This window comes from Triticum urartu, chromosome 1A (genome assembly GCF_056163025.1).
Source record: "Triticum urartu cultivar PI428250 chromosome 1A, HENAU_Tu73, whole genome shotgun sequence".
In the NCBI taxonomy this organism is placed as follows: domain Eukaryota; kingdom Viridiplantae; phylum Streptophyta; class Magnoliopsida; order Poales; family Poaceae; genus Triticum; species Triticum urartu.
In genome coordinates, this window is record NC_141873.1 from 469,952,104 (window position 1) to 470,096,282 (window position 144,179).

Below are 144,179 nucleotides of genomic sequence, written 5' to 3' on the forward strand. Positions count from 1 at the left end.
AGAAGAGGAGGCTCGCCTACCAAGCACTGGGGGACAGAAGCAAATTCCTCCCGAAGTAAAAACAGTAAACATGATATACATGACGCATACCTCTGAAAGGGAGTGCAATCATGAACTACGCGATGACCACATCATAAAGACGGACGCCCGAAAATGCAATCCAAGGGCGGCCTGCTCGATCACTTTTGATCACAAGGACCACCCAACCCATATCCGTCATGGAGGTTCGACAGCCCTGGTCCTCGATCCAATTAGCGGCGGATTCCATCTTACTTGATTCCTTATAGACAACGACTGTAGCCTCAATTTAATCTATCAAGACACTGTCTGCAAAATGGGCATTGACCCTTCGAGTATCAAGCCCAACAAAACCACCTTCAAAGGAGCAACACCCGACTCAGGGTCAATCTTACTGGAAGTTGTCTTCAGTTCACCGGAAAACTTCTGACGCGAAGAATTGATCTTCGATATTGCCCCATTCCGCATTTACTGCCACGCACTGCTCGGGTGGACCGCTTTTGCTCGTTTCAACGCGGTCCCAAACTACACCAATTTAAAGCTTGAGATGCCCGGTCCCCGCGGCACCACAACAATCAACGGAAACGCGGAACGCTCCCTCCGTGTTGAGGGGCACACTACGGCAGTCACAGCCAAAGAGCAAAGCAGCTTCCTTAAGCCGCATATCTCATCGGTCATTAAACCGTCGGCCTCTACTCTGTAGGACCGGTCAATTTCAGAGCTGGATTACCAGCTCTGCCTCCGTCGCTCGCCTCTTATACCCTCGGATTTTGCACCGCGCATACATAACTATGCACTCGAAATACCTTGGTCATCGACGGAGGCACAAAACGGACCAGCCTACAAATTGGTTAGTCTGGACTTTAGCCTTTCCTCTTTTCTAACTATTTCTCTATACTTTCGTTACATGTAAATTAATACTTGTCCGTCCCACGGACCTTAAGGGACTCTTTATGAGTCTAGCTTCCCTACAAATAACCAGGGATCGCTCCCTTTACGGAAGCCTTTTCATGGAAGCACAGACAGCGTAGATGTGCGACAGGAGGTCCAAAAGATTTTTCTATAGACCAAAAGTTCTATTTGAAACCTATACAAAGCCTTCTCCCTACCCTCGACCCCTGGCACATAAAATGGCATGCCTGGTGGTGTCATAATCTGTAAAATTACGTTCGACGTATCAATCAAATTTTAGTGAACATAATTCGTCTTCAGTATTTACTTTTCCAAATGAACCTTACTTCTTCGGTTGCTTCACCCAGACACCTCGGCGCGAATCACCAGGGGCTTGATACGGCAACTTATGGATTGCCAAAAAAGTCCAAACAGCTCTATAACGCACTTCGGCATCATGAGTTTGGCCTTATATGCATCAGCTCCGAATCATGCCTTTGGTCACTAGTTGGGTTGCCCGGCTCCTGTGCTTGCTACCCTACGTCCCGCCCTATCGGCTAGGGTAGTAAAGGGAGAACTACTGCGATTGTGATCCTGTTCACCTAGTCAAACACCTCAGTAGAGAAAGCCGAAAACTGACTGTCATGATGCGGCGAGAGGTGGTCGACCACTCGATGACTTATCAGAATCTTTTGCGATTTCGTCCCTATTACACAAAGCACCATTTTCTAGTCACCTATGTCACGCAACCATATTCGGATAACTGCGTACATACCAGGGGCTACATCATAGACCCACTGTAAAACTCATATGGCTAAGTGAAGGTGTTAAAGCCCTATAGTCTGATTGCCTCGTTCGCCGCACTGACACCTCTGTTCCGGACCAAGACGTTGGGTCAAGAGTAATCAGGTGGAATTCCAAACACCCCCATATTATATGCGAGGGGGACGAAGCCGACGACTGGAAAACTTTCAGGTTATAAGAAACAGCCACACAGGAGGAAATAATGGCAAGAATATGTAACACAGCTTTAATGTATCATCATACTGTTTTACAATTCCGGTACATTTATTCAAATATAATATCCTTCGAGCACTGACCCTCTATCAAGCGGGCACCCACTAGTTCGTCCTCCAAATAATGCTCCGGCATGCGATCGTCCTTGCTCCCAGGCAGACCCTCAGTTGCAACATTGGTGGCTGTCGGTGTCAAAACCGGCGGATCTCGGGTAGGGGGTCCCGAACTGTGCGTCAAGGCCGGATGGTAATAGGAGACAAGGGACACGATGTTTTTACCCAGGTTCGGGCCCTCTCGATGGAGGTAATACCCTACTCCTGCTTGATTAATATGTATGATATGGGTAGTACAAGAGTAGATCTACCATGAGATCAAGGAGGCTAAACCCTAGAAGCTAGCCTATGGTATGATTGTTGTATATGGAGTTGATGTCCTACGGACTAGAACCCTCCGGTTTATATAGACACCTGATAGGGTTAGGGTTAGGGTTACACAGAGTCGGTTACAATGGTAGGAGATCTTGAATATCCGCATCGCCAAGCTTGCCTTCTACGACAAGGAAAGTCCCATCCGGACACGGGACGAAGTCTTCAATCTTGTATCCTCATAGTCCTGGAGTCTGGCTGAAGGTATAGTCCGGCTACCCGAACACCCCCTAATCCAGGACTCCCTCAGTAGCCCCTAAACCAGGCTTCAATGACGACGAGTCCGACGCTCAGATTGTCTTCGGCATTGCAAGGCGGGTTCCTCCTCCAAGTCCTTCATAGAAGATTATAAACACCAAGAGTAGTGTCCGGCTCTGCAAAATAAGTTTCCACATATTGCCATAGAGAGAATAATATTAACACAAATCAAATCTGCTGACATATTCCGCAGTGCGTCATCGCACTACGGCCAAGTCCTTTACTCGAATCGTTTTTACTTTTCCACCTCAGCACGTTTTGCAAGGCGGTTTCCTTGGCACGTCTTGTCAAAGCAGAGATCATGTGCCCCTTTTACGGGATTCTCATCAATACGGACATGGGTAACCCAACAGCGCCATTTATCACGGTGCTTGGGAGGCAAGCGAGTTTTACTAGGCTGGTGGGGACGCACAACCGCATCCGCCCATATAAGGCGGTAAGGATCCACCTTTTTACCTACACCTTCTTCGTCCTTTGCCTATCCATCTCCTGCGTGCTCGAGCTCCAGCGCCCAAGCCCGCACTTCCCACCTCAACCTTCTCCAGCAATGTCCGGAGCGGGAGGCAAGTGAATGGTCTCCTCCGCTATGGTGGGCCAAGTCAAGAAGCTAAGGAAGGCCGGATAACTATCTAAAGACATCGCGCACCGGCTTCCCGAAAAGGGGCAGCTTCTCCCCACCCCAAGGCCCCATGAGAGGGTAGTATTTCTTCCCCACTTCCTCCGCGGACTGGGTTTTCCACTCCACCCATTTGTTCGGGGGCTCATGTTCTACTACGGCCTGGATTCCACGATCTGGCCCCGAACTTCATCCTCAACATCTCGGCGTTTATCGTCGTGTGCGAAGCTTTCCTCCGCGTCCGCCCTCATTTCGGCCTCTGGCTCAAGACCTTCAACGTCAAGCCCAAGGTGGTGCGCGGCAGCCAGGCGGAGTGCGGAGGCGCCATGGCGGGCAAGATGGCCAACGTCCTATGGTTCGAGGGCTCTTTTGTGGAGACCCTAAAGGGGTGGCAATCCGGGTGGTTTTACATCACCGAGCCACGCGATCCGAAATGGATCGCAGCCCCCGAGTTCCGATCCGGACCCCCCACGTGGCTTATGTCCTGGAAAGAGACGGACCTGTCATGGGGTGATGAAAAAGAGGTGACCGGATTGCAAACATGCATCCAGTCCCTAGTGAACAAGCCAATTCAGCTTGTTAATGTAATCCAGGTTATGCTCGTCCGCCGGATCCTCCTATGCCAACAACGGGATTTTAATCTGTGGGAGTTCGACCCGGCGCAGCACCAAACCCTTAGCAGGCTCTTCGACACGACGTATGAAGATGCCTAGAAGGTGCTATTCAAGGGCGCCGAGACTCCGGCATCCGCTTCCGAGGACCGTGGATACAGCTCGCAGCGTCACGCTAGCGAGGTAAGCTATCTTCACCTTTTACAGGATGTTAAGATTTTTTCATAGTTTGACTTTATTTGGGATCTAAACTCCCTTACCTTTGACAGGCTTGGCGGGCGATATCCGGACCGATTAACTATCCGGCTCCGCTGCCCGAAGACCCAGCCCCAGCTCTACTAGTGAAGCTACTGGTTCCGGCGCCTTATGTGGTGCCGGAGAAGAAGGCCAAGAAGAAGAAGACCACAGGGACTCGAAAGAGTGCCCGTAACGTGGTGGTGTCAGACTCGTCATCCGACGAGTCCGAGACGCCCTCTTCCCGTGAAAACGAGGAGGAGGAAGAGAACTCTCCCCCCCCCAGCGGAGGGAGGAGAGAAGAGGAAGGCCGCCCCAATGGGGGAGGCCGAGGGGTCTAGGAAAAGGAAGACCCCTCCGCCGGACTACTCCCCCGACGCCGAAGAGGGCGAAGAGGAGTGGCCAGACAGGGCCAAGCGTCCGGCGAAATCGTAAGTTCGGATATCAGAGTAACTCATGATGTTCCTTTATTGCACAGCTTTCCCTAATGTCGAACGTAATTATGCAGCCCGCCCCGGGCCGAATTCAACGAATCGTCGGGTGGCTCCCTGGACTCATCGGACGTGAACTCAGTTCCGCCCGCTGTCTCCCCCCGCACTGCAGACGACGCCGAAGTGGCGTCGCGACAAGCTCCGGGGCAGGAGGAGGTGGTCCCGGAGGAGCCGCAAGGCAACCTCCCGGACTCCAAGAGTGAAGGGGATAAGGCCCCCTAGGGCTCCAAGTCCGGCTTTGTGCCGGACACCGCACCGGAATCTTCCACAGTTCCGGACCGCGGTAGGCGAACTCCTTCCAAGAGGAGCAAGCCTTCTGAGCCGGCGGCCTCCGTCCAACCGGAGGTGCCGGACAATCTGCTGGAGGTGCTGGATGGTGCCTCCAAAGACGAGGGGCACCGTACTATTATGAGTACGGTGATCCAGAAGGTTCGGTCTGCCAAGAGAGGACTGACTGAAGATTGCGCTAGCCTTCTAACAGGCTTCGTGGTAAGTAAAAATATGTAAAAATATTACCGCATAGACAGTAGCCCCGGATGCTCTGTTTGGCGTTCGGAAAGAAAAGCCGAATAGAGGATCTATTAAATATCGCAGGAGTCTAACAAAAAAGAGACAATATGCGTATGCAGGCTTCGGTGCTATCCACCGCCGCACTGACTGCGGAGGTGGGTGTCCTGAAGCAGGACCTTGAGCGGACCGAGCAAGAGCTCGGCCTTGCCAAGCGGCGGCTCGAGGAGAAAGAAGGTAAGAAATACCTTACAGAGAAGGTGCCTATAAAAAGGCATGATTGCAAAAAAATAACAGGAATGTACTGCTTATTGTAGGGGCCACGACTGAGGTGGCGACCCTTAAGCAGGCGCTGTCTGAGGCCGAAAAGAAAACGACTGCGGAGCGCACCGAGCGAGACAGACTTGGGGCTCAGGTCGGCGAGGTGCAGCAAGAGCTTCAGGCTCTCATGAAAAAACATGAGAGTTTGGAGCTTGAGTCAAAGGCACAAGCATCCGAGCTCGCGATGGCCCTTGAGACTGCCAAGTCTGCCAAGGCCGAAGCCCAAAAGGCCCTCCAAGATTTGGAGGAGACGAGGAAGATAGCAGCGGGTAAGGCATTCTTTATGCAAAGCAGAAATATAAAAGTAAACTACTTGTTACTTACCCGAATCCGGAGCTCTCCAGGGGCATTCGCAGATCTTCCCCGCAGCGTATCCAATGCCGCCGCATTCTACCGAGCTGAAGTGGCAAGATCGACGGAGAAGGTGTTCTGGTCTCAATATTCTGAGGCCGGACACCTTGTGCCCTTGAGCGACCAGCTGAAACAGTTGGTCGAGCTCCACAAGGCGGCCGAACAGGCCATGAAGGGCTTCATAGTTCGCCTGTGGCCCAGAGAGGCCCTGCCTGGGAGCTATTTCGGGCTGGTGCGGCGGCTGGTCGAGGCCTGTCCGAGGCTCGAGGTCATCAAGCGCTCCGTCTGCATCGAAGGTGCCCGTCGGGCCCTTGCCCGTGCAAAGGTGCACTGGGGTAAGCTGGACGGTGAGAAGCTTGTGAAGGACGGGCCACCGCCGGGGAAGGAGCATCGCAAGCCCGAGAACTACTACAAGGATGTTCTTGCAGGTGCCCGCCTTGTGGCGAATGAATGTACCAAGGATGTGATTTTTGAATGAACTCGCTCATGTTTATCCTGTGCGCTGAAAACTTGTTCATATGCGCTAAGAAATGCTTATTGAATTTAAAATATTACTTTCTGTGCGGCCGTTTATCATAAAATTGAGAGATGGCCAGTCGTCGGCTTCTGCCCCCATGACACTAGTGCTGGGGTGTTCGGGATAAACCTGAGCGCTCTTTTTCCCATAGTTGGGTCCTTCGAGGGAGGCGCTCAGCACAACGAACCAGGCAATCGGACTATAATGCTTGAACACTCTCACTTAGCCATAGAACTCTATAATTTTAAATTTCGGTGAAGCCCCTAGTTCGGAAGACCAAGTTCGGGGCGCTATCCACGCCTTGGCCGGACAAAGCCAGCTCCTTGCTCAAAGCGGCATAAGTCTTTAGGGACTCGAAAAACCTCTCGAACAGCGACTGGTCTCTCGCCTCATCATGACAGTCAGTTTTAGCTTTCTCCACTGAGGTGCTTAACCCAGCTGAACCGGGGCACAATCGCAGTGGTTCTCCTAGTGCTACCTTAGCCGATATAGCGGAACGTAAGGCACCAAAACATAGGAGCCGGGCAAACCCAACTATTGACCCAAATCATGATTCAGAGCCGATGCATATAGTGCCATAAGTTCGGGGTGCCGCACATGTGAAAGTGTACGGACTTCTCACACCATAATGAGGGGTACTGAAGCCCCTGGCGTGTTTGCCGTACCATGGTGTACGGGTGCAATCATGTCATTTAATAAACATATATGTGAAAAGAGGATAATGCAAAAAATAGACAAAAAACTATGCATTGTTTATAGAGAGGCTATTTATCAAAGTCGAACGATATAAATAGTGCGATAAGCAAAAAGATATTGGACTATTTAACATGTCCTGACCAGGGGCAGGCCACGGAATTGTATTCAAAACAGGTATACTGCTCGTAACAGAGACCACCTGGGAGTTCCATAATGCGGCATGGCTTGTCTGCCTCCCTGGATCTTGCATCATTTGTGCGGCAGTCGAATTGCCGAACAGGTCATCCGAAGTATGGAGTCCTGAAAGTAAGAAAAAGTTAAAAAAAAGAATTCGGCAGCCCCTAGTACGTTGTAAGCCGTATTTTGGGCGTGCCGTTATTGTGCCCCTTCCCCTGTGCCCATAGTATTTCAAGGGCGTAGTAATGTACGTGAGGCATTGATTTCGCTATGTCGCGAGAGCTGGGGTTGGGGCCGCGTTGCTACGCTTGCTCAGAGCATGCTAGGCGGTCCTGCTGTGGGTTAATCCGGGCGCGCTTGGCAGTGCCTGGCTTTTTAACGGCCGGACTGGAGAATTGCCTAAGAAGGCTACGTTGTACTTCCGCTACGAGAGCCGCCGTGTGCTCCTCCGTACGGAGGGAGCGTTCGGTGTTTCCGTTGACCGTGATTACTCCTCGAGGGCCTGGCATCTTGAGCTTGAGATATGCATAGTGCGGCACCGCATTGAACTTTGCGAGCGCGGTTCGTCCAAGCAGGGCGTAATAGCCACTGTGAAACGGGACAATATTGAAGATTAACTCTTCGCTTCGGAAATTGTCCGGGGATCCGAAGACCACGTCAAGTGTTACTGAGCATGTACAGTTGGCTTCTACACTTGTTATAACGCCTTTAAAGGTCGTTTTTGTGGGCTTAATCCTTGAGGGATCTATGCCCATTTTCCGCACTGCATCCTGGTCAAGCAGGTTCAGGCTACTGCCGCCGTCCATGAGGACTCTTGTGAGATGAAATTCGTCGATGATTGGGTCGAGAACCAATGCGGCGAAGCCGCCATGATGGATGCTAGTGGGATGGTCCCTTTGATCAAAAGTGATCGGGTAGGAGGACCATGGGTTGAACTTTGGGGCGACTGGCTCCATCGCGTATACGTCCTGTAGCGCATGCTTCCGCTCCCTCTTGGGAATGTGGGTTGCGTATATCATGTTCACCGTTCGCACTTGTGGGGGAAAGCCCTTCTGTCCATTGTTGTTCGGCGGCCTGGGCTCCTCCTCGTTGTCGCTGTGCAGCCCCTTGTCTTTGTTTTCGGCTCTTAACTTGCCTGCCTGCTTGAACACCCAACAATCCCTGTTAGTGTGATTGGATGGCCTTTCGGGGGTGCCATGTATCTAGCACAAGCGGTCTAGTATTCGGTCCAAACTAGACGGGCCCTGAGTATTCTTTTTGAATGGCTTTTTCCGCTGACCGTATTTATAGCTTCTGAATCCAGCATTGACTGCCGTGTCTTCATTGCTGTCACTGCTAACGCGGCATTCTTGCTTATTCCGACGTGTCCTACCACTTTTGTCCTTGGTATCCGAATTACCAAGGTTCTTTGATAAGTTGTTACTGCGAGCTAGCCAGCTGCATTCTCGCGCGCAAAAGCGGGTCATGAGTGTCGTGAGGGCTGCCATAGATTTCGGCTTTTCCTGTCCCAGGTGCCGGGCAAGCCACTCTTCGAGGATGTTATGCTTCAAGGCTGCTAGGGCCTCTGCATCCGGATAGTCGACTATCTGGTTTTTCTTTGTTAGGAACCGTGTCCAGAATTGCCTGGCCGATTCCTCTGGCTGCTGAATTATGTGGCTTAAGTTGTCGGCATCCGGTGGTCGCACGTAAGTGCCTTGGAAGTTGTCGAGGAATGCCGTTTCCAGGTCCTCCCAAGAACCGATTGAGTCTGCTGGCAAGCTATTAAGCCAATGCCGGGCCGGTCCTTTAAGTTTGAGCGTGAGGTATTTGATGGCGTGTAGATCATCGCCGCGAGCCATGTGGATGTGAAGGAGATAATCCTCGATCCATACCTCCGGATCTGTTGTGCCATCGTATGGTTCGATGTTTACGGGTTTGAAACCCTCTGGGATTTACGATCCATTACTTCATCGGTGAAGCATAGCGGGCGTGCGGCGCCTTTGTACTGGGCTATATCACGACGCAGCTCGTGTTACATCCCTAGTTCTGGTATGACCTAGGCTAGCCCTTCATGTGTGCATCATGTTTAAATTCCATTTAAATTTGAAATGAGGATTTGTGAAACCCTCAGATTCATCTCTGGAAATGACCCAGATAAAAATTGCTCCAAAAAGGTCCAAGAAAATGTTCATGTTGTTCTCTAAAAATATTGGACAGAGATGAAAATCAAACCAATATTTTTAGGAGCTCATAAGTATTTATTTTGGGCATTTGGAATCAATGCAGTAATTATTTGCTTTGGATATATAAATTATATATATATATTATATGTCCAAAAATTGTGCCATTTGTTGAGGAGCTCTGGAATAATACCACTGGCACTTACAAAAATTGGCATAATAAAATAAAATGGTTTAGTATTTTTATTAAATCAAAACAAATGTCAGAAAAATAGAAAAGAAAACAGAAAAGGGAGAGAGACTTACCGGGGCTTCTTACCTGGCGCCTCCGGCCGGCCCATTTCTGCTCTGGCCCAGCCCACCAGGGGCATAGCCGTCTTCCTCCTCTTGCCAGTAGGCAGAGGGGAAGCCGTGCCCGACGCCTTGCGCGCCAGCATGCAGCTGCCTGCCTGGCATCCTCCTCGTCGCCCTGGAATGCACGGACGTCGCCACGACGCCCCGTACCCCTTCTCTCTCGCGTCCGAACGTGCCCGCCGCCACCGACGAGCACTACCGCGGCCACCGACCACCCCTCGCCCTGCCACTGCGCCCAGGAGCTCCGCCACATCGCCGGCTACCTCTCCGTCAAGTCACGCGCCTCGGGAAGCCCTGCAGCGTCGCCTTCGAGCTCTTCTTCAACCTGCGGCCGCCGACGACTTCGTCGTCGATTCGCGGGACCCCGTGCCTCCCCTGCATGGCCAGCGGCACCAGAAGAACTGCGGTGAGCCTCTGCACCGTTTCCCCCATGCCCCGTTGCCTAATTTGCGCCCTAGCTAGCTCCACCACCATGCCCGAAAGCTTGCTCGCCGCCGTCCATGTCGCCGCCATGGCTAGAGCCCAAAAACGTCGCGTCAGAGCATGTTTTCGTCCTCAGTGCGTTCCCAGGAACCCAGAACACTTACCCACTCGTCCTCCCGTGCACCGTAGCACGCTATCAATCTTCACCGAACTCCGGGCGCCACACTCGTCGTCGCCGGCGCCACTCCGGCCACTCCCCGGCCGCGCCACCACCACAGTTGGATGCGGACGAGCGCCCGCATCCCGTAGCTGCACTCCGCGCGCCAAATGGCCCCCTGTAGGCAAAACCCGCAGCGCCCCACCGTATTCGGACTCGCCGGCGGCTAAACGCCGGCGACCGCTGACCTTTGACCGGCGTGGGTTGACCACAGCCGGGTTGACCTCCCCCCCTCTCTCTCAATGACAGATGGGCCCCGGCGCCCCCTAATTAGTAGTTAGGATTACCAAGCCAACCTGGTCGAAGTTGAGTCTAGTAATTCTTTAGCCATATAGGGGAATTGATTGTGGAAGGGAACGTAAGGCTCTTTTTACTCCTTATGCCTCATGCCTTCTAATGTGAGTCATCCTATCTTTCCTACAGGGTTAAGGAACTAGGCTTTCTCTTCCGTCTCTCAGGATCACGTGTTACTACTCTGTAGTCTCTAAGGTTTGGTTGATCTGAGTCATATCCCAGTTCGAGTATCTCCGGTGTAGCCTGTTTAGTAATATATCAGAACCTTGAGTGATGATGTTGATTATGGTGCTACCCCTTCATTTGCAGGGTGTTTCATTTTGAGCATTTTACTGCCGTTATGCTGCCGAATTTGTCCTAGGAGTTCAACAGATAGTACTTTTCTCGTACTATAATCTACATCCCCATGATGATGCTGAATCCATCCTTGTTCCCTTGGTTGGTTCTTCAGGATGTCGTCGGTTAACCGAAGTTCTGTTGCTCGTATCCGGAACCACAGAGATGGTAGGGATGAGGATCCTCCCGACCAGTCTTCGTTGGCAGAGTTCATGTTAGAGATGGAGAGGAACAAGCATGAGTCTAACTGCTTGTTAGCACGTATTGAGGAGAACACCTCCCGTCAGCACAAAGAGTCAGCGTCCATCTATGATTTCATTGGTCTGAAACCACCTACTTTCCATCACTCCATTGAACCACTCGATGCAGATTACTGGCTTCGTAGTATCACACACAAGATGCATTCTGCGAACATAGCTGAAAGTGACAAGGTCACCTATGCTGCATATCACCTGGAAGGTCCTGCTAGTATTTGGTGGCAGAACTATGAGACTATGCTTCCAGCTAGCCAAATACCTACCTGGAAGGATTTCACTGAGGCTTTCCGCGAGCATCACATTCCTCAGGCTCTCATTGATCGCAAGAGAGAAGAGTTTTGTAGTTTCACACAGGGTAAGATGGTTGTTGATGCTTACAGTAGAGAATTTGAGAACCTTGCCCGCTATGCTACAGAAGAAGTGTCCACAGATGCTAAGAAGCAGGCTAGATTCCGGAAGGGTCTCAACTCCAAGTTGCCTCGTGATCTCCACTTGCATCATTGCAATACATTCCAGACTCTTGTGAATAAGGCCATTAATGCAGAGACAGCTCAACTCACCTACCAGGAATCTCGTAAACACACCCGTGATTTGGGTTCTTCCTCCGGTTCTAGTTCTCAGAAGCGCCGGATTTGGGTTCCGAACTCCGCTCTTCCACCCGGTTATATACCAAGGCCTTCTTGTGTGGCACCTCACGCAGTTCAACCGTATGCTACACCCAGGCCTATTGGTAGACTGCTTGTCAATGCGTGTCCACGTCCTACTTCAGGGACTTGTTTCACATGCGGAGAGCCAAGACACTATGCACGTGACTGCTCTCAAACCAGCTATGCTCCACCCCAACCCGAGAAGTCTGTTGGCCGTGGTAAGCCATCACGCAAGATGATTAGTGTCAAGTCAGCTCCCACTGAACGTGGATGTGTGCATCACGTCTCAGCTAAAGACACTCATGATGATTCGGATGTCGTTCTTGGTACCCTCCTTGTCAATTGCCATCCAGCTTCGGTTCTGTTCGATACCGGAGCATCTCACTCCTTCATCTCTGAAGGCTATGCTCGTTTGCACGACATGTCATTTTATGACATGCCAGCTCCACTTGAAATCCAAACTCCGGGGTCTAGATGGCAAACTACCAGAATAAGCTATGGTAATGAAATCTTTGTTGACAGACTTGTATTCCTTGCATCACTTATAGCCCTCAAGGCTACAGATATCAACATCATCTTGGGTATGGACTGGATGAAAGCTCATTATGCCAAGATTGATTGTTACACCAGGTCTGTTCAGCTCATACATCCATCTGGCAAGATAGTCACTGTCTCCACTAGAGTTGCAAGGCGTCAACTCTATTCTCTTAATGCCAACCCTCTTCCAGACCTTGAAGATATCCCGGTAGTCCGTGACTTTCCGGATGTCTTTCCAGAGGAACTGCCAGGTATTCCACCTGAAAGAGATGTAGAATTTGTCATAGATCTTATCCCAGGAACCGCTCCAATCTCTAGGAGACCTTACAAGATGGCACCCTTAGAGCTAGCCGAGCTTAAGAAACAACTTGATGAGTCCTTGCAAAAGGGTTTCATCCGTCCTAGCTCTTCTCCCTGGGCTTGCCCCGTTCTCTTCGTCAAGAAGAAGGATGGTACGGAGCGGATGGTTGTAGATTATCGTCCCGTTAATTTGGTCACGATAAAGAACAAGTATCCGCTCCCCAGGATCAACGATCTGTATGATCAGCTCGCTGGATCCTCAGTCTTTTCCAAGATGGATTTGAGGTTAGGCTACCACCAAATCAAGATCAGAAATGGGGACATTCCTAAGACGGCTTTTGTCACTCGTTATGGCCAGTATGAGTATACCGTCATGTCCTTTGGTCAAACCAACGCTCCAGCTACATTCTCCCGCTTGATGAACTCGATCTTCATGGAGTACTTAGATAAGTTTGTCGTGGTTTACCTCGATGTATCCTTATTTACTCGAAGAACGAGGAAGAGCATACCGAACATCTTAGACATGTGCTAGAAAAACTCAGAGAGCACTGCCTTTATGCCAAGTTCTCCAAGTGCGAATTTTGGTTGCCAGAAGTGACCTATCTCGGCCACGTAATCTCTGGTAAGGGCCACGTAATCTCAGAAGCCGTTCTTGATTGGACTCCACCTGAAACCATTAAACAAGTTAGGAGTTTCCTTGGTCTAGCCAGTCATTGCCGCCGCTTTGTTGAAAACTTCTCTAAAGTGGCCAAACCTCTCACGGAACTTCTCAAGAAAGATAAAAAGTTTGAGTGGTCCCCATAGTGTGAGTACAGTTTTCAGGAACTGAAAAGACGCCTGACTTCTGCTCCCGTGCTTGTGCCACCGGATTTCACTAAAGACTTTGTTATCTACTGCGACGCCTCATAACAGGGACTAGGTTGAATTCTTATGCAAGATTGCCATGTGATTGCCTATGCATCTCGACAGTTGCATCCACATGAGGAGAATTATCCTACACATGATCTAGAGCTTGCAGCCATAGTCTATGCACTTAAGAACTGGCGACATTACCTTCTCGGTAAACGTTGCGAGATATACACCGACCAACAGAGTCTCAAGTATATCTTCACCCAACCAGATTTGAACCTTAGGAAAAGACGTTGGCTGGAGTTGATCTCAGACTACGACTTAGGGATTACCTACACCCCAGGCAAGGGGAATATCATGGCTGATGCGCTAAGTCGTAAGTCCTATTGCAACAATCTCATGTTGCAGCAGGGCCAACCACTTCTCCATGAGGAATTATGTAAGCTTAACCTCCACCTTTCTCCTCACGGATTCCTTTCTACCTTGGTGGTGAAATCTACTATTGTGGATCAAACCGTCTCTGCTCAGAAGCAGGATACGGGAATTTCCCGGATCAAGAGAAACATTAACAAAGGAGTTGGTGGTAGTTTCTCTATAGATGATTGTGGTGTTGTTTTCTTTGAGAGTCTCTTGGTGGTTCCCAAGAATCAACATCTTCGACAATTAATCCTTAAGGAGGCGCATGAATCTCCTCTCACGATTCATCCCGGTAGTACTAAGATGTATCAGGACCTACGCCAAAGGTTCTGGTGGACTAGGATGAAGAGAGAAATCGCTCAGTTTATTGCTAACTGTCATGTTTGTTGTCGCGTGAAGGTAGAGCATCAAAGACCTGCTGGCACCCTTCAACCTTTAGCTATTCCTAAGTGGAAATGGGATAAAGTTGGTATGGACTTCATCACCGGCTTTCCCAGGACCAAGAAAGGGAGTAATGCTATCTTCGTAGTCATTGATCGTCTTTCCAAAGAGGCTCACTTCCTACCCGTTCGAGAGAATATCACTGCTAGTCAGCTCGCTGACTTATATATTTCTCGAATAGTGTCACTTCATGGTGTTCCACTAGAGATCAATTCAGACCGTGGTAGTCTTTTCACTTCTCATTTCTGGGAGAGTTTCCAAACTGCCATGGGCACCCATCTTTCTTTCAGTACCGCTTTCCACCCTCAATCAAGTGGTCAGGTGGAAAGGGTTAACCAAATTCTTGAAGACATGCTTAGAGCTTGTGTTATCTCTTTCGGTATGGATTGGGAGAAGTGTCTTCCCTTCGCCGAGTTTGCTTATAACAATAGCTAACAATCCAGCCTCAAGAAAGCTCCTTTTGAGGTTCTGTATGGACGAAGATGTCGAACACCTTTGAACTGGTCAGAAACCGGTGAAAGACAATTCTTTGGACCGGATATGATCCAGGAGGCAGAAGAGCAAGTTCGCATCATTCGTGAGAATTTGAAAACAGCCCAATCTCGTCAAAAGAGCCAGTATGACCGTAGTCATAAGGAAGTGGCTTATGAAATTGGCGACAAGGCTTACCTTCGGGTTACCCCTTTGAAGGGTACCCATCGTTTCGGTATCAAGGGCAAGTTGGCTCCTTGTTACATTGGTCCTTTTCGCATTCTCGCTAAACGAGGAGAGGTTGCCTACTAGTTGGAACTACCGCCACATCTTTCTCGAGTACATGATGTCTTCCACGTGTCTCAACTCAGGCGTTGCTTCTCGTATCCCATCCGCGGAGTGGACCACGAAAAGCTTGATCTCCAAGATAACCTCACTTATCGAGAGTACCCCGTCCGCATTCTGGATCAAGCAGAGCGTGTCACTCGACGTCATAACATCAAGTTTCTCAAGGTTCAGTGGTCTCATCATTCTGAGAGAGAAGCTACCTGGGAGCGTGAAGATCGTCTTCGACTTGAGTACCCCGCTTTCTTTCCGCCGACTCCTGAATCTCGGGACGAGATTCTTCCGAGTGGGGGCGAGTTGTCACATCCCTAGTTCTGGTATGACCTAGGCTAGCCCTTCATGTGTGCATCATGTTTAAATTCCATTTAAATTTGAAATGAGGATTTGTGAAACCCTCAGAATCATCTCTGGAAATGACTCAGATAAAAATTGCTCCAAAAAGGTCCAAGAAAATGTTCATCTTGTTCTCTAAAAATATTGGACACAGATGAAAATCAAACCAATATTTTTAGGAGCTCATAAGTATTTATTTTGGGCATTTGGAATCAATACAGTAATTATTTGCTTTGGATATATAAATTATATATATATTATATGTCCAAAAATTGTGCCATTTATTGAGGAGCTCTGGAATAATACCACTGGCACTTACAAAAATTGGCATAATAAAATAAAATGGTTAAGTATTTTTATTAAATCAAAACAAATGTCAGAAAAATAGAAAAGAAAACAGAAAAGGGAGAGAGACTTACCTGGGCTTCTTACCTGGCGCCTCTGGCCGGCCCATTTCTGCTCTGGCCCAGCCCACCAGGGGCATAGCCGTCTTCCTCCTCTTGCCAGTAGGCAGAGGGGAAGCCGTGCCCGACGCCGTGCGCGCCGGCACGCAGCTGCCTGCCTGGCGTCCTCCTCGTCGCCCTGGAATGCCCGGACGTCGCCACGACGCCCCGTACCCCTCTCACTCTCCCCCGGTCCTCTCCTCTCCCTCGCTTTCTCTCTCGCGTCCGAATGCGCCCGCCGCCACCGACGAGCGCCACCGCGGCCACCAGCCACCCCTCGCCCTGCCGCTGCACCCAGGAGCTCCGCCACATCGCCGGCTACCTCTCCGTCAAGTCACGTGCCTCGGGAAGCCCTGCAGCGTCGCCTTCGAGCTCTTCTTCAACCTGCGGCCGCCGGCAACTTCGTCGTCGATTCGCCGGACCCCGTGCCTCCCCTGCCTCACCAGCAGCACCAGAAGAACTGCAGTGAGCCTCTGCACTGTTTCCCCCATGCCCCGTTGCCTAATTTGCGCCCTAGCTAGCTCCACCACCCTGCCCGAAAGCTTGCTCGCCGCCGTCCATGTCGCCGCCGTGGCTAGAGCCCACAAACGTCGCGTCAGAGCATGTTTTCCTCCTCAGCGCGTTCCCAGGAACCCAGAACACTTACCCACTCGTCCTCCCGTGCACCGTAGCACGCTATCCATCTTCACTGAACTTCGGCCGCCGCACTCGTCGTCGCCGGTGCCACTCCGGCCACTCCCTGGCCGCGCCACCACCACAGTTGGATGTGGACGAGCGCCCGCATCCCGTAAGTGCACTCCGCGCGCCAAATGGCCCCCTGTAGGCAAAACCCGCAGCGCCCCGCCGTATTCGGGCTCGCCGGCGGCTAAACGCCGGCGACCGCTGACCTTTGACCGGCGTGGGTTGACCACAGCCGGTTTGACCTCCCCCCTCTCTCAATGACAGATGGGCCCCGGCGCGCCCTAATTAGTAGTTAGGATTAATTAACCCTCTGTTAATTAACCTGGTACTGACATGTGGGCCCGAGGCCACTAACTAAACTAGATTAGTAAGTTTAGACACTGACATATGGGTCCCACTGGTCAGGTTTGACCTGGACCGACCCATTGACTCGCTGACGTCACGCTGACGTCATGCTAACGCAATATATCCTTTTCTGGTATTAAAATAAATCAGGAAATTCCAGAAAATGATATAAACTTCAAAAATTCATAGAAATTCAACCGTAGCTCAGATTGAAATAATTTATATATGAAAAATTATCAGAAAAATTCAATCTATCAATCTGTACCATTTTCATGCATGACAAACCAACCTATACATCCTGTATATGTGAAAACACACTTATGGCATATTTAAGAGCTTATTTTGGAGTTGCGTTTGAACCCTTGGTTCAAATGGACTTCATTCAATTTGAATACTAGTTGCATTAGCTCAAACAACATCATATCTACATGCCATGTTCATGCATCATAATGTTGCATATGCCTGTGTTTGATTTCCGACACCGTTCCTTCTCGATAGGTCCTGCTCCGGAAAGTGTTCGAGAGTACCTATCAGTGGAGCAGTGCCCCTCTGTTGATCTACCAGGCAAGCAAAACCCCCCCTTGTCCATTCCGATACATTCCTACTCTCTCGCTCCTGCTCTCTTTATTGCATTAGGACAACAACGATTCAACTGCTATTTTCTGTTGCGGTAGTTGAACCCATTCCTCTGCCTGACCTGTCATTGCCACAGTAAATAATTGAAACCCACTAGCATGTGTAGGAGTTGATTGAGCCATGTTATGCTTCCACCATGCCATGCTTGCTATTGCTTAGAGTTGTGTCATGTCCGATTCATTGGGAATGGATTGGAGTGTTATGCTTTGTTCTGATGCTAAGAGTTAAGCGTGTGAACACGATTTGGTAAAGGTAGCGGTGAGAGGCCATGTAGGAGTACATGGTGGGTTGTCTCATTGGGACCGTCCTTAAGAACTGAGTTCTGTGTAAGTTGTCCAATGACTAGCTACTACCACACATTGGGCTCCGGGCGCTCCAAGCTCTCTCGACTTATTAATCAACTTGATCTCTGTCCAGGAGTTGCAACTAGTTTCTGGTGTTTGTAGGTAGTGCTATTCTTCTACCGAGTGGCACCCGGCAGGGTGGACTTGGGATAGACTAGGCACCGTGGCCCGGTGTACCGAGTGGCACCCGGATGGTGGGCTCGGGAACCCTGTACACATCGTTCGGGGCCGTGAGCGAAACCTCGGCCGGATCTCCTTGCGGATGGAACCCAAATAGGTGATAAACCTGGACTAGAATCTTGCGCGGTTAGTCAGGTCATGGCCGACACCCTCGCCAGGCTTCCGCTTGAAGGTTGCCGAGATACATGACGTGTATATGGTGATAAGTGGTGAGAGCGTGTGTGATGAAGTACACCCCTGCAGGGTTATCATGATCTATTCGAATAGCCCTGTCCTCGGTTATGGACTTCTTGGATGCTTACGTGGTACATAGACAACTTAAAGTGGTTACTCTAAAATGCTCAAGATAAGTGTGAGTGCTATGGATGGCCTTCTCGTAGGAGAGACGGGGATGAATCCATAGTAGTGTATTGATGTGGTGATTAGTGGACTTGTGTGCCCTGCCTCACCTCAAAGAAGTTTCTCATTGTCGTAGAACAGGATAGCCACGGAGTGAAAGCTGGCTTGCTGCAACTAAGCCCCACATTACCTTCTTGATACAAATGCATGTATGATAGGATCTGATGTATGTCTTGCTGAGTACCTTTGTACTCACGTTTGCTTTATTAATGTTTTGCAGGTGAGACATCTGTCTCACTTGTAGTACCGCTTGGACTTCGACGAGTAGCTTTCTACCTCAGCTACGATCTTGTACCCTTGGGAGGGTCTTGTAGATAGTCAGGCTTCTCAGCCTTTTTCTTTTGTAGTTGTCTGTACCCAGACCTGTAATGCCTCCGTTGCTTGTATGCTCTGAATGTTGGGTCATGTGACCCCTGTTTGTATATATTGCTATGTGGCTCTTTTGGGCCTTTATCTATATGAGTTTGGGTTATGTTGTGATGCCATGTCGTACAATACATACTTGCATGTTATGCGTACGTGTAACGTTTATTGCTATGTGTGGGATCCGACAATCTAGTTGTTTACCCTTGGCAGCCTATCATATGGGGAAATGTAGTCTAGTGCTTTCTGAGCGATAGTAGTCCGCTACAGCCCGGTCCACCGGGGTCCTGCTAGCCCAGCACTACTGCTCAGAACACTTGACTGGTGGGCATGTGATTCACTTTGTTCCTGTGTCTGTCCCTTCGGGGAAATGTCACGCGGTGACATCCGGAGTCCTGTTAGCCTAGTGCTACAGCCCGGATTCGCACGTTGATGACCGACATGCTCAATGTGGTTCATGTATGCCTGTCCTCATGGGTTAGTGCCACTTTGGATTCACGACTAGCCATGTCGGCCCGGGTTCTTTGTCATATGGATGCTAGCGACACTATCTTATACGTGAGCCAAAAGGCACAAATGGTCCCGGGCCAGGTAAGGTGGCACCCGTGGGAATACCGTGCGTGAGGCCGCAAAGTGATATGATGTGTTACATGCTAGATCGGTGTGACTTTGATCGGGGTCCCGACAGCTCGGAAGAGCTATGTCTGTTGTGTTCGGCCTGGTCGGATTTGTTGTATCTGGAGTGAAGATCATCGTCACGTGCCGTAGGGCGCCTGCGCGATCCGTAGATCGATCTTTTTTGTCTTGCCTTGTCCTCCAGTATGCCTCGCAGGTCTGGCGCATTTTCCCGTGCCTTAGTTGAGCAGCGTCGGGGCATGGCTTGGGTGGAGGGCCAAGAGGCCTCTCTGTCGTGGCCGCGAGGTGGCCGGTCTGCCATGTCGTGCACTAGTGATGTAGGTGCTTCCTCCTCTGATCGGGGTAGCGTCCTGCGCTTTGGGTAACTCTTGGAGGGGCGTTCGAGTTCATACTCTTCGGCCGCAAGGACTTCAGTCCATCTGTCAGCTAGCAAGTCTTGGTCAGCTCTAACCTGTTGCTGCTTTTTCTTGAGGCTGCTTGCCGTGGCTAAAATCCTGCGTTCGAAACGCTCTTGTTCGGCGGGGTCTGATGGTATGACGAATTCATCGTCATCGAGGCTTGCCTCGTCTTCGGAGGGAGGCATATAGTTATCATCCTCGACCTCTTGGTCTGCCGCTCTCTCATGAGGGCTGGCTTCTCCATCTTCCTGTGCCGAATCTTGCTGGGGTGGGTGTTCTTCGGCGCTATCCGGGGTAGTATTATCTCCTGTGCCAGAATCACCGTTTTTGCTTTGGCGGGATTTAGAGTGGCGCCGCTGATGCCGGCGCTTTGGCTGTTTCTTGGAGGTGTCATCCCCCGCTGTTCCATCGTCATCTCCATCTTTTGGAGTATCCACCATATATATGTCATATGACGAGGTGGCCTTCCAGCGCCCTACAGGTGTTGGTTCCTGTTCATCTCCTACATCGTCGTCCATACCATCGATGTCTTCGGAGCCAAAGTCGAGCATGTTGGTTAAATCGTCGACAGTGGCTACAAAGTGGGTGGTGGGTGGGCTTTGAACTTCTTCATCGTCCGTATCCCATCCTCGCTGACCGTAATCCAGCTAGGGCTCTCCTGATAAAGAGACTTGAGAGAATTCAGGATGTCGCCAAAAGGCGAGTGCTGAAAGATGTCCGCGGCGGTGAACTCCATTATCGGTGCCCAATCAGATTCGATTGGCAGGGGCATGGGGGGTTCAGATCCTCGGAGTCACGGGTCATGCAGAGTGCGGGGCTGGTGCTCGGCTCGATCGCCTTTGAGATCGTAGCCCCCGAGGTGACGTCCAACCGCTCATCCTCGATTGGCGCAATAGGCTCCGAGTTAGGGGTCAAAACCGGTGCGTGTGCGGCCTCCAGGACACTGTCTGGAGGCAGAGCTAGATCATGCCCCTCGAGATAGTGCAGCACGCTTGGCCGTGGCTCGAACCTGTCGAAGATCAAGTCTCCGCGGATGTCAGCCGTGTAGTTTAAGCTTCCAAACCTGACTTGATGGCCAGGGGCGTAGCTTTCGATCTGCTCCAGGTGGACAAGCGAATTGGCCCGCAGTGCGAAGCCGCCGAAGACGAAGATCTGTCCGGGGAGAAAAGTCTCACCCTGGACCGCATCGTTGTTGATGATTAAAGGAGCCATCGGGCCTAAAGGCGACGACACAGAGGAACTCTCAATGAAAGCACCAATGTTGGTGTCAAAACTAGCGGATCTCGGGTAGGGGGTCCCGAACTATGCGTCAAGGCCGGATGGTAACAGGAGACAAGGGACACGATGTTTTTACCCAGGTTCGGGCCCTCTCGATGGAGGTAATACCCTAATCCTGCTTGATTAATATTGATGATATGGGTAGTACAAGAGTAGATCTACCACGAGATCAAGGAGGCTAAACCCTAGAAGCTAGCCTATGGTATGATTGTTGTATATGGAGTTGATGTCCTACGGACTACAACCCTCCGGTTTATATAGACACCGGATAGGGTTAGGGTTAGGGTTACACAGAGTCGGTTACAATGGTAGGAGATCTTGAATATCCGCATCGCCAAGCTTGCCTTCTACGCCAAGGAAAGTCCCATCCGGACACGGGACGAAGTCTTCTCTCTTGTATCTTCATAGTCCTGGAGTCCGGCTACCCGAACACCCCCTAATCCAGGACTCCCTCAGTGGCCTTCATCTTTGCACAGTGCATCTTGACGCGGGCAAAGGTCATGTGCGCTCCTTCTATGCACGCTGATCACTTGACGGCGTCAATATGCGACACTACATCGACAAGCCGCTATACCAAACCAAAATAAGTACTCGGAACAGGTTTGGCTGGCCATAGCCGAACTACGACTTCCTTCATGGCAGCTCTGGACATCTTGTGTAGCTCGGCCCACTAGGCCATCTGTTCGTTCAGTAGCACCAAACGCTTTGCCTCATTGAATTGCGACCAAAAATGCCTCTCCACAGCATGTCCCTCCTGTGCCAGGAAGAACTGCGCCGCGTCGAAAACACTCCTCAGTAGATCCAAGAACACGTTTGGAGAACTCCAAATTTGGTTAAGCTAGGCATACTTTGGGTCGCCAGACTTAGTCTGTAAAAGAAAGGCCTTACCAGCCGCTATCTCCCCAGCCTGTTGGGTCTCCTCCCGAGACGCTCTAGAATCGGATCACGCTTATTTCGCCTCTATTAAGGCCTTGTTCAGTTCGGCTGCCTTGGTTTTGTTATTTTCCCCGAAAGATTTGCACCTACTATTAACATCATTCAGCTCTTTCTCTACAGTGGATATTCTGTCCTGGCACTGGCGCAGGGCAGCCTGTTCGGCCTTTAAATCTGCAGCCGCCTTCTTGGCAGTTACGTCGCTCACTCTGGCCTGCTCCTTTGCCCGGGCAAGTTCAGCTCGAAGGGTCTCAACCGCGGCAGCACCATCTATAGTTATGCATATGATTTTTAGCCTCGTGCTCATACTACTATACATGCATAAACAAGCTACCCCAACACATACCTTGTGCCTTGTTGAGCCGCCTGTTAATAAGAGTGATGTCCTCATCCGCTAACTCAAGTTTCTGCTTTAGATCTGCAACTTCCATAGCTTGGGCGGTCGCCATGGGTGTCGGTGTCAAAACCGGCGGATCTCGGGTAGGGGGTCCCGAACTGTGCGTCAAGGCCGGATGGTAACAGGAGACAAGGGACACGATGTTTTTACCCAGGTTCGGGCCCTCTCGATGGAGGTAATACCCTACTCCTGCTTGATTAATATTGATGATATGGGTAGTACAAGAGTAGATCTACCACGAGATCAAGGAGGCTAAACCCTAGAAGCTAGACTATGGTATGATTGTTGTATATGGAGTTGATGTCCTACGGACTACAACCCTCCGGTTTATATAGACACCAGATAGGGTTAGGGTTACACAGAGTCGGTACAATGGTAGGAGATCTTGAATATCCGCATCGCCAAGCTTGCCTTCCACGCCAAGGAAAGTCCCTCCCGGACACGGGACGAAATCTTCAATCTTGTATCTTCACAGTCCAGGAGTCCCTCAGTAGCCCCTAAACCAGGCTTCAATGACGACGAGTCCGGCGCGCAGATTGTCTTCGACATTGCAAGGCGGGTTCCTCCTCCAAGTCCTTCATAGAAGATTGTAAACACCAAGAGTAGTGTCCGGCTCTGCAAAATAAGTTTCCACATATTGCCATAGAGAGAATAATATTAACACAAATCAAATCTGCTGATGTATTCCGCAGTGCGTCATCACACTATGGCCAAGTCCTTTACTCGAATCATTTTTACTTTTCCACCTCAGCACGTTTTGTGAGGCGGTTTCCTTGGCACGTCTTGTCAAAGCAGAGATCGTGTACCCCTTTTACGGGATTCTCATCAATACGGACGTGGGTAACCCAACCGTGCCCGTTAGCACGTTTCCTCGATTAAAGACGAGTCCCGAACGGTTACGGGGAGGGCTCTTGGTATTCAACCTTTTATAAAGAGACCAAGGCCTAACTCCTTTTTTCAATCTCAAGCGAGTTTGCCCGTCGCCTCGAGTTCCAACACCCTAGGCTCCAGATTCCAGGTGCTTCAAACCTTCGACGATGTCCGGTTCTGACCTTCAAGGCCGATGGACGCTCTCCTCCGTCACGGAGGAGGACGTACTAAAGTTGAGGGAGGCTAAGTTCCTGACCGGCGAAATTTCGCATAGGTTGCCTGCTCAAGGGCAGCTCATTCCCAGTCCCCAGCCCGGTGAGAGCGTGGTGTTCATGTCTCACTTCCTTCGGGGGTTGGGCTTCCCAATGGATCCCTTCGTGAGGGGACTGCTGTTTTATTACGGGCTGGAATTCCATGACTTAGCTCCGGAGTCCATCCTCCATATCTCCTCGTTTATTGTCATGTGTGAAGCGTTCCTCCGTGTTACCCCTCACTTCGGATTATGGCTCAAGACCTTCAAAGTGGAGCCGAAGATGATCAAGGGACGGCACGCCGAGCGCGGAGGCGCTGTTATAAGCAAAAATGTTGATGCTCCATGGCCCGAGGGCTCTTTTCAAGAGGAGCTAGGCTTGTGGCAACGAGAGTGGTTTTATATCACCGCTCCCCGGAGCACCAAGCGGGTGGCGCCTCCTGCCTTTCGCTCGGGTCCCCCACCATGGCTAGCGTCATGGGTCAACAGAGGGTTAGATTGGGGTTTGCCCAAAGACGTGCCCTTGTTACTGGGCCGCATTAAGGATCTCTTGGAAGGAGACCTCAGCCTGGTCAAGGTGACGCAGGTCATGCTGATTCACCGAATATTGCCCAGCAAACGTCGCTCCCTTCGCCTGTGGGAGTTTAATCCAGAGGGACCGCGAGCTCTCCAGAATTTCATGGGCGCAACACCCGCGGAGATGTATAAACTGCTCTTCGGATCACAAGAGATGTGTCCGGATTTAACCGAGGACGCAGGCCTAAGCTGCAATCGCCCGGATACTCAAGTAAGCAACCTTGTGCCCGAACCTTCTATCCGTATAATTGTCATAAACTTGCCCCTAAAAGAGCCGGCCTTTTAAACAGGAGTGGATAGCGAAGGCAAAGCTGATCAGGTGTCCGTCTCCCCTTCCCGAAACCAGGACGGATCCCGTGCTGGTCAGGATGCTGGTGATAATGCCTTTGGAGGGAAGCAAGGGGGAGGACAAGGAAACTATGGCCTCCTCGAAGGAGGCTGCTCCAAAGGGAGGAACCGACAATTCCTCTCCTAAGGGGAAGAAGAGAGCTGCCTCTGATGACCTGGAAACCATGGCCTCGAAGCGGGGGGAAAAATCCTCGTCAGAGGGTCCGACGCCGGGGAGTTCCTCGGCCGAACTACGCCCTCAAGGGGATCAGCTCTCCAGCAAGACGTAAGTAGAGAAAGATTTTCCTTTTGAGGGATGAGGGAAATCCTTGGTTTATATCTGAGAAGATTAACCGAATTTTTACCTTGTAGCTCGGACCTCAGCCCTTCTCAGCAGAGCTCGTCTTCGGGGGATCTCCTTCCGGAGATGATGGAGAGCGGGACGCCTCCCCCTGAGGTGTCGTCGCGGAGGGTATCTCCGAACCCGGCAGGGGCGGAAGATAGCTATGTGGCCCCCCGAGGTTCTCCGGATCCGGCCTTCGAAAGAGGTCGTGGGACAAGTCCGGCACCGTTTGGTGCTTGGCCGGAGGAGCTAAAGATTATGCTGGGGCGAGCTTCTATCTCGGAGGAGCACCGTGCATTGATGGGCATGGTGATTGAAAGGATCTCATCCGCAGAGAGCGGATTGCATGAGGCCGTCAAAAGTTTACTGACGGGTTTTGATGTACATTAGATAATGTACACTTTTGTCAGTTGCGCATGAATAAGATGCGCCCTGTGTAGATAGTAGCCCCTGAGACTCTGCGCGTCGTCAAGAAATGATGGCACGCGGAGTATCATAATCCCAGGTCTAAGATGTCGCCTTTGAATGTAGGCGGCAGGGTGTCCGGAATCGAGTCGAACTGATGATTTTGCCGAACTAAAGCGGCAACTGGACATGGCAGATGCCGACATCGCGCTTGTTAACAAGCGGCTTGATGAGGCTCAAGGTATGTAATTCCTCGGGCGGCATCAGGTAAGAAGAGTTTTATGCCAGTGTCTTACGATGTGTGTGCTTGACACAGATGGTGCGGCCGCCGTGGAGAGTCTTAGGGCAGAACTTGCCCGAGCTAAAGAACAAGCCAGGGAAAGTGATGCGGCTGCCAAGAAAGCCCTTGAAGAGCTGAGAGCCGAACAGGCTGCTCATTGCCGAAGCAAGGAAGAGATGGCCGAGATGGCCGAAAAGTTAAAGAGTGCTGCAGACCGTTGCAGACTTCTTGAGAAAGAAGACCAGGTGAAACAGACGGACTTAGAGAAGGCCGTTGCCAATGCCAAGGACGCGCGCTCTGCGATGAGAGCTGCGAAGGAGGAGCTGCGTCAGGCCGAACAGATTGCGGCTGGAAAGCCCTTTATGCTGCGAAGGAAATTTTGCAATCCGAAGTTTGCTCCGTTGGACCGGATGTGGAGTGTGGAGGATACCTATCTGGATTTGGCAGCGAGTGCTGCTGATGCGACCGAACACTTTCGAGATCAGAAAGATCGTGAAGTGGAAAAGCTTTTTTGGTCGCAGTTTCACAATCCAGAGCGTCCACTAGCAGTGGACAATCGTTTGGCTCAATGGGACGAACTGAATAGGTTGTCCAGACTCGCCATGAAGTACGTCATGGGTCATCTATGGCCGGGGAGATCGGAGCCAAAGAGTTATTTTAGCATGGTGCAGCAATTCCTTGACACGGTGCCGCGTATTAATGCAATGAAGTGGTCAGCATGCATAGAGGGCGCAAGGATGGCTCTTGCTCGTGTCAAGACATACTGGGTAGAGATGGAGACCACCGTTGTTGCGTCCCGAGATTTGGGCAAAAGCCGAGTACCCTCCGAGCACTATTTTTAGGAAGTCCTTGAAGGCGCTCGTGTAATAGAAACGCAATGCTCGAAAGATGCTATGTTATGATAGCATATGTAATTATAAAGTAATATTTTGATAAACTGTAGTGGCTTTTTTATACTTGTGCCTTCAAGTATTGCGAACACCTCCTGTGCGGCCGTTTTGAGATATATATATACAAAATCTGAAAGATGGCAGTCGTTGGCTTCAGCCCGCACGCACATAGTGCGGGGGTGCTCGCAGAAGACGCATTTTCACACTTAACCCAACGTCTTGGTCCTACAAAGGAGGTGATAGCGCAGTGGGCCAGGCAACTGGACTATAATGCTTTAACACTTTCACTTAGCCATAGGAGCTTGACAGTGAGACTATTTAGGTAGCCCCTTGGTGGCGACTGCGCTCACCCGAGTTCGGGGCGTGTATGTGCCTCACCGGGAAGCGGCCCTTCGTTAAAGCGGAGGAATCCGATAGATTCCGATAGGTCCTCGAGTGGCTGACCAGTCTCACGCTACATCATGACAGTCAGTTTTCGGCTTTCTCTACTGAGGTGCTCGCCCGGCCGAACCGGGGCACAATCGCAGTAGTTCTCCTGGTGCTACCTTAGCCGATAGAGCGGAATGTAAGGTAGACAAACTCAGGAGCGGGGCAACCCAACATTTGACCAAAGACATGATTCGGAGCTGATGCATATAATGCCAAAACTCGCGACGCTGAACACTCCCTAAGGTGTTCGGTCTTTATGAGTGCGGGCGAAACAACACTCTTTATTAAAAAGCCCCTAGTGTGTACATGCAAAAATTCTGACGTGGCCACATGCCAAGACGCCAGCCTCCTCCTTTGGTTATATCAGAAAAAACGAGGGGATGTGTAGCAACAAGAGACAGTAAAAAAGGTTTACGTAGGGTCTTAATCTAAAAAGAATCCTTTAGGACGGGTCCCTACTGCACCTCTTTGCCTGTGTCTCCGTTGTGCCGTATCCTGGACGGGCGCCGCACGACGTTCATCTGTAAAAGAGAGGAACTGAGTTGAAAATGGGTCGTGCCGAACAAAAGTTTAAAATAAACAAAGTATAAAGTAATATATATAAAATTGAGCTTTATTGTCTCTTATTGTATATGCATGGAGCCCCTAGTGGGGCTATATGGCCACTAAGCCTGCATCAATGATGATTTTGTCCCGAACTCGTCTATCCGCGTTCGTGGTCTTTAATAACCTATTTTGAAGTTTTTTGGCCGGTGAGGCCATTTTACTGTGGGGCTATCAAAGCGGCCGCATAGTCCTCCGCTTGGGGAGGCACACTTTAGTGCTTCCCCTTCAAAGAGATGATGCCTCGTGGACTGGGCATCTTAAGCGTGAGAGATGCATAATGCGGTATTGCGTTAAAGCAGGCGAAAGCTTCGCGTCCCAGTAGTGCTTGATAGCGACTTGAGAACGGGACGATATGGAAGGTCAGCTTTTCGCGGCGGAAGTTATCGGCAGAGCCGAATATAACTTCGAGCCGGAGAAAACCCATACAATGGGTGTCCGGACCAAGCGTTACCCCTTGAAAGGAGGTTTTGCTGCGGCGGATTCTTGTTGGGTTTATCCCCATGTGATGGATTGTATCCTGATATATCAGGTTTAGTCCACTGCCGCCGTCCATAAGGACATTTGAAAACCGGAGTCCGCCAATTATTGGATCGAGTATCAAGGCAGTCCAGCCTGCATTCTTGATATTTCTAGAATAATCTAGCTGATCGAAGATGATTGGTTTTGACAACCAGTGGCGGGACCCTTTGGGGATAGGTCATGTGGTGCGTACCTTTATGGGTGCCGCACGTTTTGTTATGTGAAGTAAGTTCACTGTTTTTACTTCTTGTGGGAAGTTCTTTTGTTTCCTGTTGCTCTACTTTTGGGGTTCGTCCTCGTCTTCGCTTGGTGTGTCGAGCCCCTTGTGTTCGGCATTGAGTCTACTGGATTGTTTGAAAACCCAACAATCTCTGTGGGTATGGTTAGCAGGCTTCCCGGGAGTACTGTGTATCTGACATATCCTGTCCAGGATTTTATTTAAGTTGGATGGATCATCCCTGTTATCCTGGAGGGGTGGTTTTGTCTGATTTTGTCGTGAACCTTTAATCCGGCATTGACTGCCGTGCTCTTCGGACTTTTTTCCTTAGTCCGGCGATGGTCCTTGTTGCGTCGCGGTTTTCTGTTTCCATCCCTAGTTTCGGATGTACTTGTGTCGCTGGGGCTACACCTTGCCAACCAGCTGTCCTCTCCTGCACAAAAGTGGGTCATGAGGCTTGTTAGTGCGGCCATTGTTCTTGGCTTTTCTTGGCCGAGGTGTCTGGCGAGCCATTCGTCTCAGACGTTATGCCTGAAAGCTGCTAAGGCTTCAGCATCCGGACAGTCAACTATCTGATTCTTTTTAGTAAGGAATCTATTCCAGAACTGCCGAGCTGATTCTCCGGGTTGTTGAGTTATGTGACTAAGATCGTCTGCATCTGGAGGGCGGACATAGGTCCCTTGAAAATTTGCTCGGAAAGCATCCTCGAGCTCTTCCCAACTTCCAATTTTGTTTTCAGGAAGGCTTTTAAGCCAATGCCGGGCTGGCCCTTTAAGCTTAAGGGGTAAATATTTTATGGCGTGGAGATCATCTCCTCTAGCCATGTGTATGTGGAGGATATAATCCTCGATCCAGACTCCAGGGTCTGTTGTTCCATCATATGCCTCTATGTTTACGGGTTTGAATCCCTCTGGAAATTCATAGTCCAGGACCTCATCGGTGAAACATAGGGGGTGTGCGGCGCCCCTGTATTTGGGTGTGCCGGATTCTGATGATGGCTTTATTGCATTGCTTACGAGAGCTTGCTTTCTTGGCCCATAAATGGACCTAACTGGGCCATGATGCGAATCCTTAGGTGGGTCGCATGCCGATTTAAGTGCGGCGCCGCTTGCCGCTTTATGGGGTTGTCTATCCGACCGTGTGGCTTTCTTATTTTTTGAATGCGAGGGCTCTAGGGCCTCTTCGTCGAATTCAGGCAGTAGCTTTCTTTTCGGATAGCTTTTAGTGCGGCTACCGTCGCCGTATTTATCTGTCGTATTGATTACTTTGCTCCATCTAATCCAGAGTGCATCTTCCGCTGTTTTTAGCTTCCGCTTCTGCTTTTTCAGGCTGCGTGCAGTTGCAACGAGCCTCTCGTGGAGATTCTTCTGCTCCATGGGTTTATCCGGCGTGAGGTCGTCCGGAATGCCGTTTTCACCAGAGGAGGGATGTTCGGTTTCTCTATCCGTGTTGCCCTGTTCGGACGGTTGCTCTAAGGCCTGCTTGTCGTCTACCGGCTCATCCTACTCTATGGCTGGGTTTTTATCAAGGAGGGGCTTGGGTCAGCGTTTACGCCGACGCTTTGATTGCTTTTCGGGGGGTCGATCTCCCGTTCCATCCCCTTTTTCCTTGTTGTCGCTTCCTTTAGGGGTATCCACCATGTACACATCGTGAGATGAGGTGGCTGTCCAATGCCCTATGGGAGTTGGTTCATCGGTATCTCCTGCATCGTCATCCATGCTGTCGATGTCTCCGGAGTCGAAGTTGAGCATGTCGTTTAAATCGTCGACAGTGGCTATCAAGTGGGTGGTGGGTGGGCTTTGAATTTCTTCATTGTCCGTATCCCATCCTCGCTGACCACAGTTCGGCCAGGGCTCTCCTGATAAAGAGAGAGACTTGAGAGAATTCAGGATATCGCCAAAAGGCGAGTGCTGAAAGATGTCTGCGGCGGTGAACTCCATTATTGGCGCCCAATCGGATTCGATCGGCAGGGGCGCGGGGGGTTCGGAGTCTGGATCCTCGGAGTCGTGAGTCACGCGGAGTATGGGGCCGTAGTTCAGCTCGATTGCCTTTGAGATCACAGCCCCCGAGGTGACGTGTAACCGTTCATCCTCGATTGACACAACTGGCCCCGAATTAAGAGTCAGAGCTGGTGCGTTTGCGGCCTCCGAGATACTGTTCGGTGACAGAGCTAGATCATGCCCCGCGAGACAGTGCGGCGCGCTTGGTTGTGGCTCGAATCCGTCGAAGATCAAATCTCCGCGGATGTCTGCCATGTAATTTTGGCTTCCAAACCTGACTTGATGGCCAGGGGCGTAGCTTTCGATCTGCTCCTGGTGGCCAAGCGAATTGGCTCACAGTGCGAAGCCGCCGAAGACGAAGATCTGTCCGGGGAGAAAAGTTTCACCCTGGACCGCATCGTTGTTGATGATCAAAGGAGCCATCGGGCCTAAAGGCGACGACACAGAGGAACACTCAATGAAAGCACCAATGTCGGTGTCAAAACCGGCGGATCTCGGGTAGGGGGTCCCGAACTGTGCGTCAAGGCCGGATGGTAACAGGAGACAAGGGACACGATGTTTTTACCCAGGTTCGGGCCCTCTCGATGGAGGTAATACCCTACTACTGCTTGATTAATATTGATGATATGGGTAGTACAAGAGTAGATCTACCACGAGATCAAGGAGGCTAAACCCTAGAAGCTAGCATATGGTATGATTGTTGTATATGGAGTTGATGTCCTATGGACTACAACCCTTCGGTTTATATAGACACCGGATAGGGTTAGGGTTACACAGAGTCGGTACAATGGTAGGAGATCTTGAATATCCGCATCGCCAAGCTTGCCCAGGAAGGCCCAGGAAGACTCTCAACAGGCCCAGGAAGGATTCATTCAATCCAATTCTCACGGATAGTACTCTTTCGACTACCATACCCATTAAGGTACGATGTTCCTCTAAGATGGACACACTTTGTAACGTGCTCGTCAGAGTATCCGGCACCTCCCGATTCCTGGAGGCTGTCATGCGAGTATGCATTCCCTTCAAAGGGATACATTTGCTCAACCCTAGGGTCATCTTCGGCTATAAGCCAGATAGTTTTGGGCCTTCATTGATAGCCCCCATAGGGGCTGCACCCCTCGGACCCTTAAGGATCGAAGTACCGCCATCGGCTGTTGTCTTCATTGTCCCCCACGCCACTTGATGGTCAGGGGAGATTCTCCCAGATGACACCTCGAAGTCATCTGCCCTAGGAGGCGAGGAAGAATGAGAAGGTGTCTCGCTTTCCATCATCCCCGGAGATAAGTCCCCTGATGAGGAGGACTGTCGAGGCGGACTGTGGGCCAAACTGCAAGCATATAGTTTAAACATTACCCCTATAATTCTTAAAGAGCAGGATATGTCTAGAACATCCTTGTTTACTTACGATTGGGCAAGGGGCTCGTCCTTAGAGAGGTGCCTTGCAACGACGTCGGCTTCGGAGCCCGAACCATAGTGTAGGGATGCCTTCCCTCTCTTCAGTGCTTCCACCTTCAAGTCTTCGGATGCAGTTCTTTTCCTCCCATGAGGGGAAGGAATGTCACCTTCTCTTTCCCCTTTGTCTTTTGAAGAGGGAGCTTCAGCCCCTCCGGACATAGTGTCCGGCATACCTGCAGAACGGAGGCCGCTTTCGGCCTCTTCGCTCTTTTTCTTGTCCACTGGCGCTGGAATTTGATATGGTGGCGGGACCAGCATCCTCGCCAACACATGATCGGCCGAGTCTTCAGGAAGTGGAGCTGAACATCTAATTGGTTCTGCTTTCTTTGCCCATCCCTGGTTGAAAATAGAACTCTCAGTACATTGCAATGGGATAATCAACCAAGTCGCGATCACAAGTTGGGCGCTTACCGATGTATCTGGACGGTTGCAGTTGAGACCGATGTCCTCTGACGCAACCGGCAGCTGCTCTTGAGTTTTGAAGAACAGTTCCCACATCCCTTCGTGCGTTGTGCGAAAAAATTGCTGAAGGGTCCGCGGTCCCTCCGGATTGAACTCCCACATATGGAGAGGCTGTCGCTGGAACAGGAGAATCCGGCGAACTAGCATCACTTAGACCATATTGACGAGGCCAACGTCCCTCTCAAGGATACTCCTGATGTGACTTTGCAGCGTCTAGACTTCATTAATTGATCCCTAGTCTAGCCCCTTATTTATCCACGAGGCGAGCTGCAGTGGAGGGCCGGATCGGAATGCAGGTGCGGCTGCCCATTTGGTGTCGCCGGGTTCGGTGATATAGAACCACTCCTGTTGCCATAAGTTGGAGGTTTCCGCGAAGGTGCGTTTTCGCCAGACAGTGCTGGCGAGCTTTCTCACCATAGCACCACCACACTCTGCTTGTTCCCCGTTAACTAGCTTCGGCTTCACATTGAAAGTCTTGAGGCATAGGCCGAAGTGTGGGGTGACGCGGAGAAAGGCTTCGCACACGACGACAAACGCTGAGATGTGAAGGAAAGATTCTGGAGCCAGATCATGAAAATCTAGCCCATAATAGAACATTAGTCTGCGAACGAAGGGGTGAGGAGCAAACCCTAACCCGCAGAGGAAGTGGGAGATGAATACAACCCTTTCACCGGATTTTGGCATGGGGATAACCTGCCCTCTCGAATGAAGCCTGTGGGGGATCTGCGCAGTCAGGTACCTCGCCTTCCGAAGCTTCGCAATGTCCTCCTCGGTGACCGAGGAGGCCGCACACCTGCCTTGGGAGATGGATCCGGACCTAACTAGAGGGCCAGATAACAATGGGAGAAATCGAATCCTGGGCGCTGAAGCTTGAGGTTGAGAAGGTTGAGGAAGAGTAAGGACGGGTTTGTGTCCCTTTATAAAGGCGAAGAATATCAAACGCCTCCTCACAGGCCTTTATGCTCACCTATTCCCAGGGGATCTCGAACAACACGATTAGATTACACGCGCCCATATTAATGAGGATCCCGTGATAAAGGGATGCGTTCTCTGCTTCGACATGATGTACTAATAAAACTGTGTCTCGAAACGTGAAGCGGGAGGCTAAAAGACGGTTCGAAGTGATGACCACGCGGAGACGTGGCATCTGACTACAAAAAGATGTCAGCAGATGGGACTTGTTGAATTTTATACCTTATGCGGTTGTGTGTGGTACTCGCTTTTGTAAAGCCGGACTCGTCTTCTATGTTCGAAAGACCGCTTTCGAGTATTCGGAGGAGGAACCGACCTTGCAATGCCGAAGACAATCTACCCGCCGGACACCTCCTCATTGAATCCTGGTTGAGGGGCTACTGAGGGAGTCCTAGATTAAGGGGAACTCGGGCGTCCGACCTATGTGACATGGGCCGGATTGTTGGGCCATGATGATAGAAGATAGAAGACTTCCTCCGATGTCCGGATGGGACTCTCCTTTGCGTGGATGGCAAGCATGGCGTCCAGATGTATTATTTCCTTTATCTGTAACTGACTTTGTGTAACCCTAGTCCCCTCCGGTGTCTATATAAACCGTAGGGTTTAGTCCTTAGAAAACAACACAATCATACAGGCTAGACTTCTAGGGTTTAGCCACATCGATCTCGTGGTAGATCAACTATTTTAATCCTCATACTCACCAAGATCAATCAAGAAGGACGTAGGGTATTACCTCCATCAAGAGGGCCCGAACCTGGGTAAACATCGTGTCCCCCGTCTCCTGTTACCATCAACCTTAGACGCACAGTTCGGGACCCCCTACCCTAGATCCGCCGGTTTCGACACCGACACAGTGATCTCCATCCTTGGAGGTTGGCGGAGGTACGGCTGTGAGAATGGCCGCATACCAAGTTCATGGAAGAGGCCGGAATCCTCCAGGAGTTCACACAATATGATGCTAATGACGGCCTCACCGACTTCATCGCAGATGAGTGTGAACAACATCAAATCCTCACAAACATCTTTGTTCAAAGTTTTACTTTCTTTACTAGGAATAATCACCCTGAGTTGTAGTTTAGTGTATATGCTGAAACCCATCAGATACCACGTACTGAATTTTGTAACATATGCATGATCCCTTCTCACGAGAGCTTAGCTGAGCCTAGGCCAGCAGAGTTTGAGGCCTTTTATCATACTTTGACCGTGGGAGATGAGAGAGGAGTGTCAGCTATCACTGCCGCTGGCTTGCATTTTCCTGTTGTTCATTACTTTGCTCTTTTCATTGCAAAATGCTTGCTTGCTAGAGAGAAGGTGGGTGCACTCAGTTCACCAGACCTTGCTGTTTTACGTTGTGCACTAGAGGGCGACAACACTTATAGCTTGGGAGCTATTGTGGCTCGTAGCCTCCACATTAATAAGTCCAAGGGTAAGATACATGGTGGGATTTTGGCTACTCATTTTACGGCTCACTTCAATGTTGAGATACGCCTTCATGATCACCCTCTTACCAAAGTTTACCTAGATCGCGCAGCCATGGATCACCACCATTTCATTGATAATAACTCTCCTGGCATCCCTATTCCATATAGCCTGGTTTTTAGTGTGAGGACTCGTGATATTATTCCATTGCCTGCTCCTGCTTTGTTTGATCCTATTGCTAGGGGCAGATATAGGATTATGCCTGCAGATATCATCGCCTACCGGAACAACCAGGCTGCAGCAGAAGGAGATCCTCATCAGTGGGATGAGTGGATGCCCGCTCCTCAGTAGCCCAACTAATATCCAGGCTACTGACTGCTCACCAAGTTAGGCCAAAAGCCTAAGCTTGGGGGAGTACGTGTTTCTCACCGGCATTACATTCATGTTCACTTATTCCATTTGTCGGTGTTCACACTTTTTCATTGTTTCATCCATGCTTAGATTTATTTTCTCGCTTTCTTCTTGTGTCTTTGAAAACTTGAGAAGAACCAAAAAAATAGTTGTAGTTAGTTTGCTTTCTTTGCATGCTTAGTTGTAGTACTTAAAAGAAAACCCAAAAAGATTTCCTTGTTCTTATTTTGTTAGTTGGGAGCTTTCCCATGTAAATAGTTTTTCTTGTTTTGCTTTTCTCTTTTATTTGCTTGTTAAAGAAAACCAAAAACTACAAAAATATTTCAGTGTGTTTCTCTAAATTTCTTTTCTTTTTATTCGAGTCGTATTGAGGAGAAGACCACGATGAAAATGTTGAGTAAATTGTTTGATCTAATAAAGAACCCATTTTACCTTGTCTTCCCATGTTGAATAAATTGTTTGCAGATTCCAGCTTAGTCCACGACACTCTTGCACTATTATTGTTTTCACATCATTCGAACGTGCAAGTGAAAGGAAATAGTGACGATATTCGATGAACTGGTCGTGGCAGAGAGAAACGGGTATGAACTCGACTTGTTCTGTTTGTGTAAATATGTTTAACCTAGTATCCATGATTCAGCCCATTATGATTAAACATGTTTGCAATGAAAATTTGAGATTATAGTTTCTCATGCCATGCATAAGTAGCTGGGAGTGGATAATGATTTATCTTGGATATCAACATTGCATTAAAATGACTGTGATGTAGTATGATGATATGGTATCCTCTTTGAATGTTCGAGTGGCTTGACTTGGCACATGTTCATGCATGTAGTTGAATCAAAACCAACATAGACTCTTTGATATTTATGTTCATGGTGTTCGTATCCTACTCATGCTAGTGTCCAATGTTAGTTATGCATAATGCATGTTCATGACCGTTATTGCTCTCTAGCTGGCCGCTTCTCAACCTATTTGCTAGCCTTCACCTGTACTAAGTGGGAATTGAAAGTGCGTTATATCGACTAGAGGGGGGGTGAATAGGCGATTTTTATGAAAGTCTTCAAAATGTGGAAGTTATGAAGAGAAACGATAGAAATAAACCTATTACCCTGCAGCGGAAGGTAGACTACACTAGGCAAGCCATAGTCAAGTATTCAATAGAGTGAAAGCACAATGACTAATAGCAGCAATGTAGTAAGGATCAGGTAGGAAGATATTGTGAAGCCACACAGAACACGCAGTCACTCAGTGAAGACAAAAGATAGTGCGAACATACAATGACTTCACAAAGAGTAACAGTAAGTAAAGGGAAGGGAAGATGAAACCAGTGACTCGCTGAAGACAATGATTTGTTGGACCAGTTCCAGTTGCTGTGACAACTGTACGTCTGGTTAGGGCGGCTAGGTATTTAAACCTTAGGACACACAGTCCCGGACACCCAATCCTGAACACGCAGCTCAGGACACCCAGTCCTCACCGTATTCCCCTTGAGCTAAGGTCACACAGACCTCGCCCAATCACTCTGGTAAGTCTTCAAGGTAGACTCCCAAACCTTCACAGACTTCGTTCACCGGCAATCCACAATGTCTCTTGGATGCTCAGAACGCGACGCCTAACCGGCTGGAGGATGCACGGTCCTCAAGTGTAATAAGTCTTTAGATCACACAGACAAGAAGACTTAAGTGATGCCTAATTCTCTTTGGCTCTGGGTGGTTAGGGCTTTATCCTCGCAAGGAATTCTCTCTCAAAGGCTTCGAGGTAGCTTGCTCTCAAACGACAAAAGCCGTACTCTGAATCTGGGCAGCCAACCATTTATGGTTGTAGGGGGTGGGCTATTTATAGCCACTTGGCAACCCGACCTGATTTGTCCGAAATGACCCTGGGTCACTAAGGAACTGACACGTGTTCCAACGGTCAGATTTCAAACTCACATGGCAACTTTACTTGGGCTTCAATCAAAGCTGACTTGCCCGACTCTGGACAAGATTCGCTCTCAAAGTCTTCGCTCGAATACATAGGTTTTGTTTAAGCATCACTTCAATCATTCTGACTGGTTCTCTTGGAACCCACTTAACAGTACGGTGGTTCCTATGACTCAACACAGAAGAAAGAGAACTACGAAAGATCTAAGTCTTCGAGCTCCATAGGCTTCATGTGGTGTCTTCTCTTGTCATAGTCTTCAATGTGAATATCTTCATATACCACCTTTGACTTCAATGTCTTCATACATTTTTAGGGGTCATCTCTGGTAGGAAAACCGAATCAATGAGGGACTTCTACCTGTGTTATCCTGCAACTCTCACAAACACATTAGTCCCTCAACTAGGTTTGTCGTCAGTACTCCAAAACCATCTAGGGGTGGCACTAGATGCACTTACAATCTCCCCCTTTTTGGTGATTGATGACAAACTAGTTGAAGTTTTCAATGGGGAATATAATCTGTGAAATTGTAAAGGATAAGGAATTGTCTTCATAAGTTGCAAGGGCTCCCCCTGAAGATGTGCACATAAGTAATTTGCTTTTGGAATGCAAATGCACATGGCAGGTTGTACTTTTGGAGATCCACTTCAACTTATGATGACAATCCACTATGCATGTGAAAGTATATGAAGATAATGACATGCACAATGGAAAATGGACGTCTGCAGAATGATCTAAGTGCGGAATTTATCGTCGCACATGCGGAATTTATCATCGCAACACAAGGTGGCAAATAAGTAGCAGACGACCATCGAGTTTAAGTATTACAACTCAAAGAACCAAATGTAGCAAAACGAGAGTTGTAAGCATGAAGCAAAATATAAAGCACCCGCCCATATGGACCCGCTTGAAGACTATCAACCTCATATGCTTCTCCCCCTTTTGTCAGTAAGGACCAAAAAGGTTTGAATACATAGAGCATCTACTCGTTCCCATGAGGAGTAGGTGAAGCAGCAGGGTCGTTGGTTGTGTTTGGCGGTGCTGAAGAGCTTGGAGCAGAGTCGAAGCATGCTGAAGGAGGTGGCGGTGAAGTAGCATCGTCTTCATCCTCGATTACTCTGGCATTCACAGTTGCAGCAGAGGAAGCGAACTCAGAGTCTTCAAGGGATGGAGTTCGTCGCAGCACTGCCCTTCGAGGAGGTGTGGAGTCAAACTTGAATCGCTCAGTGAAGCCATCCTCTTGAAGATCATCTTCAGAACACATCAGTGTTAGCCCTTTCCATGTGCGGTGAGAGGTTTCATGGGCAACAAAAGCATTCTTGGTGGCAAGATTGCGAATGCGATTAACATCCACCAAGAGGCTTTGCATCTGACGCTTCAGCCAGTCATGATGCCTATCCTGTTTCTGATGAAGAGCCACAAGAATCTCTCGGTCGTTGAGAACACAAGTGCGCTTCTTGGGTCGTGGAGCAGTTGTACTGTCAGTGGCTTCAGTGAGAGCAGGATGCGGTGCACGTGTAGTGCCAGCCAAAGGATACACACGAGTTACGGCTTCAATGCCTTCAATGTTCTGAGTGAAACTTTGATGCTCTGCATTCTGAAGACTGAGAGGTTCCTTGGCAGGCTCAGGATAGATGGCTTCAATAGACATATCCACATCAGGCAAAAAGATCCGATGGTTGCGGGTCGAGGGCTGATATGAGATAGCGGAGTAAAGTTTGATCAGCCGCATCACCCAAGGGGCGTAGAACTTCAAACCAAACAGATCAGAGCCAGATGCAGCAAGTTGGCGAATGAAGAAATCCTGTGTATTGAAGCATTTTCCATGAAGAATGTAGAAGACCAAAGTCTTCATTGCACCTTCTAGCTTGGCATGGGGAGAATGTCCTTTGATTGGCCAGAGAGTTCGCCTTATGATGTGATAAATGGTTCTTGGCAGATACTCAAGGTATTCAACGAAGAACTCCGTGAGATAAGCAGCATCTTGGGGCAATGGCTTCATCATACTGAGCATCTGACTCATATTAGGTTCAGTCTTCTGAAAGATGCTCTCAATAGCTTCACTATGAAGCTGATAGCCATGCTCGTTGATGTCAAAGGCTTTGGCTTCGTGATGAACGTTTCCTGTCATCCACTCCAGGACCCAAGTCTTCGGATCTCTGCTATACCCGCGGATGTGAAGTGTGGCATAGAATTGGAGCAGAAACTCTTCATTCCAATGCTCTTGGTCAGTGACGAACGGCAGCAGTCCAACCTCTTTGAAGCAATCCAGAGCTTCTTCCAGACAGGGCAGACCAGCTATTGCTTCAATGTCAAGGCGCTTGTGTGGGAAGATGCGACCTTGGTTGTAAGGAACGCATGAGTAATAGCTTCGCTGTGGATAACTCCAGAATCGATCAGATGATATTCTTTCCCTGGAGTAGGGGTTCCTGGAGCTGTTGAAGAATGTGTTGTCTGCTCTGAAGCCATTGATATTGAAGGAGCCAGGTGCTGATGCAGGACCTGGGAACCTTGGCAATCTTGGGATTGGCTTCTGTACCTGAGGCCTGTGCTCAACATGATAGTCGAATTGGGGACCGGCAGCAGACGCAGGAACAGAAGCAGCGGGATCAGTGGCTTCGCTGACTTCTGCTGCTTTTGTTGGTGAGGGCTCCACATTTGCTTCAGCCATGACAGCGCCAGTGGCTTCAGTGGTGTTGGTGGTGGCAGCCGCAAGATTTTCAACCTCCACTTGACGAGTTGGCGGGTCGCTTACGATCACGTTCTCCTCGAGAACTGCTTCTTGGTGGGACAGGGGAGTAGCAGCTTGTGGTACTTCTTCTTCATCGGCTGATGCAGCCGGAATGTCTTCAGCAGTTTTAGCTTCAGACGCAGAGACGTGAGGCCTTGGACATTTGCGAAGCCTGCGCAACGCAGGCAACGCCTGTGGAGTTTGTGTTGGCTGGGCCTCAGAGTCTTCTTCCTCTTGTGGGCGATCCGCCCACAAAGCATCCTATGCTATTGGTGTCAGTGGACGACCAATGCTGATGAGTTCACTGTGCGTGAGCACAGGCGATGATACCTGTTGGTGCTCTAGCTGAGGAAGGGCTGCATCATCTTCAACATGGTCATGGTGACCAATGTCCTCAGCACCGAGGGGATCAGCTGCTGGAAAGTCTTCAGCTTCATGAGCCTCTGTGAAAGCAGGCTCATGGACAGTCAGTTGATGTTCTTGTGGATCAGCGTCGGGGTGAACCATGGAAATGGATTCAACAATCAAGGGCTCTGTGGGAGCAGCCCGTTCCTTCTTGGTCATCCTTTTCTTCTTGGCGGGGGCAGTAACAGAGGCTTCAGGATGTTTTCTCTTCCTTGCTTCAGCCTCAGCAGTCCTCGTCTTCTTCAGTTCTGAAGTGGTTGACCTGGCCTTTGGCTTCGGGCCAGTCATGCTAGTTGGGAAGACAAAGGGATCCGCCTCCTGCCTTGGTGCTTCAGGTTCAGCCATAGCAGGCTTCTTCTGCTTCTTCGCAGCCATCCTGGGGTCGATGCCAGGACGCCCAAGGGCCTTGCACTTCTCAGCCTCATTGTAGGCTTGCACACACCTATCAGCCAGGACCTTCATGCACTCACGAGAACCCTGAGCTTCTGCACGTTTTTTTAGAAAGGCTTCCTTGAGCTTGTGCAGCATAATCTTGAAATTCTTCACGTCTTGCATGCTGAGCTTGGCCATATGCTTCTTGAACTGAGATTTCTCAAAGTCAATCTTCTGCTTCAGTTCGACAATGCGCTGGGCGATAGCTAACTCTGAAGCAATGGCGCCATGGAAGGCGACACTGAGGCCAATGGGTAGTTGGAGATCATCGAAGCTGATGTTTGGCGTGTCAAACAATTCATCAATGAAGTTGTGAATGACTGTTACATCAAAGAGAGGCAGATCATTGAAGATTTCTGCTTCTTCTTTGCTCTTGATGAGTTGCTCAAGAGCGTCATCTGCAAGATCTTCATCACTTGACAGATTAATGGCATCATTGCGCAGAATGGCAGAAGCTGTTAGCTCTTGGCCGGTGTGTGGCAGAGGCATCTTGACCTTCTGGGGCTTGGAGACGCATGATAAATCTTCGGACTGCACACTGTCTTCAGGAGGTGCAGTTGCTAGTGGCTTCGCACGTGAGATTTTTGGTGAAGGGGCAGGCTTTGAAGCTTTAGGCTTCTTCAACTTCTTTGGCTTCGGGGCTGCAGGCGCTTCATCTGATTCAGCGTCAGCTGCAGGCTCATTCACTGCAGTCCCTTGAACCAAGATATGGGTGATGAGGCCTTCAAGGTTGTAGAAAGGACCGACGACATTGGGTTCTGCATCTCGTGTGCCATCAGCCCTTGGAGCTGAGGGACCAGGGTTGAAGTCTAGTCCCAATGCCTTCTTGTTTTGCTTCGCTGAGTTCTGGGCAAACTAGAAGTTGCGCTTGAACAGAATGTCATCACGACACCATAATAGTGACGATGGGTGTGCATCAACAGGCTATGGCCCACGGACCATGCAGGGATAGAAGCCTTGTTCAATGGCTTCATCTCTGGACCTGGGTTGAAGATTCTTGTATAGGATGTCTCCCCACGGTCTCTTGATGGCATTTTTCTTAGCATATTCCTAGGTTACAAATCGGTATTTGAACCATTGTTCTGCCCAATATCTTCGAATCCATTGGATTCGGGTCTTGCGCTGATTGTAATCCTCTTCAGGATCTGTCTTGTACAGTTCTGAGAGGTCATCTGGCAGATCTCTAGATGTTTCTCCATGACGCTTTCTGCCACCCTTCCTTGCTGATTTCTCTGAAGCCATGAACTTTAAACTGAAAGGCTTCAACACGTTCAAAGGCTTCAAAGATTTTCGCTTGCTGGACAAACAGGAACTTGCTTCGGGAGAATTTATATGATGCTGTAAGAATTCTGCAAATGAATGCAGACTATGAGAACCAAGGGATTCTCCCACGGACATGTACCTGTGATAGCATTAAGGTGCGAGGCAAGGGGAAGAGGTCATATGCATTCTTAGAAGATTTTGAATATAAATCAGTTTAGAAGACATTGACCTCATCGTGCAAAGACATTCACTCATAGATAAGGAGTTGGTTCCAGATTTGTACGAATCTAGAGATCAGTACAAGTGAGGAATCTAACTACTTTGTGAAGCATAAGTGAATATACTAGGCATGTTATGAGATGCAGTATGAGAGAGATCTAACTTGTGTGAATAGAAACTGCTTGTGGTGGAAAGTGACAAAGCCATAGGATCAACAGTGTCGTAAAAAGGAAGTTTTATTTACCACACCAAGAACTGCTAGACGGAGTGGAAGATGAGGCCAAGCAGTTCGATCTTCCGTGCCCTAACTTGGCGACGGAGGACACCTACGGCGACGGCGGAGAGGATGATGTCCGCGGTCAGCGTGAAGATGGCGTCGGAGAGGTTGCGGCAGCAAAGCGCTTCGTCGCCGGCGTCGTCGAGGGCTAGCGGTGGCGCTAGGGTTTATGCGAGAGTGGAAGAAGAGATAATGACCGCCGTGAAGTGTGTATTTATAGGTACAGGGGCGGCACTGCGTTATTACACAGGTGCCCCTGGCGATTCGCATCTGAGGAACACATGGCCATCATGCAGAATTTTGGGGTTTGTTCCATGTCCCACGCACGCCTGGATTGTCGGGTGGTCGTTCCTACTTCTCCGGGTTTCATGTGGAGGAATGAGCATTGAAAATGGACTTAAGGTTTATCTTTGTATCTTCTGCTGACAAGGACGCAGAGAAGACATTCGACCGTTTCAATAGAATGCATATGATTTGGAGAGATAGAGTTTGAGATAGATAGCATAGAGAGGTTAGGGTCCGATCACATTCACTTAGTTCAAAAGATTCAACAAGAAGACATAGCTATAAGTGAATGATGTAGAGGACAAAACACTAGTATATATATATATATATAATCAACATAGTGAAGATAATCATGAAGACATGTTGAGATTGAAGCCAAACCAAATGTGAAGACATAGCAAGGTAACGCCATGAGTGAAACACTTCAAAATAGAACATTTGGTGGTGGCGTTACCCACCGTATAGGAAGTATTAGACCCAGACACGGCGCACAATTATCGTGGCGCTCCGAAGTCAAATTCCACATTAATGTATTCACACTTAGAATGTATGTCTTCATTGATTGAAGATATACTTTACTTCGTGTGTTGCACATCTAAGTCATCAATATGCATAAGGGTGGGGATGTGTGCCTGATCACAGGACATTTGAGGATTCCAGGATATTTAGCTCACACCGTAACTTGCAAAATCTCTTCTCATCCAAGGGCTTGGTGAAGATATCTGCCAATTGCTCTTCAGTGTTGACGTGTATGATATCAATATCTTCCTTCCCAACATGATCTCTGAGAAAGTGATGACGAATTTCAATGTGCTTTGTCTTCGTGTACTGAACTGGGTTGTTGGCAATCTTGATGGCGCTTTCGTTGTCGCAGTAGAGTGGCACTTGCTTCAGATGAATGCCATAGTCCTTGAGCGTTTGCTTCATCCACAGAAGCTGAGCGCAGCAAGATCCAGCAGCAATGTATTCAGATTCAGCAGTGGAGAGAGATACACAGTTCTGCTTCTTTGAAGACCAACATACAAGTGATCGTCCCAGAAAGTGACATGTGCGTGATGTAGACTTGCGATCAACTTTGTCACCAGCATAATCAGCATCTGAGAATCCAACCAGATCAAACTCTGAGCCCTTTGGATACCATAATCCTAGATTTGGGGTGTGAGCCAAATATCGAAGAATTCGCTTCAGAGCTAAGTGATGCGACTCCTTTGGTGCCGCTTGGAATCGAGCACACATGCAAACACTAAGCATAATATCTGGCCTAGATGCACATAGATAAGGTAAAGAACCAATCATGGAGCGGTATACCTTTTGATCGAACTCTTTACCATTGTCGTCGGGACCCAGATGATGCTTGGCTGGCATTGGCATCGTGAAGCCTTTGCAGTCTTGCATACCGAACTTCTTCAGGCAATCTTTGAGATACTTCTCTTGAGATATGAAGATGTCGTTGCGTTGCTGTCGTATTTGAAGACCGAGAAAGAACTTCAGCTCTCCCATCATAGACATTTGATATTGCTCTTGCATCATATATCCAAACTCTTCACTGTACTTCTGATTGGTGCAGCCGAAGATAATGTCATCCACATATATTTGGCACACAAACAGTTCACCATCATATGTCTTCGTGATGAGAGTGGGGTCGAGAGAACCAGGTATGAAGCCTTTGCTCTTCAGGAAGTATTTGAGTGTGTCATACCAGGCCCGAGGGGCTTGTTTGAGGCCATACAGTGCCTTGTTGAGCTTGTATACCATGTCAGGATGTTTTGGATCTTCAAAGCCAGGAGGTTGTGCAACATACACTTCTTCTTCAATCTTGCCATTAAGGAAGGCGCTCTGCACATCCATTTGATAAAGAAGTATGTTGTGATGATTTTCATAGGCCATCAGTATGCATATGGCTTCAAGTCTAGCCACAGGAGCAAATGTTTCATCGAAGTCAATGCCTTCCACTTGAGTATATCCTTGAGCAACGAGACGAGCTTTGTTTCTGACAACTTGACCATGCTCATCTTGCTTGTTGCGGTATATCCATTTGGTGCCTATTATGTTGTGCTTCCGAGGATCGGGACGCTTGACCAGTTCCCATACATTATTCAGCTCAAACTGTTGAAGCTCGTCTTGCATAGCTTGAATCCATTCAGGTTCCATGAAGGCTTCTTCAACTTTCTTGGGTTCTGTTATTGAGACGAATGCGAAGTGCCCACAGAAATTTGCTAGCTGAGTTGCCCTTGAACGAGTGAGTGGACCGGGTGCATTGATGCTATCAATTATTCTTTCAATCTGCACTTCATTGGCAACGCGAGGATGTACAGGGCAAAGATTTTGCTCTTGCTGATCATTGTCGTTGTTAGAAGGAATGTCTTCAGGCTGAGCATTGTCTTCATGTTGATCAGGTGCTGAGATGATAAGTTCTTCTTCAGGATGAGCTTCACAAGGTATAATTTCTCCACTTCCCATTAGCTTGATTGATTCACTGGATGGAACTTCATCTAGCACATTTGGCAGTTGCTCTCTTTGTGAACCGTTGGTCTCATCGAACCGCACATCCACTGTTTCAACCACTTTGTAATGAAAGAGATTGAAGACTCTGTAGGAGTGTGAATCCTTTCCATATCCAAGCATAAAACCCTCATGTGCTTTTGGTGCAAACTTTGAGGTGTGATGTGGGTCCTTGATCCAGCACCTTGCGCCAAATACTCTGAAGTAACTGACATTTGGCTTCTTGCCAGTAAGGAGCTCATAAGATGTCTTGTTCAGAAGCTTGTGAAGATAAACATGATTGATTGTATGGCATGCAGTATCAATGGCTTCAGGCCAGAATTTTCTTGGAGTCTTGTATTCATCTAGCATTGTTCTGGCCATCTCAATGAGTGTTCTGTTCTTGCATTCGACGACCCCATTCTGCTGTGGCGTGTACGGGGCTGAGAATTCATGTGTGATGCCCAAGGTATCAAGATATGTATCAAGGCCAGTGTTCTTGAATTCAGTGCCATTGTCACTTCTGATATGCTTAATCTTGGCGCCATAGTAGTTCATTGCTCGATTGGCGAAGCGTCTGAAGACATCCTGCACTTCAGTCTTGTAAAGGATTATGTGCAGTGAAGTATATCTAGAATCATCATCAACAATGACAAATCCATAGAGACAAGTAGTAGTAGTAAGAGTTGAGTAATTAGTGGGACCGAAAAGATCCATGTGAAGCAGTTCGAAGGGTCGAGTAGTGGTCATGATTGTCTTCGAGGGATGTTTGGCCCTCGTCATCTTTCCTGCCTCACCGGCACCGCATAAGTGATCTTTCTTGAACTTGACGCCCTCGATGCCTATGACATGCTTCTTCTTTGCCAGGGTGTGGAGGTTCCCCATGCCAGCATGCCCAAGCCTCCGATGCCAGAGCCGGCATTCTAAAGCTTTTGCTAGAAGACATACGGCAAGCTGTGGTCCTACTGAGAAATCTACCACGTACAAATCATCTTTTCGATACCCTTCAAATACTAGAGACTTGTCAGATTCCATTAGAACAAGGCAACAATATTTTGCAAATATTACAATCATGCTTAAATCGCAAAGCATTGAGACAGACATTAAGTTCAAGCCAAGGGATTCAACAAGCATGACTTTATCCATGTGTTGATCCCTTGAGATTGCAACTCTACCTAGACCCAATACCTAACTTTTAGTAGTGTCAGCAAATGTGATGTGGCTTTTGTCAGATGGACGTAAGGTTGAGTCCATAAGAAGGCTTCTTTTGCTAGTCATGTGATTTGTACACCCACTATCAATAATCCATTCTGAAGACACTGGTGTCGTACCCTATAGTGCAGTTAGGGGGATAGGCTTCACGAAGAGCATTGTGAAGCAAAAACATTTGACGAACCAGTGGGTTATGAAAGCTTAGATCCAGATTAGGACTAATAGGGAGAGTAGCAAGCGATTCAGGAACGAAGTACATAGTAGGACCATTCGGGCATTTGATCTTGCGCCCTACAAGATGTTTAAGGTCCCCAGCAATAGCGTCAGACGATTTTGGTTTTCTGCTGGAGACCTTTCCCTGCAAAAGAGAGTTAAGCTTTCTTAGCCACCGACATCTTCAAGGGTGGCTTAGAAGCAATAAGTCTAAGTGCAGCATCTGAGAACTCTGGCTTTGGAGCCCTAGCAAACAGTCTTGCAGGCGGACAATAGTACTCATAAGAATAAGCAAAATAGTTCTTCGTCTTATGAACATGGCGGTTTGATGAACCGCTCTCATATTCATATGCCTGAGTATGGTTTCCCTGCAAAACATTTGCGTTAGTGCGACTCAGGTGAGTCCTCTGTCTGTATGAAGCCTTTGGACCGTATGAAGCCTTTGGTCTGAGGTTTGTCTTCTTCACGTGAGGTGTCATGATGACATTCACAGGAAGATTCTCCAGACACCTTTTCGGAACCCAGATCTTCTTCATAGGCGGTCCATTCCTGCAGTTAGTACCAATGTACCTGGCAAACACTTCACCATTCTGATTCTTAAACAGTTTATAGTTTGCATCAAAGGATTCATCAATGACAATGGGGTTAGCACAAGTGAACCCAGATAGAGTGGATGGATTTGCTGAAAATTCCTTTGCATCAACCCATGTGGTTTTGGGGTACTGCTCAGGTTTCCAGTAAGAGCCATCAGCATTCATTTTCCTTACGAACCCAACACCCTCTTTCCTCGGGTTTCGGTTCAAAATCTGCTTTTTGAGGACATCACATAGTGTCTGATGCCCTTTAAGACTTTTGTACATCCCTGTTTCAAGCAATGTCTTCAACCTAGCATTCTCATCAGTAATAGCAGTGGAATCCTCAGCGGAGGGGTTAGTTCCCACATCAACAGTTGAAGATATTGCAACAGTAGCAGCAGTAGAATATTCAGCAACAGTAGTAGCATTATCACGCTCAATGCATTTAAGACATGGTGGTTCAAATCCTTCCTGAGCGGAGCTGATATGTTCGGCGTGAAGTGACTCGTTTTCCTTTTGAAGATCTTCATGAGCCGCTCTCAATTTCTCAAGATCTTGCTTCCTATGAAGATAATCATAGGAAAGCTTTTCATGAGTTGTTGAGAGAGTTTCATGACGACTTTCAAGTTCCTCATACTTAACGTGAAGATTTTTTATGTCTTCAATTAAGGATTCAGATCGAGTCATTTCAGCACCTAACAGATCATCGCTTCTGTCTAACAGTTTTTGAATATGTTCCATAGCTTTCTATTGTTCAGTTGCAATTTTAGCAAGTGTTTTGTAGCTGGGTTTTGAACCACAATCAGAGTCATCGTCACTAGATGTTTGATAGTGAGTAGTGCATGTGTTTACCTTGGCACCGCGTGCCATGAAGCAGTAGGTAGAAGCGGAGTAGTCCTTGTCATTTGCATCGGTGTCGGTGATGAAGTCATTGTCTTCAGTGTTGAAGATGGACTTGGCAACGTATGCTGTAGCTAGACTTGCGACGCCTGAATCGGACTCCTCCTCAGACTCCACCTCCGCCTCCTCAGAAGCGGACTCCTCCTCTGAATCCATTTCCTTGCCAACAAACGCACGTGCCTGGCCAGATGAGCTCTTCTTGTGTGATGAAGACTTTGAGGAAGACTTGGAAGAAGACTTTGAGTATTTCTTCTTCTTCTTGTCGTCAGAGTCATATTCCTTGCTCTTCTTCTTTTTGTTCTCATTGTCCCACTGTGGACCCTCAGAGATGAAGTGGCCAGGTTTTTTGCACTTGTGACATGTTTTCTTCTTGTAGTCGTGGGCAGAAGCTTCATCATTCCTTGAGCTTGATCGGGAAGACTTTCTGAAACCTTTCTTCTTGGTGAATTTTTGGAACTTCTTCACAAGCATAGCAAGTTCCCTTCCAATGTCTTCAGGATCATCCGAACTGCTGTCAGATTCTTCTTCAGATGAGGAGATAGCTTTTGCCTTCAAGGCACGAGTTCGCCCATAGTTTGGACCGTAGATATCTCTTTTCTCAGAACGCTGAAACTCATGTGTGTTGAGCCTCTCAAGTGTGTCAGACGGATTGAGTGTCTTGAAATCAGGACGTTCTTGAATCATCAGGGCTAGGGTGTCAAACGAACTATCAAGTGATCTCAGTAGTGTCTTGACGACTTCATGTTTGGTGATTTCAGTAGCGCCGAGGGCTTGAAGCTCATTTGTGATGTCAGCGAGTCGGTCAAATGTGAGCTGGACATTCTCATTGTCATTTCGCTTGAAGCGGTTGAAGAGGTTGCAAAGGACACTGATTCTCTGATCTCTCTGGGTTGATACGCCTTCATTGACCTTGGAGAGCCAGTCCCAGGCCAGCTTAGATGTTTCCAAAGCACTCACACGGCCATACTGTCCTTTGGTCAGATGACCACAGATGATATTCTTGGCAGTAGAGTCCAATTGAACGAACTTCTTGACATCAGCAGCAGTGACACCTTCTCTAGCCTTGGGAACGCCGTTCTTGACGACATACCATAGGTCGACGTCAATGGCTTCAAGATGCATGCGCATCTTATTCTTCCAGTAGGGATATTCAGTTCCATCGAAGACGGGGCACGCAGCGGAGACTTTAATTATCCCTGAAGTCGACATAGCTAAAACTCCAGGTGGTTAAACCGAATCACACAGAACAAGGGAGCACCTTGCTCTGATACCAATTGAAAGTGCGTTATATCGACTAGAGGGGGGGTGAATAGGCGATTTTTATGAAAGTCTTCAAAACGTGGAAGTTATGAAGAGAAACGATAGAAATAAACCTATTACCCTGCAACGGAAGGTAGACTACACTAGGCAAGCCATAGTCAAGTATTCAATAGAGTGAAAGCACAATGACTAATAGCAGCAATGTAGTAAGGATTAGGTAGGAAGCTATTGTGAAGCCACACAGAACACGCAGTCACTCAGTGAAGACAAAAGATAGTGCGAACATACAATGACTTCACAAGGAGTAACAGTAAGTAAAGGGAAGGGAAGATGAAACCAGTGACTCGCTGAAGACAATGATTTGTTGGACCAGTTCCAGTTGCTGTGATAACTATACGTCTGGTTAGGGCGGCTAGGTATTTAAACCTTAGGACACACAGTCCCAGACACCCAGTCCTGAACACGCAGCTCGGACACCCAGTCCCCACCGTATTCCCCTTGAGCTAAGGTCACACAGACCTCGCCCAATCACTCTGGTAAGTCTTCAAGGTAGACTCCCAAACCATCACAGACTTCGTTCACCGGCAATCCATAGTGTCTCTTGGATGCTCAGAACGCGGCGCCTAACCGGCTGGAGGATGCACAGTCCTCAAGTGTAATAAGTCTTTAGATCACATAGACAAGAAGACTTAAGTGACGATGCCTAATTCTCTTTGGCTCTGGGTGGTTAGGGCTTTATCCTCGCAAGGAATTCTCTCTCAAAGTCTTCGAGGTGGGTTGCTCTCAAACGACAAAAGCCGTACTCTGAATCTGAGCAGCCAACTGTTTATGGTTGTAGGGGGTGGGCTATTTATAGCCACTTGGCAACTCGACCTGATTTGTCCGAAATGACCCTGGGTCGCTAAGGAACTGACACGTGTTCCAACGGTCAGATTTCAAACTCACACGGCAACTTTACTTGGGCTTCAAGCAAAGCTGACTTGCCCGACTTTGGACAAGATTCGCTCTCAAAGTCTTCACTCGAAGACATAGGTTTTGTTTAAGCATCACTTCAGTCATTCTGACTGGTTCTCTTGGACCCCACTTAACAGTACGGTGGTTCCTATGACTCAACACGGAAGAAAGAGAACTACGAAAGATCTAAGTCTTCGAGCTCCATAGGCTTCATGTGGTGTCTTCTCTTGTCATAGTCTTCAATGTGAATATCTTCATATACCACCTTTGACTTCAATGTCTTCATACATTTTTAGGGGTCATCTCTGGTAGGAAAACCGAATCAATGTGGGACTTCTACCTGTGTTATCCTGCAATTCTCACAAACACATTAGTCCCTCAACTAGGTTTGTCGTCAGTATTCCAAAACCAACTAGGGGTGGCACTAGATGCACTTACAGGAATTATGCTTGTACATCAAAAACCTTGAACTCCAAAGTTATTCCAGATGAGTCCACCATACATACCTATATGAGGTATTACCCTGTCGTCCTAAGTAAATTTGCATGTGCCACCTCTAAAAACTTCTAATAAACATCCTTTTTTTGTGCATGGATCATTCATGGAACGACAAGAGGTGGTCGGTATCTTCCAAGCTAAGCGAGTTATTCTCAGGCCTAGTGTTTATTCACTCGCCATCGTATGAGAAAAGGGCGGTAATAGGGATGCCCAGTCCCAAACTGCAAACATGAAAAAGAGTTCATCTCTTAAATAAGCAAACAAAAACTCCCAATGGAGTCAAAACCTTTACTTTTATCGCTTGGGAACCACCACTAACAAGCTTAGAATGGAAGATATTGATAACTGATGGTTCTGAAGTAAATAAGAAGGGTGCATGTCTCAAAATATCATTTACCTCTGTTTTAAAAACATGAGCTCTCGCACCTCTGCAAATCACTACTTCCCTCTGCGAAGGGTGTCATAGCCCTAGAAATATTCTTGTAATTAGTGGCATTGCATCCATGCATCATTTTCAATTTCAATTAATCTTGAAATGGGGATGCTTTAACCCTAGCACCAAATGAATTCAACTAGGGTCAAAATAAAATCTTTTTCATTGAACTCAAAATGCCCTCTAAAAATGTTCAACATTTCTGGATTGAGGTGGATGCATCTACCAAAAATGGTTTACATTTTTGCAAGACATATTTGGGCTTTGAATTAATTCAAACATATTTGAATTGGAGCTATTTAAATGCTATATATATTTTAGGTGCTCCAAAAATGTTGGAAGTTGTTATGGGTCACTGGAATAATTCAGGCAGCACCCCTAATTATTTCCAGGATTTTATAAAATGGTTTAGTATTTTACTAAATCAAAACAAAGAAGAATAAATAGAAAACAGAAAAGAGAGAGAGAAAGGAAACTAACCTGGCGCCCACCTGGCCTGGCCAAACAAGGCCCAGTCTAGCTGGCCAATGCCAGTCATCTCCCTCCTCTCGCCAGAAGGACGAGAGTCACGTGCTCGACGCGCGCGTCCACGCGCCCGAGCCACCTCCTGCTTCTGTCGACGCCCTGGACGGCTCCAGACAACGCCACGCGCCCCCTGACCTCTCTCTCACACCCGCAGCTCCTCCCCTCCTTTGGCTCCCTCGCCCTCTCTTCCCGAGCGCACCAGAGGGCACCGCCGTGCTCTGCCGCGGCCACCGGCCACCCCACGCCTCATCGACGCACCCAAAAGCTCTGCAATATCGTCCTCGACCCCCTCACCGAGCCACGCCCCGCCGGACGTCCTCGAATGCCGACCATGCCGCCTTCTTCAACCTTGGTCCGCCGAGATCGTCATCGCCGCCCCGCTTGCTCCAGCCCCTCCCCGAGCTCGCCGTTCGCCTTGTCGCAACCGTAGTGAGCTCCTTCCCCTGCTCCCCTTCTCCGCTCCCTCTCTCGCACGCCGTAGCTGCTGCACCGTGTTCACCCGCACGCTCTGCCGCCTACGCTCGTCGCCGGTGACGCTCCGGTGACCATTTGGTCCTGGGCGTGCGCCCAACATGCTCACCACCGCGCGTAGAGTCTTCCCAGCGCCACGCTGCGCTCGTTTGCACACCGTAGCGCCGAACCCGTCATCGGCCGAACTCCGGCCGCCGCCTTGGAGCTCGCCGTCGTCCGCTCCGGCCGCCATAGGCCCGGCCTCCACCACCACTCGACGCGCGCCTGCAAGAGCTCTCCAACAAGCCAAAGAACGGCCTCGTCCGTGCCCTGTGGGCGTTTTCCGAGCCGCGCCGCCGTCTCGGGGTTCGCCGGCGTCGAGTCGCCGGTAGGTTTGACCCCGTTGGCCCGGGTTGACCCCGGTTTGACCTTCCCCATGTGTCATTGAAGCATGGGCCACCACCCTGACACTTTTTGTTAATACTAATTTAACACTAATTAACCTGGACGGCGCCTGTTGACCTGCTGACGTCAGCATGACCTAATGCTGATGCAGTATTACATTTTCTGGATTTATTAATAACCAGAAAATTCTAGAAAATAGTATGAACTTCTAAAAGCCATAGAAATTCAACCATAACTCCAAATGAAACAAGTTATATATGAAAAATTATCAGAAAAATATGAAGAATCTGTTTATGCCATGATCATGCATGTTTGAACAAGTTAACCTCACTGAATAGGACAAATGATGATTAGGGCAATTTATGAAATAACATTTGGAGTTGGAATTTGATCTTGTTGAGTTCCACTTCAATTAAATTGGCTAGATATTGGCTAGATATTACATATCATTCATTCGTTTGTGCATTGCATTAATTGAATGTTGTTTATGTTCCTTGCCGGTAATTGTCCCCTCTCAGTAGACGTGTTTCAACGACGAGTTCGATGACACCGATGAAGAGTTATACTATCTTCAGAAGTGCCAGGCAAGCAAAACCCCCTTGTTCATTCCGATATAATCCCACTCTCTCGCTCCTGCTCTCTTTTACTACATTAGGACAACAACGATTCAACTGTTTCATGTTGCGGTAGCTGAACCCCTTTTCCTCTGCATGACCTGTCATTGCCACAGTAAATAGATGAAACCCACTAGCATGAGTAGGAGTTGTTTGAGCCCTGATTTTCCTACTCATTCATACTTGTTTGTCATGCCTGTTACTGCTTAGAGTTGAGTCGGGTCTGATTCATCGGGAATGAATTGGAATGGTGATGAACATGTCCTACTGTGTGTGAGCTAAATGTGTGAACACGATTTGGAAAAGGTAGCGGTGAGAGGCCATGTAGGAGTACATGGTGGGTTGTCTAATTAAAACCGTCCTCAGGAACTGAGTTCTGTGTTTGTGATCCATGAACAACTACTACCACACATTGGGCCCTGAAATATGACCCCGCTCGACTTATTATAACCGCCCCTGTTCTCTATCCAGGAGTTGCAACTAGTTTCTAGTGTTTGTAGGATATGTGTTGGCGGCCGTGTGTAGCGCTGACCCTAGGGGTGGGCTATGATGCGGTAGATACACCGTGGCACGGTGTACCGGGCGCCCGTTTGGTGTCTCGGGAACCCTGCGCACATCGTTTGGGGATGTGAGCGAAACTCTGGCCGGATCTCCTCGCGGATGGAACCCGAATAGGCGATAAACCTGGACTAGAGACTTGTGTGGTTAGTTAGGTCGTGGTCTACACCCACATCGGCTTTCGCTTGAAGTCTGCCGAGCACATGTCGTGTGCAGACGCTAAGTGGTGGAAACATGTGTGAAGAAGTACACCCCTGTAGGGTTATAAATGATCTATTCGAATAGCCGTGTCCGCGGTAAAGGACTTCTGGGTTGCCTATAACAGTTCATAGACAAGTGGAAGTGGATACTCTAAAATGCACAAGATAAGCGTGAGTCCTATGGATGGCGTTCTCGTAGGTAGACGGAAGCGGTTCCATAGTGGTGTATTGATTGGTGAATATGTGGACTCATGTGCGCCACCTCAAAAGGGTTGCTTGTAGTCGTAGTTCAGGTTAGCCACTGAGTCAAAGCTGGCTTGCTGCAGTTAAACCCCACCATCCCTTTGTTGATGCCGATGCATATGTAGCTAGTTCTGATGTAAGTCTTGCTGGGTACATTTGTACTCACGTTTGCTTAATTTATGTTTTGCAGAGAGACGTCAGTCTCGCTAGTAGTTCCGTGTGGACTTCAACGTTTAGCTTGATACCTCATCTACGATCTTGTCCCTCGGCAGGATCTGGTAGATAGTCAGGCTTCTTAGCCTTTTTCATTTGTAGATGTCTGTACTCAGACATGTTAAGCTTCCGCATGTGCTTTGATTTGTATGCTATGATTGTTGGGTCATGAGACCCATGTTTGTAATATCTTGCTCCTTGGAGCCTAATGAATAAATACTGTGAGTCATAGAGTCTTGTTGTGATGCCATGTTGTATTTGCACATATCAAGCATATTGTGTGTATGATTGAAATGCTTGGTATGTGTGGGATCCGACAACCTAGTTGTTTATCCTTGGTAGCCTCTCTTATGGGGAAATGTAGTATGGTGCTTCCACTGAGCCTTGGTAGTCTGCTACAGCCCGGTTTACCCGAGTCCTGCTAGCCCAGTACTACTGCTCCGGAACACTTAGACTGGCTGGCATGTGATTCACTTCGTTCCTGTGTCTGTCCCTTCGGGGAAATGTCATGCAGTGACTTCCGGAGTCCTGCTAGCCTGCTACAGCTCGGGTTCCTGGAGTCCTGTTAGCCCAGTTGCTATAGCCCGGATTCACACGCTGATGACCGACATGCTCGATGTTGATTCATGTACGCCTGTCCCCGTAAGTTAGTGCCACTTTGGGTTCACGACTAGTCATGTCGGCCCGGGTTCTTTCTCATATGGATGCTATAGTGACACTATCATATACGTGAGCCAAAAGGCGCAAACGGTCCCGGGCCAAGGTAAGGCGACACCCGTGGGAATACCGTGCGTGAGGCCGCAAAGTGATATGAGGTGTTACAGGCTAGATCAGTGTGACCTAGAATCGGGGTCCTGACAAAGGGACTATCTATTTACTTTTATGTTGTGTCATCACCTTCTAAAATAAGCGCCAGAACCTGATAGCACCGTTGTCATGACTTATGCATTTTATGTAGCTAATGTTGGGTGCATCATGACTGGATCTTTTCTACCATGAATTACAATGTTTAGTCGCTGCTTGAACTTTGGAGGTGCTTTGCATTTATGTTTTGCGGTCTCAGAAAGGGCTACCGAGATACCATTATTGTCATATTATATCATGGTTGTTTTGACAACATGTTGCTGTTTGAGATATCTTATTATTGCTCGGTAGGTGATTATGTCATTGATATGAGTTAATTTAATTTTTAAGAGTTATTGTCGGCATGGTTAGTTACAATGTTGGCTGAAAACCTGGGTGTTGTTTAAGCTTATTTATGCAAACAAGAGCAAAAGAGTTTGTAAAAGTTTTTCTTTCTCACTTTCAGTTTCAACTGAATTGCTTGAGGACAAGCAAAGGTTTAAGCTTGGGGGAGTTGATACGTATCCAACGTATCTACTTTTCCTAACGCTTTTCCTCTTGTTTTGGACTCTAATTTGCATGATTTGAATGAAACTAACCCCGGATTGACCTTGTTTTCAGCAGAACTACCATGATGTCATGCAAGTTCTTTCCATAAGCACGTATGACTATTTACGGAATACATGCCTACATTATATTGATGAACTGGAGCTAGTGCCGTATCGCCCTAGATTATAACTATCTCATGATGAATATCATCCAACAAGTCACCGATCCAATGCCTACGAATTTTTCTTATATTGTTCTTGCTAAGTTGCTACTGCTATCGTTACCGTTACACTTGCTACAAAATTACCGCTATCACTGTTACTGTTACTATTATTGTTGTCACTACTATCATATTACTTTGCTACTGATCATGTTACTGCAGATAATTAATCTCCAGGTGTGGTTGAATTGACAACTCAGTTGCTAATACCTTCAAATATTCTTTGGCTCCCGTTGTGTCAAATCTATAAATTTGGGTTGAATACTCTACCCTCGAAAATTGTTGCGATCCCCTATACTTGTGGGTTATCATGGGGGTCAAAAGGACATACAAATCAAATCGGTTATTCAGGCCATTCCGGTCTATGCCATGAGTATTTTTAAATTTTCTGTGTCCCTCTGTGATGAGTTGCCACAGATTATTCGGGATTTTTGGTGTGGTGATGAGGAGAATAGAAGGAGAACTCATTGGTTGGCTTGGGATAAGATGGCAAGACCAAAAGGTGAAGGGGGTATGGGATTTCGTGATCTCATGTTATTTAATCAAGCACTTTTGGCCAAACAGGCATGGCATTTATTGGTTTTTCCGGACTCTTCGTGTGCAAAGGTGATGAAAGCAAAGTATTATCCGCATGGACATCTTATTGATACCGTCTTCCCGCAATCTTCATCGCTTCCGTGGCAAGGTATTATGCATGGCCTGGAATTATTGAAACAGGGTGTAATCTGGTGAGTTGTTGATGGGACCAGTATAAACATATGGAGAGACAATTGGATTCCTAGGGAGTTTGGCCTGAAGATTACTGCCAAGAAAAACAGAACAAGGATCAAATGGGTGTCCGAGTTATTCAGGTCAGATACTAGGAGGTGGGATGAGAATCTGATCAGGCACCTACATCACCCTGATGATGCAAAAGAAATTTTAAAGTTGTGCATGCTGAATTTGGGTGTGGGAGATTCTATTGCCTGGCATCATGTGAAAAGTGGCATGTTTTCAGTTAAGAGTGTGTAAAGGCTTGCTCTGAACCACATGGACTCGAAGGTTAGTCTGGGAAATTCTAGTGTAGCAGTTAATGGGGAAAGGAGGATCTGGAATATTATCTGGAAAGCTAATGCCCCTTAGAAGATTAGAATATTTGCTTGGCGAGTGTCTTCTAATAGTTTGGCAGTTCAAGTTAACAGGGTTAAACACCATCAAGCTATCCTCAGAACATGCACAATTTGTGGTGTCGAAGATGAATGCACTTTTCATGCATTGGTGAGTTTCCCAAAGGCACGTGCACTCATTTGGCTTTGATAAAGGTGTGGAATTTGCCTGCTGAAGTGCTTTTTAAAAATATAGGGCCAGATTGGTTTCTTATTTTACTACTTCAATTAAGTCCGACAGCGCGTGAGCAAACTATATTCACGTTATGGAGAGCCTGGCATTTGAGGAATGATTTGATTTTGCTAAAGGTAAAGAATTCATCTCAGCCTCTGTGAATTTTGTACATAATTACTGGGCTTCCTTTTCATCTTGTCACACAAAAAGGCAGGGATAGATAAGTAACAAAGGCAAGGAATTGGGAGAGGGCATTCGGGATTCGAATAATGTGGAGATAAGTGTTAGTTGGCAACCTCCCAACGCGGAGTTTTTCAAGACTAACGTCGATGCAAGTTTGTGGAGGCAATCAACTCCGCAAGTGTGGGGGTGGTTGTCAGGAATCATACTAGAGAAGTAGTCATTTCCTCTCGGGATTATATTGGAACCTACTATAGCGTTGAAGAAGCGGAACTTAGAGCAACAATCTCCGGATTGTATATCGGTATCACCCTTCACAAACCCATCATTCTAGAATCTGACTGTTCTTTTGTGGCTGGTGTTTTAGAAAAGGACAGTTTTGACAGATCTCCCCTTGTTGACCTAAACAAGGAAACATTCAGTATTTCTAAGATGCTGGCGAATGTGAAGATCTCCAAGATTAGTAGGAAAGCTAATAAGGTGGCGCACGAGATAGGTAAGTTTAGTTTTAATAATAGGTCTGATGGTGTTCTTATTAATAGCGTTAGGGCCTGTGTGGTAGATACTGTAATGAACGATTATATTAGCATTCCAATTTAATTAATATATGGGTGGGTTTTTTTTTAAAAAGTCCTGCCGATCCATTTGTTCCTCGGTGCCATCAGCAAGCATGGCCCGATATGGAAGAACTCTAACTTTAATGTTAACATGAACAGGCCGTTTCACCCTACAGTGAAATATTTGAAGTTTACGGTTAGGTTGTTCATTGATGGAAACACGGATAGAATATCACTCTCACATTTGTGGATAGAGAGCAACACCCTCAGCACCCATATTAGGGCCATTATCCATAGCATCCATCATCCATAGATCAACCGTACATGTTTTGCTTCAAACTTGTTATTTTCTTTACATGTTTATTCAACATGTGCTTAGTGGCTTTTATTTTATCTTTAGGTTTCTTAACATCTATATACCAATATAAAAAGACCCAACGAGGCAGATCCAACAAATCTCGGCCATCCAATCTCAGCATCCATTCACGTTAATCCAATAGTCCATATTGTCCTAATGGTGAGCGACTAAACACGTTTAGCGCTAAACAATTTTTCCCTTCCTAATGATCCCTTTCCTTGGGCACGAAAGGAAGGAAACTGCCCACCTAAAAAAGGAAGGAACTGCCACACACGAGAGGAAAGGAACTGCCGCACCATCACTCCGCTCCCAATCGCCTCGATCCATCGAAACTTTAGGGTGTGTTTGGTTGAGGTCACAGACTGGAATGGCATGGGTCCGACCCATTCCTAGGTCTCGTTTTCGCGTTCAGTTGGACATGTGGATCGGAACCCACTCGTTCCCGCGGACCGAATATTCGGCCCAGATGCGGAACGAGGTGAGACCTCGAAAACAGCCAGTCCATGCGGAACCGCTCACCCCTCGCTCGCTCGCAGCCCTCACAGCCCTATCGCCTCACTCTCCCTCCAGGTGCGCCACCTCTCCCTCCTCTCTCCCCGTCCATGGATCTAGCCCCGCCGGCCGATTCCTTCCTTCCCCGCCGGCCAAATCATCCCTTCCCCGCCGACCAACTCCCTCCTTTCTGCGTTGCCCGCTAACTCCTCTCTTTCCTCTCATGATTTGCAGCAGAACAAAGGGAGCTTCATTTGGATCTGTAGTTGTGGCGGCTTGCAGAGGAATAGCAGCGGGGCGGCGGCTTCTAGCAGGCTGACAGTGGCAGCAGAGGCCCAGAACACCATCCCAATCTCTAGGTACAAACATCAATCGCTTCCCCTTGTATATTTTGCTGCTGGTCATGGATATGCCTAAACGAGAGTGATAGAGAGAGATGGAGTGGTTATTGTGATGATTCATGGTTGTTTTTGTTTCACTTCTGTTACTTTATGGTGTTAAAATCAGTGGTCTGTTTTCCTATTTGTACCAAAATACATGATTTCCAGTGTATTTTAGCAATATATATGTTGATGTATGCATCATTCATAGCCATATTTTTGATACTATGCATCACTTGTAGATGGTCAAGAATATGAACAAAAGAAAAGATGGTTAGGGGAGCTGTTGTTTTGTTGCACTAGCTGCAATGGCAGTCATTGTTTGGGCTGTAATAAGGAAAAGAAGACCACACATTACCTATGGGCCAATGCATGAAAGAGATCGAATCAGATTTGATTATCTAAACCAAAAAATATGGCAAAGTGATGTGTTGTGCAAAAACATGTTAAGGTTTGAAAGAGTTGTGTATTTTAATTTGTGTCGCATAATGAGGGATCGTGAGTTGCTAGAAGACAGCCCACATCCTAGTGTGGAGCAACAATTGGCTGTAGTGCACTTTGATTGCTTTTGGAGATTTGGTATGTGAACTTGACATATGTGGCTGTCAAGTATGTGAACTTGACATGTATGGCCCTATTGCACTTTGATTGCTTTTGGCAAACCTATGTTATATGTATTGTTGAAACCTGTGTAATATGTGTTGTCATTTATATGTTAAGATTGTCAATATATATTGTTATGTTGTCTTTCTTGAAAATACAAATGAAATGTTGCCGAAATTTTGAATTTATCTCATTTCATTTTTCATTCCGTTCTTCCAACCAAACAGCGGAACGAAACCAAACCGTTCTGCTCTTTTGCTCCTACCAAACACAGGAATGGAACGGACCCATTCCTCTAGAATGGAAACACTCCATTTCATGACAGTTGGTTCCCCAACCAAACACACCCTTAGAACCTCGCCCCATCGCCTCAAATCGCCGCACCTTGAAGGATGCCGCCCCCATCCCCTCCACTCGCCGCACCTTGAAGGAAGCCGCCCCTCACATCTCCATGTCGCTCCAACCCATCATCTCGCCTCGGCCGTGGGCGACGACGCCTCCCTACACCGCCTGGCTGGCCGGCGGGGACGGCGCATCTTCGTACAACTATCCGTCGGGGAAGCCACCTCCTACACCGCCTAGCCGGCCCTCGGGGACGCCCCCTACAACGCCTTGCCTGTCGTCGGGCATAGTCAGGGGACGCACCACCTCCAAACACGTAGCCGCAGGGCCGGAGGTCTGCCATCTCTGCTTTCTTTCGTTCATGTTAACCTTGTTTTTTCAGTGCAGTGATTCTTCACATTTGATTTTCACGTTTCACTTAACTGAAAAGCAGCCTTGTGTACACTTCATAAAACTGAAACCAGCCAAAGCAAAACTTGTTACCAGGGTTTAAAAACCACTTCGACCAGTTATTTCAATGCACACATTCAACAATTAAGATTAAAGATTTGAGTTGACCATATTGTACGGATTGTGTACATACATTCAAGATGATGGAAAATAAATATTCGGGTGCTTCTCCATCACGACCAGGACCTCATATGAGGCGTGCACCACTCGCTTGACATCCACCGCCAGGATGCCGCCACTTCCGCTCCATTCCACGTGCTGATGAGGTCTCCTTAATGACATCACCGTCACGTGGACGCCATGATCTGGATGTCACCATCGCCTCAGCACCTCGATGCCACCCATGATTCAGGTAATTATTTTCGTCAAGGTAGGCTAATAGGTGTTGAAAAACAATCCGTTCCTGTTTTCCCCTTTATTTTTTAGAAGATGTAACTCCAAATATTCTACTCTACGGGCTTCTTTGGGTAGTATATTTATTTCATTCACTGAATGTGATCTGGAGGTGTGCTTTTTTTATTTTAGCGTGTTCAGGTTTGACCTGAATCATATCTTATGTACCATTAGCCTAATTCCTTGGCCGTCCAACAGGTCCGTGGCTGGGGAATTCGTGGTTTGTCTGTAACATCTCAAATCTTTAATTTGGAATGTTTTACAATTATTAGCTAAGCATCTATGCATTTTGTTTGAATTGTGTGGCATTTGGAAATATTCAGGGGCATTTGAGATTTGTTTGAATTTGGATTCAAATTGGCATTTGAAATTCATTTCAAAAATACCTGACAAATATTTGTACAAAAGAATGAGAGGAGCTAACATGACACTCCAAAATGTCAGAAGAAATTAATGCCAAAAAATTTTGAATTCAAATTGAGTTTTATTTGGAATCTTCAAAAAAGTTTTTATAAAGTTTGGTTTTTGTGTCTGGAAAAATGTTCATCTTATAGGTTATGTTTTTATGAGAATTTATATATATATATGTGTCCTATATATAAGTATATTTTATTTCTCTATATTTATTTTTTCTCTCTGTCTTATTTCCAAAAAAAAGACCTCACGCGCCAGCCCATCCAGCCGGCCCAGCCAGCACCGAGTCGCGGCCCACCTGCGAGCCAGGCGGCCTGCCCCAGCGCGCCCGCACCAGAACCCACCTTCCCTCGGTAGCCCGCTCGCTATCCTCTCTCCCTATCTCAGTGATGCACCAGGCCCACCCCTTTCTTTCCCCTCCTCCATGCCTCGCCAGGCTAGAGCATGGACAGAGCACGCTTGTCGTCGCGATCTTCCCGAGATCGTGCTTCGAGTCGCCCTTCCCTCCAAGAAACATGTCCTATAAATTCCCCTCGGTATCCTCCCTCGACGCCCCCCTAAACCCCCTCGCAAAACCCACCACATCCGCCGCCATCTCGAACCCGAACTCGCTGCTACCGCCACACCTCATCGTCGCGCCCGCCGCCGGTGAGCCACTCTGCAGCCTTCCAGCTCTGCCATCCAAACCCCCTCTCCCTCCATACCTTTCTGACATCACCTTGCTGCCCAGGACCCACCGGAGCGTCGACCCCGAGCTCGTCTGCCGCCCGCCCTCGACGTCTGCGTCATCTTCGAGCTCCATCAACTCCTCCACTGACCCTGGACAACTCCGCCGCACCGCCCCGACCACTCCTCCTTCCTCCCCGATCACCAGAACCGACGCCACCTGGACGACGAGCCGCCTCGCCATCGTCACTGCCGCCGTAAGCCACCAGACCTCCCGCCACTGTCCGATCGGTTTTCCTTTAGTTTATCTACGGTTTAGTTAGGTTAGATCGAACCGGTCGGTCTATTTGTTAAGCTCGTATACGTTTAGATTATTCTGGGCCTGAGTGTTGTTTGGTTCCAGATCGCACACCCTAGGACGAGTTAGCGCCATTTTTCATTTTTGTTTCTAAAACAGAATAGTTCCGTTTTTTGCAAAATCAATAACTCTTAGGTTATTTATAAGTTCAAAGTGATTCTTTTTTTCCTATTTTGAAAAATTCCTATAGTTTCGGTATAAAATAGTTTCGGCTATGTTTTTGTTTATAAAAACTGTTTTATATGGGTTTTACTTAGATTAGTATTTCTGCTATAAAATGAGCTAGGATTAATTTTTTAGTGTTTATTTTTGCCACTACTTTGTTTTGCCATTGCCTAGCAGTAGGATTAATTTGGGTACTTTTAGATTTTATTAAAATTATTTTTACATGAAATCAACGTTGTTTTAGTTTCTTTAACTTTGCTTATGTTTTATGTTGTTTTAGTTACTTTAAAATTTATTTATTTTCCTGTTGTTTTATTTTTAGTCAGATTAGTTCTTGTAGAGTTAGAAGGTGAACTTTTATTTAGAGAAAAATCAAATGTTTTATTTTATTTCAATGCGATTCTTTTTCAATAAAATGTATTTGTTTGTTTATTAAATTTATTTTCCTGTTGTTTTATTTAGAGTCAGATTAGTTATGTTTTAGGCATAATTAGAGTTTTATAATAGCTTTTAATGCGATTCTTTTTCAATAAAATGTATTTGTTATTTTATTTTCTGTTACTTAATAAAAATCTTGTTTTTGTTCTGTAAAAGAAAGTTTTAATAGTAGGAAGCTATTATTATAGTTGTTTCTCTTATAGTAAAGCCTTGTTTTGTTTCTTGTGATTTTCGTTGGCTTTATTGTTGGATTTCTTTGTGTGTATGCTTGTGTGTTAATAAATTTTACTTGCTTTTATGTTAGAATTTTGTATGATGTTATACTTATTTGTGCTATGTTTGACTTGGTAGAATTTCCGGAGTGCGAGGCTTGCTACTTGGAGTCTTTAGCATTTGAAGATTGTTAGTAAGGCAAGTTTTGATCATGAAATTTTACACCCAAGTTTTATTGCATTAGTAGTTTACCTCCCCACCATGCATGCAGTAGGAGAATTGAATCAAATCTTGAGTAGTATCATGTGGTAGGATGGCCCAAATCCCTATGTTACCCTGGCCCGGGACGTTGTAGAGTTTATGATATGCTCTTAGATGGGGTTGGTTGAGTTCTTCATATGGGAGATGTGAGAGTCAAGATGATGACAACCCCATGAATTCAATATGCTCAAGATGGACTTCAAAAATTCACTACTGGGTGGAGGAAGGTTGATGGGCACCCTGGAGAAACCAGCGGATGGCCGAGATGCATGGAGAAGCGCCATGACATCCTGCGGAAAACTTCACCCAGCCATGAAGAGACGGAAGGATATACCTTGACTAGGAGCTTACATGTGCAGCCGCAAGCCATTATGGGCTTTGGCTTGGTAGACCCTAGGCGTGACTCTGGACGGACGGTGCCAACAGATGTAGAAGAACGGTAGGACATGGATGGGCACCTGTAGTGGCCCAGAGGATATCTACAGAAGACCTTGTTTTGTTCGTCTCGTCTTCAAACACCAGGCACTGCGAGGACATAATGGAGGGAATGATTCTTGCAGGTAATGTCCACAAGACTCTATAGAGTGAAATCTAATCGATTAGCCGTGTCCCCGGTTACGGACAACTAAGCCTTTGGAATTGGAGTATTTCGGAAATCTCAACACCAAACATAATAAATTGGTGGGTTATAATGATTTCGGGTATGAGACACTGGTTGGCGGAACCATCTCATTAACAACCAACATTTTGTAGTAATTTCAAAAAAGTCCTTTTGTTGTAGGGAAAAATTAGCTTTTTCGCAAAAACTTAAACTTAGAGCCCCATAGCCAAATTGCATATAATATTAGCGTTGTTATTATTGTCTTTCTCTATGACTTTCCGTCATATTCAATATGATGACCTACATGGCTGCAATGACTCATGTTGTAGAGGAGTTTTCTGATCAGGAGTGAGGCTACGATCCACGCTTGGTGATTGCCCTATGGAGTCGGATGGACTCGCTTCTCGTCTATGCTTCCGTAGAAATTTAGTTTTTCTCATGAGTTGGCCTCCGGCTGAATTTATTCTAGTGTAATAAAGACTATATGAGAATCGTGTAATAAATCGGGTGTGATTGAACTTTGAAATTTTCATCAATGTACTGTGTGTGCCAGCATGATCTTGGGATGGTACCGATACATAGAGACTTGGCCAATTTCAGGCCAGGTCGCTATAGAGATGGTATTCAGAGCACACGCTGACCGTAGGATGTAACCCCTTGGATCGGAAAGCCATAGGAAGAAACTGTTTTATTTTATGTCTTTATTATTCTGTAATTCTCCCCTGTTCATTTCTGACTTCCCTCCAATTTCAACATTCTAGATGGCCGTCGAGTACACCCCAGTTCTGCTCCAGAAGTTTTGCCAGCCAGACGAGGCAATGCTTTTCGGTAAGAAGCTGGTTCAGATCGTCAAGAAGTTGAAGATTGCTCTTCCCGCCATCACCAGGAAGCCGATCAATGCATTCCCGACGAACACCCGCTATTGGATTATGGTGCACATTCCAGCGAGGACTTTCAGAAGCTTTAGAGAGCCCATCGACATAGAGTTTACCGCTCCCACTTGGATCCTCGGGAGAGACATGTCTACTCATCATGAACTTGGACACCTTCAAGAAGATTACAAGGCCGAGCTCGACCCATCAGACTTACATCAGGACTATGGAGGTATGATGTGCACCATGGATGATGACTCCATCCTCTCATATATCCAAAAACTGGAGACTTGCATCGGGACTATGGAGGTTCAGACATGCGAAAGCTCGAAGACGTTCAAGAGGCTGAGTTTCCATGAGCTAGAACTGGAGGATAAAGCCCGCGAGGACCACTATGAGCACGAGCTTGAAGTCAAGGATTTCATGGAGAGAGTCGGGGACCTGGAGACTTATGTTGCCGCATTGGAGGAGAAGATGGACCAGGGAGAAGACCTCTTTGTGAGTGGAGACGATGGACCCCTTGTGAGCACTGATAAGGATTATGAGGAGAGCTCTGCCGAAGGACGCAATAAGAGGAGATGCACCGCCAGAGGACGCCGCACCAGAGGACGCATCGCTAGAAGACACAGAGATATCTAAGGAGAACATTTAATCGACCGCCATGTTTTTATTTTATTTTTCATCGATCAGTTAGGCTGATATTTTTGATTAGTCATGAGAATTTGTAATCCAAGATTGAACTATGTTTGAGATGATTGAATAAATGATTGGTGTGAAAATGTTTGTGCATTCATATGGGTAGTGCTAATTTTCTATTTAGACCCTTGCTCTATTCTAATTTCTCATCCACTCAAAAACACCAGAGGCCTCCGAGACGTGACCCCAGTTTCACTTTCCTGCCAGACCTCACCCAACTGATACAGAGGCAGAATGCCTTGATGCAAATGCTCATCCAGAACCAAGGAAACAACAACAACAATCCGCCGCCACCACCCCTGATACGTCTCCGTCGTATCTATAATTTTTGATTGTTCCATGCCAATATTATTCAACTTTCATATACTTTTTGGCAACTTTTTATACTATTTTTGGGACTAACATATTGATCCAGTGCCCAGTGCCAGTTCCTGTTTGTTGCATGTTTTTTGTTTCGCAGAATATCCATATCAAACGGAGTCCAAACGGAATAAAAACTGACGGAGATTTTTTTTGGAATATATATGATTTTTGGGAAGAAAAATCCATGCGAGACGATGCTCGAGAGACCCATGAGGTAGGGGGCGCGCCCCAGGGAGGCAGGCGCGCCCCAGGGAGGCAGGCGCGCCCCTTCCCCTCGTGGCCACCCCGTAAGGCGGTTGGTTCCCTTCTTTCGCCGCAAGAAAGCTAATTTCCGGATAGAGATCGTGTCAAAATTTAAGCCCAATCGGAGTTACGGATCTCCGGGAATATAAGAAACGGTGAAAGGGAAGAACCTGAGAAGGCAGAAACAGAGAGAGACAGAGAGACATATCCAATCTCGGAGGGGCTCTCGCCCCTCCCATGCCATGGAGGCCAAGGACCAGAGGGGAAAACCTTCTCCCATCTAGGGAGGAGGTCAAGGAAAAAGAAGACGAAGGGGCCCCCTCTCCCCTTCTCTTCCGGTGGCGCCGGATCGCCGCCGTGGCCATCATCATCATCACCGCGATCTACTCCAACACCTCCGCCATCTTCACCAACAACTCCATCACCTTTCCCCCTCTATCTACAGCGGTCCACTCTCCCGCAACCCGCTGTACCCTCTACTTGAACATGGTGCTTTATGCTTCATATTATTATCCAAAGATGTGTTGCCATCCTATGATGTCTGAGTAGATTTTCGTTGTCCTATCGGTGGTTGATGAATTGCTATGATTGATTTAATTTGCTTGTGGTTATATTCCTGCCCTTTGGTGCCCATCATATGATTGCGCGCGTGGATCACACCCTAGGGTTAGTTGTATGTTGATAGGACTATGTATTGGAGGGCAAGAGTGACAGAAGCTTCAACCTAGCATAGAAATTGATGCATACGGGATTGAAGGGGGACCAATATACCTTAATGCTATGGTTGGGTTTTACCTTAATGAACATTAGTAGTTGCAGATGCTTGCTAATAGTTCCAATCAGAAGTGCATAGAATTCCAAGTTAGGGATGACATGCTAGTAGTGGCCTCTCCCACGTAATACTTGCTATCGGTCTAGTAAAGTAGTCAATTGCTTAGGGGCAATTTCGCAACTCCTACCACCACTTTTCCACGCTCGCTATATTTACTTTATTGTTTCTTTATCTAAACAGCCCCTACTTTTTATTTACGTACTCTTTATTATCTTGCAAACCTATCCAACAACACCTACAAAGTACTTCTAGTTTCATACTTGTTCTAGGTAAAGCGAACGTCAAGCGTGCGTAGAGTTGTATCGGTGGTCGATAGAACTTGAGCGAATATTTGTTCTACCTTTAGCTCCTTGTTGGGTTCGACACTCTTACTTATCGAAAACTGTTGCAATCCCCTATACTTGTGGGTTATCAACCCCCTGTCGACAACCTGGCCGTTTCTTAAGGCTGAATCCGCTGGTGTTCTCTAGCAGCACCGAGCCGATTGTAGCTGATGATTGGCTCCGCAAGATCGGAAGGGCGCCAGCTACTGCTGGATGCATTGATGCTGAGAAGGTGCGTTTTGCCGCACATCAACTGGATGGACCCGTAGCATCATGGTGGGAGAACTACAACGCCACTTACCCCATGGCCACCGTTACATGGGATCAGTTTCAGGAGGCCTTTCGCACCGCTCATGTCTCAGTTGGAGCAATGAGTCTGAAGAAGCGTGAGTTCCGCAACTTACGCCAGGGAAATCGTACTATGGGGCAATACGTGGATGAGTTCAACAAGTCATCCCGCTATGCCCCAGATGATGTGGCCGCAGATGCCGCAAAGCAGGAGAAGTTTCTTGAAGGACTCAACGATGAGCTGGGAATGCAGCTGATGGTGGCTACCTTTCAATAACTACCAGGAGCAGGTAGACAAGGCCACAATACTTGAAGGCAAGCAGCAATAGATTGATAGCCGCAAGCGGAAGTATGGCCAAGGGAAGTACAACTCCAGAGCTCAGCAGAAGCCCCGCTCTGCCCCATACTCAGGAGGACACACGCATCACACCCATGGAGGACATAACCATGGAGGACACAACCATGGAGGGAATGGGAATAGTCACCACAACAACAACAACAACTTCAAGTCTGGCAATGGAGGCAATGGCCACTAGCACCATCCCGCTCTGGTTCAGAAGGATCTGAGTCATATCACTTGTTTCAACTGCCAAAAGACAGGACACACTATGCCAACGATTGTCTGAAGGCCAAGAAGGGAAATGGAAATGGCAATGGTAATGGAAGCTCAGCAAAGAAGCCCAATCCTTTTCCCCATGCTCACGTGAACCACATCGATGTGGAGGACGTCTATGATCAGCCAGAGACTATGGTTGGTAAGTTTTTATTAAATTCACGTCCAATATTGCTACTATTTGATTCCGGTGTGACGCATTTATTTATATCAAGGGTAGTTGTGGAAAAGTATGGGTTTCCCACTAGAACCCTTAGAAGCCCTCTTCGGGTCACTTCCCCGGGAGAAGAGATGACGGAAGGCTTAGGCTGTCATTTGACCCTCAGCATCGGAAATCATGATTTTCCCGCAGACCTTATAGTATTGGAATCCCAGGGATTGGACATGATCTTAGGCATGGACTGGTTCACGAAGTTTGAAGTCAATATCAATTGTGCCCGCAAGACGATTTTGCTCACCACCTCGGAGCAAAAGATAATCAAGTATGTATCTAGACGCACATCGATGAAGAATCACGTGAATTCCCTCACGGGAGTTGTTCAGGAGGAAGTGCCCATAGTGCAAGATTTTCTCCATGTGTTTCTGGAAGAATTACCAGGAATGCCACCGGACAGAGACATTGAGTTTTTGATTGAGTTATTGCCCGGCACAGCCCCAATATCCAAGAGACCTTATTAGATGACCCCGAATGATTTGGAAGAGATCAAGAAGCAAATTAATGAGTTATTGGAGAAGGGAGCTCATCACCTTGGGGAGCCCCAGTTCTTTTGGTAGATAAGAGGGATGGAACTCTGAGAATGGTTTTGGATTGACTAATGCCCCTCCGTATTTTATGAGCATGATGAACAAGGCATTTATGGAATATCTGAACAAGTTTGTTGTGGTGTTCATCGATGACATACTAGTTTTCTCCAAGACCGAGGAAGAGCACAAGGGATATTTGGGTCTATTTCTAGAGAAACTCCGGGAACATCAGTTATATGCCAAGTTCAGCAAATGCGAATTTTGGTTGAAGGAAGTTGGATTCCTTGGACATGTTATTTCGGGAGAAGAAGGAATAGCAGTCGACCCCACAAAGGTTGAGACAGTCACCAAATGGAAGTCGCCCACATCTGTCAAGGAGATCCGCAGTTTTCTCGGACTTGCAGGTTATTATCGGAGGTTTATTGAGAATTTCTCCAAGATTGCTAAGCCCATGACAGAGTTTTTGAAGAAGGAAACCAAGTACATTTGGACAAAGGATTGTGAAGCCAGTTTTCAGGAGCTGGAGAAATGTTTGGTTACAACCCCAGTGCTAATTTTGCCAGACATACAGAAGGATGACTAGCTATATTGTGACACTTCTCGTCAAGGACTCGGAGGAGTGCTCATGCAGGAAGGAAAGGTTGTAGCTTATACCTCCAGACAGCTACGACCTCACGAGATGAATTACGCCACACACAATTTAGAGTTAGCAGCCGTAGTGAACACACTCAAGACCTGGAGACATTTCCTTGTCAGAAACAGTTGTGATGTTTACACAGATCATAAGAGCTTGAAGTACATTTTCACGCAGAAGGAGTTGAACCTCAGGCAGAGGAGATGGATTGAATTGATCAAGGATGATGACATGTGATTGCATTATCACCCAAGGAAGGCAAATGTTGTAGCAGATGCTTTGAGCCGTAACTGCTATGTGAACACCCTCATAGCTGGAGGATTACCTCATGAGTTAGGCGACAATCTCAGAGATCTTCGACTAGAGATAGTATCGAGAGGATTTGTCACCACCCTAGATATTCAATCCACTTTGACCGAAATAATCCATGAAGCCCAAAAGACGGACAAGGAAATTGCGGAGATAAAGGAAAGGATGAGTAAGGGAAAAGCTAAAGGTTTTCGTGAGGATGAGCATGAAACTTTATGGTTTGAGGATCGTATCTATGTGCCCACTGACCCAAAGGTCAGGAAGTTAATTCTTCAGGAAGCCCACGATTCACCATACTCAATTCACCCAGGCAACACTAAGATGTATCTGGACTTGAAGGAAAGTTTCTGGTGGACAGGTATGAAGAAGGATATTGCCGAGTACGTAGCAGTATGCAATGTCTGTCAGTGAGTAAAGGCTGAACATCAAAAGACGGGAGGGTTACTTCAACCTTTGCCGATACCCGAGTGGATATGGGAAAAACTTGGAATGGATTTTATCGCATGATTACCCAGGACCCGTTCAGGTTATGATTCTATCTCGGTAGTGGTTGATTGCTTGACCAAGGTTGCTCATTTCATTCCCGTGAAGAACACATATACCAGCGCTATGTTAGCCAAGATATACATGACCAGGATCATATGTCTGCATGGAGTTCTGAGGAGTATCGTGTCAGATAGAAGAACACAATTTACCTCAAAGTTTTGGAATCAGTTCCATGAAACTTTGGGTACGAGGCTGGAGTTCAATACAGCTTTTCATCCGCAGATAAATGGACAGACCGAGAGAGTCAACCAGATCCTGGAGGACATGTTGAGAGCCTGTGTGCTAGACTATGGATCTAGCTGGGATGATAATTTGCCATACACAGAGTTCTCATACAACAACAGCTATCAGACCAGTTTGAAGATAGCCCCTTTCGAGGCTCTATATAGAAGGAGATGCCAAACACCATTGTTGTGGGATGGTGTTGGAGACCGAAAACTTTTTGTCCCGATCTTATTAGAGACTCTGAAGAGCAGGTCAATCTGATTCGAGACATACTTAGGATAGCTCAGTCGAGGCAGAAAAGTTATGCCAACAGTAAATGTAAGGAGATAACATACAAAGTGGGAGATCGAGCATATCTCCGTGTGTCCCCACTTCGGGGAATCAATAGGTTCAATGTTAAAGGAAAGTTAGCACCCAGATGCATAGGCCCATACAAAATCCTTGAATGTCGAGGAGAAGTTGCCTACAAGATGGAATTGCCGAAAGGATTGTCCAGAGTTCACGATGTCTTTCACGTTTCCTAGCTGAAGAAATGCCATGCTGAGATGGCCGATGTACCCTTGAGAGACACAGTGCCCCTAGAGGCCATACAGCTTGACAGTGATTTGACTTATGAGGAGAAGCCCATCAAAATTCTCGAGACTGCGAACAGCGTTACCTGCTGCAAGATCATAAAGTTTTTAAGGTGCTGTGGAGCCACCATTCCGAGGAAGAAGCCACCTCAGAGCGAGAAGAAGATCTCCGTCGAGACCACCCACACCTATTTGCTAGCCAACCCGAATCTCGAGGGTGAGATTCATCTTAAGGTGGGTAGGTTTGTAACATCCCAAATCTTCAATTTGGAGTGTTTTACAATTATTAGCTAAGAATCTATGCATTTTGTTTAATTTGTGTGGCATTGGAAATGTTTAGAGGCATTTGAATTCGTATTCAAATTAGCATTTGAAATTCATTTCAAAAATACCTGACAAATACTTGTACAAAAGTATGAGAGGAGCTAACATGACACTCCAAAATGTCAGAAGAAATTAATGCCAAAAATTATTTGAATTCAAATAGAGTTTTATTTGGAATCTTCAAAAATATGTTTTTATAAAGATTGGTTTTTGCCTTTGGAAAAATGTTCATCTTATAGGTTATGTTTTTATGAGAATTTTGATATATATATATATATATATGTCCTATATAGAAGTATATTTTATTTCTCTATATTTACTTTTTTTCACTGTAGTATTTCAAAAAAAAAGACCTCAGGCACCAGTCCAGCCAGCCGGCCCAGCCAGCGCCGAGTCGCGGCCCACCAACGAGCCAGGCGGCCTGCCCCAGCGCGCCCGCGCCCGAACCCGCCTTCCCTCGGTCGCCTGCTCGCTCTCCTCTCTCCCTTTCTCTATGACGCGCCGGCCCCACCCCTTTCTTTCCCCTCCTCCATGCCTCGCCAAGCCAGAGCACGGCCAGAGCGCGCCGTCACCGTGATCTTCCCGGGATCGCGCTCCGAGTCGCCCTTCTCTCCAAGAAACGTGTCCTATAAATTCCCCTTGATCACCTCCCACGACCCCCTCTTAACCCCCTCGCAAAACCCACCACATCCGCCGCCATCTCAAACCCGATCTCGTTGCTGCCACCGCACCTCATCATCGCGCCCACCGCTAGTGAGCCACTGCGCAGCCTTCTAGCTCTTCCATCCAAACCCCCTCTCCTTCCCGTGCGTTTCTGACATCACCTAGCCGCCCGGACCCACAGGAGCATTGACCCCGAGCTCGTTTTCCGCCCTCTAGAGCTGCAGAGCACCATGCTCTGCTTCCACTCGCCCTCGACGTCCTTGCCGTCCCCGAGCTCCATCAACTCCTCCACCGACCCCAGACTGCTGCGGTGCACCGCCCCGACCACTCCTCCTTCCTCCCTGATCGCCGGAACCGCCGCCACCTCGACGCCGAGCCACCTCGCTGTCGTCACCGCCGCTGTAAGCCACAGGACCTTCCTCCACCATTGGATTTGCTACCTACGACTTCGATTAGATGGGCGAAGAGTTTGGTTTTTTTACGTAGATCGGTTTTTCCTTCGGTTTATCTACGGTTTAGTTTGATTAGATCAAACTGGTCGGTCTATTTGTTAAGCCCGTATAAGTTTAGATTATTTTCTGCCTGAGCGTTGTTTAGTTCCAGATCGCACACCCTAGGCCCAGTTAGCGCCGTTTTGTTTTTTTAGTTTTTTTACTTCTGTTTCTAAAACAGAATAGTTTGAGTTTTGCAAAATCAATAACTCTTAGGTTATTTATTAGTTTAATGTGATTCTTTTTTTCCCATTTTGAAAAATACCTATAGTTTGTGTATAAAATAGTTTCGGCCATGTTTTTGTTTATAAAAATTGTTTTATATGGGTTTTACTCACATTAGTATTTCTGCTATAAGATGAGCTAGGATTAATTTTTCAGTGTTTCTTCTTGCCACTGCTTTGTTTTGACATTGCCTAGCAGTCGGATTAATTTGGGTATTTTTAGATTTTATTAACATTATTTTACACAAAATCAAGACCGTTTTAGTTTCTTTTACTTTGCTGATGTTTTCTGTTGTTTTAATTACTTTAATTTTTTTTATGTTGCTTAATTTTTAGTCAGATTAGTTCCTATAGAGTCAGAAGGTGAATTTTTATGTATAGAAAAATAAAAGGTTTTATTTTCACTGGTAGAAAAAGGGCCTTTAGTCCCGGTTAGTAAGGGCCTTTAGTCCCGGTTCTGGAACCGGGACTAAAGTGTCAGTACTAATGCCCTGACCCTTTAGTCCCGGTTCAATCCAGAACCGGGACTAAAGGCCCTCCACATGGCCGGTCCACCTTTAGTCCCGGTTGGTAACACCAACCGGTACTAAAGGAAATTTTCTGATTTTTTTTTTGAATTTTTTTTTGAATTTTTTTTTTGACTTTTTTTTGAATTTTTTTTATTTTCAAATTTCTGAATTTTTTTAACCTCTAATCTCTAATCACCCCTCATCACTGCTCAATTTAATCTCTAATCACCCCTCATCATTCCAAATCATCTCACTTCCCGAACGGTCACCCATCCTCTCACTACTCCAGCCTGAGCATGCTTAACTTCCGGGTTCTATTCTGCCTCGTTTCCAAGTCTGCACTTGTTGTTTTCCTGACAATAGTAAGATGTCAATCCTATTAACCCTCAGGAATTTAGCTTGAGCATGAAGTCACATATTTCACTGTTTGAGTTTAAAACTATTGTTCTAAAAAACAATAATTTTTTAGTAACACTAATATTTCTTGAATAAGTAGTTTGACCATAGTTTGACCACAGTTTGACCATAGTTTGACTAGATTTGACCAAAATTCAACAAAGGTGAAATAATTATTTAATAACACTAATATTCTTGAATAATTATTTAGTAACACTAATACTTCTTGAATAAGTAGTTTGACCATACTTTGACCAGATTTACTGAAAATTTAAAAAAACTGAAATTTGAGCATAACTTTTTTTCCTTTTGGAATTTGAGGATTCTAGAAATTTGCAAACAGGCTGTAGGCGGTCTCCATTGGATGTAACTTTTTGAGTAGATGATTTTTCATATAAAAAACTTTTTAATCCGAGTTCGTATGCAAAAGTTATGCCCATTTTACAAATTCCAGAGAGATTTTGCAAATAAAGTCAAAATTCACATTTGCAAATTTTCCCAACAACTAGACCACATATCACCCTTAGAACCTCGCCCCATCGCCTCAAATCGCCGCACCTTGAAGGACGCCGCCCCCATCCCCTCCACTTACCGCACCTTGAAGGATGCCGCCCCTCACATCTCCATGTCGCTCCAACCCATCGTCTCGCCTCGGCCGTGGGCGACGACGCCTCCCTACACCGCCTGGCTGGCCAGCGGGGACGGCGCATCTTCGTACAACTGTCCGTCGGGGAAGCCACCTCCTACACCGCCTAGCCGGCCCTCAGGGACGCCCGCTACAACGCCTTGCCTGTCGTCGGGCATAGTCAGGGGACGCACCACCTCCAAACACGTAGCCGCAGGGCCGGAGGTCTGCCATCTCTGCTTTCTTTCGTTCGTGTTAACCTTGTTTTTTCAGTGTAGTGATTCTTCACATTTGATTTTTCACGTTTCACTTAACTGAAAAGCAGCCTTGTGTACACTTCATAAAACTGAAACCAGCCAAAGCAAAGCTTGTTACCAGGGTTTAAAAACCTCTTCGACCAGTTATTTAAATGCACACATTCAACAATTACGGTTGAAGATTTGAGTTGACCATATTGTACTGATTGTGTACATACATTTAAGATGATGGAAAATAAATATTCGGGTGCTTCTCCATCACGACCAGGACCGCATATGAGGCGTGCACCACTCGCTTGACATCCACCGCCAGGATGCCGCCACTTCCGCTCCATTCCACGTGCTGATGAGGTTGCCTTAATGACATCACCGTCACGTGGACGCCATGATCTGGATGTCACCATCGCCTTAGCACCTCGATGCCACTCATGATTCAGGTAATTATTTTCGTCAAGGTAGGCTAATAGGTGTTGAAAAACAATCCGTTCCTGTTTTCCCCTTTATTTTTTAGAAGATGTAACTCCAAATATTCTACTCTACGGGCTTCTTTGGTAGTATATTTATTTCATTCACTGAATGTGATCTGGAGGTGTGCTCATTTTATTTTAGCGTGTTCAGGTTTGATCTGAATCATATCTTATGTACCATTAGCCTAATTACATGGCCGTCCAAGAGGTCCGTGGCTGGGGAATTCGTGGTTTGTCTATAACATCTCAAATCTTTAGTTTGGAATGTTTTACAATTATTAGCTAAGCATCTATGCATTTTGTTTGAATTGTGTGGCATTTGGAAATATTCAGGGGCATTTGAGATTTGTTTGAATTTGGATTCAAATTGGCATTTGAAATTCATTTCAAAAATACCTGACAAATATTTGTACAAAAGAATGAGAGGAGCTAACATGACACTCCAAAATGTCAGAAGAAATTAATGCCAAAAAATTTTGAATTCAAATTGAGTTTTATTTGGAATCTTCAAAAAAGTTTTTATAAAGTTTGGTTTTTGTGTCTGGAAAAATGTTCATCTTATAGGTTATGTTTTTATGAGAATTTATATATATATGTGTGTCCTATATATAAGTATATTTTATTTCTCTATATTTATTTTTTCTCTCTGTCTTATTTCCAAAAAAAAGACCTCACGCGCCAGCCCAGCCAGCCGGCCCAGCCAGCACCGAGTCGCGGCCCACCTGCGAGCCAGGCGGCCTGCCCCAGCGCGCCCGCACCAGAACCCACCTTCCCTCGGTAGCCCGCTCGCTATCCTCTCTCCCTATCTCAGTGATGCGCCAGGCCCACGCCTTTCTTTCCCCTCCTCCATGCCTCGCCAGGCCAGAGCATGGACAGAGCATGCCCGTCGTCGCGATCTTCCCGAGATCGCGCTTCGAGTCGCCCTTCCCTCCAAGAAACATGTCCTATAAATTCCCCTCGGTATCCTCCCTCGACGCCCTCCTAAACCCCCTCGCAAAACCCACCACATCCGCCGCCATCTCGAACCCGAACTCGCTGCTACTGCCACACCTCATCGTCGCGCCCGCCGCCGGTGAGCCACTCTGCAGCCTTCCAGCTCTGCCATCCAAACCCCCTCTCCCTCCATACCTTTCTGACATCACCTTGCTGCCCAGGACCCACCGGAGCGTCGACCCCGAGCTCGTCTGCCGCCCGCCCTCGACGTCTGCATCATCTTCGAGCTCCATCAACTCCTCCACTGACCCTGGACAACTCCGCTGCACCGCCCCGACCACTCCTCCTTCCTCCCCAATCACCGCAATCGACGCCACCTGGACACTGAGCCGCCTCGCCATCGTCACTGCCGCCGTAAGCCACCAGACCTCCCACCACCGTCCGATCGGTTTTCCTTCAGTTTATCTACGGTTTAGTTAGGTTAGATCGAACCGGTCGGTCTATTTGTTAAGCTCGTATACGTTTAGATTATTCTTGGCCTGAGTGTTGTTTGGTTCCAGATCGCACACCCTAGGACGAGTTAGCGCCATTTTTCATTTTTGTTTCTAAAACAGAATAGTTCCATTTTTTGCAAAATCAATAACTCTTAGGTTATTTATAAGTTCAAAGTGATTCTGTTTTTCCTATTTTGAAAAATTCCTATAGTTTCTGTATAAAATAGTTTCGGCCATGTTTTTGTTTATAAAAACTGTTTTATATGGGTTTTACTTAGATTAGTATTTCTGCTATAAAATGAGCTAGGATTAATTTTTTAGTGTTTCTTTTTGCCACTACTTTGTTTTGCCATTGCCTAGCAGTAGGATTAATTTGGGTATTTTTAGATTTTATTAAAATTATTTTTACATGAAATCAACGTTGTTTTAGTTTCTTTTACTTTGCTTATGTTTTATGTTGTTTTAGTTACTTTAAAATTTATTTATTTTCCTGTTGTTTTATTTTTAGTCAGATTAGTTCTTGTAGAGTTAGAAGGTGAACTTTTATTTAGAGAAAAATAAAATTTTTTATTTTATTTCTTACTAGTTATGTTTTAGGCATAATTAGAGTTTTATAATAGCTTTTAATGCGATTCTTTTTCAATAAAATTTATTTGTTATTTTATTTTCTGTTACTTAATAAAAATCTTGTTTTTGTTCTGTAAAAGAAAGTTTTAATAGTAGGAAGCTATTATTATAGTTGTTTCTCTTATAGTAAAGCCTTGTTTTGTTTCTTGTGATTTTCGTTGGCTTTATTGTTGGATTTCTTTGGGTGTATGCTTGTGTGTTAATAAATTTTACTTGCTTTTATGTTAGAATTTTGTATGATGTTATACTTATTTGTGCTATGTTTGACTTGGTAGAATTTTTGGAGTGCGAGGCTTGCTACTTGGAGTCTTTAGCATTTGAAGATTGTTAGTAAGGCAAGTTTTGATCATGAAATTTTACACCCAAGTTTTATTGCATTAGTAGTTTACCTCCCCACCATGCATGCAGTAGGAGAATTGAATCAAATCTTGAGTAGTATCATGTGGTAGGATGGCCCAAATCCCTATGTTACCCTGGCCTGGGAGGTTGTAGAGTTTGTGCTATGCTCGTAGATGGGGTTGGTTGAGTTCTTCATATGGGAGATGTGAGAGTCAAGATGATGACAACCCCATGAATTCAATATGCTCAAGATGGACTACAAAAATTCACTACTGGGTGGAGGAAGGTTGATGGGCACCCTGGAGAAACCAGCGGATGGCCGAGATGCATGGAGAAGCGCCATGACATCCTGCGGAAAACTTCACCCAGCCATGAAGAGACGGAAGGATATACCTTGACTAGGAGCTTACATGTGCAGCCGCAAGCCATTATGGGCTTTGGCTTGGTAGACCCTAGGCGTGACTCTGGACGGACGGTGCCAACAAATGTAGAAGAACGGTAGGACATGGATGGGCACCTATAGTGGCCCAGAGGATATCTACAGAAGACCTTGTTTCTTTCGTCTCGTCTTCAAACACCAGGCACTGCGAGAACATAATGGATGGGCACCTGTAAAGCCTTGTTTTGTTTCTTGTGATTTTCGTTGTGTGTATGATTGTGTTAACAAAGTTTACTTGCTGTTACGTTAGAATTTTGTATGATGTTATACTTATTTGTGCTATGTTTGACTCGGTAGAATTTCCAGAGTGCGAGGCTTGCTACTTGGAGTCTTTATCATTTGAAGATCATTAGCAAGGCAAGTTTTGATCATGAAATTTTATCCCATGTTTTATTGCATTAGTAGTTTACCTCCCCACCATGCATGCAGTAGGAGAATTGAATCAAATCTTGAGTAGTATCATGTGGTAGGATGACCCAAATCCCTATGTTACCCTGGCCCAGGACGTTGTAGAGTTTATGCTATGCTCGTAGACGGGGTTGGTTGAGTGATTCATATAGGAGATGTGAGAGTCAAGGTGATGACAACCCCATGACTTCAAGATGCTCAAGATAGACTTCAAAAATTCACTACTGAGTGGAGGACGGTTGATGGGCACCCTGGAGAAACCAGCGGATGGTCGGGATGCATGGAGAAGCGCCATGACATCTAGCGGAATGCTTCACCCAACCACGAAGAGACGGGTGGATATACCTTGACCAGGAGCTTACACTAAAAAAAGACACATCCGAGACATTTTGGGAATGAAATTTTTTTCTGTCATGCTTATGACACTTCTATGATGATAATTGTGACAAAACCCGGTATCATCATAGATGTGGTGGGCTCCTGCTTCTGTGACAAAAATTATGACAGAAAATGGGCTTTTCATCCTGGGCGGGCCAGAGACGTAGCTGCATGATATTCTTTGGGCCGTGCATGACAAAAAAACCATGGTAGAAGCGAGGGCGAGGAAAATATCGAGGGAGTTCCCGGTTACGCTGGGTGGTGGGGGTCGAGCGATGTGTGTTTCTCTCATACGTACGCGCGTGTGTACGAGGTGTTGCGCTCTAACTGAACGCGAGCGAGGCGTTGGGCTCTAACTGAACCCGAGCGATTGCATTACAGGCTACGCGTTACTGAACCCGAGCGGTTGATCGATGGCTGTTAACTGAACCCGATCGAGCGATTCCTTCGCTACTACTGCTAACTGAACCCGATCGAACCTGCTGCCTCTGGATGAATAGTGAGCGTTGTTGGGGGGTTGGATGAACAGTTCCCAGTGGGGGGGTGGATGAACAGGCCCTCGTGGTAGTAGAGGTCATTGCCTCTGGATGAACAGTACCCCGATCGATCAAGCCAATGGATGAACAGGACCCGGTGGAGGGCTGGATGAACAGGACGACCCCATGGAGGGCTTGTTGAACACTAGCTGGTGGAGGGCTGGATGAACAGTAGCCAGCGGAGGGGTGGTTGAATAGGACACCATGGCGAGGGCTGGTTGAACAGTAGCCAGTGGAGGAGCGCGCGGTGGAGGTTGGATGAACAAGAGCCTGTGGATGAACAATCGCAGGTGGAGGGTGGAGGAGATCGACGGTGGATGAACAGTAGCCCGTGGAGGCCGGATGAGGTCGACGGTGGAGATGAACAATATCCCATGGAGTCCCGCTTTGCGGTACGCCCCACCCCTCCCGATGAACAGGACCCCCGTTTCGACCGTAGCGCTCCAACACAAGTCTATTTCCTCCGTTTTGCGGTACGCCACACCCCTCCCGATCAATAGGACCCCATTTCGACCAAGAGAAGTCTGTTTCCTCCGTTTTGCGATATGCCAGACGCCTCCCGATGAACACGATCCTGTTTCATATAAAAAACTTTTTAATCCGAGTTCGTATGCAAAAGTTATGCCCATTTTACAAATTCCAGAGAGATTTTGCAAATAAAGTCAAAATTCACATTTGCAAATTTTCCCAACAACTAGACCACATATCACATGGAAACTTATTTTCTTTTATTTTTTTGACATTTCCATCATTTTCTTTTAATTTTTTTAAAACTGAAAAGGCGATCCACCGGGGGGGGTAAAGTTTGAAAATGGGACCTTTAGTACCGGTTCGTGGCACGAACCGGGACTAAAGGTCTCATCCCCATTAGTCCCGGTTCGTGCCTCAAACCGGGACTAAAGGTCTAATCTTTAGTCCCGGTTGGTGGCACGAAACGGGACCAATGGTTGTGGGCCAGGAGCGAGGCCCATTGGTCCCGGTTCATCCCACCAACCGGGACCAAAAGGTCTAAATGAACCGGGACTAATGCCTTAGCCGCATGAACCGGGACCAATGCTCACATTAGTCCCGGTTCTAGACTGAACCGGGACTAATGGGCTGAGCCGGCCTGGACCATAGCCCTGTTTTCTACTAGTGTTTATTTCTTACTAGTTTTGTTCTAGGCATAAGTAGAGTTTTATAATAGTGTTTAATGCAATTCTTTGTCAATAAAATTTATTTGCTATTTTATTTGCTGTTACTTAATAAAAATCTTGTTTTTGTTCTGTAAAATAATGTTTTAATAGTAGGAAGCTACTCTTATAATTGTTTCTCTTATAGTAAAGCCTTGTTTTATTTCTTGTGATTTTTGTTGTGTGTATGATTGTGTTAACAAATTTTACTTGCTGTTACGTTAGAATTTTGTATGATGTTATACTTATTTGTGCTATGTTTGACTCGGTAGAATTTCCAGAGTGTGAGGCTTGCTACTTGGAGTCTTTATCATTTGAAGATCATTAGCAAGGCAAGTTTTGATCATGAAATTTTATCCCATGTTTTATTGCATTAGTAGTTTACCTCCCCACCATGCATGCAGTAGGAGAATTGAATCAAATCTTGAGTAGTATCATGTGGTAGGATGACCCAAATCCCTATGTTACCCTGGCCCAGGACGTTGTAGAGTTTATGCCATGCTCGTAGACGGGGTTGGTTGAGTGATTCATATAGGAGATGTGAGAGTCAAGATGATGACAACCCCATGACTTCAAGATGCTCAAGGTAGACTTCAAAAATTCACTACTGAGTGGAGGACGGTTGATGGGCACCCTGGAGAAACCAGCGGATGGTCGGGATGCATGGAGAAGCGCCATGACATCTAGCGGAATGCTTCACCCAACCACGAAGAGACGGGTGGATATACCTTGACCAGGAGCTTACACTAAAAAAAGACACATCCGAGACATTTTGGGAACGAAATTTTTTTCTGTCATGCTTATGACACTTCTATGACGATAATTGTGACAAAACCCGGTATCATCATAGATGTGGTGGGCTCCTGCTTCTGTGACAAAAATTATGATAGAAAATGGGCTTTTCATCCTGGGCGGGCCAGAGACGTAGCTGCATGACATTCTTTGGGCCGTGCATGACAAAAAAACCATGGTAGAAGCGAGGGCAAGGAAAATATCGAGGGAGTTCCCGGTTACGCTGGGTGGTGGGGGGTCGAGCGATGTGTGTTTCTCTCATACGTACGCGCGTGTGTACGAGGTGTTGCGCTCTAACTGAACGCGAGCGAGGCGTTGGGCTCTAACTGAACCCGAGCGATTGCATTACAGGCTACACGTTACTGAACCCAAGCGGTTGATCGATGGCTGTTAACTGAACCCGATCGAGCGATTCCTTCGCTACTACTGCTAACTGAACCCGATCGAACCTGCTGCCTCTGGATGAATAGTGAGCGTTGTTGGGGGGTTGGATGAACAGTTCCCGGTGGGGGGGTGGATGAACAGGCCCCCGTGGTAGTAGAGGTCGTTGCCTCTGGATGAACAGTACCCCGATCGATCAAGCCAATGGATGAACAGGATCCGGTGGAGGGCTGGATGAACAGGACGACCCCATGGAGGGCTTGTTGAACAGTAGCTGGTGGAGGGCTGGATGAACAGTAGCCAGCGGAGGGGTGGTTGAATAGGACACCATGGCGAGGGCTGGTTGAACAGTAGCCAGTGGAGGAGCGCGCGGTGGAGGTTGGATGAACAAGAGCCCGTGGATGAACAGTCGCAGGTGGAGGGTGGAGGAGATCGACGGTGGATGAACAGTAGCCCGTGGAGGCCGGAGGAGGTCGACGGTGTAGATGAACAATATCCCGTGGAGTCCCGCTTTGCGGTACGCCCCACCCCTCCCGATGAACAGGACCGCCGTTTCGACCGTAGCGCTCCAACACAAGTCTATTTCCTCCGTTTTGCGGTACGCCACACCCCTCCCGATCAATAGGACCCCATTTCGACCAAGAGAAGTCTGTTTCCTCCGTTTTGCGATATGCCAGACGCCTCCCGATGAACACGATCCTGTTTCGATCGTGGCCGGTCGAACACAAGGCCATGTCCTCCGCTCTATGGTACGTCAGGCCTCATTTCCATCGGTTATTCCGTCCAAGCCGGTTGCCTCCCGATGAACAGCACGCGTTCCGGTGCCTCCCGATGAACACGACACATTTTGTTGCCTCCCCATGAATGTGATGACAACGCAGTTTCTCCGATGCGACCCAGCCATGTACACGAGCCCTGGCCGTACGTATGCACGAGTAGGCGTTCGAGACCCCGCCCGTATGTACGTACGTGGCCGTATTTACTTTCTTGCACCCTGGCCGCTATACGTACATGTACATGCTACGTGCGCGCCTCTACTACAACACATGCCCTTCCTTACACGACCATGGTTCATCGTTGCAGCATGCACACAGACCGGTCGTATGTACGTACACATTCATGACCAGAATGACAACGCTAGGTATGCTTCGACCAGGTGGGTCCCGACTGTCAGGCACTTCCTTGCGTGCGAAGATGTAGCTGGTGGGTCCCAACAGTCAGGGGGCGAATCATTTTTTCACCCGTAATATGGACGCACTTCCTTGCGTGTGAAGATGTAGCTGGTGGGTCCCAGCAGTCAGGGAGGAAACGTTTTTTTTCATGAAATACGGTGGCCCGTCTGGTGGGTCCCAGCTGTTAGGTGGACGGATCATTATTTTTCGCGTAATAAGGAGGCACTTCCTTGCTGCAGCCGTGGACCCAGCTGTCAGCCTCTCCACGTATAGTACTCTTCCGTTGGAAGTCGTTCTTTGACCACATTTACCACGCCACGCCGAGAGCACCAAGGCGGTGGACGACGGTGAGGCCTAGGAAAGGGACGACGTGGAGCCGGGGAAGACGCGGCAGTGGATGCCCACGCGGAGAGGAGTACGAGGGTTCAGTGGTTCAACGTCGGTGTGAGGCTGTCGTCGCCGCAGAATAACAGTGGGTGTGGGTGAGTGGAGGGATGGCCTGGCCAGCGGTGGGAGTAGTAGGGGGTGGTGAGGCCTCCGCAGCAGCATAACCGACCAAGGGAGGCAAGAGCATGCGGCTTGACCGGCATTGCTTTGGGCGGCTGGGGCAAGAAGACCAGAGGTTGAAGAAGCACTACGGGCGTTGGATGGACATCGTACGGTCACTGGAGCTAGAATCGTTCGCATTGACTAAGTTGACAAAGCCCTCCGACCCCGTCAACTTAGTGGGCCCACAAGTCAGCCTCCCACTACGCTGGGTCCCAGCTAGTAGGGGAGTATTCGTTTTTTGTGCGTAATAAGGAGGCACTTCCTTGTGTGCGAAGATATAGCTGGTGGGTCCGACCTGTCAGCGGGGGGAACGTTTTTTTTTCATGAAATACAGAGGCCCTTCCGGTGGGTCCCAGATGTTAGGTGGAGGAATCATAATTTTGCACATAATAAGGAGGCATTTTCTTGTGTGCGGCCTGGACCAACCTGTCAGCTTCTCCACGTATAGTCCACATCTGATGGATGTCTTTCATTGACCATGTTGACCACGCCGCGCCAAGAGCACCAGGGCGGTGCACAACGGTGAGGCCTAGGAAGGGAACGACACGGAGTTGGGGAAGACTCGGCAGTGGTTGCCCACGCGGTGGGGAGTACGAGGGTTTACTGGTTCGGCTGCCATCGCCGGAAAATAACAGGAGGTGTGGGTGAGTAGAGGAATGGCCTGGCCAGCAATGGAGTAGGGTGGGGCAGTGCGGCCTGTGTGGTAGCACAGCCGGCCACGGGAGGCGGGAGCAGGCAGTCCCACCAGCGCTGGTTTGCGCGGCTGGAGCAAGAAGATCAGATATCACTAGTAGAAAACAGGGCTATGCTCCAGGCCGGCTCAGCCCATTAGTCCCGGTTCAGTGTAGAACCGGGACCAATGTGGGCATTGGTCCCGGTTTGTGAGCCCCGGGGGCCGGCCGGGCCACGTGGGCCATTGGTCCCGGTTTGTCTGGACCTTTTGGTCCCGGTTGGTGGGACGAACCGGGACCAATGGGCCTCGCTCCTGGCCCACCACCATTGGTCCCGGTTGGTGGCTTGAACCGGGACCAAAGGCTCCCCTTTAGTCCCAGTTCATGCCACCAACCGGGACCAATGAAGTGCCTATACATACCCCCTCGCGCAAGAGCAGAGCACAGTGCTCTGTTTTTTCTGGCCGAGTGGGAGAGGGCTTTGTGGTGCTCTAGCTCACCTCCTATGCACATGAGGTGTTCGATGGAATGCCCGAGCCACACTACTTAAGCTTTCTCCACTCGAAGGTCGACCTCCAAGCTCCATTTTCCACGAGATTTGTACACTTCTATTAATTTGGACACTTAATTATATATAATGCACGCAGATGAACCAGCAATGGATGTACGGTGACAGACACACCCGCGAGTACATTAAGGGCGTGCATGAGTTTCTCGATGCGGCTGAGGCAAACAAGCAGAATGGTTTTATGTGTTGTCCATGCACTGAATGTGGGAATACGAGGTCTTACTCTAACCGGAAAATCCTTCACTCCCACCTGCTTTACAAGGGTTTCATGCCACACTATAATGTTTGGACGAGGCACGGAGAAATAGGGGTTATGATGGAAGACGGCGAAGAATAAGAGTACGATGACAACTATGTGCCCCCTGAATATGGTGATGCTGCAATGGAGGGAGCTGGTGAAGATCAAGAGGAACCAGACGATGTGCCCAATGATGCTGCCACGGGTGAAGCTGCTGAAGATCAAGAGGAACCAGACGATGTGCCCGATGATGATGATCTCCGCCGGGTCATTGTCGATGCAAGGACGCAATGCATTAGTCAAAAGGAGAAGCTGAAGTTCGATCGCATGTTAGAGGATCACAAAAAAGGGTTATCCCCAATTGCGAAGATGGCAACACAAAGCTCTGTACCGTACTGGAATTGCTGCAGTGGAAGGCAGAGAATGCTGTGGCCGACAAAGGATTTGAGAAGCTACTGAAAATATTGAAGAAGAAGCTTCCAAAGGATAACGAATTGCCCGACAGTACATACACAGCAAAGAAGGTCGTATGCCCTCTAGGATTGGAGGTGGAGAAGATACATGCATGCCCTAATGACTGCATCCTCTACCGCGGTGCATACAAGGATCTCAACTTATGCCCGGTATGCGGTGCGTTGCGGTATAAGATCAGACGAGATGACCCTGGTGATGTTGACGGCGAGCCCCTCAGGAAGAGGGTTCCTACGAAGGTGATGTGGTATGCTCCTATAATACCACGGTTGAAACGTCTGTTCAGAAACGAAGAGCATGCCAAGTTGATGCGATGGCACAGTGAGAACCGAAAGAAAGATGGGAAGTTGAGAGCACCCGCTGACGGGTCGTAGTGGAGAAAAATCGAGAGAAAGTACTGGGATGAGTTTGCAAAGGACCCAAGGAATGTATAGTTTGCTTTAAGCGTGGATGGCATTAATCCTTTCAGGGAGCAGAGCAGCAATCACAGCACCTGGCCCGTGACTCTATGTATGTATAACCTTCCTCCTTGGATGTGCATGAAGCGGAAGTTCATTATGATGCCAGTTCTCATCCAAGGCCCTAAGCAACCTGGCAACGAAATTGATGTGTACCTAAGGCCATTAGTTGAAGAAATTTTACAGATGTGGAATGGAAACGGTGTACGTACGTGGGATGAGCACAGACAGGAGGAATTTAACCTTAAGGCATTGCTGTTCGTGACCATCAACGATTGGCCCGCTCCCAGTAACCTTTCAGGATAGACAAACAAAGGATACCACGCATGCACGCACTGTTTAGATGACACTGAAAGTATATACCTGGACAAATGTAGGAAGAATGTGTACCTGGGCCATCGTCGATTTCTTCCAACCAACCATCAATGTCGAAAGAAAGGCAAGCATTTCAAAGCCGAGGCAGATCACCAGAAGAAGCCCGCCATGCGCACCGGTGATCACGTGCTTGCTATGGTCAATGATTTACACTACGTAATCTTTGGAAAGGGTCCCGGTGGACTAGCTGTTCTGAATGACGCTGAGGGACACGCACCCATGTGGAAGAAGAAATCTATATTTTGGGACCTACCCTACTGGAAAGACCTAGAGGTCCGCTCCTCAATCGACGTGATGCACGTGATGAAGAACCTTTGCGTGAACCTGCTAGGCTTCTTGGGCGTGTATGGGAGGACAAAAGATACACCTGAGGCACGAGAGGACCTGCAACATTTGCACGAAAAAGACGGCATGCCTTCGAAGCAGTATAAAGGTCCTGCCAGCTACGCTCTTACAAAAGAAGAGAAAGAAATCTTCTTTGAATGCCTGCTCGGTATGAAGGTCACGACTGGCTTCTCGTCGAATATAAAGGGAATAATAAATATGCCAGAGAAAAAGTTTCAGAACCTAAAGTCTCATGACTGCCACGTGATTATGACGCAACTTCTTCCGGTTGCATTGAGGGGGCTTCTACCGAAAAACTTCCGATTAGCCATTGTGAAGCTATGTGCATTCCTCAATGCAATCTCTCAGAAGGTGATCGATCCAGAAATCGTACCAAGGCTAAGGAGTGATGTGCCGCAATGTCTTGTCCGTTTCGAGCTGGTGTTCCTACCATCCTTCTTTAATATCATGACGCACGTCCTAGTTCATCTAGTTGACGAGATTGTCATCCTGGGGCCCGTATTTCTACACAATATGTTCCCCTTTGAGAGGTTCATGGGAGTCCTAAAGAAATATGTCCGTAACCGCGCTAGGCCAGAAGGAAGCATCTCCATGGACCATCAAACAGAGGATGTTATCGGGTTTTGTGTTGACTTCATTCCTGGCCTTAACAAGATAGGTCTCCCTAAATCGCGGTATGAGGGGAGACTGACTGGAAAAGGCACTCTTGGAAGAGACTCAATAATATGCAGGGACGGATATTCTTGGTCTCAAGCACACTACACAGTTCTACAGAACTCTACCTTGGTGACCCCATATGTCGATGAACACAAGAACAGTCTGCGCTCCAAACACCCGGAGCAGTGCGATGACTGGATTACATGTGAACACATCAGGACTTTCAGCAGTTGGTTGGAAACACGTCTCAGAGGTGACAACACTGTTTGTGATGAGTTGTACTTGTTGTCCAGGGGACCATCTTTGACTGTATTGACTTACAAAGGATACGAGATAAATGGGAATACATTTTACACGATCGCCCAAGATCAAAAGAGCTCCAACCAAAACAGCGGTGTCCGCTTTGATGCAGCAACCGAGAGCGGAAAGGACACATATTATGGTTACATAGTGGACGTATGGGAACTTGACTACGGACCTGATTTTAAGGTCCCTTTGTTTAAGTGCAAATGGGTCAATCTGTTAGGCGGCGGGGTACAGGTAGACCCACAGTACGGAATGACAACAGTGGATCTGAAAAATCTTGGGTACACTGAAGAACCGTTCGTCCTAGCCAATGATGTGGCACATGTTATCTATGTGAAGGACATGTCTACCAAACTGAGAAAAAGAAAAGATAAGGAAGCGAATACATCATACGATGAGCCAAAGCGCCACATAGTTCTTTCAGGAAAAAGGGACATCCTGGGAGTGGACGGCAAGACAGACATGTCTGAAGATTATGAAAAGTTTCATGAAATTCCTCCCTTCAATGTCAAGGCTGACCCAAGCATCCTGATAAACAATGAAGATTATCCATGGTTACGGCGCAATAAGCAAATGACACAAGCAAAGAAAAAGTGAAGACTTTCTCCCGCAATAAGCAAATGCTATGTGGGTGAAATTATGATACCATCCCAACTTTTAACTTTTTCAGAGTTCATTTGAAATGCTTTCATGTCTTATGGTTTGAAACTTTGATACTTCGAAAGTGATTGTCCATTTTGTACACGAAGTGCATCAAGTTTTTGTCGTAACCCTCTCTACTTTTTGGAACATGCTATGTGGGTGAAATGATGAGACCATGCCAACTTTCAACCTTTTCAGAGTTCATTTTGAAATGCTTTCCAATTTCAGAGTCATTTAGCTCAAAGAATGAATTAATAGCAAACAGAATGAACTACAAAACTTTTAGGGTTAATTGGATAAATGCCACTCGAATTCTGGCGATTCCGAGAAATGCCACTGCAATTTCCAAACTTTGAAAAATGCCATTTCCAGTGGCATTTTTCAAAGTCTGCAGTGGCGTTTTTCAAAGTTTGCAAAATTTGTAGTGGCATTTTTCAAAGTCTGCAGTGGCGTTTTTCAAAGTTTGCAAAATTTGCAATGGCATTTTTCATAGTTTGGAAATTGCAGTGGCATTTCTCAGAATTGCCAAAATTTGAGTGGCATTTATCCAATTAACCCAAACTTTTATGAAAATAAAAACAATCAATTAAAATATTATGTTATGATCAACAAAAATAAAACTATAATATTCTTCAATAGCAAAAAGAATATAATTTGTGTGACCTAAAATCAAACTATAATTTGTGTGACCTAAAATAAAAAATAAATAGCAAAGAAGAAAAAAATTCTAATTTTATAGTAAAGTTATTCATAAACTAGTGATTCACACAAATTTTTAAAAATTCAAATTTAAACTATTTAAAATTTAAAACTAATGGCACTAACAGAAAGTTTATAATTTTTGTGACCTAAAAGCAAAAAGAAATCACTAAAAAACTGTAAGTATTTAGTTGTAAGTAGAAATAAAAAATAAATAGAAAAAAATTCTAATTTTATAGTAAAGTTATTCATAAGCTAGTGATTCACACAAATTTTTAAAAATTCAAATTTAAACTATTTAAAATTTAAAACTAATGGCACTAACAGAAAGTTTATAATTTTTGTGACCTAAAAGCAAAAAGAAATCACTAAAAAACTGTAAGTATTTAGTTTTAAGTAGAAATAAAAAATAAAAAACCAAAAAAATGTAGAAATAAAAAAGAAAAAACCAAAAAAATGCCACCTACTGGGCCTCCACGGCCTGAATACAACTAGAAACCCTACATGGGCCAGGATTCAGGCCCGCAGAAGGCCCAATAGGCCCACAGGCAAAGCAGTGTCAAATTAGGCCCATAGGCCTGCAGTTCAGAGGAGTTCGAGAGGGAGGAGGTAGCAGAGCTTATAAACTGGTGTTGGGCGCTGTCAACTAGCGATGTGGGACTAAACTTTTGGGCGCGGGGCGCATAAGGGTATTGGTCCCGGTTGGTGGCACCAACCGGGACTAAAGGGTGCATTCGTCACGGTTCGTGGCACCAACCGTGACCATTGCCCTCCTTTAGTCCCGGTTGGTGCCACCAACCGGGACCAATGGGCTTCGCTTCCCGCCCTTTGGGCTGCCGAAAAGAGGCCATTGGTCCCGGTTCGTGGAAGCAACCGGGACTAATGCCCACCTTTAGTCCCGGTTGCTTCCACGAACCGAGACTAAAGCCTCTGCTATATAAGGCCACACTTTGGAATTTTTCATTCTCATCTTGCAGTTGCAGTTGCCGACGCCGCTAGGCTGCCCCGACGCCGCCCGCCCCCATCGTCGCCGTCGCCCGCGCCCATCGTCGCCGTCGACCGCGACGCACGCCGCCCCGGCCCGCCCCCGTCGCCGTCGCCCTCGTCCCTGCCCCGACGCGCACCGCCCCGTCCCGCCCTCGCCGTCGCCCGCGCCGGCCGGCCCCTTGCCCGACGCCCGCCGCCCCGGCCCGCCTTCGCCGTCGCCCGCGTCTCCTACCCCAAGCGCGCGCCCACTACCCCGTCACCATCCTCGCCGCCGACTCCGCGGTCCTCCTCTGGTCCGGCCGGCGCCCTAGCTATTCTTTTTTTCATATATATATGCTTGTTTTTTATATATATGTATACATATGTACATATGTTCTCTGTGTATATATCTATGTTCATGTATATATGCAAAAGATAGTTTTTTAGAAAAATTAGGATTTTTTTCTGTTCATAGATTTTTTTGGTGATATTAATTATTGTAAATATGAAAATGTTTGTATATTCATATGAACAAATGAATTAGAAGAGGGAGAAGAAGAGGGGGTCGAGAGGGGGTCTAGGGTCGCCGAGGGGTCGAGGGTCGTCGAACATGAGAGGAGGAACAGGATAAAAAAAGAAGAGGAATAAGAAAAGAAAAAAGAGGAGAAGAAAGAATAGAGGAGATGATCTTCTCCTCTATTCTTTCTTCTCCTCTATTTTTCTTCTTCTTCCTCTTTTTTTTATCGGGAACAAGGGTCGTCGAGGGTCGCCGAGCGGTAGAGGAAGAAGAGGATAAAATAGAAGAGGAAGAAAAAGAAGAGAGGGGTCGATGGTCGCCTAGGGGTCGAGGGTCGAGAGGGGGTCTAGGGTCGCCGAGAGGGGAGAGGAAGACGAGGAGAAATAAATAAGAAGAAGGAAAAAAGAAGAAAAAGAAGAGGAGAAGAAGAAAGGAATAGAGGAGAAGAAGAGAAAAATAGAATATATATTCTATTTTCTCTTTTCTCCTCTATTCCTTTCTTCTTCTCCTCTTTTTTTTCTTCTTTTTTTTCTTCGACACGTGGGGGGGGGTCGAGAATGCCGGACATTCATGAGAGATGCGAGGAAGAAGGGGAAGAAGAGGAGAGGAAGAAGAGGAAGTCTTCTCCTCTATTCTTTCTTCTCTTCTTTTTTCTTTTTCTTCTTCCTCTTTATTTTATCGGGAACGAGGGTCGTCGAGAGGGTCGCCGAGCGGTAGAGGAGAAACCCTAACTAGAAAGTATCGTCGGTGTGAGATACATGTACCGTCAGTGTCGGACACTACATCCACATCCCACAAGTGGCGCGGGCTTCGACGCCCACGTCACTTGTGGGACGTGGATGTAGTGTCCGACACCGAAGGCCACATGTATCTCACACCCACGATACTTGCTAGCTATTTAGGGTTTCCTCTACCGAAAAGAAGAGGAGAAATAAATAAGAAGAAGAAAAAAGAAGAAAAAGAAGAGGAGAAGAAGAAAGGAATAGTGGAGAAGAAGAGAAAATAGAATATATTCTATTTTCTCTTTTCTCCACTATTCCTTTCTTCTTCTCCTCTTTTTTTTCTTCTTTTCTTCTTCTTCTTCTTCTTCTTCTTATTCTTCTTCTTATTAGCCGGAAGTAGAGAGAGGTTTCCTAGTGTCAAAGTATTGAAGAAATCCATGCCTTCATCATTAGCCGGAAGTAACCAGGGCATGTTGATACGAAGTTCTGCAAAGTTATTCTGGAATGGAGTCCCGGATAGAATAATCCGCTTTTTGGTACGAATTCAGCAAAGGCCTTCCAAATAGCGATATTCGGAAGGCTCTTGCTGAACTTTGTACCAAAAAGCGAATTATTCTATCTGGGACTCCGTTCCAGAACAACTTTGAAGAGCTTCGTACCATCATGCACATGTTACTTTCGCCTAATGATGAAGACATGGTTTTGTTGAATCCTTTGACACTAGGCAACCTCCCGACCCCTCGGCGATCCTCTCGAACATGAGAGGAAGAAGAGGGTCGTCTAGGGGTCGAGGGTTCCAGGGTCGTCGAGGGTTCGAGGGGTCGAGGATCGCCGAGGGGTCGAGAGAGGTTTCCTAGTGTCAAAGTATTGAAGAAATCCATGCCTTCGTCATTAGCCGGAAGTAACCAGGGCATGTTGGTACGAAGTTCTTCAAAGTTGTTCTGGAATGGAGTCCCGGATAGAATAATCCGCCTTTTGGTACGAATTCAGCAAAGGCCTTCCAAATAGCGATATTCGGAAGGCTCTTTCTGAACTTTGTACCAAAAAGCGAATTATCCTATCTGGGACTCCGTTCCAGAACAACTTTGAAGAGCTTCGTACCATCATGCACATGTTACTTTCGCCTAATGATGAAGACATGGTTTTGTTGAATCCTTTGACACTAGGCAACCTCCCGACCCCTCGGCGATCCTCTCGAACATGAGAGGAAGAAGAGGGTTGTCTAGGGGTCGAGGGTTCTTCTCCTCAATTCTTTCTTCTCCTCTTATTTTTCTTCTTCTTCCTCTTTTTTTTATCGGGAACGAGGGTCGTCGAGGGACATAGATGTAGTGTCGTCGTTGTCGATATATACCCCCTCCCGATAGCTTACTATGATTAGGTAGCTAGTTCTACGTTTGGCACTAATATATCCATCTGTCATTTTTGAATAATAATTGCCATGTTGTAAATATTTGTAGAAACTATGGACACCACCCTAGACGAAGCAACAAAAGAAGCGTTGTTGAGGGACATAATCGCAGAAGGAAGTGATGCCATCTCGTTGTTTCTCAACGAAACCGATGGTCTGGAAGGAGAGGGTGAACAAGCTGGCTATGGTGACCCAATGCCGGTGCAAGAAGGAGACCGTGATGACGGCTCCGGTGACCCAATGCCGGTGCAAGAAGGAGACCGTGATGACGGCTCCGGTGACCGAACCGAGTCCGGCCAGGTATATATATTAGTTAAGCCTATGCTGACTAGCTGATTGATGCATTCATTGTTTTGGTATGTACACATATTAATTAAGTCTTTGTTCTTTTTTCTAGCCCTCCGAATCGAGCACAACTTCGGTAAAGAGACGAGGCCCGAAGAAAAATTTGAGCTCGGATGAAAAGTTTGAGATCATAGCAATCGCGCCCGACGGCAAACCTATTGAACCCCTCTGGACAAAGAGCGCATTTGTTGCTCAGTGCAGGGTTCTGGTTAGGGACAAGATCCCGATAAGCATCCAGCAATGGTTTAAGTCGGCTACAGAAGACCCTGAGGTGTCTTATGTCAATGATATGCAGAAAAATGATCTTTGGACTGAGCTGAAGTCAAATTTCACCCTACCGCCTGAGGATAATCCAGAGAACCCAGTTAAAGAGAAATTAATCAAGTCTTTTGCTCTGAAGAGGATGGCAGAACTATTCAGGAGGTGGAAGAAAGAGCTGAATAAGTTTGTCGAAAATAATGAGACACCAGAATTCAAGGGCAGATATGAGAAGATCGGAGATCACTGGCCCGCATTTGTGGCCCACAAGACATCAGAAAAGAGTAAGAAGATGTCGGCGACAAACAAGCAAAATGCTGCGAAGAAGAAGCTTCACCATCGCACAGGGTCAGGTGGCTACCTCGTAGCCCGGCCTAAGTGGTCCAAGACTGAGAATGTTCTGGTTCAGAAAGGGATCGAACTAGAGACAATTAACTGGCCAAACCGTTGCCGGACTTGGTTCTTCGCGCTGGCGGAACACTGGACCCTGTAACAGGGAAGTGCATTTGGACGAACGATCAAATGGACATACTAGTCAGTAAGCTTAAGCAGTATATCGAAGCAGCGCAGGAAGGGACGTTCTTTCCAGACAGAGAGAACGACGAGCTCACAATGGCCCTCAGGAATCCTAAGCACCCTGGACGGACACGAGGCACGCCAGGCTCCATTCCGTGGAAGGTTGGGTTTCCGGACGCAGGCGGTTACAAATCCCATGAGAGGAGGAAAAAAGTGCAGCAGACCCAAATACAGGCGTTGCAAGCAAGGGTAGACGCGATAGAGGAACGAGAAGCAAATCGCAGCAAACATACTGCCGAAGCCTCCCCCGAAGCTACCCCGCCATCTCAGCGCAGAAGCAGCATGGCTTCCACCGAGCTGCTTTAGCTGGAGCATGCCTTGACGGCTCCTGCCAGCTATCCCGTGGATGCTATAACGGAGTCTCAAAACTGCCACCTTATGACACAATGGATGAATTTGAAGGTCAAGGCGGTTGTTGGCTCTGTTTATCCTACTGAACCCGGTGCAACTTTTCACTGCCGGCCAATTCCCGAAGGATATGCTAGGGTGATGGTGGATGAGATAACGGAGGGATTTGAGGACCTCTAGTTTGACCACCCTACCGGTGAAGGGGAGACTCGGCTGGGGTCTGCTCTGAAGACTCCATGCCTATGGCGGAAGGAGCTCATCAACCTTCCGAACTGGACGCCACCGCCTCCTCCTCCTCCTCCGGCGAGTCAGGGCACTCCGCCTCCACCGCCTCCTCCTCCGGCGAGTGACGATCAGGGCCCTCGGCCGGCTCCTTCTCCGGCGCGTGGCGGCACTCCGCCTCCTTCTCCGCCTGCGCCGACGCGCCCGAGCAGCCAGCCTCCTCCTTCTCCGCCTCGTCAGCAAGGGCGGAAGAGACCTGCCGCCGCTCCAGCTGCTCCGGCGCGTCGTAGTCCTTCTCCTCCACCGCTTAAGCAAGTAAAGAAGACAACCGCTCCGTCTGCTCGGTCGGCGTCTAGCAGTACAACCAGAGGCGGGAGGACATACAGATTCGGTCCTTCTCTGAAGACTCCAGAGATGTTACCATATGAGAGGACCCTGGAGGAGAACGCCGAGATCGCGCGAGAAGAAGTGAGAAACTTCTTTGAAGGGGTGAAAGCAAAGAAACATCCAACTCCGGAGGAGAAGGTAGATCGGGTGAAAGTGAAGCGCACTCTGGCTGCCCTGACAAAACCACCGAAGTCTGATCCGCCGAAAAGAAATTATGACCGCATTATTGGAAAGGAATTTGCCAAAGTGCAGCGGTCGGGAAGTACTGTTAGTGATCAAAGGCTGAAAGAACGACGAGCTGGGAAACAAATTGCCCAGCTCGGCAAACAAGCGAAGCAATCGTGCCCCCCGCTCAAGGTGCCTAGCCACAACGTCGATAATGATCCGAGGATGGTGCCCGGTTATAGCAATCTTGCAGATTACCTGCCCGACGAAGTACATTATGAACCCATGGAGGTGCAGATACAAAGATACGAGTACGGGAAGCCTCTCGTCAAAGATGAAAGATCTCTATCAACGATGATGCGAAGATTGCATGATTGGTACTTGAAAATCTGCAGAGACTCTGGGGGGAGGAGTACTTTGTATGCGAGAGTTAAACCGGAGCATGACCTCGTTGGAATTGATCTGTTGCCTGTTCCATTTGAGGAGTTCTATCAGTTTTTCAATCAATTGGCCCTCGATAAAACAACGGTCGCCTGCTACTGTCTGTAAGTAGTACTACTTCTGTCATTAAGTTTCTCTATATAGCTTAGCTCTTTCATTGCATGTATTTATAATCATCCTCACTATATTATGCAGATTGAAGATCGCCGAATTGAAGAAAAGACAAGTCGGTGATATTGGGTTCATTAACACATATCTCATAGATGCAACTCAGGTTAAACTTCATGCCGCAGCTACCGAGGCCAGCTTGCTACGATCGTTCGTAATAAATCAAAACAAAGATATAATACTCTTTCCTTACAACTTCAGGTGAGTGTTACTGTCTCGTGCGTATTCGGTTTCCCTTATATATTAGTCAAGGTTATAGTAATGTAATTGATGAGTTATGCATGTGTGTGCAGTTACCACTATATTCTCCTAGAGGTTAAGCTTGAGCAGGGAGTAGTAACCGTCTTGGACTCTAAACGAAAAGATCCCAAGGAGTATGCGGACATGACTGAAATCCTCAAGAAGTAAGTTAAATCGATCATTATCCACCATATCAGCAACTTTGTTCATTTCCTAATATCAAGTAATTGTTTTCTTTGTCCGGCAGGGTTTGGAGAAAATTCACCAAAACAGTTCCGGGACTGCCGAAGGAACTGGAATTTAGACACCCGAAAGTAAGTACTATAGTAGCATGTTCCACGCATCTCCTAGTGATTCAAGCGCTAGTTTCATCAATACCATTTAGCATTCTTGCTTATCAGTTTGATTGACCTCTATTTCTTGTAAAGTGGTTGTGGCAGGAACAAGGGAATGATTTCTGTGGATACTACATCTGCGAGTCCATCCGCCACACGACCTGTGAGCGGGGCGGGTACTCTAACGAACAATATGAAGTACGTAAATAACAACATTCACAATTTTATTTTATTACCATCATTTGTGTTGAGTTTCATTCATTTATATATATATATGTATTGACCCCCTTCTTCAAATTAGATGTTTCGGAAGAGGGATGAACTCCTAGCACCAGCTTGCATGCGAGCAATTCAAGAGGAATTGGCGGCATTCTTTCTTGACCACGTGATCCCTGAAGACGGAGAATTATATGTGGACCCTGAGTCCGTATGATTATATTTGTAAGAGATAATTATTGTATATATGTAGCCGGTAGTGTCAGATAGATATACGAGAACTTGTTGTTCGACCAATCTCTCGAAGAAGGAGAGGTGGTCGATATCACTTCTCTCTGTATATATGCATATATGTTCATGACGATCTTCTGTTTCCTTCGTTTGCTTACTAGCTAGCTAGCGTGTCTAGTCCTCTCTATATATGTATGTATAGTACGTAGCGTCGACCAAGCACGGACATAAGAGAGGACACTTCTCTCTATTAATTATAACTAGCTAACACAATATATGAAACACCTAAATTAACCCCGCAAAACCCCCAACCCCCCCCCCCCTTTCAAAAAAAACAAAAACCCCAGCCACAGAAGTGCTGATGCGTGGATGCCTATTGGTCCCGGTTGGTGCCACCAACCGGGACCAAAGGGTCTCCTGACTGGGCTCTACGCACTGCCCACGTGGAGGGCCTTTAGTCCCGGTTCTGGATTGAACCGGGACTAAAGGGGGGAGGTATTAGTACTGACACTTTAGTCCCGGTTCTGGAACCGGGACTAAAGGCCCTTACGAATCGGGACTATAGGCCCTTTTTCTACCAGTGTATTGAAGAAGCAGCACGGCCGTTGGATTAACATCCAATGATCACTGCTGCTAGAATCATTTGTGGACTAAGTTGACAAAGCCTTTCGTACACGTCAACTTAGTAGAACCACAAGTCAGCCTCCAAATCTGTCCCAAACAGCATACGGCCCGAAATTTCTAGCCAGATTCAAATTAATTTAAAAACTAAACATACCTTAATTTAAATCCAATGAAATTTTACCCGCACAAAAACAATGAAATTTAAAATAACAAAATCGGAACGAAAAATGTATTTTGGAACTAATGCATGTTTGCAATATTTTTTTCATTTACAGCCCATTTATTATTACTTATAGCCCATTTCTTAGTACTTATAGCCCTTTCTCTAGGCAAAATGCATCCCTCCTCATCTTGAAAGATCTCCGGCCCAGCAGACATAGAAAAGCAAGTAGAACTATGTTGGTTATTCTGCAAAAAACAAAATAGCCGGGCTAGCCATTTTCAGAAAGGAAAAAACAAACTGGGTTGTTCATGTGCTAAACATATGAAATAAAAGCCTGGGCTATACGGGCCACAGCTCCCGCACAACCTAGTTGATACCGTTCTCCGTCCCAAAAAACAAAAATTACTGCGCGCGCTGCTGGGTCCCAACTGTCATCCTCAGCATGTACAATCATCTCCTTACTCCTCTCGATTGTTGACCATATTGACAACATCGGAGGGCGGTGCCGTGCTGAGCGAACCAACGCGGAATATGATGGTGAGGCCTCGGACGGGAACGAACAGGAGCCGGCGAAGATGCGCGGAGTTTTAGGGTGCGATGTGGCCACGGTGTGTGCGTGGCAGCATAGCCAGCCATGGGAGGCGGGAGCAGGCGGTCCCACCGGCGCTGGTTTGGCTTTGGCGGCTGGAGGAAGAAGAGACTGAAGAAACACGACATACGTTGAATGGCAATCCAACGGTCAAGGTTGGCACAATCGTTTTTAGACTAAGCCAACACCAAGTAGCATACTTTTATATATATAGGAAGAAAAGAAAAACTGGGCTCGTTCGCCTGATAACATTCCCGAAACTGCGACCGTTCGATCTTGTGTCGCAACTAAAATTGCAAGGAAAATGCATTCATCTACCATCCTCCTCCCAGGGAACGTTCGCCACATAAGTGACTAGCACCCTTGGTTTTCAACCGAGAGACCTTGGCTTCAAGTCCCAGGAACTCTCAATTTTGTCCTCCTTCCTTCCTCGCAAAAAAAGAAAGAAAATCAAAGACTTGAGAAGGCGTATACAACAAGCTAGTGTACCAGTAAAGAGACGTTGCTGAGTTTTAGAAAAAAAGAGAGACGTGCTCCTATAGCTAGTTTGAATCCAAACCTAGACAATGACTATATATGGTGCTATGCTACTCTGCAAGTAATGAAACAGACATATCCAACGTTTCCTTCTCCTCTTCTCTACTTACTGTGCCTAGAATAAGAAGCTCTGGTTGTAGCAACCATGTCCGCTGGCTGCTCATTTACCTGCTCTTCAGCAGGCAACAACCAGATATGTGCCAAGTCGCCACCCATACCATCGGCTGTGGGTCTCATCACACCCCCGCCGGCACACGCACTACACCCGGTTGCTCATCGCAACCTGCTGCCGTTGGTGTGGTGCCACTGCTGCAAATCACGCAGTCATCCATCGTGTCTCAACCACAATCCTCAACCCTGGCCGAGTCTTCTACAAATGCCCGAATCATGGGGTAATAATACGTTTAAGTGTTGTTCTGCTCCTTTTAGTTGCTGATTTTTTTAATAGTTTGGTTGATGATTGATACGTCTCCAACGTATCTACTTTTTCTGGAGCCAAGACAAACCAGAGAGGGGCCCCTGGGTGGGAACAACCCACCAGGGCACGCCCTACTCTCCTGGTGCGCCCAGGTGGGTTGTACCCACCTAGTGGCCCCGTTGGCGACCCCCTGATACTATAAAATCACATATTTCCAGAAAAAAACAGGGAGAAAGAATTATCGCTATCCACCACACAGAGCCGCCGTCAAGCCCTGTTCCTCCTCGGTAGGGCATATCTGGAGTCCGTTTGGGGCTCCGAAGAGGGGGATCTTCGTTCTTCGTTATTACCAACCAATCTCCATCGCCAATTCCATGATGCTCCCCACCGGGAGTGAGTAATTCCTTTGTAGGCTCGCTGGTCGGTGAGGAGTTGGATGAGACTCATCATGTAATCGAGTTAGTTTTGTTAGGGCCTGATCCCTAGTATCCACTATGTTCTTATATTGATGTTGCTATGACTTTGCTATGCTTAATGCTTGTCACTTTGGGCCCGGCTGCCATGAACTCAGATCTGAACCGTTTATGAATTCATTATTATATCCATGTTTTAGATCTGATCTTTCAAGTTATAGTCACCTACTACGTGTTATGATCCGGAAACCTCGGAGTGACAACAACCGGGCCCACTCCCAGTGATGACCGTAGTTTGAGGAGTTCATGTGTTCACTATGTGTTAATGCTTTGTTCCGATTCTCTATTAAAAGGAGGCCTTAATATCCCTTAGTTTCCGATATGGACCCCGCTGCCACGGGAGGGTAGGACAAAAGGTGTCATGCAAGTTGTTTTAATAAAGCACGTATTACTATTTACGGAATACATGCCTACATTATATCGATGAACTGGAGCTAGTGCTGCGTCGCCCTAGGTTATAATTGTCTCATGATGAATATCATCCAACAAGTCACCGATCCAATGCCTACGAATTTATCCTTATTGATCTTGTTGTATTACTATTTCTATCATCACTGTTACACTTGCTACAAATTACTGCTATCACTGTTACTGTTACCGTTGCTGCTGTCACTATTATCAAAACTATCAAACTACTTTGCTACTGATCACTTTGCTGTAGATAATTAATCTCCAGGTGTGGTTGAATTAACCACTCAACTGCTAATACCTTCAAATATTCTTTGGCTCCCCTTGTGTCGAATCTATAAATTGGGTTGAATACTCTACCCTTGAAAATTGTTGCGATCCCCTATACTTGTGGGTTATCATGACCTTTTTCTGGCACCGTTGCCGAGGAGCATAGCAATATTTGTTGAGTCACTTGGGATTATTATCAATTTATCACTATGAAGAATCTGAAGGATCCAAAGACTAAGATTTATCCCTCAAAGACGACGGGAGGTAAGGAACTGCCATCCAGTTCTGCTTTAGATTCACCTTCTGTTATGAGTAAACTTGCAACACCACCACATGCTATCAATTCTAATATGTCGCAAGTTATTGATGATGCTACTTCTACTATGAATGATGCTTATCATGATGCTAATACCTTTCTTGATAAAGATGATGTGCCACTTAGTGTGTTTCTTGATGAACAAATTGGTAGAGTAATACAACATGATGTTGTTGAATCTGATGATGAACTTGAAACTGAAACTCCTGAAACACCTGCTAGAACTAGCCTTCCTAGATATGAATTGCCTAAGGTATCAGAAGGTTATGTTCTGAGTGAAGAAATAAATAGAGAGATTCTTGCTTGCAATGATAGTTACGATCTAGAGAAATTATTATGCAAGTATAAAGAAAAATCTCTGAATGCTAGAATGAAATGTGATCCTAAATTTTCTACTTGACCTATCTTTATTGATGATAAGGATTATGAATTCTCTGTCAACCCAGAGTTAATTACTTTGGTTGAATCTGATCCTTTCCATGGTTATGAAAATGAAACTATTGTGGCACATCTTACTAAGTTGAATGATATAGCCACCCTTTTTACTCATGATGAGAAAACTCGTTATTACTTTATTTTCAAATTATTTCCTTTCGCATTAAAGGGTGATGCTAAAGCTTGGTACAATACTCTTACTCTTGGTTGTGTGCGTAGTCCCTAGGATATGATTTATTACTTCTCTAATGTTTTCCTGCTCATAAGAAACAAGCTGCCTTACAGGAAATATTTAACTTTGTGCAAACTAAAGAAGAGAGTCTCCCACAAGCTTCGGGGAGGCTTTGCCAGTTACTTAATGCTTTGCCTGATCATCCTCTTAAGAAAAATGAAATACTTGATATCTTCTATAATGGACTAATAGATGCTTCTAGGGACTTCCTAGATAGTTGTGTTGGTTGTGTTTTTAGGAAATGAACTGTTGGGGAAGTTGAAGAATTATTGAATAGCATATTGAATAATTATGGTGATTGGACTCTTCCTGAACCACCGGCTATAAACAAAATAGCTGGGCTAGACTTTTCAGAAAGGAAAAAACAAACTGGGTTGGTCATGTGCTAAACATATGAAATAAAAGCCTGGGCTAGACAGGCCACAGCTCCCGCACAACCCAGTTGATACCGTTCTCCGTCACAAAAAAACAAAATTACTGCGCGCTGCTGGGTCCCAACTATCATCCTTACCATGTACAATCATTTCCATATTCCTCTCGGTTGTTGACCATATTGACAACATCGGAGGGCAGCGCCGCGATGAGCGAACCAACGCGGAAGATGATGATGAGGCCTCGGACGGGAACGAATAGGAGCCGAGGAAGATGTGTAAAGTTCTAGGGTGCGATGTGGCCATGATGCGTGCATGGCAGCACAGCCACCCGTGGGAGGTGGGAGCAGGCGGTCCCGCCGGCGCTGGTTTGGCTTTGGCGGCTGGAGGAAGAAGAGACTGAAGAAACACGACATACGTTGAATGTCAATCCAACGGTCAAGGTTGTCACAATCGTTTGTTGACTAAGCAGACACCAAGTAGCATACTTTTATATATATAGGAAGAAAAGAAAAACTGGGCTCGTTCGCCTGATGACAATCCCGAAACTGCGACCGTTCGATGTTGCGTCGCAACTAAAATTGCAAGGAAAATGCATTCGTCTACCGTCCTCCTCCCAAGGAACGTTCACCACATAAGTGACTAGCACCCTTGGTTTTCAATCGTGAGACCTTGGGTTCAAGTCCCAGGAACTCTCAATTTTGTAATCCGTCCTTCCTCATAGAAAAAGAAAGAAAATCAAAGACTTGAGAAGGCCTATAGAACAAGCTTGTGTACCAGTAAAGAGACGTTGCTGAGTTTTAGAAAAAAAGAGAGACGTGCTCCTATAGCTGGTCCGAATCCAAACCTAGACAATGACTATATATGGTGCTATGCTACTCTGCAAGTAATGAAACAGACATATCCAACGTTTCCTTCTCCTCTTCTCTACTTACTCTGCCTAGAATAAGAAGCTCTGGCTGTAGCAACCATGTCCGCTGGCTGCTCATCTACCTGTTCTTTAGCAGGCAACAACCAGATATGCGCCAAGTCGCCACCCGTACTATCGCCTGTGGGTCTCATCACACCCCCGCCGTCACACGCACTGCAGCCGGTTGCTCATCGCAACCCACTGTCGTTGGTCTGGTGCCACTGCTGAAAATCACGCAGTCATCCATCGTGTCTCAACCACAATCCTCAACCCTGGCCGAGTCTTCTACAAATGCCCGAATCATGGTTTAATAATATGTTTAAGTGTTGTTCTGCTCCTTTTAGTTGCTGATTTTTTTAATTGTTTGGTTGATGATTGATACGTCTCCAACGTATCTACTTTTTCTGGAGCCAAGACCAACTGGAGAGGGGCCCCTAGGTGGGCACAACCCACCAGGGCACGCCCCCCTCTCCTGGCGCGCCCAGGTGCATTGTACCCACCAAGTGGCCCCATTGGCGAGCCCCTGATACTATAAAATCACATATTTCTAGAAAAAACAGGGAGAAAGAATTATCACGATCCACGAGACGGAGCCGTCGCCAAGCCCTGTTCTTCCTCGGGAGGGAAGATCTAGAGTCCGTTTGGGGATCTGAAGAGGGGGATCTTCGTTCTTCGTTATCACCAACCAATCTCCATCGCCAATTCCATGATGCTCCCCACCGGGAGTGAGTAATTCCTTTGCAGGCTCGCTGGTTGCTACCTCTTAGCACTGTGTTGGTTTTCCCCGAAGAGGAAGGGATGATGCAGCAAAGTAGCGTAAGTATTTCCCTCAATTTTTGAGAACCAAGGTATCAATCCAGTAGGAGGCTACGCGTGAGTCCCTCGTACCTGCACAAAACAAATAAATCCTCGCAACCAACGCAAATAGGGGTTGTCAATCCCTATATGGCCACTTAGGAGAGTGAGATCTGATTGATATGATAAAATAATATTTTTGGTATTTTTGTGATAAAGATGCAAAGTAAAATAAAGGCAAAGTAAATAGAAAAGGAAATAACTAAGTAGTAGGAGATTAATATGATGAAGATAGACCCGGGGCCATAGGTTTCACTAGTGGCTTCTCTCGAGAGCATAAGTATTCTACGGTGGGTGGACAAATTACTGTTGAGCAATTGACAGAATTGAGCATAGTTATGAGAATATCTAGGCATGTTCATGTATATAGGCATCACGTCCGAGACAAGTAGACCGACTCATGCCTGCATCTACTACTATTACTCCACTCATCGCCCGCTATCCAGCATGCATCTAGAGTATTAAGTTAAAAACAGAGTAACACCTTAAGCAAGATGACATGATGTAGAAGGATAGACTCATGCAATATGAAGAAAACCCCATCTTGTTATCCTCGATGGCAAAAATACAATACGTGCCTTGCTGCCCCTACTGTCACTGGGAAAGGACACCCCAAGATTGAACCCAAAGCTAAGCACTTCTCCCATTGCAAGAAAGATCAATCTAGTAGGCCAAACCAAACTGATAATTAGAAGAGACTTGCAAAGATAACCAATCATACATAAAAGAATTCAGAGAAGATTCAAATATTGTTCATAGATAGACTTGATCATAAACCCACAATTCATCGGTCTCAACAAACACACCGCAAAAAGAAGATTACATCGAATAGTTCTCCACAAGAGAGGGGGAGAACATTGTATTGAGATCCAAAAAGAGAGAAGAAGCCATCTAGCTACTAACTATGGACCCGTAGGTCTGAGGTAAACTACTCACACTTCATCGGAGGGGCTATGGTGTTGATGTAGAAGCCCTCCGTGATCGATGAACCTTGCGGCGGAGCTCCCGAACAGGCCCCAAGATGGGATCTCATGGATACAGAAAGTTGCGGCAGTGGAATTAGGGTTTTGGCTCCGTATCTAATCGTTTGGGGGTACGTAGGTATATATAGGATGAAGGAGTACGTGGCTAGAGCAACAGGCGGCCCACGAGGGTGGAGGGCGCGCCTGGGGTAGGCAAGCGCGCTCCCCTACCTCGTGGCCTCCTCTTTTCTTTCTTGACGTAGGGTCCAAGTCTCCCCGGTCTTGTTCGTTGAGAAAATCACATTCCCGAAGGTTTCATTCCGTTTGGACTCCGTTTGATATTCCTTTTCTTTGAAACCCTAAAATAGGCAAAAAAAGCAGCAATTCTGGCTGGGCCTCAGGTTAATAGGTTAGTCCCAAAAATAATATAAAAGTGGATAATGAAGCCCAATGATGTCCAAAACAGTAGATAATATAGCATGGAGCAATCAAAAATTATAGATACGTTGGAGACGTATCAAGCATCCCCAAGCTTAATTCCTGCTCGTCCTCGAGTAGGTAAATGATAAGAACAGAATTTTTGATGCGGAGTGCTACTTGGCATAATTTTAATGTAATTCTTCTTAATTGTGGTATGAATATTCAGATCCGAAAGATTCAAGACAAAAGTTCATATTGACATAAAAATAATAATACTTCAAGCATACTAACTAAGAAATTATGTCTTTTCAAAATAACATGGCCAAAGAAAGTACATCCCTACAAAATCATATAGTTTAGTCATGTTTCATTTTCGTCACACAAGAATGCTCTCATCATGCACAACCCCGATGACAAGCCAAGCAATTGTTTCATACTTTAGTAATCTCAAACCTATAAACTTTCACGCAATATATGAGCGCGAGCCATGGACATAGCACTATGGGTGGAATAGAATGTAATGAGGGGGGTTATGTGGAGAAGACAAAAAAGGAGAAAGTCTCACATCAACTAGGCTAATCAATGGGCTATGGAGATGCCATCGATTGATGTTAATGCAAGGAGTAGGGATTGCCATGCAATGGATGCACTAGAGCTATAAATGTATGAAAGCTCATCAAAAGAAAACTAAGTTGGTGTGCATCCAACTTGCTTGCTCACGAAGACCTAGGGCACTTGAGGAGGCCCATTGTTGGAATATACAAGCCAAGTTCTATAATGGAAAATTCCCACTAGTACATGAAAGTGACAAAACAAGAGACTCTCTATCATGAAGATTAAGGTGCTACTTTGAAGCACAAGTGTGGCAAAGGATAGTAACATTGTTCCTTCTCTCTTTTTCTCTCAATTTTTTCTTTTTTTATTTGGGCCTTTCTCCCTTTTTTATGGCCTTTCTCTTTTTTCTGTGGCCTTTCTCCCTTTTTTATATTCCTCACTTGGGACAATGCTCTAGAAAATGATGATCATCACACTTCTATTTATTTACAACTCAATGATTACAACTCGATACTAGAACAAAGATGACTCTATATGAATGCCTTTGGCGGTGTACCGGGATATGCAATGAACCAAGAGTGACATGTATGAAAGAATTATGAATGGTAGCTTTGCCACAAATACTATGTCAACTACATGATCATGCTAAGAAATATGACAATGATGAATGTGTCATGATGAATGGAATGGTGGAAAGTTGCATGGCAATATATCTCGTAATGGCTATGGAAATTCCATAATAGGTAGGTATGCTGGCTGTTTTGAGGAAGATATAAGGAGGTTTATGTGTGAAAGAGCGTATCATATCATGGGGTTTGGATGCACTGACGAAGTTTGCGCCAACTCTCAATGTGAGAAAGGGCAATACACGGTACCGAAGAGGCCAGCAAAGATGGAAGGGTGAGAGTGCGTATAATCCATGGAATCAACATTAGTCATAAAGAACTCACATACTTATTGCAAAAATCTATAAGTCATCAAAAACCTCGGTACTACGCGCATGCTCCTAAGGGGATAGATTGGTAGGAAAAGACCATCGTTCGTCCCCAACCGCCACTCATAAGGAAGACAATCAAATAACACCTCATGTTTTAAATTTGTTGCATAACGTTTACCATACGTGCATGCTACAGGACTTGCAAACTTCAACAAAAGTATTTCTCAATTTCACAACTACTCAACTAGCACGACTTTGATATTATTACCTCCATATCTCAAAGCAATCATCAAGCATCAACCTTCTCTTAGTATTCAAAACACTCTTAAGAAAATTTTACTAACTTTGAATACCTAGCATATTAGGATTTTAAGCAAATTACCGTGCTATTAAGACTCTCAAAATAATCTAAGTGAAGCATGAGAGATCAATAGTTTCTATAAAACAAATCCACCACCGTGCTCTAAAAGATATAAGTGAAGTACTAGAGCAAAACTATATAACTCAAAAGATATAAGTGAAGCACATAGAGTATTCTAACAAATTCCAAATCATGTATGGCTCTCTCAAAAGGTGTGTACAGCAAGGATGATTCTGGTAAACTAAAAAGCAAAGACTCAAATAATACAAGACGCTCCAAGCAAAACACATATCATGTGGCGAATAAAATATAGCTCTAAGTAAAGTTACCGATAGAAGTAGACGAAAGAGGGGATGCCTTCCGGGGCATCCCCAAGATTTGGCTTTTAGGTGTCCGTAGATTATCTTGGGGGTGCCATGGGCATCCCCAAGCTTAGGCTCTTGCCACTCCTTGTTCCATAATCCATCAAATCTTTATCCAAAACTTGAAAACTTCACAACACAAAACTTTAAGTAGAAAATCTCATGAGCTCCGTTAGCGAAAGAAAATAAATGACCACTTCAAGGTACTGTAATGAACTCATTCTTTATTTATATTGGTGTTATACCTACTGTATTCCAACTTCTCTATGGTTTATAAACTATTTTACTAGCCATAGATTCATCAAAATAAGAAAACAACACACGAAAAATAGAATCTGTCAAAAATCTGTAGCTAGCGCAAGATCTGGACCCCAAAAATTCTAAAATAAATTGCTGGACGTGAGGAATTTATCTATTAATTATCTCCAAAAAGAATTAACTAAATATCACTTTCCAAATAAAAATGACAGCAGTTCTCGTGAGCGCTAAAGTTTCTGTTTTTAACAGCAGGTTCAACAAGACTTTCCCCAAGTCTTCCCAACGGTTCTACTTGGCACAAACACTAATTAAACACAACAAACACAACCAAAACAGAGGATAGATAAATTATTTATTACTAAACAGGAGCAAAAAGCAAGTAATGAAAATAAAATTGGGTTTCCTCCCAACAAGTGCTATCGTTTAACACCCCTAGCTAGGCATAACAAGCAAGAATAGATCTAGGTATTGCCATCTTTGGTAGGCAATCCATAAGTGGCTCTCATAATAGATTCATAAGGTAATTTAATTTTCTTTCTAGGAAAGTGTTCCATGCCTTTCCTTAATGGAAATTGGAATCTAATATTTCCTTCCTTCATATCAATAATTGCACCAATCGTTCTAAGGAAAGGTCTACCAAGAATAATAGGACATGAAGGATTGCAATCTATGTCAAGAACAATAAAATCTACAGGCACATAATTGCTATTTGCAACAATAAGAACATCATTAATTCTTCCCATAGGTTTCTTAATAGTGGAATCCACAAGGTGCAAGTTTAGAGAGCAATCATCAAAATCACGGAAACCTAACAAACACACAAAGTCTTTGGAATCGTGGAAACACTAGCACCAAAATCACATAAAGCATAGCATTCGTGATCTTTAATTTTCATTTTAATAGCTGGTTCCCACTCATCATAAAGTTTTCTAGGGATAGAAACTTGCAATTCAAGTTTTTCTTCATAAGATTGCATCAAGGCATCAACGATATGTTTAGTAAACGTTTTATTTTGAATATAAGCATGAGGAGAATTTAGCACGGATTGCAACAAGGAAATACAATCAATCAAAGAGCAATTTTCATAGTTAAATTCCTTGAAATCCATAATGGTTGGTTTAGCAACATCTAGGGTTTTAATTTTTCAATCCCACTTTTATCAATTTTAGCATCAAGATCAACAAATTCCAAATTCTTGGAACACCTTCTAGGTAAAGGTGGATCATATTCAGTCCCATCATTATCAAGATTCATATTGCAAAACAAAGATTTAATAGGGGACACATCAATAACTTTTAGATCTTCATCTTTATTTTCATAGGAACTAGAAGAACACACTCTTATAAAGGCATCTTTCTTAGCACGCATCCTAGCGGTTCTTTCTTTGCACTCATCAATGGAAATTCTCATGGCTTTGAGAGACTCATTGATATCATGCTTAGGTGGAATAGATCTAAGTTCCAAAGAATCAACATCAGGAAAAATTCTATCAACGTTCCTAGCCAAATCATCAATCTTAAGCAATTTTTCTTCAATCAAAGCATTAAAATTCTTTTGCGAAGTAATAAATTATTTAATATTAGATTCAAATTAGAGGGCATCTTATTATAATTTCCATAAGAATTGTTGTAGGAATTACCATAATTATTAGAGGGATTACTAGGATAAGGCCTAGGGTTGAAATTTCCTCTATACGCGTTGTTACCAAACTTGTTCCTACCAACAAAATTCACATCCATAGATTCATTATTATTATAAATCAAAGTAGACAAGCACATATCATTAGGATCAGAAGAACACTCTTATTAGCAAATAATTTCATAAGTTCATCCATCTTTCCACTCAAAACATTAATTTCTTCTATCGCATGCACCTTTTTATTAGTAGAACTTTCAGTATGCCATTGAGAATAATTAACCATAATATTATCTAGGAGTTTAGTAGCCTCTCCTCAAGTAATTTCCATAAAAGTGCCTCCCGTGGCCGAATCTAAAAGATTTCTAGAAACAAAATTCAATCCGGCATAAAAAAATTGTATAATCATCCACAAATTTAAACCATGAGTAGGGCAATTACGTATCATTAATTTCATTCTCTCCCAAGCTTGTGCAACATGTTCATGATCAAGTTGCTTAAAATTCATAATATCGTTTCTAAGAGATATGATCTTAGCGGGAGGAAAATACTTAGAGATAAAAGCATCTTTGCACTTGTTCCATGAATCAATACTATTTTTAGGCAAAGACGAAAACCAAGCTTTAGCACGATCTCTAAGCGAAAAAGGAAATAGCTTCAGTTTAACAAGATCATTATCCACATATTTCTTCTTTTGCATGTCACACAAATCAACGAAGCTATTTAGATGGGTAGCGGCATCTTCACTAGGAAGGCCGGAAAATGGATCTTTCATCACAAGATTCAGCAAAGCAGTATTAATTTCACAAGATTCGGCATCGGTAAGAGGAGCAATCGGAGTGCTAATAAAATCATTGTTGTTGGTATTGGTGAAGTCACAGAATTTAGTATTATCTTGAGCCATCGTGACAAGCAAGCAAACTAACACACAAGCAAACAAAAAGCTAGTGGGACAAAAGAGGCAAATAGAGAAAGAGCGGGAGGATAGAGAGAGAGAGGGCGAATAAAACGGCAAGGGTGAAGTGTGGGAGAGGATAACGAGAGGCAAATGGAAAATAATGTAATGCGGGAGATAAGGGTATGTGATGGGTACTTGGTATGTTGACTTTTGCGTAGACCTCCCCGGCAACGGTGCCAGAAATCCTTCTTGGTACCTCTTGAGCACTGCGTTGGTTTTCCCCGAAGAGGAAGGGATGATGCAACAAAGTAGCGTAAGTATTTCCCTTAGTTTTTGAGAACCAAGGTATCAATCCAGTAGGAGGCTACGCTCAAGTCCCTCGTACCTGCACAAAACAAATAAATCCTCGCAACCAACGCAAACAGGGGTTGTCAATCCCTATAAGGCCACTTACGAGAGTGAGATCTGATAGATATGATAAGATAATATTTTTGGTATTTTTGTGATAAAGATGCAAAGTTAAATAAAGGCAAAGTAAATAGCAAAGGAAATAACTAAGTAGTAGGAGATTAATATGATGAAGATAGACCTAGGGGCCATAGGTTTCACTAGTGGCTTCTCTCGAGAGCATAAGTATTCTACGGTGGGTGAACAAATTACTGTTGAGCAATTGACAGAATTGAGCATAGTTATGAGAATATCTAGGCATGATCATGTATATAGGCATCACGTCCAAGACAAGTAGACCGACTCCTACCTGCATCTACTAATATTACTCCACTCATCGACCGCTATCCAGCATGCATCTAGAGTATTAAGTTAAAAACAGAGTAACGCCTTAAGCGAGATGACATGATGTAGAGGGATAGACTCATGCAATATGAGGAAAACCCCATCTTGTTATCCTCGATGGCAACAATACAATACGTGCCTTGCTGCCCCTATTGTTACTGGGAAAGGAAATCGCAAGATTGAACCCAAACTAGTAGGCCAAACCAAACTGATAATTCGAAGAGACTTGCAAAGATAACCAATCATACATAAAATAATTTAGAGAAGATTCAAATATTGTACATAGCTAGACTTGATCATAAACCCACAATTCATCTGTCTCAACAAACACACTGCAAAAAGAAGATTACATCGAATTGTTCTCCACAACAGAGGGGGAGAACATTGTATTGAGATCCAAAAAGAGAGAAGAAGCCATCTAGCTATTAACTATGGACCCGTAGGTCTGAGGTAAACTACTCACACTTCATCGGAGGGGCTATGGTGTTGATGTAGAAGCCCTCCGTGATCGATGCCCCCTCCGGCGAAGCTCCAGAACAGGCCCCAAGATGGGATCTCGTGGATACAGAAAGTTGCGGCGGTGGAATTAGTGTTTTGGCTCTGTATCTGATTGTTTGGGGGTACGTAGGTATATATAGGAGGAATGAGTATGTCGGTGAAGCAACAGGGTCCCACGAGGGTGGACGGCGCGCCTGGGGTAGGCAGGCGCACCCCCCTACCTCGGGGCCTCCTCTTTTCTTTCTTGACGTAGGGTCCAAGTCTCCTGGGTCTTGTTCATTGAGAAAATCAGGTTCCCGAAGGTTTCATTTTGTTTGGACTCCGTTTGATATTCCTTTTCTTCGAAACCCTAAAATTGGCAAAAAAACAGCAATTCTGGGCTGGGCCTCCGGTTAATAGGTTAGTCCCAAAAATAATATAAAAGTGGAAAATAAAGCCCAATAATGTCCAAAATAGTAGATAATATAGCATGGAGCAATCAAAAATGATAGATACGTTGCAGACGTATCACTGGTCGGTGAGGAGTTGGATGAGATTCATCATGTAATCGAGTTAGTTTTGTTAGGGCCTCATCCCTAGTATCCACTATGATCTTAGATTGATGTTGCTATGACTTTGCTATGCTTAATGCTTGTCACTTTGGGCCCGGGTGCCATGAACTCAGATCTAAACCGTTTATGAATTCATCATTATATCCATGTTTTAGATCCGATCTTGCCAGTTATAGTCACCTACTACGTGTTATGATCCGGCAACCCCGGAGTGACAACAACTGGGCCCACTCCCGGTGATGACCGTAGTTTGAGGAGTTCATGTATTCACTATGTGTTAATGCTTTGTTCCGGTTCTCTATTAAAATGAGGCCTTAATATCCCTTAGTTTCCGATATGGACCCCGCTGCCACGGGAGGGTAGGACAAAAGATGTCATGCAAATTGTTTTAATAAAGCATGTATGATTATTTACGGAATACAAGCCTACATTATATCGATGAACTGGAGCTAGCACTACAAAAAAATACACTTCTGTGATGATACGTGTTTGTCACAGTAGGTCGCATTTTCGGTCATGCATGTATGATAACCCACAAGTAGGGGATCGCAACAGTTTTCGAGGGTAGAGTATTCAACCCAAATTTATTGATTCGACACAAGGGGAGCCAAAGAATATTCTCAAGTATTAGCAGCTGAGTTGTCAATTCGACCACACCTGGAAACTTAATATCTGCAGCAAAGTGTTTGGTAGCAAAGTAATATGATAGTGGTGATAATGTTAGCAAAAGCTAACAGTGGTAAAAGTAATGTTTTTGGTATTTTGTAGTGATGATGGCAATAGCAACGGAAAAGTAAATAAGCGAAGCACAATATATGGAAAGCTCGTAGGCGATGGATCGGTGATGAAGAATTATGCCGGATGTGGTTCATTATGTAACAGTCATAACCTAGGGTGACACAGAACTAGCTCCAGTTCATTGATATAATGTAGGCATGTATTGCGAACATAGTCATACGTGCTTATGGAAAAGAACTTGCATGACATCTTTTATCCTACCATCCCGTGGCAGTGGTGTCCTTACGGAAACTAAGGGATATTAAGGCCTCCTTTTAATAGAGAACCGGAACAAAGCATTAACGCATAGTGAATACATGAACTCCTCAAACTACGGTCATCACCGGTAAGTATCCCGATTATTGTCACTTCGGGGTTAACAGATCATAACACATAATAGGTGACTATAGACTTGCAAGATAGGATCTAGAACACTCATATATTGATGAAAACATAATAGGTTCAGATCTGAAATCATGGCACTCGGGCCCTAGTGACAAGCATTAAGCATAGCAAAGTCATAGCAACATCAATCTCAGAACATAGTGGACACTAGAGATCAAACCCTAACAAAACTAACTCGATTACATGATAGATCCCATCAAACCCATCACCGTCCAGCAAGCCTACGATGGAATTACTCACGCACGGCGGTGAGCATCATGAAATTGGTGATGGAGGATGGTTGGTGATGACGATGGCGATGGATTCCCCTCTCCAGAGCCCCGAACATACTCTAGATCATCCCTCCCGAGAGGTTTTAGGGCTTGGAGGCGGCTCCGTATCGTAAAATGCGATGATTTCTTCTCCTTGATTTTTTTCTCATCGAAACTCAATATATGGAGGTGGAGTTGGAGTCGGAGACTCAACAGGGGGCCCACGAGGTAGGGGGGCGCGCCCTAGGGGGGTAGGCGCTCCCCCATCCTCGTGGCAATACGGTGGGGCCCCTAGCCTTCATCTTTGGCAGGTATTTTTCTTATTTTCTGAAAAGTGTCTCCGTGAAGTTTCAGGTCATTCCCAGAACGTTTGATCCTGCACATAAATAACACCATGGTAGTTCTGCTGAAAACAGCATCAGTCCGGGTTAGTTCCATTCAAATCATGCAAGTTAGAGTCAAAAACAAGGGCAAAAGTGTTTGGAAAAGTAGATACGTTGGAGATGTATCAACTCCCCCATGCTTAAACCTTTGCTTGTCCTCAAGCAATTCAGTTGACAAACTGAAAGTGATAAAGAAAAACTTTTACAAACTTTGTTTGCTCTTGTTGTTGTAAATATGTAAAGCCAGCATTCAAGTTTTCAGCAAAGATTATAACTAACTACATTCGCAATAATGCATAGGTCTCAAGTTACTCAAATCAATAGCATAATCAACTAGCAAGCCATAATAATAAAACTCGGATGACAACACTTTCTCAAAACAATCATAATATGATATAACAAGGTGGTATCTCGCTAGCCCTTTCTGAGACCGCAGAACATAAATGCAGAGCACCATTAAAGACCAAGGACTGACTAGACATTGTAATTCATGGTAAAAGAGATCCAGTCAAATCATACTCAATGTAAACTAACAATAATGAATGCAAATAACAGTGGTGCTCTCCAGCTGGTGCTTTTTTAATAAGAGGATGATGACTCAGCATAAAAGTAAATAGATAGGCCCTTCGCAAAGGGGAGCAGGGATTTGTAGAGGTGCCAGAGCTCGGTTTTGAAACAGGGGTGAATAATATTTTGAGCAGTATACTTTCATTGTCAACATAACAACCAAGAGATGGCGATATCTTCCATGCTACACACATTATAGGCGGTTCCCAAACAGAATGGTAAAGTTTATACTCCCCCTTCCACCACAAGCATCAATCCATGGCTTGCTCGAAATAACGAGTGCCTCCAACTAACAAGAGTCCCAGGGGGAGTTTTGTTTGCAATTATTTTGATTTAGTTTGCATAAAGCATGGGACTGCGCATCCCGGTGACCAGCCATTTATCTCGTGAGTGAGGAGCAGAGTCCACTCCTCTTGAGAATAATAACCCGCCTAACATGTAAGATACAAACATCCCTAGTTGATACATGAGCTATTAGAGCATACAAAACATGATATTTATTTGAAGGTTAGAGTTTGGCACATACAAATTTACACTACTAGGAAAAGGGCTATAGATGGAATTGACACTAATGGCGCACTAGACATGTGGTGCGCCATTACTATATACTAATGGCGCACCATGTGTTGGTGCGCCATTAGTGTCCAAATACTAATGGCGCACCACACCCACGGTGCGCCATTAGTAAAAAAACTTTTTTTTAATTTTTTTTCAAAACTACTAGTGGCGCACCGTGGGAGTGGTGCGCCATTACTAGTTGAACTACTAATGGCGCACCACTCCCACGGTGCGCCATTAGTGAATTTTTTTTTAATTTTTTTCAAAACTACTAATGGCGCACCGTTGGAGTGGTGCGCCATTACTAGTTGAACTAGTAATGGCGCACCACTCCCACGGTGCGCCATTAGTAACTTGGCCACCACTTCCACCGAATGCACCCCCCCCCCCCCCGTGGACCGCCTTTTCAGTTTAAAAAAAATAAACAAAAATGATGGAAATGTCAAAAAATAAAAGAAAATAAGTTTCCCATGTGATATGTGGTCTAGTTGTTGTGAAAATTTACAAATATGAATTTCGACTTTATTTGCGAAATCTCTCGAGAATTTGTAAAATGGGCATAACTTTTGCGTACAAACTCGGATGAAAAAGTTTTTTATATGAAAAATCATCTACTCAAAAAGTTACATCCGAATTCAAGCAGAAGCTTCTGTCGTACCCTTTACATGAGGATTCTTCCGCGGAAGAACAACTCATATTCGCCTTGTCACAGGGCGCCGAGCACAACCGGATGACCTATCAGGCGTACGATATCAACGGCTACACATTCTACACCGAGGACAAGGACATGAAGAGCGATGGTTATCAGAACTCCAGGGTAACGACGGAATGTGTGACACCCCAAAATTTTGGCCTTGTTTTATTAAATTAAAAATTTTGCCAGGAATTAAGACTTTGAATTTCTGAGCTCCATTTTGATTTTTAAATCATTTCCTTCCCTGTTATGATGAGTTTTTCCCAAAGAGAAAACTTTTCAAATATGTCATTGGACATATTTAACCTCTCAAGAGAAAATTTCCCTTATTTAATATAACTAATTAAATAATTAAATTGCTTGATCTTTATTTTCTTGAAAAATGGTTTTTCAAGGTTAAATGGCCATATTTGAACTACAACCATTTGATAAATTCACCTAAAATTCTAACCGAAATTTGGAGATGTCATGTGATGTTCTTAAATCACTTTTATGCAAAAATATCCTTTATTCATGAAATATTTTGAGCTCTACACAAAATTTTTCTTCTCTGGTCCATAGTGCAATTTGTACTACAACCCATTTAAATATTTCTTTCTGGCCTCCACCAAAATTATGGGATGTTGGTAGTAGCATATGATTCAACATTATGCAAAAAACCCAGTGATGTTATTTGAAAAATTTGAGTGAATCAACCTCATTTTCATTCTGGTCCAGCCTTGTGTTTTCTACTACAACCCTATTTAATTTTGCTCCAAAGATCTTGTGCTTCCTCCTACTTGTAGACATCCCTACCAAACCCCTAAATCCAGGAGCATGCACCCATTGGATTAATTTTGGTTCATGAAATAATGTCATTTATTTCCTGTCTAGAATTGAAGTTTTGCAAAACTTGCACTAACAAGTTTGTGCTTTTCACAAACTAACCTCACCACTCTCTCTTTCATCTAAAGAGGCCACCATCTGGAAATTTTGGCCACTCCAAGACCTGCCTAAGTGCCCTTAGAATTTTGTCAAACACCCTGAGTGCATAGCCAGATTTGGCATGGATTCAAGTTTACATTGTGAACTTGGCCACCTGACCTAACCACCATGCCCATTCACCCTCTATCTAACCCTAACCTAGTCCTGTTTCTTCCCAGCCTCAACCGCGACCTCTAGCATGCTCTGGCATTAAGTCGAGCACGTCCCGTGCACGCCCGGAGCGCGAGCAGAGCATGCGTTTGGCACGCACGTGTGCCGAGCCGACACGCTGGCCCCACGGTTTTGGCCCGCTCTGCAGCACCACGCCACGCGCTCCCCTTCTCACCGCTATGCGCCAAGCCGCCCCTCGCCACGCCCCGGCAGGCCAAGAGCTAGCCGCCGCCTCCGCCCGACAGCTCCTGCGCTGGTCGGCGCCGCCGAACCTTCCTCCGCTCGCCAGCTCGCCCTTGGAGCAGTAGCCGCTCGTCCGCTAGCTCCTGCCGCCATCCCCAGCCTCGCCACGATGCCCTGCAGCTACATAATGGTGGTCGCCGGAGAGCTTATCCACGGCCGCCGCGGAACCGCCTTACCACGCGTATATAAGGAGCCCCGAACTCATCTCCTCACGCAGGCAGTCCCAAGCCACCTCCCGAGGACCCCCATTGGCAGCCAAACGACCCGGGGAGGCCTTCTTCCTCATCTCCGGCAACTACAGCCGCCGCCACTGCCCCGGCCAATTCAGCACCACCAGGACCTCCCCCTCTCCGTTCTCTCCACCAAGAGCTTCCTCATCCTCCCGTGAACCATTTCCACTACTCGATTTCGATCGGGGCTCACTGCGGGAGAATTTTCACTCCGCCCCCGAAGCCTCCTCCGCCGCGAAGCTCGCCGCCGGCAGCTCCCTCCGTCCCCACCGGCCTGGCAACCACCGGGAGGACCGCACTGGAGTGGCGCATCCATCCCCGCCCTCGGGGCCCCGCGAAGAGCTGCCAGTCGCCGGCGACGATCGCCTGAGCTCCGCCTCCGCTCGGGACAGGAGAAGGAGGGGGAAAGAGAGACTAGTCAAACCTGACTGGTGTGACTTCCTGGACCCACTGTCAGTGTCTCACCGCGCCGTCCACGTGTTTAAGTGAAGGCGTAATCCACCCCAGTACGTCTCTCCCGCTTCGAAAGCGTATTCCTCTCTGAAACGTTTTTCTTTTTCTGTCTTATTTAATAACAGATTTTGACCACAACTTTGACTGGCTATAACTTTTTAAATATAACTCCAAATGAATTAATTCTTTTTCCTACATCTCTCAAATATTGTCTAGTTTATTTTAAGATTTATTTGAAAATTTTCCAAACAACTTTTTTGTACTGTTTTTGAAATATGTGTTATTTGCATATTTTTGGAAATAGGATTTTTGGGAGAGAAGGAAGCTTTCAAAAATTTTGGAGAGCACCCCCACCTCTCCACACCATTAAAGGCAAGCATTCTGAACCCTGGCATAATGTTTTTGGTGTGTTATTTGACACGTTTATAACACCACCTTACTTCGGAGGACTTGTTATTTCATGTGACATGATCATTTGCATGGAAGCATATCAGTGATTTCCTTGCTGTTGGAAATGAATATTATTGTGATGGTAATCATCCTCATGTGCCTTGCATGCATGCCGGAAAGGAATCTGGGAAAGCCTCGGCCTTGGGTAGGCGTGAGCTTGTCGCCGGTCCCCGTCGGGACGGTTATGTCCGGTATGGCATGGTAAGGTACATTGAGTGGTGATTTCTTCGGTTGAAATATATTTGATATACATGTCATGCAGGGAACTTATAAACCTCCTGAGTCGACCGTAGACCGAGTCTTGTTCCAGTAACCCCCATACTTGCTATGTACTAACACTTGTCCCTACCACAGGTAGGGTATGGTTCAGTAAGTTGTCAACCCCTTTCAAGCACACACCGTACAGAGAGGCCATGGTGGAAGATATCGGTTGTAGCCGGTAGGCATGCCACCTGGTCCGGGGGCATGGGTGTTTCCGGTTGGGACCGAGAGGGGAGGCCACCCCTTAGAGCGCGCGATATAAATTTGATCCCATGCTACGCGAGGTTGTAGCCTCCCCACTTAGAGTTTTGCTTAACAAGTGTCGTGGGTGATTCCAGACACCGATGAGTTAAGCTGGTGTGTGCAAGTTAGGCGTGTTTTCAACTAAAAGACCGTAAACGGAATTAGTCCCGATGGACTAAAGGAATCCGTTACTCGTGGGTAAAGACTACACCCTCTGCAGAGATTACAATCTATTCGAATAGCCGTGTCCATGGTTAAGGATTACAGTCTGGGATGGGTCAAGTGTTGGTCTTAGTGTCGGTCTTCGGAGGAGAGATTGTTAGACCAGAACTTGGACAGTGACTGGTGACTTGTGAGAACTACGATTATTATTGATGGACTAACCCGTTGCATTATTGTATTATCGAGTATCCCTGGGACGGTTCTACCTCCTGGATATTCATTGTGATTATTTATTTTGTAAGCCCTTTATGTGGTGTCGCTGAGACGCCCGACTGTGGCATTTCTTTTAAAGCCCTTTATGTGGTGTCGCTCAGACGCTCGACTGTGGCATTTCTTTTAAGCCCTTTATGTGGTGTCGCTCAGACGCCCGACTGTGGCATTTCTTTTAAAGCCCTTTATGTGGTGTCGCTCAGACGCCCGACTGTGGCATTTCTTTTAAAAGCCCTTTATGTGGTGTCGCTCAGACGCCCGACTGTGGCATTTCTTTTAAAGCCCTTTATGTGGTGTCGCTCAGACGCCCGACTGTGGCATTTCTTTTAAAAGCCCTTTATGTGGTGTCGCTCAGACGCCCGACTGCGGCATTTTATTTCCACTCTATCATTGTTTATTCATGTTGCATATAAATAACCTGCTTGCATGCATAAAAGATGTTTTATTTATGACTGACGATGTGATCATAGAATTTTTCAGTGCATGTTTATCAATTATATTATACCTGTGTTCTTAATGTTTGCGAGTACATTCAAAGTACTCACAGGCTTGTCCCTGGCTATTGTCTTGGCCAGATTTTTGCTTGGAGAGGAGCGTGGCGATGACAGCCTCGAGACCTAAGCAACGGTGATAGCAGCCTCGCGAAGATAGGAGTTAACCTGGTCAGCTGTTCCCGTGGGAAATGGAGTCCCATACACTGATGATTCACAAACCGCTTCCGCCATCGACCACTAGAAAACCATTTGATGTACTCATAGGCCACAATGGTCTTGTACTACACATTTTGTACTTTTGCTTGGAATTTCTGTAACAAGTTGGTGCCTCATCAGCTAACAGTAATCCTAGGGCTGGTGAGCACAACGGCCATTTTCTGGAAATTTATGTCTGGAAAACCGGTCATGACAGAATCCTACACCGGTAACGACAAGGACAGATACTACGGAAGGATCGAGGAGATCTGGGAGCTGAGCTACGCTGGAGAGAAGGTCCCGATGTTCCGTGTCAGATGGGCCAAGAGCGTCCTAAAAGAAGACCGGTATTTCACCACCATGGTTATACCCGAACCCAAATCCAAGACGGCGGGCGCAAACGTCACCGCGAAAAATGAGCCATGGGTACTGGCTTCCCAAGTGGACCAATGCTTCTTCATTACCGACCCGTCAAAGCCCAGTCGTGTTGTCGTGAGGAGAGGCAAAAGGAAGATCATCGGAATGGATGGAGTAGCCAATGAGCCAGACTTCAACAAGTACGGCGACCCGAAGATCGAACATGACGACGACGATGAAGTAGCAACTTACACCACAAGAAGAAGCAGGACCACCCTACCTAAAGGACGTCCGTTCCACAGAAGAACTCCATTTGCGAAAAAGAAAGGCAAGAAGATTATGAACAGATAGCTAGCTAAGATCGACTGTATTTAAATCGTAGTCTTCATTTCTCGGTTGTATTTCATGGGCACTTTTTGATATCATGAATATTTTTAAATTTCATGGGCACTTTTTGAATTCATGAATATTTTTTCAAATTTGATGATATTTTTTCATATTCAATATGATAAAATATTGAATATTCATGAAGACACTCGATCTCGATCCCCCTCCATCTCGATCTCGATTCCCCTCCATCTCGATCTCGATCCCACCCACACCCTCCCCCGCTAGCTCCACCGCCACCGACGACCCACTGCACCCTGCCCCGCTCCACCACCGCCGCCGACGAGCCCCCGCACCCTCCCCCACTCCACCACCGCCGACGAGCACCCCCCGCACCCTCCCCCGCTCCACCACCGCCGACGAGCACCCCCCGCACCCTCCCACGCTCCCTGGTGAGCTCCGCCTCCTCTCCCCTCTTCATTTTTTAAAAAATAATAATAAAAAAGTGTAGACTACAATTGTTGTTAAACAACAATTATTACTGTTTTTATAAAAAATATTACTGTTTCATATTCATATTCATTTTCTAAAACATTATTACATGCAACAAAAAAAATTACTTATGGCGCACCTCTGGCTGGTGCACCATTGCTATAGATAAAAAAAAGATTACTAATGGCGCACCTCTGCCTGGTGCGCCATTGCTATGAAAAAAAAGATTACTAATGGCGCACCTCTGCCTGGTGCGCCATTGCTATGTAAAAAAAAGATTACTAATGGTGCACCGGCCGCGGGTGCGCCATTAGTAAGATTCCCCCTAGCTAATTCCCTCCCTCTCGCCAGATCCCCTTCCTCCCTCTCCCTCGCCCCCGCTAGCTAATCCCCCCCGCTGCCCCAACCCACGCCGCCGGCGCCCCCGCGCCTCCGTCTCCGTCGCCGCCCCGATGCCGCCGCCGCCCCCGCGCCTCCGTCTCCTTCGCCGCCCCCACGCCACCGCCGCCCCCGCGCTTCCGTCTCTGTCGCCGCCCCCACGCCGCCGCCGCCCCCGCACCTCTGTCTCCGTCGCCGCCCCCACGCCACCGCTGCCCCCGCGCCTCCGTCTCCGTCGCCGCCCCCGCGCCTCCTCGGACGCCCGCCGATTTCCTCCTCCTCGGCCACCATCGCCACCGCTCGACGCCGAATTCGCGCCGCCTCGACTAGCTCCGGCTACCCCGAGTCACCCTCGACCTCCCTAGTGAGCACCCGAGCTGCTTCCCCCTCTTCCCCCTCTTGATTTCCTTCTGATGTGTTCTAGGGTTAGGGGTTGGAGAATTTTGGACAAGAAAAGGGGTTGGAGAATTAAGTAGCTAGGGTTGGGGAATTAAGTAGCTAAGGAGATTATGTTTAGAGCATCAATGATGGGTGTCGATATACCTCTGGATAATTTTGATTTTATTCATGTTCTCAAGGAATTGGAATTATCCAGGGAACAAATTATTAAGAAAACTGAACACTGTTTAGATATTCATGACTCGAATGGAAATGTCGCCTCCCTGTGTCTAAGTTCGCATGATACTGTAGTGGAAGAGGAGGAGAAATTTACTGTTGTTTCTAGAAGAGAGAAGTCTCCTGCTAAGAGAAATGTCACTATTTCTTCTCTTACCTCCTCTTCTATACCTTGTACTAGAGGTCAGCAAAAGAATATCAGTTCTACTTTGCCCCCTAGTAGATCTGGATACTATTTCTGTTAGGAGATGGTGTTATATTAAGATGCATATATTGTTATGTTACGCAAATTGTATCATCTTGCCACTTAAGTCAGCCTTCCTTTAAGCAGAAAATTCAGTTAGGAGCTACTGTCAAAAACTTGAGCTATTGTCAAAAACTTGAGCTACTATCAAAAAATTCAGTTAGGTACAGTTAGGAGCTACTTTCAAAAACTTGAGCTACTGTCAAAAAATCAGTTAGGTATAGTTAGCATCATGTAAGAAAATGGCCATAATGTGCCCTAATAATGATGTATATTGTCATAAAAATATATAGTGGACTGCCATGATAATTACATGCTGCTAGTAGTTACTTCCACCATGAGTTTCATTAACAGCAAGTCAGTTTTGTTTATAGTTGAAAGTAAGTGTGTGGTTTGAAAATCAAATAGAAATGTTTTCTTAACTCAGAATCCTGTTACTGCACCTGTAATGCACATTACAAAGTCTCGTAGTATATATGAAGGATACAAAAAATTTAGCAACTTCTCTGATTTTATAAAGTTGTTCTTATACGGGTGAAACTTCACTTGTTTTTAGGCTAGTGTAGGGTGTTGCTTTATTCTGTCATCATTTGTAACTATGTCACAAATAAATTGTTCCTTCTTCTGTATTTGAAGTAATGAATTGTATTCGGAGACTAATCTTCTATTGTATTCGATGAATCTGCTGTTGCTGTGTGCTACTGTCTATATTCTGTCAAATAATATATTTTGTAACCTGTGCAAAAATCAGAAAAGTAAAAAAAATAAAACCTAATATTCATACTAATGGCGCATCACTACAGAGTGCGCCATTAGTATGCCAAAGTATACTAATGGCGCATCACCAAAGAGTGCGCCATTAGTATGCCAAGTATACTAATGGCGCATCCATCCGCAGTGCGCCATTAGTGTGCCAAAGCACATGGTTAAATATGGCCCCTGGGAGGCATACTAATGGCGCATAGTGTTATATACTAATGGCGCACTGGGTGGTGCGCCATTAGTATACCAGATACTAATGGCGCACCAGTGGTGCGCCATTAGTAATAAATACTAGTGGCGTGATACTAATGGCGCACCAGTGATGCGCCATTAGTAGGCAAAACTGGTGCGCCATTAGTAGGCCTTTTCCTAGTAGTGTTACTTGGAACGGCAGGTAGATACCATATATAGGTATGTATAGTGGACTCATGTGGGATAACTTTGGGGTTTAAGGAGTTTGGATGCACAAGCAGTATTCCCGCTTAGTACAGGTGAAGTCTATCAAAAGACTGGGAAGCGACCAGGTAGAGAGCGACAACAGTCATGAACATGCATTAAAATTAATCAACACTGAATGCAAGCATGAGTAGGATATAATCCACCATGAACATAAATATTGTGAAGGCTATGTTGATTTTGTTTCAACTACATGCGTGAACATGTGCCAATTCAAGTCACTTAAATCATTCAGAGGAGGATACCACCCTATCATACCACATCATAACCATTTTAATAGCATGTTGGCATGCAAGGTAAACCATTATAACTCATAGCTAATCAAGCATGGCATAAGAAACTATGATCTCTAGTTGTCATTGCAAACATGTTTATTCATAATAGGCTGAATCAGGAATGATGAACTAATCATATTTACAAAAACAAAAGAGGTCGAGTTCATGCCAGATTTTCTCATTTCCGTCAGTCCATCATATATCATCATAATTGCCTTTCACTTGCATGACCGAATATTGTGAATAATAATAATAGTTTACGTGCATTGGACTAAGCTAGAATCTGCAGGCATCCAATAAATAGGAGAAGACAAGGCAATATGGGCTCTTTGGTCACATCAACAATAATGCATATAAGAGCCACTTCAACAATTTAGTTATGGTCTTCTCCTAACGACCCCCAAAGAAAAGAAAAGAAATAAAACTATTTACACGGGAAAGCTCCCAACAAGCAAAAGAAGAACAGGAAATCTTTTTGGGTTTTCTTTTTAATTATTACTACAAGCATGGAAAGTAAACTAATTAAAATCTACAACTATTTTTTTTTGGTTTTTCTTAAGGTTTATTAAACACACAAGAAGAAAGCATAAAAAGGAAAAATAAATTAGCATGGATGATACAATGAAAAAGGATGAGCACCGACATCTAGCAATGAGTGTGTGAACATAAATGTAATGTCGGTGGGAAATACGTACTCCCCCAAGCTTAGGCTTTTGGCCTAAGTTGGTCTATGGCCACGGCTGGCCTGGCGGATATCCATAATAATAGTTGTTGGGGTCGTACTGTGATGAGGAAGAAGAAGGCTCAGATTGCCACTGGCTGACAATCATCTCCGGATCCCACTGGTAATTAGACTATCGTGAAGGTCAAATTGTGGTTCCGGCTCTGGCTCCTCGGCTGGTGCAGGATTCCGGTAGGCGTGGATAGTCATCAACGAAATTAGGTACGTGCCTATAGTTAAATCAAACAAAGAAGGAGCAGGCAAGGTAATAGTCTCAGGATGATGTTTACTAAAGAACAATTGATATTTAAGCTCTCCTTCCCTATTCTTAACAATAAAATCATGTGCCACCATACTTTTATAATCTAGGTAAACACGAGGCAGCACTTTTTCTTCCTTCTCAGCATGCCTAATAGGTATGTTAAAATGTGAAACTAGGCGTGTAGCATAGATGCCTCCAAAGATGGGGCCCTTGGTACAGTTCAGACTTAACCGTTTGGCAAGAATGCTTCCCATACTAAAAGAGTTATCACCGTATAAACCATGGTGCAAAATAATAATATCAGGGATACTCAAGTTTCCACAGTTTCCGCGACCAATTAGGCAACGACTAGCAAATAATGCAAAGTAGCGTAAAATAGGAAAAATGTATGCTAGTGATTTGTGCATCGGAAACCATCCTTGTTTCCCTACAGTGATAGTGTCAATAAATCCCTCCACATTATCACGATGTGGTTCTTCTGTCTTGCCCCCAAAAGGGACTAAACAGATCCGACAAAAATCATAAAGTGACATCTCCTTATGCTCATCATATAAATGAAATCCACCGTAGGTGGTGAGTTCCTAGAATGAAAATGAAAGTTTTGCACAAAGGTATTTGTGAGCAAGAGATACTGATCGCATTGGTCGTGGAGGAAAGTGGTAAGGCCTGCAGTCTGAGCCAACTCATGAAAATCTTCATAAATCACGGCTGCTCTTAAGAAATCCTCGAAACGCCATTCATACGCCCGAACCTCCATGGTGCGAGGCAGATTATACTTAGGCTTCGGTGCCTTTTCCTTCGAGCTTTGGCTCGATGAGCCCCTCAAGAGTCTCCTCACCATTTTCTGAAAAATTCTAAAATTTTTAGTAACTTCAAAATAAAAGTAAACCAAACTCAATAATATTGATAGTAACTACTCCTACAAGTGCCTAGGGCCTATATCATGCATCAAAACTACTTTTGACCATATAAATTTGACATGCAAGCTCAAGAACAGGGTCACCTAAGCAGCAAAATTTGCAATGAATAAAGCACTAGAACAAAAACTAATTGGACCAATGGAGGAGTCACATACCAAGGAACAATCTCCCCAAGCAGTTTTGTGAGAGGTGCTTTGAGCAAGGAGATCGAAAATGGCAGCAAGATGGGCTAGAACTCATGCTTGAGCTGGTTATTCATGTTTGTGGGAAGAAGGTGAAGTGTGTGGGTGCAGGAAGAAGTGGAGGAGGGCCACCGTGGGCCCACGAGGCAGGGGGCGCGCCCTAGAGGGGTAGGCGCGCCCTCCACCCTCGTGGCAAGGTGGCTGCCCCCTGGTGTGTTCTTTGTTCCATAAATCTTCAAATATTCTAGAAAAAATCATATTTAATTTTCAGGGCATTTGGAGAACTTTTATTTTTGAGGTATTTTTATATTGCACGGATAATCAGATAACTGACAGAAAAATAATTATTTTATTTTATCTTATTTAATATAAATAACAGAATATAAAAGTGGGATACAGAAAGTTGTGCCTTATAGTTTCATCCATCTCATGATCATCAAAAGGAATCCACTAACAAGGTTGATCAAGTCTTGTTAACGAACTCATTCCGAATACCATGGAACCAGAGAAATTTCGAATAACACTATGTTACCTCAATGGGGATATGCGCATCCCCAATAATAAGAATATCATATTTCTTCTTGACAGTAGGAAGAGGAAATTCAAAACCTCCAAATAAAATCGATGGAATTTTTCCAATAGAGTTGATACTATGAACTTGAGGTTGTTTCCTCGGAAAGTGTACCGTATGCTCATTGCCATTAACATGAAAAGTGACATTGCCTTTAGTGCAATCAATAAAAGCCCCTGCAGTATTCAAAAAGGGTCTTCCAAGAATAATAGACATACTATTGTCCTCGGGAATATCAAGAATAACAAAGTCCGTTAAAATAGTAACGTTTGCAACTACAACAGGCACATCCTCACAAATACCAACAGGTATAGCAGTTGATTTATCAGCCTTTTGCAAAGATATTTCAATAGGTGTCAACTTATTCAAATCAAGTCTACGATATAAAGAGAGAGGCATAACACTAACACCGGCTCCAAGATCACGTAAAGCAGTTTTAACATAGTTTCTTTTAATAGAGCAATGTATAGTGGGTACTCCTGGATCTCCAAGTTTCTTTGGTATTCCACCCTTAAAAGTATAATTAGCAAGCATGGTGGAAATTTCGGCTTCCGGTATCTTTCTCTTATTTGTAATAATATCTTTCATATACTTAGCATAAGGATTGGTTTTAAGCATATCAGTTAATCGCATACGCAAAAAGATAGGTCTAATCATTTCAGCAAAGCGCTCAAAATCCTCATCATCCTTTTTCTTGGATGGTTTGGGAGGAAAAGGCATGGGTTTCAGAACCCAATGCTCTCTTTCTTTACCATGTTTCCTAGCAACAAAGTCTTTCTTATCATAACGTTGATTCTTTGATTGTGGGTTATCAAGATCAACGGCAAGTTCAATTTCTATGTCATTATCATTACTACTTTGATCATCATTATGAACATTATCATTAACATGATCACTAGTTTCAGGTTCATTACCAGGTTGTGTTTCAGCATCAGAAATAGAAATATCATTTGGATTCCCAGGTGTTTCAACAATAGGATCACTAGAAGCATGCAAAGTCCTATCATTTGTCTTTTTCTTCTTTTTAGAAGAACTAGGTGCATCTAAATTATTTCTCTGAGAATCTTGCTCAATTCTCTTAGGGTGGCCTTCAGGATACAAAGGTTCTTGAGTCATTCTACCAGTTCTAGTAGCCACTCTAACAGCATTATCATTATTTTTATTATTCAATTCATTGAGCAAATCATTTTGATCTTTAAGTACTTGTTCTACCTGAGTGGTAACCATAGAAGCATGTTTACTAATAAGTTTAAGTTCACCTTTAACATTAGCCATATAATCACCCAAGTGTTCAAGCATATTTGAATTGTATTTCAATTGTCAACCAAAACAAGCATTAAAATCTTCTTGCTTAGCCATAAATTTATCAAACTCATCTAAGCATGGGCTAGCAAACTTAGTAAACGGGACTACAGCTTTATCATATCTATAGAGAGAATTTACCTTTACTACCTGTGTCGGGTTATCAAGACCATGAGTTTCTTCAATAGGTAAAGGATTAAGATTCTATGTTTCTTCAACAGGCGGTAAATTAAGACCAAGTATTTCTTGAATAGGAGGTAAATTCTTAACATCTTTGGCTTTAATACATTTTTCTTTCATAGATTTCATTGCCTCTTGCATATCTTCAGGACTGAGAAATAGAATACCCCTCTTCTTCGGAGTTGGTTTAGGAATAGGCTCAGGAATTGGCTCCGGAGGTGTCCAATTATTTTCATTTGTGAACATATTATTCAATAGAATTTCAGCTTCATCCGGTGTTCTTTCCCTGAAAATAGAACCAGCACAATTATCCAGGTAATCTCTGGAGGCATCGGTTAGTCCATTATAGAAGATATCAAGTATTTCATTTTTCTTAAGAGGGTGATCAGGCAAAGCATTAAGTAATTGGAGAAGCCTCCCCCAAGCTTGTTGGAGACTCTCTTCTTCAATTTGCACAAAATTATATATATCCCTTAAAGCAGCTTGTTTCTTATGAGCAGGGAAATATTTAGCAGGGAAGTAATAAATCATATCCTAGGGACTACGCACACAACCAGGATCAAGATAATTAAACCATATCTTAGCATCACTCTTTAATGAGAACGAAAATATTTTAACGATATAAAAGTAGCAAGTTCTCTCATCTTTAGTGAACAGGGTGGCTATATCATTCAATTTAGTAAGATTTGCCACAACAGTTTCAGATTCATAACCATGAAAAGGATCAGATTCAACCAAAGTAATTATATCAGGATCAACAGAGAATTCATAATCCTTATCAGTAACAAAGATAGGTGAAGTAGCAAAAGCATGATCAGGTTTCATTCTATCATTTAGGGATTGCTTACTCCATTTAGCTAATAATTTTTTAAGTTCAGTTCTATTTCTGCAAGCTAAAATAGCTAAACAAGCATCTTGATCAAATACATAACCCTTAGGAATAGCAAGTGGTTCTTCATCATCACTTTCATCAGATTCAATATTTTCAATTTCTCTAGCCCTAGCAAGTTGTTCATCAAGAAAAGCCCTAAGTGACATCATAGTATCAGGCATAGAGGTAGTTTCATCATAAGTATCATGCATAGCAGAAGTGGCATCATCAATAACATGCGACATATCAGAACGAATAGCAGAAGCAGGTGTAGGTGTCTTAAGCTTACTCAAAACAGAAGGTGAATCAAGTGCAGAGCTAGATGGCAGTTCCTTACCTCCCCTCGTAGTTGAGGGATAGATCTTGGTTTTTGGATCTCTCAAGTTCTTCATAATGATAAGCAGATATATATCCCAAGTGACTCAAAGAATAGAGCTATGCTCCCCGGCAACGGCGCGAGAAAATAGTCTTGATAACCCACAAGTATAGGGGATCGAAATAGTTTTCGAGGGTAGAGTATTCAACCCAAATTTATTGATTTGACACAAGGGGAGCCAAAGAATATTCTCAAGTATTAGCAGCTGAGCTGTCAATTGAACCACACCTGGAAACTTAATATATGTAGCAAAGTGTTTAGTAGCAAAGTAATATTATAGTGGTGATAACAGTAGCAAAAGGTAACAGTAATAAAAGTAATGTTTTTGGTATTTTGTAGTGATGATAGAAATAGCAACGGAAAAGTAAATAAGCGAAGCACAATATATGGAAAGCTCGTAGGCAATGGATCGGTGATGGAGAATTATGCCAGATGTGGTTCATCATGTAACAGTCATAACCAAGGGTGACAGAGAACTAGCTCCAGTTCATTGACATAATGTAAGCATGTATTCCGAACATAGTCATACGTGCTTATGGAAAAGAACTTGCATGAAATCTTTTATCCTACCCTCCCATGGCAGCGGGGTCCTTACGGAAACTAAGGGATATTAAGGCCTCCTTTTAATAGAGAACTGGAACAAAGCATTAACACATAGTGAATACATGAACTCCTCAAACTACGGTCATCACCGGTAAGTATCCCGATTATTGTCACTTCGGGTTAACGGATCATAACACATAATAGGTGACTATAGACTTGCAAGATAGGATCAAGAACACTCATATATTGATGAAAACATAATAGGTTCAGATCTGAAATCATGGCACTCGGGCCCTAGTGACAAGCATTAAGCATAGCAAAGTCATAGCAACATCAATCTCAGAACATAGTGGACACTAGGGATCAAACCCTAACAAAACAAACTCGATTACATGATAGATCCCATCCAACCCATCACCGTCCAGCAAGCCTACGATGGAATTACTCACGCACGGTGGTGAGCATCATGAAATTGGTGATGGAGGATGGTTGGTGATGATGATGGCGACGGATTCCCCTCTCCGAAGCCCGGAACAGACTCCAGATCAGCCCTCCTGTGAGGTTTTAGGGCTTGGAAGTGGCTCCGTATCGTAAAACGCGATGATTTCTTCTCGTTGATTTTTTTATCATCGAGACTCAATATATGGAGGTGGAGTTGGAGTCGCAGGTATTTTTCTTATTTTCTGGAAAGTGTCTCTGTGAAGTTTCAGGTCATTCCGAGAATGTTTGATCCTGCACATAAATAATACCATGGTAGTTCTGCTGAAAATAGCGTCAGTCCGGGTTAGTTCCATTCAAATCATGCAAGTTAGAGTCCAAAACAAGGGCAAAAGTGTTTGGAAAAGTAGATACGTTGGAGACGTATCAATGTACATCCATGAACATTTTATGACAGGATCAAGATAGTCATAGATGTGCTGTCGTAGAAGTGTTCCATGACATTACCAAAATTATCATCACGGAAGTGTCCACTTCCATGACGATAAATCACGCATCACAGAAGTGCTTTTGTCAAGGGTGACCGACATGTGGCATCCACCGTAACGGAACGCCATTAAGCTATCGGGTCGGATTTTGGATCTGATAACCCGTTAACAGCCCCGACCAATGGGGATTTTCCACGTGTAAAATCATCATTGGCTGGAGAAAACACGTGTCGGCTCATCGCTGGGACAGATGTCGTCCACTCATTGGACAGAAGGCGCCCATGTTACGTCGACACGTGGCACGGCCCAACAGAGGCCCATTCCTGTGAAAAGGTCGGCCCGTTTGACTTGGTCAAAAGGTGGCTGGTCGGCCCATGGAAAGCATGTTAACGGCATGTTCGCATATAGCCCATTTATAGCCCGCTAACCCAAGGCCCGTTACGCCCTATTCGAATTAGGCCCAGTATCGTCATCTGGGCCATCCAATATGATTCTAGCCCGTTTTCACTTCTGGTCCATGTATAGCCCATGACGTCTTTCGGCACATATGAGGCCCTATGTAACTCTTGGCCTATTAACGGCCCGTGGTGAAACTGGCCTGTAATGAACAGTGTATCACTTTACACCCATTAACGACCCGTGGTGAAACTAGTCCATAAAGAACAGTGTATCACTTTATACCCATTAACGGCCCGTTATTCCGTTGGGCCGTTTCCAGCCCATGTTATCTTTCGGCCTTCTCAGAGCCCATTTATTCTTGGGCTATTTTCCAGCATTTGTTTACTTACGGGTCGTTACTGTCATTTTCTTCTTGTGGGCCAAATTCAGCCCGTGTTACAGTCAGCCCGTTTGTGGTACGTTAATACGTTGGGCCATTTTCATAGCATCATCAAATACGGCCTATTAACGATGGCATGTTATGGTCGACCCATGAATGGACGATTCCAACCCTAGCCTCTTTACGGCCAGAATGCGGTCTGTTTGGCCCATGTTTGGCCAATCGATCATACGGCCCGTATAAGGCCCATTGATGATACGACCCGTAGAAGGCCCATTGTTTCTACGGCTCGTAGAAGGCCCATTGTTTCTACGGCCCGTAAAAGGCCCACTGTTTCTACGGCCCGTAGAAGGCCCACTGTTTATACGGCCCGTAGAAGGCCCACTGTTTCTAAGGCCCATAGGAGGCCCAGTGTCACTACAGTAAATATTAGCCCATGGTTATTGTGGCCTAGTTTTAAAAAATCGGTTATTGCAGCCACTAGCAAACCGCAGGAAAAGAACTGCACTGACTACAAGCAAACAAATAAACAAGACAACAAGGAAATAAATAAGCAAGCAACTTACACTAGGCTATCACGGCTATTACACATATTACATCCACTGGGCATCAAAGTTCGCCACCAGTGCAAATATAGGGGACACAGCAGCATATAAACGCCGCAGCAAAACAAGTCCAGAACTGAAACCACTTCAGAAGAGCTCAAGAAACAATATCCTGGGTACCCATAATGCTGGCAAGATGCTTAGCAAGCTTATTAACTTTCTCTTGTTTGGTGCTTAAGTCCTCCAGCGCTTACTGTAGCACCAGAAAGTATGCATCTGAATTCTGCAGGGACTTCCTCAGTCCTTCGGCTTCCTGTCGCATAACATCTGATTGATGTCTTTCAACTTAAAGTTGAGACTCAAGAAGCCGAACTGATTTGGGCAACGAGTTCGAAGAGCTGGTGCTAGCAGTGGTAGCCAGTAACTCGAACACTACATCAACACAGGACTTTGGGGTTGTCTCAGTGACTACAATATAGTTTTTATCAGCTATCTTGGAGACCAACAGGGATGTCTCACTATCTTGAACCTTATCTGCATTACTCCTTTACCATTGCTTAACATGGTACTTGTTGACACCCGATTTTGGCAAGATACAGATTGCAATGAAGATGGTCTCGAGTGAATGAGTTTTCAGCATAAAAATATTCACGTCACCGGGTGGAACCACTTTGATGTTTCAGTTATATTCATTTGACTTTATCTTACGGACCGAAACTATACTCCGAGTGGCATAGTTCAATGTTCCGAGTGGTTTTTGGCCAATCACATCTTCAAGATGACCTCGGATGAAGGAGCACTCTTAAGGAATTGTCTTCGTCTCGTCGAGGCAATCGATTTTGACATATAAATCATCTCAATCCGAGTTCATATGCAAAAGTTAGAGGCAATATACTGCAGACTGAACCTCAACGGAAATATGGCGCGAGGTGCCACACACTTGTCTGATAGGTTGCGCGAGTAATTCGGCCATCAATACGGCCTTGAATCGAAAAACCTTCAACATGGAAAAGTTTCGTTTCGTCCAGCCGATCAATTTTCATATATAATTCGTCTCAATCCGAGATCATATGAGGCCTGGAGAGACAAATCAAGATCGGGCTATGTTTTCAGTCGGAAATCCGAGTGAAAAGTTTACCATCCGAGTGAAAGTTTATCGTCGAGTGAAGGTTTTCTTACTGGATGAACTTATTATTATCCAAGTGGAAATGTAGTCATCCGAGTGAAAATATGATCATCCGAGTGAAATTGTCGTCCAGGTGAAAATATTCCGAGTGAAAAGATTACCATCGGGACGAAAACTTGCCGATTGAATAAGGTACTGCCTTCCGAGTGGAAATATAGTCATCCGAGTGAATAGGATAGTGCCTTCCGAGTGGAAATATAGTCATCTGAGTGGAAATATAGTCATCCGAGTGAAAGATTGTTTTCCGAGTGAAAAAGTCCAATCGGACGATCCGAGTGAAAGTATCTAATATCCGAGTGGATGAGCTCAAGTCCGAGTGAAATTGAACATGTGCTTGAAAGTTTATCAAAATGACCTTGGATGAAGAAGTGTTCAATACAGAAGTTGTGCGTATCATCAAGGCGGTAAATTTTGATTTTGGAGTCATCATCATCAGAGATAATATATAGCCTACAAATTCACTACGAGACTCGGATAATCCAGTCTACTGCAAAACCGAGTCCGACTGGAAGATAAAGATGACCTTGAAAAGTATTCAAGATAGCCTTATTTGGAAAAATGATCAACATGAGAGTTTTTCGTATCGTCGAGGCACACAAGTTTGATATTTGGGCCGTCTCGATCGGAGATCATATGCAAGCCCGGCGGCCTGCGCAAGAAGGAAGACAGAGTTTGGGCCAGATTCAGACTGAATCCGAGTTGGAATAGAATTAGGACTCTAGGACGTGAATTGATGTAATTTTTCTTGTAAGGAAAGCCTAGATGAATCCTTTACTTGTATGGGAAGTCCAGCCGCCTCTTATATATGTTGGGGGTGAAGGCCGATTGAACAACACACAATCGAACAAATCAATATACTACTTTTTCATCTACGTTTTATCTCTCCACCGTTTTTCTCTCTCGTTCTTCGCTGTTCTTCGTGTTTGAGAGCTGCGAATTCCGAGGCTCTAGGGGCGAGCGAATCGACCTAGGGCATCCCATAGCCGCCGCACTCCCTGACGGGGTCCCTCCCGGGGGTGTGGGGTTTTCGGGTCTACAAAAGCGCCCGTCGACTGTCTTGCGTATCGCGCTGTCAGTCGGGTCTCCTTCGGCGTGAGCTGCGGTGCATCACCCCCGGCGTCGAGGGTACACGTGACGTGTTCGTGTGTCAACACACTTTTTGGCGACTCCACTGGGGAACGAAGATCAATCGTCATCATCCACCATGTCTGATATTCCCAAGCCATCTGAGGTTGACGCCGATAACATCATTAAGCCCAGTCTTGATGAGATATCGGCTGATAATCGCCAAGTTTATGACGAGTACAAGAAGGCGCGCGAGGAGAAGGACTTGCAGGAGTTCCTTGCTAAGTTCAAGAAGGATCGCCAAGGCAACATCACTCCGATTGAAGAAATCAAGTTCCCTCCTCTTCAAGCCGAGCAGGTTAAACCCTCTGTAAGTACTGCCTTTTCTCCTGAGCAGTGGGCTGAGATTGAAAGTCGTATTACTGATGGTAACTATCTAGTCTATCAAACTTTTATAGAAAATACTAATGCTGAGAAGAATATATCTCAATCGTCTAGTGGTAATAATGGTGTAGCTGCTAGTGTGCAAAACCCTAATCTGGCTTTACCTATTGCATCGGCGCCTCCCGTGCCGATGACTTATTATCCTACCCAAACAAATCAGATTGTGGCTACACCCATTAATCCTATTATGAGCACGACAGGTTCGGTGGCAACGCCGAACCAAACTCTACCTACAGCTACAACCATTCGACCACTACCAAATTATGGGTCGACATACATGCCACAATTCCTACCCACAACTAGCAACCCTACTCCTTCTATGCCACTTCCACAAGCTGCATCATCCACTATGGATGATGGTCTAGCTAATCTTAGAGAGGAAATGGCTAAAATGCTTCGAGAAAATTTTGGAGTTGAGTTACCTCGGAATCGGATTTACCAAAAGCCATACCCCGATTTTGTTAAGTTCAATGGAGAGGGCAGAAAAACCACATGGGAGCATGTTAGTCAATACTTAGGACAACTAGGTGAAGCAGGCTCACTAAATGAGTTGAAAGTGCGTTTGTTTCCTTTATCTTTATCTGGTACTACATTTTTATGGTTTTCTTCTTTACCACATGGTTCCATTCGGGTTTGGTCGCAGCTAGAGCAGAAATTTCATGATCACTTTTATAGCGGCGACAATGAACTCAAGTTATCACATCTAACATCGGTTAAACAGAAGCATGATGAATCGGTCTCCGATTACGTCAAGAGATTCAGAGAAACAAAAAACCGGTGTTTTAGTTTGGTGATAACCGAGAGAGACTTGGCAGACCTAGTGCTGAGTGGTTTGAGAACTCCCATTAGAGAAAAGCTGGAAGGTTATGAGTTCTTAAATATCAACCAAGTCTTACAAAGGGCTTTGGCTCAGGAAAGCCGAAGCAAAGATCTGAAAGAAGTGCATAGATACAAAGTCGATCGTCCAAAGATGAATATGGTGGAATATGATAGTGATCACTCGGACGATGAGGGTGATGTTTTTGCTACTGAATTTGTTTGGCCATCTAAGGCCAAACCCTTTACTTGCAATGATCTGAAACCGATTCATAAGAATCGTGATGAAGAGATGAAGTTTACTTTTAACATTGCTAAGTGTGATAGAATATTTGATGCTTTGCTGCAGGCTAAGATTATTAGAATATCTCATACTTTACCGCCGTTTGAAGAGCTAAAACGGCGTGCTTATTGCAAGTATCATAATTCTTTTTCTCATGCTACTAATGATTGCAATGTTTTTCGACGACAGATACAATCGGCCATTAATGATGGACGATTGAACTTTTCTGAGATGCAAGTTGATAAACAGCCTTTTCCAATGAATACCATGGATTTGGAGGGCAAGAAGCTACTCATTCGGCCGGAGGTAGCCGAATCTGCTAATAAAGCTAATGTCATTGTTGGTGAGCCCAGGAAAGACAAGGAGGACAACAAGGTCTTGGGGAGACAGGTTGTGCTTGGTAAGCAACCCGATGGCAAGGAAGTAATCAAAATCACCATCAAGAATCCTACACTCGGGGGGAAACCGCAAGTGCAAGAAAATACGCGAGTTAAATTTCTCAAACCCAAGAGTCTAGAAGTTGGCAAGTGGAAGAGGAATGAAGCTAAAGTGCAACGCAAGCGGATCAAGCCAACTTTTGATATGTTGCTATGCAAATATGCTAATCAGTCGGCTGGTCCCAGCTCTAACCGGCCATCATACCTGAAGCGACCAAGGTCACCATCAGCTGATATGTTCAGTCAGTATATAAAACCGAGTGGACCAAGGGTGTCGTTTCCAGAAAAGCATACACAATCTGTTTGGGATCGACTTGACTATTCATATAGAGGCCGACTGAACATCGGTAACTATCGGTCTGCTAGTCAAAACATGCGACCGGATGGAAATTATCCGAGTGTAAGAATGCACCCAGGTGGAAGCTATCTGAGTGAAAAAATGTGGCCGAGTAGATTCCATCCGACTGAATTCCATCCGACTGGATTCCATTAGAGTAAAAAGGTGCGCCCGAGTGGAAATTTCATGCATCTGGAAAGTTGAAAAGAATGGCGTGTTAAATCACAAAGTGTTGCAGCAGTTGAGTCGGGAAAAGGCAAGGAGAAAATGCATGTCGACTCACTTATCTTGGGCACCGAAACATTCGCCATACAGCAGCCGATTGTGCATAGCAATCCGACTGAGCCGATACTTGCTATCTCGCCAAAGCACTCGGCTAATGACCATGAAGCAAGCACCAGCCGAGTAAAAACGAGAGATCCTAAATACACTCAGCCGAAGTGGTGTCCTCCAGGGCTAACAAAGACACAAAAGAGGAAACTACAGAGGTTAAGGAGTCGAGAGATGGCAGAACAGGAGGCCGAGAAACAAAGGGATAAGTTGTTCAATGACACTCGACCCATGGTTCCACCAAAACAAGTGTGGAGGCCTAAACAAATACAAGATACAACACCTTCTACATCTATCACAGCAATACCTACATCACCAAAGGAGGACGATGCAACATATATGACATCGTCTGCGACACTACTTACTTATCCTTCACTCGGACAAATTTCAGAATCGGTGGATGCACTCGAGGAGGAGGCTGATATGTTGGACTATGAGTCTACGCCGGTTCATGAAGGTATGGATATCAATATGGTGTACTACTTACCTGCTGAGTTTCGTGCTGTAGATGAAGAAGGGGAGGTGGCTCAGCTGGATTTTGGCCCTAAAAACGCAATATTCGAGAAGCCAAAAGAACCAGTAAGGCATCTTAAACCATTATATCTTAGAGGTCATATCAATGGGTCGCCGCCCACTCGGATGCTTGTTGATGGTGGTGCTGTGGTAAATCTTATGCTCTATTCGGTCTTCAAGAGATTGGGTTTGCCTGATGAAGAATTGATCAAGACCAATATGGTGCTCAACGGGTTTGAAGGCAAAGAGAAAACTGAAGCCAAAGGTGTAATGTATGTGGAGCTTACAGTCGGAAGGAAAAATTTGGCTACTGCATTCTTTGTCGCTGAGGTGCAAGGTAACTACAACGTCATACTAGGCCGCGATTGGGTTCATGCAAACCAGTGCGTGCCATCCACTATGCACCAGTTTTTGATTCAGTGGGTTGATGATGAAGTGGAAGTTATTCATGCGGATAACTCGGCCTGTGTTGCTTTGGCCGATGCATCGATGGATTGGCAACATCCCAACGCTACTTGCTTGACGGGACGTGACTTATCAGAATTTGATTTTCTCAGCGCAACCAAGAATGGTTTTGTGCCCGTCTCTTTAAAGCCGAGTGAATGCAATCGGCTCCAAGGTATGATATGTTTAAATGGATCCTAATTCCGAGTGGTTACAAAAACGTCTTGTAAAGTATCGGTCCAATGAGAACGATATGTATGAGTCTATAAAGGAGTTGGATGACATGGATAAACTTGGATAAGGTTTTACATCAGCCGATCCGTTAGAAGAGGTAGATATTGGAGATGGTTCAGTCACTCGACCGACATTTATAAACAAAAATTTGAAAGCCGATTGTAAGGCTAAGTTAATCGAGCTATTGAAAGAATATGTTTGTTGCTTTGCATGGGAATATCATGAGATGCCAGGATTAAGTCGAGAGCTAGTAGAACATCGGTTGCCTATAAAGGTCGGTTTTAAACCTTATAAACAGTCGGCCAGAAAATTTAATCCGAAAACATATGACCGGATCAAGGAAGAGATCGGTCGACTGCTTGATGCTAATTTCATTCGACCTTGCAGGTATGCCGATTGGATTTCTAACATTGTCCCAGTGGAGAAGAAAGGGTCCGGTAAGTTGAGGGTGTGCATTGACATCAGAGATTTGAATAGGGCTACACCCAAAGATGAGTATCCTATGCCAATAGCCGATATGCTTATTAATGATGCTTCTGGACATAAGTTATTAGCTTTCTAGATGGTCATGCCGGATACAACCAAATTTTTATGGCCGAAGAGGACATGTACAAGACAGCTTTTCGATGCCCTGGTTTCCTTGGTTTATTCGAGTGGACAGTGATGACATTCGGATTAAAAAATGCTGGCGCCATATATCAAAGGGCTATGAATTTGATTTTTCATGATTTACTCGGTGTCATACTTGAAGTTTATATTGATGATATTGTTGTCAAATCGGATGCTTTTGAATCTCACTTGGCTGATTTGCGTTTAGCTTTTGAAAGAATGAAAAAGTATGGACTGAAAATGAATCCTTTGAGGTGTGCTTTCGGCATGTCAGCTGGCAAGTTTTTGGGTTTCATTATTCATGAAGATGGTATAGAGATTGATCCCAAAAAGATAGAGGCTATACAGAAAGTGGAGGCTCCAACATGCAAGAGAGATATGCAAAAGTTCCTTGGCAAGGTCAATTATTTGAGAAGGTTCATAGCTAATCTATCAGGGAAAGTTGATGCATTTACTCCTATCCTTCGGTTAAACAATGATGCTGATTTCACTTGGGGGGCAAAACAGCAAGAAGCATTTGATATGATCAAGAATTATTTGTGCACTCCTCCGATGATGAGAGCACCCAAGCATAGGGAACCCTTCAGACTTTACATTGCAGTAGAGGAAGGAGTTATTGGTGCTGTTCTAACTCAAGAGACCGAAGGAAAAGAGCATGCCATCACTTATTTGAGCGGCCGCTTATTGGACGCAGAGACAAGGTATACATTTATTGAGAAATTATGTCTATGCTTATATTATGCTTGCACAAAACTGAGACATTATTTAGTGCCGAGTGTTTGTGTAGTAGCTTGTCAAACCGATGTCATTAAATACATGTTGCATAGGCCAATTCTTAGTGGTAGAATTGGCAAGTGGGCTTATGCTTTGATTGAATATGATTTGGCTTATGAATCTCTAAAATTCATGAAAGGCCAAATTGTTGCTAATTTCCTTGTTGAACATCGGGTTAATAACAAGCATGATGTAGATATGAACCTTGTTTCATTAGTACCATGGAGATTATACTTTGATGGTTCAGTTTGTAGAAATGGCCAAGGTATTGGTATTGTTTATATATCTCCTCATGGTGCTGTTTTTGAAGCCTCATGCCGCTTAGAATATTTTTGCACAAAGAATCAAGCCGAATATGAAGCATTATTATTCGGCCTAGAGATGTTACTTGCTATAGGTGCTACACATATTGAGGCTTATGGTGATTCGTTACTAGTGGTGCAGCAAATATCCAAAGTCTTTCAGTGTTTGGACGAATCACTTAATGTTTATCTTGATAGATGTCTAGATATAATTTCTACTTTGGATTGCTTTAGCATTGCTCATATATCTAGACATGACAATTGGAAAGCAAATGAATTGGCACAACAAGCATCTGGATATCATGTTGATCATGGCATGTTTCATATCTCTCAAAAACCGATGTCTTGTCTTGCCAATATGGGAGAGGCCGAACCTGAACCCACTGATTCGGCCATTAACAAAAAGTCTAGTGCAGGTGACAATCCCGACTGGAGGAAGCCCATTGTTGATTACTTGTGCAATCCGCGTGAAAGGGTGGACAGGGTTGTTTGGCGTATGGCTTTCAAGTATACAATAAGAGATGATGGTCTGTATTGCCGAACCGTCGATGATGTTCTTCTAAAGTGTTTGGACGAGGACCAGGAAAGAGTTGCTATGGGAGAAGTACATGAAGGTATTTGTGGCACTCACCAGTCGGCTCCCAAGATGAAATGGTTATTGCGACGTGCTGGGTTTTATTGGCCGACTACGATTAATGATTGCTTCAGATATTATAAGGGGTGTGAAGCTTGTCAAAAGTTTGGTGATATTCAATTGGCTCCTGCTGCTATGTTACATCCTATTATCAAACCGTGGCCTTTCAAAGGTTGGGGTTTAGATTTCATTGGACAAATCCATCCGTCTTCCTCAAAAGGGCATCGGTTCGTATTGGTGTCAACTGATTATTTCACTAAATGGTCTGAAGCAGTACCTCTCAAGAACATGACGCATACAGAGGTAATTCAATTCATAACCGAGCACATTATTCATAGATTCGGTATTCCTCAAACGTTAACTACAGATCAAGGTTCATCTTTCATGCCACACCAGGTTAGAGAGTTTGCCGAATCTTATAACATAAAGTTGCTCAATACTTCTCCATATTATGCCCAAGCTAATGGACAAGCTGAGTCTAGCAATAAAATTTTAATCAAGCTCATCAAGAAGAAGATTGAGGATAATCCAAGGAGATGGCATGACTTGTTGTCTGAGGCATTATGGGCACATAGAATCTCAAGGCATGGTGCTACGAAAGTGACTCCATATGAGCTAGTATATGGTCAGGAGGCTATTTTACCGGTGGAAGTAAATTTGAATGCTTTGAGAATAGCCAAACAAAATGATTTTTCGGCAATAGACTTGATCATGGACAACATTTATGAGGTTGCTGATAAACGTTTGTCTGCTTTGAATGCCACAGAGAGAGATAAGTTGAGGGTGGCAAGGGCTTACAATAAGAAAGTCAAGTTGAAGAATTTTCAAGTTGGTGATCTGGTTTGGAAAGTGATTCTGCCGATTGGTTCAGGAGATAGAAAATTCAGGAAGTGGTCTCCAAGTTGGGAAGGTCCTTTTAGAATTACAAGATTTGTTCCCGGAAATTAATATTTGGTGGAATCAATACAAGGGGCATTGTTACCTCGAGCTCTCAATGGCAAATATTTGAAGAAGTACCACCCGAGTGTGTGGCAGGAAGCCTAAGTGGGCAATGGCCGATATACGATTATCGCCCTTAGCACAAACATGGCTGATACATAATTATCGCCCTGAGAAAAATAAATGGCCGATGGAGTGTTGATATCGTCCTTAGAACAAACACTATGTATATTATTTTTCGGCGTGCAAGCTTTGCCGAAAAACAGGGGGGCATGTGTTGACACCTGATTTTGGAAAGATACAGACTGCAATGAAGATGGTCTCGAGTGAATGAGTTTTCAGCATAAAAATATTCACGTCACCGAGTGGAACCACTTTGATGTTTCGGTTATATTTATTCGACTTTATATTACGGACCGAAACTATACTCCGAGTGGCATAGTTCAATGTTCCGAGTGGTTTTTGGCCAATCACGTCTTCAATATGACCTCGGATCAAGGAGCACTCTTAAGGAATTGTCTTTGTCTCGTCGAGGCAATCGATTTTGATATATAAATCATCTCAATCCGAGTTCATATGCAAAAGTTAGAGGCAATATACTGCAGACTGAACCTCAACGGAAATATGGCGCGAGGTGCCAAACACTTGTCTGATAGGTTGCGCGAGTAATTCGGCCATCAATACGGCCTTCAATCGAAAAACCTTCAACATGGAAAAGTTTCGTCTCGTCGAGCCGATCGATTTTCATATATAATTCGTCTCAATCCGAGATCATATGAGGCCTGGAGAGACAAATCAAGATCGGGCTATGTTTTCAGTCGGAAATCCGAGTGAAAAGTTTACCATCCGAGTGAAAGTTTACGGTGGAGTGAAAGTTTTCTGACCGGATGAACTTATTATTATCCAAGTGGAAATGTAGTCATCCGAGTGAAAATATGATCATCTGAGTGAAATTGTCGTCCAGGTGAAAATATTCCGAGTGAAAAGATTACCATCGGGACGAAAACTTGCCGATTGAATAAGGTAGTGCCTTCCGAGTGGAAATATAGTCATCCGAGTGAAATTATAGTCATCCGAGTGAAAGATTGTTTTCCGAGTGAAAAAGTCCAATCGGACGATCCGAGTGAAAGTATCTAATATCCTAGTGGATGAGCTCAAGTCCGAGTGAAATTGAACATGTGCTCGAAAGTTTATCAAAATGACCTTGGATGAAGAAGTGTTCAATACAGAAGTTGTGCGTATCATCAAGGCGGTAAATTTTGATTTTGGAGTCATCATCATCAGAGATAATATATAGCCTACAAATTCACTACGAGACTCGGATAATCCAGTCTACTGCAAAACCGAGTCCGACTGGAAGATAAAGATGACCTTGAAAAGTATTCAAGATAGCCTTATTTGGAAAAATGATCAACATGAGAGTTGTTCGTATCGTCGAGGTGCACAAGTTTGATATTTGGTCCGTCTCGATCGTAGATCATATGCAAGCCCGGAGGCCCGCGCAAGAAGGAAGACAGAGTTTGGTCCAGATTCAGACTGAATCCGAGTTGGAATAGAATTAGGACTCTAGGACGTGAATTGATGTAATTTTTCTTGTAAGGAAAGCCTAGATGAATCCTTTACTTGTACGGGAAGTCCAGCCGCCTCTTATATATGTTTGGGGTGATGGCCGATTGTACAACACACAATCGAACAAATCAATATACTACTTTTTCATCTACGTTTTATCTCTCCACCGTTTTTCTCTCTCGTTCTTCGCTGTTCTTCGTGTTTGAGAGCTGCGAATTCCGAGGCTCTAGGGGCGAGCGAATCGACCTAGGGCAGCCCATAGCCGCCGCACTCCCTGACGGGGTCCCTCCAGGGGGTGTGTGGTTTTCGGGTCTACAAAAGCGCCCGTCGACTGTCTTGCGTATCGCGCTGTCGGTCGGGTCTCCTTCGACGTGAGCTGCGGTGCATCACCCCCGGCGTCGAGGGTACACGTGACGTGTTCGTGTGTCAACAGTACTCTTCTCCAATATTTTATCCGCGTTCTAAAAGAGAAACAAGCAAACACATCTCAGGTTTACAATGTAGTATATGAAACTCATTTTGGTAACCAGTTCAGTAGTAAGGTGGATAGGATAACAACATGAAACAAACATATATCTATGTAGTATGGTCACTGTATGGTCTATATCATTCTAATTTATGTTGCCAAATCAAGATAGATATAGTTCGAATCATATCTATTTAAGACAAAGCAGCATAGACAGAATATAAGTGTGGGAAACTACACAACAATAACAACACTTGTAATGTGCATGGCATGAGAACATAACTGTTTATTCAATTGAAACTGAAATCAACATAGAGCAAGTTACAACAGCAAATAGCCAAACACGTTGAAGAAACAGGTTTAAAACATACCTGTTGCGCCATTGGAGTTTCAATTGCATCTTTCAAATTTGAAATTAGTTGGTATCAGTAAATACAGTGATCCAAGAGCAAAGTAGTATGAACCATAGCTACGGAACCTTACCTGAGAACAATTCTTCTTCTGCTTTAAGCATTGACTTCGGGTTCGGAGTGGTGGTCCTCGTGATTTGGGCACTGCAGTTGCCTTACTAACTGCTCGTGTTTGGGTGCTCTGTGGTGGAGACGGTGCTGTGTCAACGGGAACTGGGTGTCTGTCTGCTGGGGTTGGGGTTAGAAGGGGTGTAGCTGGTTCTCTGTCCAATTGGGTAGGGGTACAATCTGCATGAGTGTGGGTTATGTGTGGTGGGGCTGGTTCTTGGGCAAGTACAACCATGGTTCTATCTGCATCGACAGGTAGCACGATCTTTTCTGAAGACCGTGTTTTTACTCCCACAGATACTTCCATCACTCCCTCCAATTGAAATGGCTGATAAACAAGAAAAGTAATTGAATGTATAGACATTGTAAGATATATAGGTGTAATGGATAGTAGGGAAGAAAACAGGGCATGAAATAATTCACATTTATGTTGTCTAAGCAAACAGAATAGCAGGACATAATTTCACATATATGATGGCTAATTAAATAGGATAGCATGACACAAATTCACATGTATGATGGCTAACTAAACAGGATAGAATGACATACTTCAAAATATGATGACTATGTAAACAGGATGACATTATATAACTATACGATGTGTCTATTAAAGTGGTTGGCATGCCATAAATCACAAACATGTCGTCGATGGAAACATGATGGCATGATATAATTCACGGATAGAATGACATAATTTAAAATATGATGACTATGTAGATAGGATGAGATGATATAACTATATTATGTCTTTAGAAAATGGGTTGGCATGCCATAATTCAGATACATGCTGTCTATGTAAACATCATGGCATGACATAATTCAAATATATGATTTATGTACTAAGGAAGTGAGCAGTGGGTAATCGCATATATGATGTGTCAACTAAGGAGATGGCATTCAATATTGTGTATATGATGGAAAAACTAAGTATTGCAATACAACATATGCATTATATGAGTAATATAACCCTGCCAAGTTTGAGCATACACCTCAGGGGGATAATAGGACTGGTCATCTGCCTCTGAATCCTCCTTTGAAGAGCTATCTGTAACCAGCAAGATATCTGCTTCAGCAGGTAGCATTGTCTGCTCTGAAGACCTTGTTTTCACTCCAGATTTCTCCATCACCAATTCAAATGG

At 45.5% G+C, this 144,179-nt stretch overlaps 1 long non-coding RNA gene across 1 annotated transcript; it reads left to right on the forward strand.

The window, feature by feature from the left end:
* The first annotated feature begins 58,764 nt into the window (after window positions 1–58,764).
* Window positions 58,765–59,828, forward strand: LOC147991756 (uncharacterized). Its single transcript, XR_015613975.1, has 3 exons — window positions 58,765–58,840; window positions 58,997–59,121; window positions 59,385–59,828. It is a non-coding gene; the product is annotated as an uncharacterized LOC147991756 (long non-coding RNA).
* The last annotated feature ends 84,351 nt before the right edge of the window (window positions 59,829–144,179 follow it).